The following is a 144,179-nucleotide window of genomic DNA, read 5'->3' as shown; positions in this document are numbered from 1 at the left end:
GTTAGCCTTGTCATTTTGTAAGGTTGTAATTTAAAGTTGTATTTACATTTTATTTTATAACAAACGAGCTATGTGCTGGTTTTGGAAACGGTACACCACCATCATTAAATAATGTACGACAGAAGCGAAGACGATCTTTAGAGGGTGATTTGTAACTTTATTGGAAAACAGGGCTTAGTGGAACTGCTGGCGCCATGTTCCTCATTCTGCATAAATTAAGTTATTGGAATCAGGTATGAGGTATTAGAAAAGGCCTACTGTTTTTACATCTATCTGTGCATTTCTTAATTGCCATCAACAAATACTGTAGGAAAATATATCTAATATAATACTGTTCTAACGGCTAGAAAAAGTTAGTATATTTGGAATTATTTGTACTTGTCACCTAATTAGACTACATCTTATTTAGCAGCAAAATAAAATAATATTCTAAGCTCTGCAGCACAGAGCACTAAAGTAATGTGCCTGAAGATATCATCTTCATCAAATACCAAAACGATTAATACAATTTTAACTTAACCTTTTTGATATTAGTCAGATAGTGTCTTCTGCAATAAATGTTCCAAGGAGCCAACACTCTTTAAAAAAAAATAAAACTAAAAAATAAATAAAATAAAATGAAAAAGGTTTAGTAGTTTATATGTCCTTCATGTGGCAACATCTAAATTAACTGGTTGTATTGAAGTAAAAATATATATATTTAACACGGCTAAATCAACGACACTGAATTCGGTTAAATAGTTATTGTAAGGATCAGATCATGTAGAAGGTGGCCTTTTACAGTGTGAGTAGCTACTAAATATTGTTTGAAATAAAGATTTATACATGCAAAAATGAAACTTGTATGAAAGTTTTTTTGGCTGGCAAGCAGCCACACAACACATGCGATGACTTCATATATCTCCTGTCTCCTAAACGATACAGCTTGTTTGGTTTAATGAATGTAAATATTAGTTTAGCACATTAGAAGTCAAAAGTGATTTATGAGTTATACTCTTTCTTTTAAAATGCTTTTTCGTAACACAAAAGCTGCTTTACATCTGCCGTGAAATGTCAGAAATCTATCAAACAATATCAGCAATAATGCAGCTCTCCCCAGAAAAGGATTCTTAAAATTTCACTGCTGTTTGTTTCACGAAAACAGGTTTGTTTTATATGTTTTTAAAAGCTGTCATACCTGTTTGACTAACACAAAGTCTGCTATTAAATATTTAATAGTCAAAACAAAAATCTATCTGTACACGTATGTTCCGGCCACTTTATATATTTTGTTTAGAACTATATGCCTATTTTGTCTTAATTGTCTTTTTTTCCATTTAGGTGAAGGTAGAAACATTACTTAGAGACTGGTCAGCACTACACTATCAGCTCGAAAATGGATGTCCCCTAAAGAAAAAGTTACAAGGTCGCACGTTAGAAGAGCCTTGTCCCAGAGTTCACCGATCTCGTAGGTCATACGGTGCAAAGCAACAAAGGAGAAACACATTCAGATGTCCTTCTTCTTCTATTGGCACATCAATATAAGCAAAAACCCACAATGAAAGCAAGAGCACCGGTGGAACCCCAGGAAGCCTGTGAGGGTGCACACAGAAGGTACACGTTGAGAGAGCCAGTGGGGTCAAGGGGTGGGAGAGGTCGGCCGACCCGGCTGAAACGAAACTAATGGGACAGAAAATGTGTCCCCAAATTGAACTCGACTTTTCTTAGTCGCCACAAACTTCAATAAAGTACCTTTTCAGCCTCGCGACATGGAGGCGACAGCATCTCGAAAGAGACTGCCGGGATGCTACGATTTAGGCGTGCACATTCATTTCTCTCTGCTGTTCAGTCACATAATGGTCTCTGAATGCAGTTCTGCACCTACTCTTTTCAAGTGCCTTTCCAAAGTCATGGCCAGGCTGAGACGATGGCCAGTGCCTTTCTTCTCATTTAGGTTTGGACAAACTCTCCGCTGAAACATATTTTGCAGTGACGCTTTTGTGCACTATGTACAACTTAATACATTAGAAGTACAATTGACTATTGCTGCCGGACTTGATTGATGGTCTAAAATGACTCACTCCTTTGTGCTTCTCAGCCCCCCACTTAGCAAGCCGTTGTGTAATCTTCATTCAACTCAGGCCGATTTACAATTAATCAAACACATTCCTTATTTTCTGTACATGTTCTTTTTCTTCGAGAATTGATATCAATAGAGACGCTAAGTGTTCTAATATTTAAATTTTAATATATTCTTGTGCATTTAGAAAAAAAACGAAAACATCACAATAGAATTTCAACTCATTTGCATGTGGGAGCGTTCTGTGCAGCATTGTAACTGGCAAGGCCACAGCGTGCAGATTTGGCCCTGTGTGTCTAGATCCTACTATCTGCTTTGGCGATGACGTTGCTTCGAACACGATCTAGCGCCACTTTTTAAAAATAACAATATGACACACAAAGAGGAGTGGCCTGAATCAGAACTTTCGAGGTACTAGGATTATATTTCACAACATGCAAATTGCTTCTTTAAAAAATAGCAATATGGACATAGTTGACCGAATTCACAGCCTTTGTCTCTTTACATTGGTCTTTTTACACACTTTTCCCATAACAGCTATTTTTGCAACTGTGTTTAGTCACGGTTATTTTGTAATAAATCATGTCATACTATATTGCAACTGAACATATCAAGATTAATTAGCATTAATTTAAATACTAACGAATTTCAAAATATGTTTTACTTAAACTCAACAAAACTAAGCACATTTAAAAAATGTTCCATTAAGTCCATAAATTGTTAGACCTATTTTTACATTCTCAATTTTCACTGTTTAGTTTATCCATAAAATAAAACGAATTGCTTGAATTAGTTTCTCAGCTTCATAAGGCTTGAAATCAATAGTGGAAAAATAGAAGCAGTGCAGGACATTTTTGAATAGGCTACTGGAATTGATTTTTAGGGACATTTTCAGCCACGTTGAAAACAGTATAATTAATAATAACATGAAAAGCGAAGAGGTCCCTACTAAAAAGGCCCGATTTATGTGCCACGTTAAAGGCGTACATTAGAAAGTGATCGGTGCATAACCCATGCTAACCCGCACAAACTGAGCGCTTAAATGTGAGAGACTGTGTTGTAGATATTAGAGGTTGTATGGCAGAAATAAAGTGTCTAATTAATTTTCTGCAAGAACGAAAGCTGCCACCCCACTGACACCACGTAGATTTTTAAATGCAAGGATAACGTTGTTACTTTTGGGCCTACATCTGCATATTCAACTGACTACTAACACGAAAGTCTCTACATCCCCTGTTAAAAATTATAGAGAATATATTTAACTATTTATGCACGGAAATTTAATCTACATTGCATATTAATAAAAGTCACTCAAGTCTAGGTAAAACTAATAGACACTTACGTTTTATTGACCAATATAATTAGCACAAATACACTAAACTGGTTTTATTGCATCTCACAACAATCTGCTGTTAATAGCCTAAACACAACGCCATCACAACAAAAACTAAATGATAATTTAAAATCTTAACCTTTCCATACGACAGACAACCCACAGCATGATTTACATTAAAAGAAAACAAAGACTTTTCAGATCTTTTTTTTTCTATCGATACCCACGATAGTGTTTTTCATTTACAGTACAAAAAAAAAAAAAAAAAAAAACGTACCAGCTCTCTCAAGTGAGAAATAAATAGATTCGTTGTGCACTTCACCTTGGCAGCTGGGCAAAGAAAGGCCCAAATAACATTTGAATAAAATGTCCATATCCTGCTTCGCCCAAAATATTTCTCTTGTGAAAAAAACAAAAACAAACAAACATCATATTGATTCAGTTTTAGATAAATTAAACCCTGTTTCGCGTAAAAAATAATCCATAGGTATTCGCAATAATCCATGCTATATAACATGCATTTTATATAACTGTGGACTTAAAGCAACCCGCTTTACGCACAAGATACCTACGAAAACAAAATATATTATATTTTATAAATAATCAGTCATTTGATCTCCCCTTCTCTCCTCGAAATAGTTCTCTTATAACCTTGTAATATCCTCGCCACGCTCGGTTCCGGAGAGGTCCTCGGAGGCTGACATGGTGTTAGTGGTGGAAGCTGCCGCCACAACGCCAGCCGCTGAGCTTGTGTTGGACCCGGAGGAAATGCCCGTAGAGGAAGAGGATCTGACTTTGGTGTTTGGCAGCCTATGGTCTTTTTTCCACTTCATCCTGCGGTTCTGAAACCAAATTTTGATTTGCCTCTCCGAGAGGACCAAGGAATGAGCAATCTCGATACGTCTTCGCCGTGTTAAATACCGATTATAGTGGAATTCCTTCTCCAATTCTAAGACTTGCTGGCGAGTGTAAGCAGTTCTAGACCGCTTGGGTTCCGCTCCATTGTAACTAGAGTTCACTGGAAAGAGGAGAAGCAAAGGGAAAGAAAGAAAGAAATAACAGAACAGAAAAGAAAAGAAAAGCAGCGAGGGAAGGATAGGGTAAACAAGTGTGTCTTTCATTGAGAAATGGTGGCGACAGAGGAAATGAGGGTGGGCTAAAATATATAAAAGTTAGCTTTCTATAATAAGGCTAAAATCACATTGGACTCAGCACTGAATTATTAATGCAACATTATAAAGCTTAGTTTTTCTCTGGTCCCAGATCTCCCTCACTCTCTCGCACACTCATAACAAGAGAAGCCACATGGTGATACGACTGCCCAGAGTATACCTCGGCTATAAAATTTATGGTGGGTGTAATTACCAATGCCTAGTCGTAAATCCGCCTCAATTGTGCCATTTCAAAGGCTTCTATCCTATCGTAGCAGAGGCTGGCCAGGGGATGAGTGTAAAAAGGAGTGAGGCAGACGGAGAGAGAGAGTTAGGATGAGGGGTGAGCTTTATAGTGCTTAAGAGAAATACGCTCAAGTTGCCTACCGGTGCTGACGTGAATTTTCTTCATCCAGGGGTACACTACGGGTTGTTTGGCAGAAGCTGAGCTGTTGGGATGCTCCGGGGTGGCTTGATTGCAGGCGGAGGATGCAGCCGGAGGGGTGGCAGGAGACAGGGGTAACGGTGGGGGCTCACATGAGGCAGATTGCCCTTTTCCGAGCAGGTGCCCCGCGTGAGGCAGTCCATGTCCTCTTTGAGTATCAGGCTCAGGGATGCTTGCACAGTTATACTGACGCTCCTGGTAGCTTGCCCGCGGAGGGTATAACTCCTGGTGGTGATGCTGGTAGCCACTGTCCCTTGCACGGCTGTAATAGTCGGGGCTGTGTTCGGGAATGTAGCTATTTTGCGAATATTCCTCGCAAGGAGGAAATTTCGGATCGATGTAGTTAGAGTCCATCAAATACGAGCTCATGATCATTAATTTCTGGAGTGGAAAATAATTTTTCTAGCTTTGTCGTTTTTCTGCTCCATAAAGCCCTCCTACTAGCGAGCAACCCTGTAAAGTTACTTTTACCACGTGATACGATGGCCCAATGGCATGGGGCGATGTAGTCCCCGGATAAGGAACCACAGCTTTCGCAAATATACCTTCAATTTTCCGCCATTGTCCGCGAAGTCTTTCAGTCTCTCTATCCCTCTCTCTCTCATTCTCTCTCTCTCTCTCTCTTTCTCTCTCTCTCGCTCTCTCTCTCCCCCTTTCTCGCTCTCTCACACTCATACACAATGGCCAAATCTTCTCGGATCATGCCACAGCACCTAGAGATGTTTCTCAGTTAACTTGTGCATGTGCTGTTAACCTAAAATATTTGAGCTAATTACACTGTTTAAAATATATAACAATTAAATTAAATAATAAAAAATCCATCACATTTAAACTTCAGTTTAAAACGGATCAGATATAGGCTACTTAACTACAGCTAATAATTACACAACACTATCCTGTGCTATTTTACCACGCTTTTTATTACAGAAAGTTAGCCTCCTTAACATGAAGGCAAATAAATATTTTAGAATCAGCATATTTTCTCTTATCTCTAATCTGTATATGCCAGTGCAAAGCAAATTTCCTGAATAATTGGCACATAGTCTAATATGTCGTTATCCCTATTATTTACATAGGCTACAGTTAATAAAATAACCAAGTGAAACTACGTTATAAATTATATTTATACAGTTAACTTACGATTCCACGACTTCAGGCAAAATGTGGAGGTTGAGAGCAGATTTGGTGTTTAATTAAGCTATAAAGGCTTTAAATTAACCGTTTACAGCGATTGCATACATCATATTTCCACTTCTACGACCTACGACCATTTTGGCTAAGTATGTTTGTCCTCATGTAGTCCTGCTCATTCAAACTCCTCTACTTCTGATAGCAAGCACACACGACTTTCATGCAAAGTCACGTGCCTCTGATCGAGATGAATACAAACCCAACTTGGCTTTCGTGGCTTTTACGCCGCCCATGTATTCCTGTAGAGACGTATTTGCGATTTTCATGTTTTGGACACAAATTCGGTTCTACAGGGTACATATAGACGACTACTGACAGGCCTTTCCTCTATTGGAAGTTTTAAAACAGAATTCAACGTACAAAATAAGTCTTAGACTATGACCTCTTCACCATCTTGAATAGGGGCTAAAGCATTTTCTGGGGAGAGGTTTCTGTTTGGTATCTATTTGGTCAGAATAAATATCTATAGGGGACTGGTACATTAATATATATATTTTTAGTAATATTCGTTAGTCTTTACTTAAAAAACGTCAAAATAAAAATTGTAATTGCTTTGTTTTAATTTTATTTTTTATCATTTTAATTATTTATTTTTCATTTGCTCAAAAACAATATGGCAGTAAAACTTGACAATCAGTCGTGAAACCAACAAACTACTTTTTTCTTTAGACGGATTTGGAAATGCTGTTATTTATTTAGAATCACATTCATTCATTCATTCATTTAGAACACAATTTATTAGCCTTTTCACTTGAACCACATGCACAACAAACACATTGTTCCATTCAACACAAATTGTTTACGTTATGACAGAATTAATGTCATGAGAAATTATTATTTTTTTCGTTGAGGTTAAATGTGTTTTGAAGAGTTCTGCCTTTTTTATATTTTCCATATCACATTTCAACACTCCAATAGGTTAAGTAAATAATATTGAGAACGTAAAAGAAAGTGAGTGGGCATGAGAGGGAAAAAGGATAAACAATTTTACTATCAAATTCTATTAAATCTCGAAAACATAGGAGCACCCACTTGAATATTCCGTCTCAAACATGTTGTGCACAAAGCGGACACGTGACAGCACTGATGAAAAATAAGTTTCTTTTGTTCCTTGGGGTTTATTGTGCACGCTATTACCATATGACCGCCCGGTAACCTGCAACCCTGCATTTCTCTCCTGAGTTTAGCTATCTGAACGGGAACAGATACGAAACAAATAAGGAAACAAACAAATCAATAAAGTAGAAAAACAGGAAAGATATTCTAAACTTTTTGAATCCATGTAGGCTATACATAAGCAGCAGAGCCCATATTTTCAAATCCAAATTTCAACCCACCAGAGAAAAATAAGTGATTATTTTTTATTTTCCCCTAAATATATCGAAAACAAACAAACAGGACAGAACTCTATCACAAATTAAATGCTCGGAAGCCGCCGTCTTGCCTTATTTCAAGTCTTTTATTTTACTTCGAGACCCTACAGATGTGATAGGGATTTTTTGCCCACCCCCACCGGCCTGAAAACGCCCCCATCCACCCACTCGGCACTGCTCTATAGTGTTGCGGACGCATTTTAATATTAGTTAGACAGCCTGACCCGCATTTCACCCCTCGCGTTCGACTCGTTCCAATAGTTCACTGCCAAGGAGTTATTGATGAGCGAAAAGCGATGAATTCCCTCTGCACATAAATGGCCTCAGATCCTGCACCAGCTCAATAACTAGTTATAATGTAGAGACTTCCAAAAAGCCATAACCGCCGGCGAATTTGCCTGATGATTCATTTGTATATAGGTGATTCTTCCCAGACATAGACAGATAGATAGATAGATAGATAGATAGATAGATAGATAGATAGATAGATAGATAGATAGATAGATAGATAGATATAGAAAGAAAGAAAATAATTCAGTAGAATATTCTGTATGTAAATAAGGTGTGATTTTAGATGGAAGGATATGCCAGTTGTCTAAAACCAGAATCTATGCATGAACGAATGACATTTTAGGCCTATATGATATTTAATGTATGCCCTTTGCAGTAATTTTGAATGATTCCATTTTTGGGCGCATTTTTCTTGTCTTAAATATCGAGTCAATTTTAGTTCAAGTGACCCAAGTTGTTCTACAATATAAAAAGTGCAAGGCCTTTATTATTATTATTATTATTTATTTTCATCTTTTGCACTCTTATGCATTTAAAGTCTGATTTAGGTTTGTTTAACTCTTGACTGTGCAAGTTCTTTAAGAAATCATGAATATTATTTTACATCATTGATTACTTATTTGAGGTGGGATCCATTTTTGAGTCTGTTGTTCGTCTCTTCTCTGTGAACAAAATAGCCTACGTCTTTTATGTATTTGTTGTTGTTTTTTACGTTATTTTATGATTTTATATTTTTATATAATTTATTTTTGTTTATTATTTTAAGGCTTAACATGCTTAAAACAGGTGAGTCTTGTTACACATAGAATTTTGTATTTATAGTTTAACGTAGGCTATGTAATAATGTAGTTTTATTTTAATGTATATTAAAATATGGCGTTAGATTACACCATATGTAAATAAATAGACAATGTGTATTAACATTTATTGTTATGTCTAGCCTACATTTTTAAACATATTAAAGAGCGCTTATTGGCTCACTAGCACGACAAACAGCTGAAACTACAGCTCCTTGCCACTGACACATGGGCATATGCTGTAGTTGTTCGCCGCTATTGTCAGGGAACACTGCCCTCTGTGTTTCTACGCAGCGAATATTATACTAGAACAAGAAAATAACGGTAAGACTTACCAAGGCAACAATGAGGTCCTCCTTGCCCTTTACGTTCACAATTTCCTCATGCGCTAAAAAGAAAGAAAGCAATTTAGAAAATAAAAATAACTTAAATATACTTGTCTTGTAAGGATATCATTTCTAACCATATAAAGCATTTGACACAGATTTACAATAATGGAAATGCTGTGATGGAAATGCACTCTTTCAATTTCCTGGTAAGTATTTAAATTAATATTTGAGTAAAGTTTATGTAATCAGTTAAAAAAAAAAATCATGCATGAAATATGTCTACCAAAATTGCAACTCAATACAAAGTTGCATATATTAATAATTTAAATTGCATTTAAATGATTTATTGTTCATTATGTTTTCATGTTTTTAGTACAACTTCTCTTTGTCTCTCATTGAGGGTGAACTGTCCAAAGGCACGATCCTTTAAAGTGGGACAAGGCTATGTATTTAGCACAGGTTATTTTCAGAACTATTTCCTTGATGAATGTAGTTATTTTTGCAACAATGGAGGACCTAAAATTAATTCCTACTTGGTCAGGTCATCATGGCAATTCAGAATATATATATATATATATATTTTTTTTTTTTTTTTTTAAAGAATGTGGCATGTTTTCTTCTTTCTGGTTTACAGCCTCATAGTATAAGAAAATTATCAGTATGTAAATGTGGGCTGAATGCACATACAGTGTTGGGCCACTGTTTGTCATCGAGATGAATGGCAAAAAATATTATATACATAGAGTGTGAAATATAGCTGTTTTTGTGATGTTCAGTATATACTCAATGCTACAATTAACCAAGCTCAACACTGGAAAAAAGATACATCTAAACACTATGGTATAATTTCAACCAAATGTAAACTGTGTTTAGTCATAAAATTCCTGCATTAAAGTCAAAGTATTTGCTATTACATACCAATGTTTTATTGTAGCAAATGCAGCTTATGTTGTCATCACCAAAGGTTTCCTCAGTAAATCATAATCTTGACACTCATTTATTAAGAAAACCACCAGTCCAAGTACCAACTTGAATTTTGTTTTTCATTCATTCACCTCATCCATCACTGAATGAAGAACAGTTTATCCACAAAGAGAACAAAGGTACTGTTTTTTTATTTTTTAAATGCCTGTCCAAACAGGAACTGTCTACAAACAGAACATGAATTGTTCCAAAATTGAAAGCATTGCCTTGTTTATTTACTCTGCATGCCTTGGCATGATTTCCAACTCTGTCATTTACTCATTCTTTCTGAAGGTATCTATGTGTTGAATGAAACTGCTGCTATTTTCCATGTATGGTTAGTTAGATAGTAATCTGGTAGATGACAAAAGAATATGTTGAACCCAGAGTAACCTGCACTGGAAGAGACAAAAACAGAGGAATATAAAACTATTGCCCCCTATTGGCAGTTAATGTTTTGACACAGTATTCAAAGACTTAATGATAATATAAAAAGATGCACAAAAAGGCTTACTAAAAATAGTGAAGCTGGGTTTATTCTTTATTATGAATTCATTTTAATTTAGTGTTCACTCTTTCAGGTACAACAATTATTATGAAACAAAATGTTTATCTTTTCATAACAGTGGACATTTACTGAATGTGTTTGTGATGGTTGGTTGTACCACAGTATACACCACATGACCCATTTATTCTCTGAATGACTTACCATTTTCCAAACCTATTAACTATTGATAATATTCTAGTCAGTGTACAATAGAGAATATTATCCACCTCGATCAACCTTTGAGTGAGTAAAACCTGCACCTACTCTGAGCAGTTATACAGCTACGCACTTCTGCTTTGATCTGATAACAGTGGAGTACATTCATATGATGTCATTGTCAGCATTGTTATTCTTAGATAACTGAATAAACATAAATATGAACACAGCATAATCTGAGAAAGGTATATGTTTAAAAAAAATTGTAATAATAAAGCAACAATTTATATTTTTTCCAAATATATTTGAAATGTAATTGTTTAAATGTTTCTAGATTTCTGTTTATGGGAAATATGGACATTAAAAATGAAAGCTATGAATGAAAATCTATAAAATTGACTATTGATGTGGTGTAACATTCTTGAATATATTATAAACATTCATATATGTGTGTATAATTCACAACAATAATGATTTATTACCGCCAATGGATTGGTAAACATTGACAATTTAATCTATGTTTTTGTTAGAATGTCAAATAAGATAGACTTACACTTAGCTAAACTATTTCTTGCTTACACGTAACTTTATCAATTTCAACTTAATAACAACTTTAACTTAATACTAACTGAAGTTCTATCATTTAAATATTTTACAAATGACACTTGATATCAGTTAAAACCCCTCCTACTGCTTTTAATAAGGGGGGGGGGGGGGACACACACACAAAACAAAGGCATTTCTTTGAGCCTGGAGGAAAGAACATTGGGAAGCCATGGAATTTACAACTCGGCAGTATTTACAACCAGACACAGCCTTATAAGACAGAGCTAGAGCTCTTTACACTGTTGTTTTCTGTTTGGATACCACAAAATGCAATCAGGGATTGATATTGAAAAGTAATTTTGTGAAATATTTGCAAATATGACTCTTACCATATTCAATTTTTTTCAAAATAATGTCTCTCTCTCTCTCTCTCTGTCTCTTTTGTTTAAAACAAGGTAAACTGAACTGAAATGGTAAAAGACATAAAATGATCAAATGAGGGTACATTAATTGCGATGCACAGTTTGATTAAAACTCTGAGTTTGTGATTAAAGCTGCCTTATAACTATTTTTTCTTTTCTCAGCTGCATGACAAAAAAGCAACTACATTTCAGACCCTCATAAAAACAACCAGTGTTATATCAACTCAAATGTCCTTTCCTTAAACTTTTTATTGTTAGTTTGTTTTTGTATTGTATTGTATTGTGTTGTACAAGTATAAACCTTGCACAGCAAAATGGCCCGAATTAGTTCATAAAGCCAAAACTGATGCATTGGTTCTTTTTATTTAAATTAAGTTCTCAAAATATATCACAGGCCTCCACAATAGAAACACAGCAGTATGAAGATGGCAGTGGAGTTTCCTCTCAGCAAAGATCACAGTGCACAGATTAAAGAGAACATTGTGGATGAACAAAGCAGTCTGACTTCTTCTGTTTCCAAGCACAACATCATAAAGTAAGATATGGCTTAAACTCTTCATACCATGATTATAATGGTCAAGTGGAGCCTCATCTGTCAAATAAAGACCACTGAATATCCGGTGTTGAAAACCAACAAATAACAGTGGTAATTTTTTTTATAAAATATACTTTCTCATTTGCCTTTGAACAATTTAGAGTCATTTCAGGTTTTTTTTCTTGGTTAATCATGTGACTCTACCTCACCATCCTCACTGCCCTGTACATGACCCCACCTCACAACACCACATCTTCTCTGCCCTGCACATGACCCCACATTATGTCCGATCTAAAGATCTATGTTCTGCGCTCTCATCTGCAAACCAATACAAGATCACTTAGCTTCTCACAGTCCTTCACCTTCAATTTTAACACAACATACGTATCCTAGGCACAAACAGCACTTTTCGAAGTACAAAAGGTATTTTTATATACGCACATTCTAGATCTCAAATACTGCATATAAATTACGATCCAAGGCAAAAGTTTTTATACATGTACAATGGTTTTAAGATGCTTTTTTGAGTACATAAGTATCATGATATACAGAATTAGATTTGAAGCTCTTGCCAGAACAATAATTCTATATCAATGCCAAATTAACAGTAATATACAAATGCACAAACGTACACTCTAGACCTTTGAAATTGATCAAAACTGAACAGATGAGGACACATTTGCGCATCACTTGACACAATTTCTCCATGAACTATTGAATTACATCCTTGATTAATTCCCGAGGGTGTTGCGGAGGAAAGAACATATTTAATTAAATAGAGGAAAACAAGATTATTAACTTACTGCAACCGCCTGGGATCCATTTGGGAGAGTCGAACATCTACAGACCCTGACGCGAGTAACCCACACTAACAGGCTCTAAGTCGTTCTCTCAGAGATAAGACTAGCCAACAGCTGCGATTACGGACAGTTAACATTATATATGATGTAAATATATTGAGGGTTTGTCAGGTCTTGCAGGCCATAAAACCCACTTTAATGACCCCACGTGCTCTTCCTGCACCACTCACTGGTCCTGCTTTGGGCAATTGGCATAAATAACCCTCAAAACTTCAAAATACGTGGCAAGAGAGCTAAAAAAAGAGGGGTTTGTGTAAAAAGCAACATAGTAACCACAGTAACTCGCAATGTGGCCCATTCGGTCAAGATAGCGAGTTTAGAAAATGAAAGAAGCATGGAAATTTACATTGAATCTCCAATATAGGTGAGTGAGACGATTCTAAAATGAAAGCACTTTTGAAACAGTAGTATAAATTGACTAGCTGCCTGTTTTTATTTTCAGATTAGTGTGTAGCTACATATAATTTTACAGTCATATTTTTTTTTTTAGAAATAGCCTATATAGATTAAAATGTTCCGTGGCATTTCAAATAAGTTACTTTTAGCGCGGAGAAGGCATGAATTAAAAACTAAAATATGTCAAATAAACAGGAAAGGAGCCTGAGTGTAGAACGAGAAAGAGCCAGTCATAAATATGCATTTTGCTCTTGTGTCCTTTATTTGACACGGGCCTGGATTACATGATTTCGGCGCATAGGGTGACTGACATCATATGTCTCATTATCTAAATGATAAATTTCAACAATAATGTATTAGCATGAGAAATTCACTCTTAACGTCTTTAATTATGTGCTTCACACGATGGACGATTAATAACGCTGTTGTTTCATAATGCAAATGCATTTTCGAAAAATAATTCGTGTATTCATAATTTTTAGTATTTGACTAACTATCATTGTTCTTATGAGCTCTGTGTACCAAAACGTCACTTTGAAATGTTTGTGTAAACTTCCGCCGATCTGTTAAAAAAGGAAACAGTTGTCAGTGTATGATGGGTGAGAGGAAGTGCTGTAAAAGTTTATTGGGGTCATAAAGTTTTATGTGCCTCCGTTTAAGGGCTACTGTAAATAAGTGACCAGAGCGTTAAAGTTCAATCATGTCTCATCACTGGAAGTATACACATTCAGACCTGGTCCTCGATGGACGCACGAATATTGATCAAAATTATATTAAATTCGCGCAGAACGATTTCCTCTCTCAACTCTGCACGATTTATCAAACGGGCCTTGAGTGCAAAAATGCATTGTGTAAAGAAAGACTCTTTTTTTTTTTGTTCCTGTTGCTTCAACAGACAAAAAAATTATGTTAACAATAGGATATTCTTTAAGGTTAATCAAGTTTATTTACAATGATACCACATTGGACGTTTTATTAGACACAGATGGCTTTTAACCCAGAAGTGAGGAAACTTTCTGATATGTTGCCACTATTGACAATTTAATCATTACTGTAATAATACATTACTGACTGGAAAATTATCGATGTGGCTTAGCAGTGAAACTTCGAAAACAAACGGTTGGAAAAACAGAAATAATGGATCATAGAACAAATGCGGTTCACACAAAAGTAGGTCGTGTAGCTTGTTTGGTATGAGAGGTATCAATAAGCCACTCCTTACAGTCGTTACAGGATGCCCCATATATGCTCCTCAAGTGTAGAGTGTATAGAAACAAAAGTCAAGGTACCTGCCTGAAAAAATTGCCCCCAAAAACATAGTCAGTGAAAGAGCAAAATGTTCTGTTTGCACAGTATTTAAACAAACAATCTTTAAGAGAAAATTACCATTTGGCTGCTGGCTGACAGACAACATGATACACAGCGATAAATATGACACTATAGTTGTTGCATTATCATCGTGGCGTGCGGTTTACCATCCTCGTGTGGATATTATAGTTGCATATATATGTATTTAGAACAGAAAGTACAATGGATAAAAAGACAAGTCCCATCAAAAAGCAAAATGCAATGGGCAAATTGATGACTGTTCAAGCAAAGCACCACATTATTTGCACTTAAATTATGCAAAACATAACTGGATGCAGGCCTTGGTATATTATGTAGGTTATTGATACAAGTGAAATTAGTAAAGCATATTCAAATAAAGTTTAAGTTCATACATTACTCAAATAAGTACCTCCCGCACTCTGGGGAGGGAGCACTATCAATAAATATTGAAAATATGGACATATTCACATAACAACATGATATTGTAGACAAATGAAGACATCAACTGTTGTGAACAAGAAAATCTATTTTAAATCGTTTGTTATTTGAGTACAACTTAACACTGCTTTTATTTTCAAGCTGAAGCCGTACACCACGTTATTATAGTCCTCCTTTCACTTTCAACTTTGAGTCCTTCTTCCACTTCATGCGACGGTTCTGGAACCAAATTTTAATTTGGCGCTCATTCAAGCAGAGGTTATTGGCAATCTCGATACGTCTGCGACGTGTGAGGTATCGGTTGAAATGGAACTCTTTCTCCAACTCCAGAGTCTGGTACCGGGTGTAACTGGTTCGTGACCTTTTACCATCAGATTCTGAGGTGGCATCAGAAAGATATTGGGTTACCTATATTTGTAAAATTTGATCGATTGTCGTCCTCATGCATATTATTATAAAATCAATTTTCATAATCATTGATGAAGTTGCCACCAAACACAATCCATAGAATGTAATATGAAAACATCAAGCATTATGAAATCCAAAATGAAAACAGTGGACAGGTGGTATGACGCTAATGTTTATTTATTCTGAAATAAGAAAGTGTCATGCACAGAAATAACACAAACATAATGAAACAATCATAACTGTGAGGAGGCCACGAGCATGTACTGACAAAATATTGTAAAAGCTGAGCAAAAAAGACATTGGGATTGCAATGCCTCAGTATTTAGAGAATGCAAAATTGACCTAATAGTTTTGCTGTACTTTACTCCAGCGGTGAAGAGTGCAACCGGAAACAAAATGCATGTGTATGCAAAGATTCGTTTGAAATATCACTTCACTTAGCCTAAATAACATGTAAACTCCCTTTAATTCTTAAAGCAAGAAATAATACGTAAATTTACATGTTATGATTTTTTTGCTTTTCTTAACCAATTATTTCTCCATAAATTTGACCGGGGATCACCTCTTCACAGTAACAGGACAGGTTTACGAGCAATAGATGCCTTTGTCATAAAATTTACGGCCGCTAGTTTTATTATTTCCTGCGTTTGGCCTATAAAACTCAAGAGGAAAAATATGGAGCGACAAAACAGGGTAGGAAGGAGATGCAATGACGAGGATGAGATGCGTGCAGTTTTCCTCTCTTCTAAAACAAACTTTAAACGTAACTTTACCGTGGCTCATGTGTAGCTTTGTCATCCACGGATAAATCTGCGGCTGAGACTGGTTCTGACGCTGAGTCGAATTAGTTTGTTGCTTTATCGCTGAAGTAGTCTCCATTTTGATATCGTCTGTGCGGCTCTTGCCGCTGGGCTTCTCCATAACTTCCATATTCCCCTCGGCTTTTTGGCTCAACAGTCCGTGACTGAGGGGGTTGTACCCGTGAGTGCTTACAAAGCTACGAGAGCCCTGAGCTGAACAGGTCTGTGTTCGCTGAACTGCTGCGCTGCTCCTTGCACGGTCGGTTGTGTTTATCGCCTCCTGTTTCAAAGAGTTGGAGGGGATTTGAGAACTGAACGATCCGCCGAGAGCAAGCCCTTCGTACGCGTAATTGGACTCGTGGAACTCAGAGTGAGCTCCATAGTTGCCAAAAGTGTGCATTCTACAAGAGGAGGCGTCTTGCGTTTGCTTAGAAAAAGACTTTCCAACGTATGAGCTCATTCTATTTCCAAAACAATATAACCTTGGAGAGACTCACAAAAAGCACTCGGTCACGGCAGAGACGGAATCAGCTAATAAAGTATACATAAGTTGTTTAGAAGTTTTATTTGTTTATTGGGCTTTATTTGTATTTCTAGAGGATGTTAGGCTTGTCCTAAAAAAGAGCAGGATTTATAGGTGGAGGAAATCATTTTCTTTTTTTTCTTGATACGACGTGTAATGCCCAAATATGGAATGTTTAAATAGAATCACGTGCAGCTCCTGGCCACTCATAAATTGGCTTGATCCCCAGGAGGTTATTGATAGACAGGGAAACGTGTCCGATAACTTCTCGGTATGGAAATCATCTAAGGGTCTGGGCTAAAAAGGGCGAGACCGTTAGACAAGAGCGTCATCTGGCGTCTAATACTGGACAGAGCGGCCACACGCACACACACACACACACGCGCACACACGCGCACACACACACACACAGACACAGACTTGTGCAAACAAGATGATGGACAAGATGCGATGTGATACGATGTTATGACACATCAAATGACAAGATAATATGAAAAATATGGAGTATACTATTATCACATTAGTTACACATATGGCAAATTTGTCTATCTCCAGTTTCACGGTAATGTCTTGGGGTATTGAGTGTTTTGTGTGTGCGTGTATTACCTTTTTCTTCAGAATTTGAGAAGTTATGTCTATTGTGATCATAAGAGAACTATACACTGCGTCAATGCATGTGCATTTGTTGCCGAGGTATCCCAAAACCCACATGTGATTATTTATCGCAGAGCAACTGATTCAGCTTTATGCCACTAGATGCAAAAGCAAACGTGGTTGGAAAGGTTTTTGTCAATCAAGCATTGTCACCATGTCATGAAATAAGCAATGCTTGATTTATTAAATGAAACTTGTTAAGTCGTCACATTAATCATTAGGTATATTAACAGTAGGTGCATTATTCCATTCAAATAATTGGAGTTAAGACAAGTTAAATTGTAGTTAACTTGAGTACAATTACAGAATAAACCAAACTCCGGTGTAACCTTGAATTTAGTTTGTTGTTAATGTGGATTTGAATCAACTCACAGAAATGTGAGGGCCTAAAAGTTCGTAAATAAAACCTTTTTCAAAGCGAAAAAGTGTGTAAAGCCTTATAATTTTTACTCCGTTCTGAAATCCTTTATGATGCGTGAAGAGAGCAAAGCTGGAGTCAAAATTAAAACAATACATTTTTTTGTTTGTTTTAATGAATTTTATTAAATAATACACAGTTTACACAAACAATATAATTGCTTAACAAGGTATATGTTTGTTTTCATATGGGTGTGATTCACACTTTAAGACAAGTTTATATGCATACAACTACAAGTATGTTGAAATGTATGTTTTTGAAGTTCTCTCAATATTTAATGCGCCAGTACAGCGGCATTTTGAACAACAGAACACTGACAGGGCAAAGGCAATATTAAGATAAAAGAAAAAGAAAAAAAAATGCATTAAGGATTTAGGTAGTATATAGTTCATCCCGTCAGTGCTTGTTTCATTGTACAAATATGCATCCACAAAAAACTGAATGTGCATATAAGAAGTTTCCTTCACTTCTGGAATGCTTAGGGTGCTGTTTAGAGGTTTGATAGTTGGGGAGACGTAGCCTACTCATCAAATTGGAATACATTTTCATCTAATGTAATTTCTACTAGCCTATAGTAACATGATAATACTAGAACCACACAAATAGTTCATCTATGGCATTGTCACCACACAGCCAATAAGGAGTTATTTTCAATACAAACAGAAGTGAATTACATTATGGTGGATAACATGTGCGTCTTTCCCTCTCTTAATTTCTCCATTTGTTTCAACGTGTGTATACGTTAGTGGCGTGGTGGTTGTTGTAGAGCTTGTGTATGGTATTCAGGTCGGAGGAGGAGGGGGCAGTCAAAGGAATAGCAGAGTATACAGTCCATGCATTAATATTTGCAAATTCTCAGAGTTTAGGTAGTTACGTTGCAGTTAACAGGCGTTCGAGAACGAGAAATGGATTTCCTAATCTTTTTGTTTAGCTTCCTCGGTTTCCTCCTCGGTCTCCTTCTCGGTCTCTTGAGGAGTACCCGTTGATTCGCTCCCCGGTACAGTAGAAGTTAGATTGGTCTCTTTCTTCCATTTCATGCGCCGATTCTGGAACCAGATTTTGATTTGACGCTCGGTTAGGCACAGAGCGTTGGCGATCTCGATGCGTCTGCGTCTGGTTAGATACCGATTGAAATGAAATTCTTTTTCCAGTTCCAAAGTTTGGTATCTGGAGTAAATCTGGCGACCTCTCCTTCTGTCTGACCCGTACCCAACTCCTGTTGTGGAGAAAAGTGAAAATAAATTAAATAGTTCACACACACAGAAATTCTTAATTATAAATGCTATTTAAAACACACGTTTGAAATCATAGTGAAATAATTTACTTTGTGCGTATTTACAATTTATTATTTTTTTTTAATTCATAACGTTACTAATATAACAATTTGCCAAAATAATGTATTTACCCATATTACAGTCACAATGCAACGCTAAATGTTAACATTTCGATTTTCAGAAATGTTTCTAAAACATTTCTTTCAACTAACTTTTGTTATCGTGTATTTCTTTTCAAACAGTACATCGGAAGAGCTAAGATACATTTTAACATAGTAGTGCATGCTCTTAAAATGGTTCAACATTTACTTTTCTTGTATATTTTTCTAACGCACTCACACTTATTGCACAAGTTTTTGAAATAATTTTGGCACTCGAGTATTAAAGGAGGTAGCCAAATGGGATTCCCCTCTCTGGAAAAGGGGGCTTTTATAGTCTGATGATTTAGTAGTGGTTTATGAGGCCATAAAATGTAGCTACTCTGTTGATAGGACGTATCGTAAAACAGACCAATTCCACCAGGGTATGTCCCAAGTCGCAGTAAAAACTCACCGCTGTGCGAGTTCATGCGCTGCATCCACGGGTAGATCTGAACGTTGTTCCCTTTCTGTTCCTGTGTTCCTGCACGAGCTTGTTCCAGGTTGTACTCCTGGGCAACGTGGCTCTGCGCATTGAGTCCCATACTAGTTTGCCTGCAACTGGGAAGCACATCCTTATCTTGAAGAAACACGTTAGATCCATACTCGTACGGTCCTCGACTTGATCCAAACACAACGTTATCTTGAGGTGAATAGAAAGGGGACGCATAAATCCGGTTTTGGGTCACTGTAGTGCCATAAGACGAAAAATGTCTGACTGAATCATATGTGGTCGTGTTCAGTGGCATATTGGGCAAAACCTCTTGCCCACCAGATAAATGGCACGAGAGCGACGGGTTCGCGAAATACGAATTCATACCTTCCCTATCGCCCTCTCATCAACTCACCCTCCTATCTTATTTCCCCTCTCTTAATCTCACACTTTCTTTCTTTGTGCTTTGGAGTCTGCTTCCTTCTGTCACATACACACGTCTCCCGCCTGCTTTCCTAACTCTCTTTCAAATGAACTTCAGAAGGATTTCAATAATATTAATTTCCAGTCTCCGGTTAAGACGCGCAAAGCAAGTGTTATAGCCAAGGCTTGGCTCATGGAAGGACAATATGACAGCGTCACCTGACCACTTTCAGCCAATTGAATGCGCTGTATACGGAGGAATATCGAGCTTGTAGCTTCTTATCCTTGTGGCTTCAGTTGATAATGTTTAAGTAAACACACACAAATATACACAATAGGCACTCACACGGACAATCAATTATGGCTTTTTGTGCATTAATCACTGAGTTAATCTGTTCTATGCGCCGGTGCAAAGCTTCTCCACGTGTATTGTGAAGATAAAACTACACTTATAATCATGCATTTTACAACGAGCTAATTTTCTTCTTAATGAATTACCTGTAAGATCACTTTTACAGTTCATTGTTGTCGCTGACTTATATCAAGCTGTATATATATATATTTATATTTTATAATATGACAATACTAATCATAACTATATGTAGCCTATTTCTTCTCGACGCAACAACTTTATTACTTCATTACAACTATACTCGGTGGATCACGTAACTCAAATTTTAACCACTAAATAGAACCCTTTTTTTTTTTTTTAAATGACCAAGGGCTAATTGCTACAAGGCTGTTTAAACCTTATCTACACAGATATTGTTTACCCTCCCATTTTCAAGACGAATTTCACAATTTCATTCAAAAAACTGTGAATAAATCTGCTGATACACATTTCAAATCATATTATTAGAAGTATTCGCAGCATTGTCGTCAGTCAACAAGTTAAAGGACTACACTATTCTTTGTGTTATTCAGTATATATTTCCCTACAACGTTTGTTTCTCTCTCCGATTTCCTCGGGCTTTTATTGCGCTGAAGGGGAAACGTCTGTTCTTTTCCTTTCCCCATTTGTAATGTATTGATAATTTCAATGGTAAAAAGAACCTGAGTAAGGAGGGGGGAAGGGGCATCTTACTAAAGAATGCGTCAAACGCGCCTTGGTGCCATAAAAGTCACAAAACCAACTGAGGACTTCCAGCTCTGAGGCAATTATCCCTTTGAATGAATGTATGGGGGCTGTGCAGCGAGTCTCTTATCTTGTGGACAGAAAGCTGCTCATTTTTTAGCATGTAACTTTCTAGGGTATGCAGAATGATTTTGAATAAAAATAATACTGTGAGACATCTATACTAAATTTAAGTACTTTTGACTATTCATTTTATTTATAAGGTTTATTTTTACAGAATTTCTTACAGTGATCGTTTATGCAAACGATTTGTTGAACAATACAAATATTACTGTTCTGCTTTATTAAATACTTGCAGCTACATTAATGGAAAGTTCAATTTACGTTATCATGTTTAAAGAATCAATGGTGGGAAAAGGACTAGTTTTAACCGAATGGTTACGGTATGCTCCATGACCTTAATGCAGGCCACATGACGGGACGTGTGAGGCCAAAAACAGTGGTTTAGAAAGAGGTGCGCAAAACACGAGATTGACAGAACAGTACAATTTACTTCCAGCCCGACAGTGAGAAAAGGCATTTAGCAGCTATAAAACAGGCTAATCTGCTTAACGACTGATTAAATGCATACAATATTTCTTTAAATCCTACCTAAAAACGGGATCAATCAATATCAAGGATTAATGTTTTTGATGGGTTGTCATATTTTGGACAAAATTTAAGAGCGAGAAAATTTAACTCTTCTAGGCAAATCTCTACTAGGAGAATATATAAACATCAGTATGGTAAGTGCTGTTTCATCAGTTTATGACTGCTGCATATGAATATGATTAAATATCTTCCGAAATTAATTCATTATCGTTTATACTAATAGTAGTAGTAGTTCTAATAATAATAATAATAATATAATAATTTAAACCGGGCTGCAATAAAAGTAATTAAAAATAAAAATAAAAATAAATTAATTATACGGGCCGCAAAATTAATACACTAAATATAGACTAGTAGTCATTGTGGCGCTGTGGACCATAACGTATTACTATGATTGAATTTATACAATATTACACCATGTATACTGTGGAAAGAAACTAATAAAAGTAATATATAAGTGTAATAAAAAATATTTCTTGCGTGAAAAACGCGTGCTCGTGTTTTACCATATTTTATTCATAGCCTTAAGACAGTGGAAATTGAACAGTTGCCAGTTTAAATATTTGAAATGCAATAAATCTTTTTTACAGCAATAATTATATTTGTAATATATATATTTTTTTTACTATAATTTAATTAGGCCTACATTTTCATTACGCTAGCACGATATTCCATTGATAAGCAAAAATATTTAGATAGCCTACAGGAAAGCACGCTGCTAAAAGCAAACTAAAGAAGCATTATCAATTCGGAAACCATTTAATTGTTGAAGTAAATGACCAGACTATATTCTTCGACGAGTATTGGAGGAATTGAGATCAGATACTAAGTGTAGCTTGTAAATCAGACTCTTTGATGTTCAATATTGCTTCAACGACTTTGAACCGAAAGCCTTTGATGGGGAGATTTTTAATATTGTGATCTATTTTACAGCATCAGTCTTGTGAATGAAGTAGCGAGTAAAACACACCACACTTAGTCTGCAGTTGGTATGTTGATGTGACTGAGAGAAAGAGCTTTAAGTGTTTTATTGCAGCCCTTAAGACAAATCGCACGGTTGTGTTTTAGCGTTTGAAGAGGCAATAAATAGACATCCCGTTTGGCCTGTATTCTCTTTACATTTGACGAAACTACGCACTAATGTGCGCCAAAATCGTACTTGCTTCTAATGCGTAATATAGCTACGTGATATGACGATCTCGAAAAAAAGCATGCAATGCACATCCTAACTGTGCTCGGTAATGGCCTAGTCTGCACATTCTCGAGAGTTAAATTAATGTTATCATTGGCCTATTTATTTGTAACGAATGTTCACAATTGCAAATTCCAACGATGAGTCTTCTAGCTTTCTTGTCCAAGCCCAACTTTCCTACCCTGTCATCTATGTCGATGTATCTATGCAAAAACAAAATCCATAATAGTAACGTGACAGCTGTAACAGATCTTCATGTGCAGCTAAGCACTTATAACAACACACGACCCGAAGGGGCATTATGGTTTTTAACTAGCACAAGATAATTCTGTGCAATTATGTGGCCGCGTAATGACCTCCATGAATAAGATGTTTTGAAGTAGAGCGAACTTACATTGCCCTGCGGTTCTTGTAAGGAAATGTTTGGAATTGAAAGTTTGCCTGGAATTTGTTTTCATTTTCGTGGCAACTCTGAATTATGCCTTCTATGATTCAAATTCAATAGCGGTGGCAGACACGAGACTGGCTCAAAGTTTGCACAAATGATAGTCAGATGGTAATAAATGTGTCAATTTCAAAACCTGTTTAGAACATTGCTATTAACCTTAAGAATAACTGTAATACACAAATGAATAAATCTTATGCACCTTATATACGTACAGGCACAAGGATTAGTTAAATAGACTCAAACAAAAGACAGTGATTATTCCGAGGCAAAGAGGAGACTCACAGTAGAACAACCCCGCCCTCCATTCGCTTTCTGTCTCACACTTACACACAAATACACACATGCACATCGACGAACCATATGCGAGCCCACACAGAAGCATTCTGCCTTAATAAATTACCACTCAAGCTTTAAAAAATAGAGAAAATGAGTTCACATAAACTTAGCTTTAAATGAGACGATCTTTCTTTATATAAAAAAATCGCTGTTCTTAACATTTCTGATGTTAAAAATAATTCCATTTCTAGAAAAATCTCTGTCTTTACCAGCAGCAGATGCATGATCATAATCACTGGTTTTATTGCTGACATTTTTTTGTTTCCCCCCCATTCCAGCCTCATATGTGGATTTCAAGAGGCCCTTGACGGAAGATCTCAGCTCTAATTTTTTTATTCAGCGGAGTACCAACGGATTTTATTAACATTCTCTCTCATAATAACATAGTTCATTGGCTATTCAATCTAAAGCTTCATGTTTGTCAGTATTGTTTTATTATCATGATATAAGATGGCAATAAAACTCATTTAAAAAGTAAACGGACTGTGTTTCTGTAATTGTGTTTTGAAATTGTACCATTTAATAATTATTTATTTATTATTAATATTAATTAGTAAAAAGCCACCACACACACATAATATGAATATTTTCTTTAAATAATTTTTTTAATGAGTATATTAATATGAATCTAGATGACAATGCAATGCTTTTGATACAAATTGATGGTGTAATTTCTGTTAAAGACACTTTTTACATACATAGCTACACCAGCAAATGCCAAACACATTCCCACATGAAAATGAAGATCTGAATTTTATGTGGGCAGTTGCTCTTCCTGACTTTAGGCTCTGTATAATGCCTTGCATATGGAGCAGGCACAAGGTGGCAGTGTTGTTTGATTTAGTCCTCGAGGAATGACAGTGTTGGATGATTGAACACGTGTGCGTGAGAGAGAGAGAAAGAGAGAGAGAGAGAGAGAGAGGTTGCTGATCCTGATTCCGTAAAAATTAAGATACTTGTATATCGATTAATGAGTTGTTTGCTATGTACCACAAGGCCTTTATGCTTTACAGGTATGTGAGTAGGAGATCAAGAGTAAATGATTGTGTGAACGTTTGACGCACTTTTGTCATTACAACTCGGATACAACCAGGATACATCAGTTTGAATACAAGTTAACGAGAATAGTTACATTTATGCCCTGTCTTTCAAAATATAACTCACTCATTAATATCTCACTCATAAATAATTAACATTTTCCAATGACTTATAGCGATTAATTATACGAAACTGTTATCTAGAAAGAAAATAGTCTGTGACAGAATACCCATAGCCCGAGTGCAAGCCATAGTCCCATAATATTGGTTGAACACAGTTTTTGGTAAAAGGCCCGACATTCATCAGTGTTTTCTATGTAGGCAATCTCATTTGCACATTTTCATAAAGCTATAGCCTACTATTAAGTCATGCAGAGTAAACAAATGCAAGCTCAAGTATCCATTACTCCCGTATCAAATAACAACAAAACATGACCAATGTAGCATACTTGACTATTTGAAAACAAGCTCACAGCCACACCCATTTGGACAACTTAACTTAAAAATATTATATTCACTGTCGCCGAGACAAATACAAGTCAACAATAGGACCAGAAAGCAACAACACAAGTCACTTGTCAAAGAGGCTGTGCGTTCACAATCAACAAAGTATTAAGGGAAACGCCAAAAAAATAAGTAGGCTACGTTTGCATGCCACTCTTGCCCATCTCTTTTGACTCGAATACAGTGCTGTCAAATCTTCGTATTCAGTAGCTGCGGGTCTGTAAGAAGCCAATAAGGAGCGTAGAATCATTTACTTACCAGCGTTCGCTGTTGTCTGTGACGCACGTTCGGTGGTGTATAGAAGCAGATCAGATCATACTAGGCAACAGCTCTATGATCCCATTCTTTTCCTGTGCTCAGGAAAAATGTAATCTTTCGAGGAGAAATGATCATATTTACGCACTCTAACCCCTGACGCTCCTGCTATCAGGGCTGTTTTCCCCTCTAGGGGATGAGATAGGTAGAAAGGAGACTGGAGAGGCGGCGACATCTGAGGACAGTCAGTCATTGCTAGCGATGAAGCAGACGAGACAAGATGGTGCTATAAAGCGTTTTAAAAATCCGCCTGAGCTAGTGAGTAAACAGAAAACGGGTAAAATGTCTGGTGCTGAGATCATTTCAACACCACCGCGAGCTCGCAAGTCGATAGATGGGGAGATCCAGGGGAAGACAACAGCACAAAGTTCATGTTCATAGAGTGAGTACCACGTGGTATGACGCAACCAATGACCGCGTGTATTCAGTCGTAAACTTTTATTACTTAGCTGTAAATTCCCCCTCTAAACAACTAGGAATGTGTTACGTTTCACCCTATCTCAAAGATCGCATTTCCCATTTTCTTCTTCCCTTTTCCTTTTATTGTCTGCTAAGTTGATGGCACTGACAACATAGTATTATATTCGTCATATATTGTGAAAAATTATTTATTAGTCTAATGCTATTAAAGATTAATGATAACATTAACATTTTGCGACGGTGGATGTTCTGAAAATTGTGGAACAGTACTATGATGGAAAAAAGTATAATGCAAAAAAAAGTGTAGGCCTGTTAGTTGTGTTAATTACTTGTACAAGCCCTATTTTGTTCATGAGAATGTGTGAATATAAAAAGGAAATACCCTTGTATACTCATAACTCCATTTGGATAAAATAAATAAATAAATAGGATGACTATTCAAAATTAAACGTCTAAAAATCTAATACAGCAAATATTTTATTTTTATTTATTTTTTATTTTTTGTTAACCATGGGGCTGTTTTCTTATTTACCCCATTTGACCCTTTAGAGATTTTGTTTTGGGCTCATCGTTCCCAGAAGCTGGTTGAGTTTATGTCTATAGCAGTTCGGAGCACATTAAAGCATGAATCAGAATCACTGGGATACAGATAGTTTTCATAATAGGCACTTGTTTAAGATAACGTTAAAATAATCACATAATTTCAAAAGCATAAGAACAAAAATAATTATAAAGATCACACCGATGCGTTTATTACGTCAAAAAATTGCCTCACAAAATTGTCATTTAGCCTAAAACTGGATGTACTCATTGTGTATAGAAGCACTGTAAAAGAGAACAAAATAAAGTTAAAATTGTTGCTCGGTATTGCAGTTCTTTTGAATTTTATGTATTTACAAAAATACTTTTGACATGTTTACAAGAACCGCAAAAGTTTGACTGCCCTTGTGCTGTCAAATATATGCACTGAACAAATAATACTATTAATGTTAAAAAGACGCCTCTCCGTCAGACAGCAGTGCTATATTATCATTGTTGTCAAATCACTGTTTTATTTAAATATATATATATATATATATATATATATATATATATATATATATATATATATATATATATATATATATATATATATATATATATATATATATATATATATATATATAATTAATGTAACATAACTGAACATATATATATATATATATATATAGGTTCAGTTATGTCACATTAATTGCATGAATTAATGAATTATATAATTAATTATCAGTTATCAAGACATAATTGACATGTCTGACAACTGACAATTTTAAAGTTCAGAAATGCATTCAGTGTTGAATTATGATGCAGGCAAGTAAAACTCATTCTTTTGCTGAGGCTTTACCATATTTCTCAGTGGCTAACGCTATTTGTCAACATAGTTGCTGGTCATTTGCTTTCCATAAACGAAATTCGTTATATGATCTTGAGTGGTTAATTGAATGGTATTAGAATCATTCATTGCAAGTTGATAGCATTTAAAATATATATGTGCCTTAAATATTCTTCAAGTAGGTAATTGTAACATGTAATGCATGCAAAAAGTTGTAACTGAGCAAAAACAAAAGCAAGACAAAACGCCAAGTCTATTTTATGGCATTATTAGGCTTTAATTTAAAGATTTCATAGCTACACCAGTCGACAAACGTTAACGAAGTTCTCCTCAAATTAATTTATTTTCACTACTTAATTTGACCCTATATATTTTTAGTTTCATTCCACAACGATAAACACTATGCAAATGGATATACAAATATTGAATGCTGCATTTAGGGAAAAAACAAAACAAAAAAAAGCACAATTATTTAACTGAACAGCATAGCCAAAAGCCGGGTAGGTTTTTTTCCCCAATAATTAATCCATTTTCACTAGGCTACTATTTCCCTAATTTTATAGCACAACAACCAAAAATAGAGTAAATATGCGTATATGACAACTTCCACTATTATAAAAGTTAAATAAATAAATAAAATACATCACAAACATATACATGCACCCATGCATACATACACTTAAAGCAGTCCCACGTCCACGTTGCTTTCCTTGTGTCTTGTTCTAGCCTGTCTGCACTGCACAGAAATCAAAAGGCAAAAACGTCTGCCCGGATGCGACACTGTCGGGTTTACACCACCAATAAAGTTTACTGCAGGTATAGTAAAGCCCTCATTTGGAATGTAACAGCAGTGCAATACAAAGGCAAAGCGGATGGACAATGACCACTGCAATTGTCACTACCACAGGAACTTCCTGAAAAGGTCTATGCCTTAACTAAAAATATCTCTTTTTACAACAGGGGACCATCCAACACCCTAACAACAAAAGGAGAGTGAAATGAACAATTAAACTCAAAATGGTACCTTAAAATTGTTAATATCCCTTTTAACTGTAAAAAATATTATGTAACATAACTGAATCAACCTAAATACATTAATTAAAAAAAAAAAATCATTTTAGGGATTAAATGAGGTAGAAATATTTATTTAATGTAACAATTGCAGGTTACCACTTTTTACAGCGTACGTTGTTTATTACTATCAGTATTAGATTATTGCATACATGCAAATCCAAGAAAACGTGCAAGTCTTATTTGCACTTAAAAAAAAGTGTAAAAGTATCATTGTTTGCAGATGTCGTTTATATCGAGATTTTAAGCGCCTGCACTTTAATTATTCATATCGATTTATGTTTTGAGATACAGAATTTTAATATTCGTTTGTAAATATATCACATTTGAGTACTTACTTGGCTGTGCTTTGGCACGTTGCAAGCTGTTTGCCTATAATATCCAGTAAATCTCACTGGCATTAAAAGTACATTCTGATATTCTAGTATTACATCCATATTCTGTTTATATTAGCCTCGTCTTTGTGATATCATCGAGTCGCGTAATTGCGACTGCTTTATTGGGCACTAGACTACTATTATGACCTGCCATTAAAAGTTGTAAAAGAGACAACACGTTTCAACACTCGCGCGTAAAGTAGGCCATACCAGGATTTTCGTGATGATAGTAGGCTAATATTTTAATTTATGAACAGTTAGATGTCAACACATTACGCATGAGCATGGATTAAATACATGTTTGTAGCTACTAATTGGAAATCTCCTGTTCCCACGGCACATTCTGTCATATTTTTGTTGTCTTATAAATAAATGCAATGTTAGGCAATGCAATTATTATTATTAATATGGGTCCTCTCGTCTTTGAATATGACTGGCATTGACATTGACAATATTCTAGCTTATCTGTCCTCTAGAATTCGCCTTCAGTAAACATCCAAACTTGCACTAGATAAGTATTTCAGTTCTGTGTTTTTTTCTTATAAATAGTGTGCAAAGCGTTCCACGGCCATGGAACGTAAAGTTTATATTTTGTTAGACAACAGTTTGGTCTGTATGCTGGACAAGAGAAGACTAAAAATCGGAAACATGTAAAAAGAGTAGCCTGTATTTGTGAGAATATTTACAGGATTTTAGTAACATCCATCAGTTATCCAGTATAGAAGACCAGCACAGGTGAGGAACAATGAGATTCCTTCAATGTCTCCTAACAAGGCCGAGACCTGCGACCTGACCGCTCATATGTTTCCCAATGCTGTGGTTTTGCTTCGAGTAAAGCCTCTTACAACAGAAGCCAAAGTGTATTCATGCACAAAAAAAGATTATTCACCTTTGAAACATTTTTTAAATACTTTTTTTTAATATTGAAATGTTATTTTGAAACGTGCCATTATTTGGAACTGTTACTGGTACTGACGTAAACATTTTTGTTAAATATTTGTTGTCGCGTGATTGTGATTGTAACGAGAGTTGGAATTGTATAAAATAACTGAAATTAAAATAATTGAGAGAAAATTTATTTTATGTGCCATTGAAAATGTTACAATTTTGTAAAAGTACTTGAAACCAGAATTGAATGATAAAAGCATGATATTTTGCACAATTTGATCTGATTTAAAATTATGTATTTCGTCTTACTGTAGTTGATCACGCCATTTTGCTTGAACTAATAATATTTCTCATTAAAGGGGGAATTCAAAAGTCAACCCTTGAAACTCCTATAATAATAGCAGTTGACTAGGCTATTTGTAGTTGCATTGGGTTTTTATGTAATGTGGAGAAAAACTTTCAAAGCTTGAAGTGTTGTATGAACATACATTGGATACTCTAATGCCCAGCGTCGTTTTTAATTATTAAAACATCATAATGTTTAATTATTGTTGGCTGCATTTGCCATTTCAGACACTACACAGACATGGAATATAGGCTGTACTAGCCATAAGATTTTGAGTCTTGCATTTGTAGTAACCTATTTGAATTTAAACGAGTAAAAAAACGTAGTTTTTGGATATTTTGTAACTTCAGTGGATTCAAGCAACAAAAAAGAGACGTGAGAGAATGAGAGAATTGTTTATTCTTCTGTTGATTTCAACAACAATGGCGTGGACACACACGAATTTGTCTATATTCACACGAGGAACACAAGTAAAACGAGCATATTGATAACAGCAAGATATTACAAGACGTACATGAAGGTTATACTCAGTGCAATTCAAAATCTACACTATAACACCAGCACGATAAATGACTCTCTTTCCTTAGGTAAGGTATAGGGTAGTAATTAGCGTGTTTATTCATATACACATACATGTGCATTTTCTATAGGCAGTTTAAGTTGTTGGGGGAAATGTCTAAATATTTTCAACAAAGCAGCACGTAGAATAAATTAACAATTCATTCTTGCTAGCAAAACTTTGTTTTTAGGTAGTGCCATACAATCTTTAAAAATAGTTAAGATTGGCTTCGAGCTATTCATGTCTTCCGAAGACTTCGAAGAGCTCGATAATCATAATAAGTGTTTAAAGGGTAAATGACATAACTTAGGTTCAATATACTACAAAACAAGAGTCTATGAAATCTCTAGGTAGAAATGTATATTGCAAATTTCCCATGATTAGGTAGCTTCTTTCGAGATTTTCAAACGATTGCAATCTCTAGTGAGTCCGATAAAATAATCGAAAAAATACAAACTGTAACCTCGCCCACTCACATAGAATAACAATAAAGAACAGTTAAGTAATCGATAAAGTATGTAATACAGAATGCATTTTCTACACTTGCCATCCCCTAACTCCGTACACATGGCACTAATGCAATATTGCCATATTCGGATTGCAGAAATAGTGTTACACTGAACTCATAATCTATTCTTCTGTTAGTTTGATTCGTAATGTCAGCATGTTGTGACCTGATTTTATATACAAGACCAATTGTTTTTAAAAGTGACCAGCTGATGCAATTATTTCAGTATTTCAATTGGTTGCATCTTAGTCAATTTTATCCCCCAAACATCCTCATTAAGTATGAAATAAATGTTTAATTCCGTTAAATGCTTCACATGCTGCTTACATTTCCCCAAGTAAACCAATGGGTTTTTGTGTTGCTGTTAGTCTGACTCTTTGAGTAATTTGTCAAATACACAGATCCACTTTTCGCTAATGGTAAAAGTCATCGTGTGTTGGTAAAAAAAACCCGCTTTTTTCTTTGGGCTGGTTTTAGGGTACTTTTGTATAGAGGGGGTTTTCTCACTTTTGACCCAACTGTTTGTAATAAATTGGCGCGTCTTCTCTTTCATTGCCCATTCGCGAGACCTCTTCAATATCTGCCATATAACCATAAAAAACGACCATAAAATCACTCCTTGCTTTCCTCTTTCTCTTCCGTTTCCTTGTCTTCTCCTTCCTCCACCTCACCGTCCTCGTTGCCCTCTTCTTCGGCCTCTGCCTCAGCCTCAGCCTCAGCCTCTCCTCTCTGGCCCGGAAATTTGTCTTTGTTATTTTCTTTTTTCCACTTCATTCGGCGATTCTGAAACCAGATCTTCACCTGCCGTTCAGTTAAGCTCAGCGCGTGGGACACTTCAATACGGCGCTTGCGCGTGAGGTATGGGTTGAAGAGGAACTCTTTCTCCAACTCAAGAGTCTGGTAACGGCTGTATGTCTGCCTTCCATTGCGTCTCCCAGGAGCTTTTGGAGTGAAACAAAAATATCCGTCAATTACATGTCTTCATTTCTTCTTTCCATTTACATACTCTGGGATGCAGTTACAAAAACATTAAAGAAACATCAGCAGTTAGCTGTTTACTTGTGCAAACACAAATTCATAAACGGTTAGAATTGTTTAAAGTTCGAACTTTCTTTTTTCCCCAAAATACACACCCACCTACACACACACACACACACACCTTAACCCATTGCACATTAAAGACAAATACTGGAACAAAATAGTAATTTGCGTCACAGTGCGTCTTATAGTACGATTTGCACCAGAACATATTCAAATATATCAGTTGTGGGCAGACACTGCAGTTAGGGGATATATCCAATATGCTTCTATACAGTGGCTTTCCAATTAGTAGATCTATGTCACATAATTTGATTTCTCCCATAAATGCGCCGTTTCTATACTTGACTTAGACATCAGCTTTATTTCAGATCACTTACACGCAGAATTTCACTTAACCTGGCGCTAGCGAGCGCGCACGCACGCGACACATAGCCTACACACACATACAAACACAGACACAGACACACAAACACAGACAAACACAGACACACAGACAAAGATACAGACAGACAGACAGAAAGCCAGACATACAGACAATCACACACACACACACACACACACACACACAGGTTTTCGTAGTATCAAACAAAATTAATAGATGGAATACATTCATGTACTCATTCAGGTTCATTACGAGTTTGTTTTAAATAAAAGTAGGCTAATACATCTCAGTGAGACTCGAATACACTTGACATTAGTAGGTGTTAAAAAGTTTTCTTTTAGAATATAATCTGATCGGCAGACAAACTGTTTATTTATTTATTGTTCGTTTTTTCCCCCAACAAGAAGGAGACGCAGACTAATCGAAAAAGTCGAACAATGTCAATTAAAATCAAACAAACTGACACGAACTTTTTTTCCATTACTGTTTACCACTATTACAATCACAAATCTCTCCGCTTTCCTTTTAGTCGTTAGAAATTTGATAATATAAGAAAAAATAAGTGATCGTTTCAAACTATGGCGAGAATAATCTGAATTCGAATAACGTCCATTCAGCTCTGTGGCAACACAATCTAGCCAACTATCAAAACCAATACATTCGTTTTTACAAATTTTCAATGATGGTCCAGTGAGGTAAACAAATAGAAAACGCTGCAATATTTATTATCAAGTACAGTTTTGCAACCTGAAAAGCATAACGCACCTGTGTTTTGATCTCTGTTTATCAACACTGAACGCTACACAAGAATAAGGCTCTTGACACATTGACGCAGTCACACAGACACAGTAAATGAACAGAATGTGAAATAGTAAGAGCTCTAACCGTGAGGCCGCATCCATGGGAACATGAGGCTCGGAGAGGAGTTCTGACTTAAGTGGCCTTGTCCTTCTCCAGGGTTAGTGCTATTGGACGATTTACAGTCTGGGTATTGCGCTAAGCTGGCCTCTTGCTGAGTACCATAAAGCGGTTGCCTCGGAAGAGCTTCATATCCATAAAATTTCGTAGCGTCTCCGTGACATGCCAATGCACAAGGGTTCTGTTGATAGCCGGGGTTGGAGATACCTGTGGTTCCGTGATGGAAAAAGTCCTGTACGTGATGCGACGGGTGTTGAAACCCCGGCGCAGCTGCTCCATGCCCGTATACAAGCGTGTGGCTTCGGGCAACGCTCTGTGGAAACCTGCAGTCGTAGTAAGTTGGCTCTAATGTTTCGCCGCCTTTGTACTTGGAAAAAAGAGGGTTAACAAAATAAGAGCTCATGTTTATCTAGCATTAAAAAGAGTCAGTGTTTGAAAAACAAAAATAAATTCCCCTCTCTAGATGGTGGCAATCTATTGTTGCAGTTCCAAATGGCATGCAACGCAGACAGAGCAACCGGAACTAGATGGAGAAATGCTGCCCCTTCGGACAATCTGAGGCAGCTCCCACTTCAGCTCCACTCGCTTAGTCTCTCTCTCTCTCTTCCTATCGCCAGCCTTTTCCTTTTGCAACCTCAAATCATGGCGTGCACGGTGGATGTGTGTTAAGGTTAAAGCTGGCTAGCTCCGACGGCTCAGTCACAAGCTCGTACCTTTTTTTTTTTTTTTTTGCCTCCCACCAGCCACCCCCACTACAATGAGACCCCCCCCCCTTGTCCCCTACACCCCACCCTTTGGCTCCTCATCCTTCCAGAGCGTCCACAGGCGTCTACCTTAAAGGGGGAAACACAGTTGTATGTTTTTTTTTTTTTTTTTTTTTTTTTTAATCATCATTGAATAACATCGGCTGCACGTATTAAATGAAGCAATCATTTAAGTTTTTAATGTCTGCTTTAGAACATAAACGCAGGTTACGGCGGCTTCATACTAGTCGTACTGGTCATTTTACGTTGAAACAATTTGTCTTTTATTTCATTTAAGATATAACTAAGTACAATTTTCTTTTAAAAGACGCTCCGACCATTACACACCCATTCTGAAAGGTTTATAAGCTTGTGTATCGAGCCATAACCACAGGGTCAACATTACTCAAGTTTACGAACATTACGAAGAAACGGCTACAACGATTGACACAGCATACCAGCTAACTAAACACAAATTAAAATAATAATGCCAATGGAAAATGTAACCTTTTAAGCCTATTATTAATTAATATTATTATTTATTATTGCGGCCGCCGCCGCTGCTATTATTAGTTGTGGCAATTAATTGTGACGCCTACTTTAATTATTTGTATTAGACTGCTAACACACACAGAGAGAAAAGCTGAACACGCAAGCCTCTCTTGGCCCTCCTAAACCATACTAAACAGTTGTAAATCTGCCGCACTGACACAATAAAATTGCGCAATAGATGCCTCGTTATTTTACTAGACACATTAATGGCGTGTTGTTTATTTCAGCTTTGCTCATTTAAAGTCCTTCCCAAAATATGAGCATGTGGTTTTGTGTCGTTGCTTGACAATTTTTACACTTCGTTGTTAAACGGGAAAGACACACACAGGAAATTTATAGACATCTCACAGTCTATAAAGATGCAGATTCTGGGTCATTGTCTCAGTTACAGGAGCAGAGCTACCATGGACTATTTCTTTTATTGCAACGAAAACAATGTACTAAAAAAATATTGGGTAAATAATTTTATTTAATTAAAAAACGAATTAGTTTTAGTTATTGATACAATTATTTTAATAATCGATATTATTATTATTGTTGTTGTTAGATTTTTTTTAGAACAATATTTTATTTACGAATTTTAGTATGCATCACTCTGTTGTCTAAAAGGGACAATTAAACAGAATTGTTAAGGCCCTGATTAAAAATCAATGTCATCTTTAAAACATCAAATATGGGAGTGTTGTACGCTAGTCAAACAAGTGGCACATGCCTTCAAAAAAATAAAATAAAAACGGTATTCAAAATAAGTAAATAAATAAAAAGCATATAGGCCTACCCTGGGACATTTGTAAACAGGATCTCATTTTAGACTAAAATGTTACGATTTCCCAGAGCCTTCAATAAATTATGTCAGCTATATACTGATGCATTAAAACCGACACGGTGCTTTCTAAAAGCATCTTCGGATTTTGACAAAACAAAAGAAAGATGGAGGAGTATGAAAAGCATCATAGCATTAACATTCGAGACATAAAAACTACATTAAAAAATAATAATGCAAACAATAGTTTCAAGAATATGATAAAGATGGTGTGACTGTAATGTTTATTATTTTAGCGTGTCGACATTAGTTTTCTTAAAAGCCAAAATTGTGATTAATAACAGAGAAGACCATTCTTTCAGCACTCTTCTTGTAGCACACTCTCAGGCTTTAGCGGCCCAAAATGCGCTAACTGTGAGTCAATAGCTCCATCTAGTGTGCTTGGGGGTAACTTTTACAAATGATCATTGACTGGAGGCCAAGGCCACACAATTCGTACCGCAAAACAAACAGTTATCCAAATAAATTAGGACAATGACAGAAAGCCTATTTGAATGCACCTTTATAGGAAACTGTGTACTGGGAAAACGCATAACACTTTTAGCAGTACCGAATACATGATTTAAAGGTTGCAGCACCAGCATGGACACTGTAAATTACCTTTACAAGCATGTGTTAAGTGAAAACTAAGCTTTTTCGGTTTAGCGTCGTTTAAAGTCTTGGAATGACTTCTGAATGGATCTTGTGGTGTTGGTGGATTGCTTTTGCCTCCAGTTAGCCCAAAGGACTAAATGGCTTTGCAGAGCTCTTTGAGAGGGTCCACCACCAACGTCCATTAAACCATAAAGTAATTTAGCCCAGACGTCTAGCCAGTTAGCCAGGTTGGCTTTGTTCGTCTGCATCTGAGACAAACAACACCAAGCTCCAACAGGGTTGTAAAACTAGCATTTTTGTTCTGGGGCGGAAATGTGGTCGATCGGGCTTTGAAATAGCCGCATCCTGTTCGTATTGTTAAGGCCCACAAAAAGGCAATTTCAACCCAGCGTAAAGGCTAGTGCTAAACACATGAACTTTCATTATATCTATAGCACAGATGCTACTCGTATATAAATAAGTGCAAAATAGTAACATCAGACGATTTTACAGTTGCGCATGTTGCAGTTACCGTAAGACTTAATGAGTTTTGTCATAAATTACAAACACGAAAAAAACAAAAACACGACAGGCCTCTTTAAAATAATTTAAGTTCAAACACGTGGATCCTACATGGCCTTCAAACCTCTTTCATTTTACTAAGCCCTCGGTCTAATTAAAACAAGCCATTATTATTGTAGTTAATGTTTTTGATTTATTTTGAATTTATTTGCTCAAGGTTGTTGACATTTCTGTAAAACATTTATGTATTTTGTGGGTCCTACATATAGGTAACACAGATTTAAACAGCAGTATACTGGCAACTTTTTTTCCCTTTGAAAAGTTGTTATATTAATTCACATAAAATACAAAAAACAAACAACAACAATAATGATCTATTTATGTGTTGTATTTAAATGTAAAAAAAATAAATACAATCGAATTTAAAAATAGGAAAAGGGGTTTCAGTGCTTGGAAACTGGCTTGCAATTTAATACCAAAATATGTCAATAAATAAGGCACGGGAGTGAATGAGGCCTACCATAGGCGTTTCGGTATTTGATATTTCGACGGCCACACTAACAACCTCTTTACAATGGACTTGCCATTACTGCTTACTCCAACCTCGATACTTTCCACATGAGAACATTTTATGTGTGGGCCAAACACTATATGCTATAACTGGATAGCACACATTTAAACTGCATGCCTTCCTTGTGCGGTCAAATAAATGGAATGAGACACAAAAGTCATATTAACATGGTTGTATATATTTGGATATATCTACAATCTATGATGAAACTCATTTACAGTTTAAAGAATGTGAAATACACAAACAGGTACATCAGAAACAAACGAAGCACATCGACGCAAACACGTATATTTTTTAACTACAGAACTGTTGTTATTTATAAAATATTCGGCTTTCAAACCTCCTACAAATAATGGAAGCATAGAAAAGAAACAACCACGTAGAGAGCATAAATTAGGAATTTGAAAATAAAGCAGTTCAAGTATTTTCTCTCTGAAACGTCGGGACAGCCTCTCTGCAGAGTCCACTGTTGTATTTGTGAGTAAAGAAATGTTATGTAAATCCAAACTACGTATACTATTAATATGACTTACGTCAGGATGGTAAAATTACACTTACATTAAATCAAACTTATATCATCACGTTTTGAAGGACATCCATAGGCTTTTCGTTTTCTCTGTTCCTGTTATGGGCCGGAGGTGCAAATGTTAAGACTCATAACGATACTAAATGATGATTTTCCCTCAGTCTTTTTCTGATGAGTGACTTTTGGTCTATTGTTCTTTACTGTCGTTTTTTTCTTTGTTCATTTTCTTCATCTTCATCCGTCGGTTCTGGAACCAGATTTTGACTTGTCGCTCCGTCAGGTTCAGCACCCTTGCTACCTCATATCGCCGGTCTCTTGTGAGGTACATATTGAATAAAAATTCCTTTTCGAGTTCGAGTGTTTGATACTTGGTGTATGGACAACGCTTCTTTCGAGTCGAGCGCGCATGGATCCAGTTTGCCACAGGATTATCTGAAAAACAATGTATAAAAAGTGTTATTAGGTGCTGCTGTAAACAAACACGTTCAAAATAGAGGATTGTCGCATTTATTAGAGCCAAGTTTTTTTCTTTCTCGCTTATGACAGCCATGCGTATAAAGCTGCATTTTTTTTTTAACTGTAGCACCTAACAACACTTCTCATTTTTGATTAGTGTTCGATTAAATGTTCAGGCTTAAATGCTAGGTAATTTCATAGGAGGTCCCCCTATCTCTCTCTATTTCAAATAGCTTTGCAAACTCTTTAAGGGGAATGGCGCTGTAAACTGGTGAATGTACCTATTTGCTTTATAGGCCCATAAAAAAAGCAAAAGCTTGTGACTCAAGCCTTCACAAGTCTACGCTCAAAGTTCTGCTATGCAGTGAATGCACTGTGAACATTCCACGTGCTGTTTCTTGATGTAAATGCTAGGTTTCATTTATATGTAAAGTATATTTAATTGAACAGTTCAAAACAACAGCTCCCGATTTTTACATTTTTAATTTGACACTTCAGTAGTTATGCTGTAATACAGTCCACCACAAATAGCCTATAATTCTAAAGTAATTTAGTTATAGTTTATAATAAAATAGATCACGCTTGAAACCTAAAATTATCTAAGTAAATACTTAATTTGAAATGTTAATACGCATCCTGGCTTTACATCCGCTTGTATTGCTACTCAGCCAACGGCAGGCTAAATGTATAAATTTGCACATTAAATAAAGCACAGTAATATAATATGTCGTACAAAAAGTATATTAATGATAATGATAATGGTACGGCTATTTGTAAACATCACATTCAAACTTCTTTGCCAGACATGGCTTTTTAGGATACCATTTTTATAGCTCACAACCCGTTTTACAACCCAATCCTATGGCGTTTGTCATCCATGGATAGCCCCAAAGCAGACTTGAGTCGGCCGAGAACAGCACAGAGGATGAAAGGGTATAGAACTTGGTTTTACGACGGACAACAGCCAACCACTAAGCGAACGTAATAAACTGGGAAGCATCCCATTCTCGGTTGTAAACAAGAATAGCTCTAACTTACTTGGGTCTAATTCAGCCTTGTCGTCTTTGTGCTTCCCGGAAGACAGACTCTCCGTCTCAGGCGATGGTGTGTTCTGCTGCTTTTCTCGAATGTCGACGGCGGAGCAGTAGAGATAATCCGTGTAAGTGCGTCCGTTCGAGCCCAAACAGTCTCCAGCACGGGGATCCTGGAAGGTGTCGGGCTTCAACCCGTAGTGCCTGCTATTCCCTGCGTATCCTGGAAAAGACACGGTACCGGGGATAGGCTCCAGCCAAGAGCGAACGTACCTTGAGTCTGTGCCTAGGTGAGGTTGGTGAGTGTATGGATGGTAAACCACTGACGACTGGGAGTGAACAGGGGCCCACGAGGTAGTAAAGACTGGTGGTTTCGGGGCAAAGCTGCAAGACGGGTAATCCGCGCATTCCGGTACCAGGGGCGTCGGGCGTGAGCTGGAGGATATCGAACCAGTGGCTGTGAAACGACTCGCCAGAACATCCTCGCTCTCATGGTTGATCAAGGAATCCACATAATAATTACTTATGGGACCCGTAGCCGACATGGCGATGTTTCCCTTCTCTTTTACATGCATCCGATTATTATATGGAGTGTATGTGTACTTTTTTATCTGACCGTAGAACAATCAAGACAGGTAATTATTTCAGAAAGCTTCCCCAGCTGGGATTGGACGCCTATGGAGCACGTGATTGCATTTACCCCCTGAAAAACTGCACAGCAGATCAATGCGCGCGTTCTCCTGGAACAGCAATGCACTTCGAGCTTGCAGTAGGTTGCTTAATACTAATGTTGTCTTTTTTTGCATCGAACCTAAATATATGAAGATGGTGTGTTTCTAGTATATTGTGATGCAACTGATTAAGGTGAATAGTTATTTGTAGCCTTATGAAGCAGAAGAGTGTGTGTGTTAACGGTTTTAAAAAGGGAACTATTTGTTGGTGTAATCAATCTCTGTCTAGAGAATGCTACTGTGCTGTGGCTAGCCTTGTGCGCATCCCTCACTGCACAATATTATTTATTAAAACAATTAGAAAAAAATAAACTATTGTATATTTCTTTCTCAGTTTCACTATTAATTCTAAATAATTGGAAAGGACCCAATGGAATAATTTTGACAAATATAAGGCTCTTTTGTTGTCTAGAGGGTTGCTTTTACGCACTGAAGTCCTATTTTCCTCGCGTTTCAAATAAATACAATTGGGATATCCCTCATAAAATGGAGTTTTAAACAAATCGGGGCGGTGGGAATAGTAAGACGCCTGAAAACGCACCACAACTGCGGCTATATTCGTCAAGTGGTCGTGCATGCTTTTATGTCCTTCAATAAATTTTTACGAGGACCATTTGATTGTTCATAAACGTGTCGTTAATAAAACTGCAGTTGAGTTCCTGGTATAACATAAAACCAACACTAACGCTTGTGAAAGAAGTCTCATCAAACCTTTGTCGAATATAGGCTACTAGAAAACAGACAATTGACTGTTCACGTAGCTCTTAAAATTGTATATATGAGATAAAGCTAGGAAAAGGTGTTGTTAGCTTTATCAATTTTACTGCGATATTTTTGAAAAGGCATCTGCACAACACAATCTACACAAGTTTTGTAAATTCTTTGTACTCCCTGTTCCTTTTCATTTTCTTTTCTTTTTTATGAAATTGTTGCGATTCTATCAAACAAAATTCCATGTTTTAATACGAGACAAATAATCTTGTTAACTGAAAATAAAATTATACCCTAAAACTAAAAATAAAATTATGTGAAATATTTGTGAGTGTAAATATTTGGTTTCTTAATTTTCAATTATTAATAGGCTACTGGCTCACTCATAAACAAAATAAAAATCATTTTATCCTACAAATCTATTAAATATCTTTATAATCTTTAACGCCATGCCGTTGTGTAAAAATGACACCGCTTGAACATTTTTCAGTTAACATGTAGTTTAAACTGTATTTCAGATAAAACATTTCTTAAGCGTATTGCGACACTTGGAAATATGTTGATTTTGGTCTGCAGTCATTGTCAGTGTTGGGCCCAGTATGAAATCGGCCACATGAGGTCAGGCTTTTTTTCCGTCCTGTTTTCTGTGGGACCACCAGACATTATCAAAATACAGACACACCAAATAACAAAACGTGGGCAATTCGGATATTACTTCTGCACTGTAAATAGTTATTAAAACAGTTACAATGTTATATTAGTTAAATAGTTTACAGAGACTCGACTCAAAGTAATGAGTGCCATTATGCCTCTCTTTTCAGTTGTAAAACACCTAATTAAAGTTTTTTGATTTAGCAAAACAACTAAAAGCAAAAGAAAGCAAAGGACACTATAGGCTATTTGTGCATTTATGCTGTTTAATGAACTCATGTGTTTTAAAGGAAGGCGTGACAGCTTTTTGATTATGGCGTGGATCTGTTTTCTGCTTGTAATAGACTGCGGAAGCAATATCATTTAGTTTCTCTTAACAAAAGTTAAAGCAAAATCTTATCTCACAATAGAAATAATTGAAAGCTTTGGTGGGAGGCTGTAGCATATTGTGGGGATCAATGCATTAAGCAAATTGTTAGAATAATTACGCTGTGGCATATAGAGAACAAACATGAATAACGTGTTTAATGTTACACATTCCCCAGTAACATCTGTAAATAACTGTAACACACAAAAAAAAGAAAGAAAAAAAAAACATAGGCTAAGTGCATCTAAAGAACCTTTATATGTTTTTCCGGGGCGTGGTATCTTGATGCTAAAGTTGTTTCCATCGTCACGGTTTTTCCCTTACGTTTATTTCTTTATTTTTATTTTTTCTTATTATTGTGTTCTAATGTTGTTAATGTTAATCGGAGACATGTACAAATAAAATTTGTTTGATGATATAATGTAGTTTTGAAATGAACGACGCAAAAATAAAACTGTTTAATTATTTGCCTGTTTTATGAATGTATTTGAAACTTGTAGCTAAAATTGTAATCTTTGTCCAGCCTCATTTAAAATGTCATTTTTGTGTGATTAAAATTAATTCGGTGACTAACAAGGATATTTTTTCACACCTGATATAAATGTATTAGAATACTAATGTTGTTACGCTCTCTCCATAGAACAGGGGGATTTAATTTATATTTCGCCAAGTGTTCGCTTTCATTTACAGGATAACGATCTTGTGATTAAACTGTACAAATAGGTGGAACATAGTATTCGCTGCTGTGCAGGGTGACTCAGGATAAAAATGAGACTGCGGTGCACACTGCACATTTACGAGTGCACTAGTACGAGCTTCTGTCCATCCCAATATTTAGCTTTTAGAACATCACACGGTTTATACACATTACCCTATAACAGACATTTTTTGTAACATAGAGAGATTAAGATGTACGTATCATATCTGAAACACAACACTTTCCTCTGTGTGATCCCACTAATGCATTTCGTAGTCTCGTGTGACTATAATAAACAATGCAGTTTTATATTATAGCTACACATACCTTTTTTCTTGTATTAGCATAATTGAATCCTTCAAATGGGTTTTAAGGTGTCATTAAGAAACATTAGATTACTTTCCGTTCTGAGACAATATCATTGCTAATGCACTTTGATTTACGGGAATATAGCTACATTAATCTCCAGCATCTGTTATATAAAGTTAGGCTACTCTTTGATCGACTTCACTTGCTTTAATACTGTTTATAGTAAAATAAATTAATAAATATAAAAATTAATTAATCAAATAAGGAGCAGGTTAAAATGTATGTTTTCTTCAATATTTTTTTTTCTTAATTTATTTCAAGCAATAGCATTTTTATTTATTTATTTTTGCTTTGAAGTATAATGAGGAATGTGTACATCTTGCAGAATACCTAGACCCATTTTACTAGCGCCACTGCGCCTTAAAAAGACAATACGGTGTTAAAAGACAGATGTCATATGTGTATCAATCCAGAATATTGGACCACATAAATTCATTATGTTATGTGTTAAACATGTAAGGTCCTGTACTAGTACTACTTTTGATATTTTATTGTTCTTTAAAAAAAAAAAAAAAAACTTTCAGTGTGCCATGGTAAACATGAACATAATAATGCTCTATACCGTTTCCTTTAATGCATTCTGCTGAATATAAAGTAAATTAAAAACAAACATTTATTTTTTAGCTAATTTTTAATGTTGATTTCAAATTCAAATAAACGATATTATTATTTTTTAGTATTTTGTGCTTAGATGTCTTTGTAGCCTATTTATTTACGGAGCGAAAAAAAATGCTCATAGTTTAATTATATCGTTATCACACCTGGTAGACAGTCTCATATTACAGCATCATATTATTGCTTGTGGCCTTGGGCGACATAAACAGAAATACAGCAACAGCGCAAAGGTTTAAACTTTCAATCAAACAAGTAAGCTGAATTTATAGCCTAATCAGTTACTGTCATATCCAAGTAAAGACACCACTCAAGACAAAAAGATAAAATAAAAAATAAAACAAAATAAAAACAGGTTTCTAATAATACATACTATTAGATTAAATTCATACATGGTGTTGAAAAGCAGCACTGAACAGATGACCGAGTAAAATACCTTTATAGCAAAGTAACTTGCTTTAGATAAGAAGCCCTTTTCATTTAGGTATAGCTGAAATCAAACTTAGTTCCTTTCAAACGCGTAAACTAAATTCAGTGTAAACTGAGAGCAAAAAAATGTGATCCAGCAGGAACGCCATAGCTACAAAACAAAACGTGATTCATCTGAAAAAGTTTAAAATAACCACATGTGCTAAAAATTGCCTTCAGGTTTGTTCACTTGTTTGTTCAGGTTGTTGTACAAAGTAAAACAGTGAAGCAAAAGAGCTGAAATTAAACAATGTAAAAAAATAAATAAATCTTGCCGCATCTAAAGTCAAATTATCCTCATTCAAAGCCACTGAAAACTAACCAGCAATGATAATCTGTGTTAAATTCTCGTCCAGTGTTTGATAGTGAACGTCTATTCAAATGCTTACATAAAAGGTCTGCACCAAATAGGCCATTGCTAATGCTACTACAGATAGGCCTAATGCGCCACACGTTTGGAAATAGTACTCTATACTTCCGAACGCAAGCAATCATTTCAACTTATTTCTATGTACTATATATATATATAAATATACAAAGCAGAAGAAGGTGTTTTGATGTCCACCAATCCTTAGGCTATTTGAGGATATTGCCGCTATATCCGCATGCTAGGCGGCAGTGTCCTGTGGGGCTATTACGCGTGCTGTAAACTCTTTGTTGGTGACGCATTCCAGAGGAGAACCCCATTCACTCAACTGAATGAAAATGACTTTGGATTCCAGACTGTCTCCTCCCGTCCCAAAACAGCAGAAGGGAGGGGAGGGGGTTAAAAAAACAAGCATATATGGTGAAATCCAAAGACTACTCTCCCAGGGAAAAAAAAAGACAAGTCGCTGATGAGGCCCTTTACAACAAACAACTTTACTAATAACTGAATTAGCTTATTATTTACATATATTATACAGCTGATATGGCTTTAGAAGGCATTGTCTCCTTAATACTGTACAGTGTATATAACGTCATTGCACAAACACTGATATTCCCGGCTTGTAACCCCAAACCCACACATCTAGACTAATTTAAAATAAATTTATTTAGAAATATTTAACTTAAAAAAAATCTGAAGACACATTTTCCGCAATGCACCTAACTAATCAACAAACAAATGAAACAAAATAAACAAAGGCACTATAACTAGAACAAAAACCACTATAACATAAACATATTGTTCCCTGTCTCTGCAAGTAGGCTATCCTATACTAAAAGGTTTTACTAATTAATAAATGTAAGTGTAGAGAGGACTGAACAATTTAGAATAATTTAATATGCTGAGTAAATTACAGAAAAAACAGTATATAAAATTATATAAAGCTGAAACGTTTCAAGTCGACATTATGTTGTTGATATACAGAATAGTATATAGAATAAACATACAATAGGTTAATCTAACGAATTTTAAAGTCTGATCTCCCCGAAGAAGCCACACAGGTTCACTGTTTATAGTGTACAGAAGCTACAGGTCAAACATTGTCTGCCATGGATACTAGCCACAGTAAGTCTGTTGTGGCAAAGCTTTTTAATGTGGTTTTGCATGTGCTGTTACCACTAACCACTGCTACTGTTCATGTTGCTGTTATGCAAATATAATTAGAGTTTAAACGACCTTTTACAAATGCAGTTTTGCTATTTGAGCCTGGCTGTTTACAGGTTAAAAAAAGTGTGTGGTTGGCCCACATGAGTAAAAAGTAGCGTAGCACTTTAAAACAAATATGAAGAGTTTAATTTTGTATTTGTTAGATCAGGTTTCTAAGAGTCTAACATCAAAGCTAGACAAGATTCATCAAATTTGTAAAAGTATTTAGCCTAAATGAATAGCTGATTAATTTTACATAACTGGTCGTCAGTCCATCGTTTTCTATTTTTTTCTAGAAACTGCAAATTCATTCATCATCTTTAAAGTAAAAAAATTATAATAATAATACAAAAAAGTGGCTAAAACACTTTTGGCCATAGCTTGGAATAAAAGAACGAGCCATAATAAGGAACGAGCTAAGTTTGCCCCATGATGTTAACAGTCCTTTCTCCCTCTGAGAGTCTAAATTCTCTTTTACAGCCCGACACATAAAGGCGAGCAAAGGAGAAAAAGAGCCCGCTGTGGCTATAATCGTTCAGTTCATTTACAATGCCATTTGCGGAAACTTCATTGCACAGGGTGTAATTTAACGGCAATTGTCGCCCTTGATGAAGACGAACTGACGTAATCAAGGCAGTTTCTTGTTGTCGAGCCAGGAAGCCAATCCCAACAACATGAAACTACCTAAACCACGCACCAGCCGCGCGTAACGGCGTTATCCACAGGAGGAGACAAACAACAAACTCTGCACAGATAAGTAAGGATTTTATTCCATTCCTCAAAGCCTCGAGCGTTAATTTAATCAAACATTGTGTGTGATAGTTCTATTATAGTAGCCTGAAAGGCCATAGCTTTGGGTAGTTTCAAGAACTGACACGAAATAGAACACCATTTGACACTTCTATCAACCAGCACACACTACTTGCTATTTCACACACACACAAAAGTCTACGATTCAGAGAGACACACTGACAAATTAGTAGCATGCAAATGATTATAGACCTTCAACAAGAACGATACTGTCAAAAATGTTTTCTGTGGCTTCTTGCAGACCAGGAAAGTGATCAAATTCAAAATTAAATTGAAGTAAAAGAGAATGATTGTCCTGCAGAAGGACTGCAAATTGCTGATATTTATTTAGACTATAACACAATGTCAGCATAAGTAGATCTCCACAGCTTTAACTTGGAAGATGGGGCACAATTACCACAACGACACTCTCTTATCAACAACTGTCAGAAGCACTCAGAGCAAAGTCCACATCTCAAGAAATTCGTTCAAATCAAAGCTGTTATCCATGTCAGCGCTTGAGGGTATCCAGAATAGCCTCCCTCGAGCTCAATCGATAAAAATAAAAAATAAGGAAAACGGTATCCTACCTTGAACGTTCTGCACACGGTCTGATTAGCGTAACTCATAGGATCCACTCATTCATTCACCGCCGCTGTAGGTCTTTCATTCTTCCGTGTTCAGTCCATCGTTTCATAGCGTTCCATTACTCCATAATGAAAGGTTCCTGGTTCCAAAACAGCCCGGCAGACCGCAGAGCGCGTCAGTGAGGCCAGCACATTGCAGTTCCGAGTATGTGAATTAGCCCTCCTCCACTCACCTTTTAATGCATCTTTACTGCAGCAGCACATTATATTTGCAGATCATAAAATCCACCCCCAGCGCTTTCCAGGACCGTCATGGCATTACAATTTTATGACCTTGACTTACTGTGGTCACCTGGATAATATTTAAATCAACGTTATGGGTCTCCCACTCATACTGAAAGTGCTATGCACTTTCTCCTTCTGCCTCTCTTCCCTGCCTTGACCCAAAATTTCTCTGTCATCAGAATACAGGAGTATGTAAAATATGCAAGGGGAAGGACATACCAGGACATTATATTTTCCCACCCCCTGTTTTATTTATCAGCCTCTTGCGTTAAACATCAAATTGACAAATACACGTCAAAGAACAAAGCATGCAAAATACAAAGCGCGCATTGTAGGACAAGCGTACTGACAGCAAACAAACTAATCTAAGACATCGAATGGACATCTAGTTTTTTGAAATTACAAATCTGCCACGAATATTTGCACCAAGCATCCTTTTCTTACTCTACTGGCATATTTACAATTATTATTCTGGTCTTTTCAACAATGATAAATTAGGTTCGGATGTAAACTAGATATTGTTTGCAGGATCTTTCAGTCCCTTTGCATTAAAAGTCAAGGGCCATTGCTTTGCTGTTCTGTATTTGTATGTGTGCGTGAGTCTGTGAATGCAAAAGGAGCAATCAGGAAAAAAGACATTAAATAATACAGAAGGGCAGAACGTGGGAAACGCTAGAAAGCATGTTAAGCATGTCTTAAGCGCTCAGTTGAAACTATAGCCGGTTAGCTCTCGGACGCGACTTTCTCTGTTGAGCCTCTTTAGCTTCATCCTTCTGTTTTGGAACCAGATCTTGACCTGTCTGTCTGTGAGGTTGATACTCTTGCTGATCTCCAGACGGCGCTCTCGAGTCAAGTACATGTTGAACAAGAACTCCTTCTCTAGCTCAAGTGTCTGATGCTTTGTGTAAGGACATCTCTTCTTTCGTCCACTTTTCGCTTTTAGCCAGTTCCCCGTGTTTTTTTCCAATTTAGCCTCATCTGGGGAAGTAAGCAAGAGAGAGAAAAAACTGTTATACCGGTGTATGATTGCAAGATAATAGAACTGACTGTGACTCTACAAATGCTCGCTTGACTAAATTATTTAGTTTCTTCCCCACGAAATATTCATATCCTTTTTTTTGTTCACCAGGATAAACATTATGCCGAATTTATTGCACTTAAGAGTCTACAGTCTACGTTGTAACGGTTTATTTAAAAAATGGCCTTATTCTTAACAATATCAAAGCTATGCAGTGATGCCGATTCCCCCATTTTGCTTATTTAATATATCTGATGTTTTCTTTTACGAATTTTCAATTATTATCTGCACTTGTATTATTGTACTTAAAAACAAACAAACAAACAAAAAACATTTCCGTCTGATTTCACAATTTTAATTGTGTGATTTTAGTCTCTATTGGCCATCGGCCTGGAATTACTTTTAATTGAAACGCCATCAACCACAGCATAAAATAATTTTCTAAAACTAAATAATGATTAATATGCAAATATTAATATGCAAATAACATAAAACATAAAGCATGTTTGGCTAATTTGTCATGTTAAATTAAAACATCAGCCAAGACTTCAAAACAAAAGACGCAACTATTTCAGATAAAACAACTTGTGTTACTACTGCAGATTTCAGAAAATTGCATACTTAGCCTACCAAAAATGTTAATAACGGGAATTAAACAAGAAAATTAAATAAGAATTATACATTTTAAAAGACAGAACGTAACTACTTGTGTGAGCATAACTTGTGTGTCAGAATTGTTTGTCGTAGCTATCCCTCGTTATATCAGTTACACATTTAGTAAACCACAGGTATTGATTTAATTATTTTAGGACCACACACTGATTTCAAATTTCCTTTATAAAATTTGAATGGAATGGTTTACATTTTATAACGACAGATTACAAAAACAATATTACAAATTATAAGCGCAAAAATGCCTAGTTAATTAAATGTTTTAAATAAACGCCAATTATTTTTTGTTCAATGTCTACAAAATTCTGTACAAATATTTACCAATACCATCAAGTAATTATGCAGTCTAATGGAGTCTCTAATTCTTCATTTAAACCTGTATGAAAAAAAACCTAAATACATTGAATTACATACATTTACATGCGTTTGTGCGGGGTGCGGTGAAGACGTCATTGCGGGTATAACTGAGTGTGCCTGTAAACAACCAACTGGAGTGCAATAAAAAATCTAATTTAATAGAATTTAACGGATTAGAGTGTACTGTTTTGTTATGCTTGCGTGGATGTGTAAGAGCGCACTTTAACACAGTGTTAATCCTAAAGTGATCCTGTTTATATCAGTGCCAAGACCTATTTTTATTTTGGCAACGGTGTTAAACGCCGTTTCAATTTTAAGTAGTCCTGATGTTGTTTAATTGACTGCTGTTCTATCAAAACAGACGAACGGCCCATTTGGGCCTGTAAAACAGTTATGATGCACTGACAGGGCCCGAACAGTCATCGGTGCAGCAAGCTAAAAGGTCTTCTATTTTGACGTGCAACTTGGTTGTCATTTCACATGTTGTTGTTGCCTGCATAGAAGGGAGCGCGCTGTTATTGTGTGAGTGTAGTAGAGAGAGAGAGAGAGAGAGAGAAGGAATTGGTTTTCACCTTTCAATTCGCTCTCGGAATCATCAGTACAACTGTCTGTTTTTGAGACACTCGCCTCTTTTCTAGTCTGTCTCTGATCCACGTCGTCTTCCTGCGTATTCCCTCCCTTGCCTTCTGGCTCCTGCCTTGCTTTGCTGCTTTTGACATAGGAATCTGCTGCTAGTGCTTCAACAGGCGTGGATATTCTGGCTACTGGGTTAAAGTCCGAGGCGAACTCGTCTCCATGGTGGCCCCTTTCACTGGCGTACACCTGGCTCCGTCGGAAATAATCGGAGGTGGAGACGGCGCTTTGATTCGGATGGCTCTTATTGTCTCCCAGACGGATGTAGGTGGATTTCTCGGCGGATTCCTTAGCGCTGTCGATATCAGGCTGGTAAAGACAAGGGATCGCTTCCTCTTTCACATTACTGGCTGGAAACGAGCACGGGTGCAAAGGCTGGGCAACAGGTTGTGAGCCTCTGTAAGTTTTAGAGCCTGCGATCCAAGTGTCCCGCTGCGACAGGTAATGTGAGTGCTGGTAACTGCTGAGATGCATCCCAGTCGGTTGAAGATCATCCCGTTTGGAGAGAGGGGTACCAACAATGCCAAAACTACCCATCATGGAGCAACCATATTCCGCAGACGTTTGCATATACATTCCAGAGTTAGTGGAATAGCTCTCACCTCTGTAAGGAGACGTTCCTCCCACCAGCGAGTCCATCAGGAATGTGTTGGCTGCCACGTTGTTCGGGCATGACATTTTGCTACTTGACTTGTTTTTCTTTTGATTCAAAACAATCTCCTTTATGCCGAAGTGGATAAGGACAGTAGGACGCTGACATCTTTTGGGGGGGCGAAAAATATCAGCAACATAATTATGGATTCAAGGCGCTTTGTCATGTGATTTTCAGACCAATAGGGTTTTGAAAGTGGCCTTGATGCGCCAGACCGTCTTGACGTCACTGGGGTCAAGTTGTTGAATTTATGTGGTACAGCATGGAGCAATGGCGCCATCTAGCCGATTTTTACGCACAAGGAAACCAACAACAGAACAAAGAACAATCGCTGTCTTCAGATATACCCTACAGTTACGTGGCTTATGCGTTTGCAAAAGAAAGACAGAGGCAAGTAAATTACTTCATGGAAATTAGAGAAATTAATTACAAAGTTAATCAAAATAAAGAATGGTTTTATGTAGGCTCTGTTTTTAAAGTTGGCCTGCAATTTTATAGAATAGGGACGATGTAGACACATTCTGTCTATTTTCCTCTCCTTTACGACACACTTTTTAATCAGTTTTTAGTTAATACCGCTCTATTGCAAATTCCATTTGGTGGATTAATTGCAAATGTTTATATTAAATAAACATTGCTACTTTGCTTTCTTTTTTCTTTCTAAAATGAGATTATTATGTTTTTTTAATATATTTTTCTGCATAATAAACGGACGTACTGGATTTAAAATATATATAGGAAAAACACATAAGAAGAGGAAGGTTTGTTTATTATCTCCAAACTGAAACAATAGCTTCATTTTTTTTTTTTTTTTTACAGAAATTATAAAGTTTGCAGTGTTTTTGATCATTAAATGCATTTAAAAAAAAATTTTTAAATAAACTTTTAAATAATTCCGAGTCAATTATACATGCAGTTGCGTAGCCTATTCCATAGCCTACACATTATTTTCCTGTTGTTAGCGTTTCCTTTCTGAATATTAAGTTAGTATGCGGAATTTGAACATTTTTGATTACACAATATATATAAACCCGGTTGCATGTGATGCAATTTCCATTAGGAAACGGATGGAATTTATGTTTCTGGTTCCTACGGTATTTTCTTGTATGCGCTCTACATAAATGTAAAGTACATAAAAGGTAAAATGACACGCTTCATCTTCAACAGTTTCATATTATGCCGTTGCATTGAATTAACTAGATGAACGACAATACACAATGTACTAGAGGAAGAAACGTAACCTAAAGCTTACGTAATTTCATGTACTATGCTTGGGTCATTTTTGCTATTGCTTACAATAATTTATATAATTTGTATTTGTACCCCTTGGACTTGAATGATCTTTTCTGTGTTTGCTGGCCAATGCATTTCTAAACGTGGTCAGGGCCTGTGACCCAGCTTCAGACATGGGGGATTGTTTTAATTGGTCTGTTCTCTTGTCTATCATTCAGCCTTTTAAGACAAATAAATATGCTTTCATGACAGAATATGAACATATAGACTTATATGAACATACAAACTGAGGTTTAAGATCTCATCCACACTTTTCTGATTCAGTACGTTGCTTGATTTATTGTGCACCAATATTTTTTAAACGTTTTATTATACGTTTTATTATTAAATGCACAAGTTAACAATTTCAATGTGAAATGCACATTATTCAAAGCGATTAATATATAAAAAAACGTTTATCAAAGCGTGTGTGTATACACATACACATGAGTGAGTGTGTGTGTGTGAGTGTGTGTGTTTTCTATATAATGTTTAGAAAGAAAATGCATCTCATTTGATATTCTCCTAAAATATTTTGCGTGTAACGAAATACTGTAGATATCAGGTCAATGTTGAATGGAAACCAGAAATTTAAATAACAAAAATGCTTAATCGTTTTAATTAATTACAGGTTAGGCTCTCTATCCACAATGGCGCAGTGACTTTCGGATTCCAGATGTGAGTACAATGAAAACGTATTTCAGAGATATATTTACATATTTAAATTGCTGTAAACTTTGTTCACTGTAATATCATGTTCTGCTGGGAATTACAACGAAAAAGAGCCCAATGAAAACATGTCTGTAAATTATGTATTATGCATGAATGTATTCTTTAACTGTAATATTTTTTTGTGTTGCAGCGAAAGTACGTTCTTGAACAAATTATTGTGCATGTATTATTAAATTGTATTTACTATTGAATTAAAGACTAATGTCATTGTTTCTTAATTTAAATAAAAATCGTGTTATCAACTGTTCTTTTGTTTCTTTTTTCAAAGCAATTTATTTCATAGGGTGAAAACAACAACAACAAATTGTAACAAACAAAACTAAAACTAAAATTGGTGGAATCTTACTCTGTTTGAATTACTTATTTCTTTGTTTGTCCGTGCATGCCGAAAAGAAAACATGAAAAGGCTCTAAGCCTTTTTAACAATATATTTTTTAAAACATTCACTTCTCTTCGAGTGAAGCTTGTGATACTGTTAAAGTCGACATGCAGCTGTTACTGTTAAACAGAGAAAGTTAATTCCTTTTTTATTGGGGGATCAAAGATATATCACACAGAATATTGAATTGCAGCACTTCCGGGTTGCACAAAACAAGAAAGTGTGTAGCCTGTAAAAACATAACCATATTTTATATATATATATATATATATATATATATATATATATATATATATATATATATATATATATATATATATATATATATAATTTTTATATAGTATAGTTATTATAGAAATATATATTTTTTTCTATCTTTTACAATAATTAGACTTTTTCTATTTGGTTCTTCCCGATGGATGTTTTCCCTGCTAAGATAATGTTTTTAAGTGGATACTGATTTCTGATCATTTTTAAGGGTCTTTACCAACGCTATGCTAAAATTGTAATTAAAAGAATAAAGAAAAGTCGTCAAAACGAAAAGTGAAACACAAGATGTCCTGTTTAACAGCGTAGGCCTCTAGTCTGTTTGAAACGAGTAAAAACAGGGCAGGAGATTCGATGGGTATTCCGTGCCTTTTTAGGAACTTAAACCATAAAACATATTTCCAATTTAAAGCGACTCGCTTTTTAACCGTTTCCCCTCACCAAACAGGCGTTCACCCGCAGAGGTCTATGGAAATTTATGGTTGATGCATGTAACGTTTTAAAGACATTTATAAATCAGAGAGTGGTAATCGCAAAGCACATCAGCATTATATTAAATTTTAATATCACGAAAGACCATACAAATGACTAGTGGGCACCAGTGGCAATTGTATTTACAGCTTTTCATCACTTACAGGAGTGCGGAAGTCAGTATAAGCGTACAAAGAGTGTTAATAGGCTCTGTCCAAAGTCCGCAACTGTACAGCATGAAGTACAAACAGCAATGAACAACCGAATCTTTCAGACCACACACACTGGAAACTCAATATGTCTTGTCACTTCCAACTTTCTAATATTTTATCAAATCTGATGGAAAAAGACGTGTCAGATTTGTATTTTTTATGTTATTGGAATAGTGAGAATTATTGGGACAAGAATCGGCTTAATATAAATATTTGACTCTTGACTTTCTCTTGATATTTTGAATGCAAATATGTTAGTGTAACCTTGTAAGTCTTGTTTTTAACAGATATTGCGAAAATGTTCTATTGAATTATGCTGACTTCTAAAAATGAAATCCAGGTTGTATTTACATCCAAGTCAGTCTTTATGCAGACGCCTCCGCCATTTTCCTTGTTGTCAGCTAAGAGCTCATTCGAAAGAGTTTTCCTTTTGCAGATAGGCTATTCTACTCGAAATAAATAGGATAGCCATATAATGAAAAACGTCTTCCAACAAACAAACAATTTGTTTAGGAAAGCCTCATATATGAATCAAATCAACCACGGCCAAAAATGCCGATTTTATGACTATTAAGAGCTGATTGCTTTGCTTTGGTGGCGACAGTATCTCTGGTGTTTGATAGGTGGACGCTCCAAGTTCCTGCTCCTCAGTGTGACGAAGCAAGAGAGAGGAATTCAGCAAATTAACTACGTCACTGAGCCAGGGCCAAGGTTGGTGGGTGTGACAAGAAGACAAGCCTTCCAGCCTTGATCCCTATGCCCCCCCCCTCTCCCGCCATTTGTCTCCCACAGTTCTACAAGCAAAGATCACCGGAAATGAATCCGCTGCAATAACACTCTCTCACACACACACAAGTCTCTATTTGCGGAATTTACAAAGGAACTCATGTGTTGTGTTTCAATACAGTTAACTGTGTTTAAATCTCAGCAGTAAATCAGTACACTAATTCAGCGCGCAAGGACCTCCCCTCCGTTTTCTATTCGCGTTCGAGCATCAATGCATCTCTGATCTCTGTTTTAAATCAGTCAGAAATCTATTTCCTGTTACCCGGGAAAAGTCACAACTAAGCAATCTTAAATGGTCAAGAACATGCCAAAATGTCATAAAATATTTCATGCATTAAAATATTACATTTTACAGAGACAATAAAGTGTATTTAATGGGAGTGCTAAAACTGGAAAAGTTACCTGCTGTAGTTTAATGCGAGAGGTCAAAGTGTTGCTTCTTAGGCATTCCTTGGTCCTTTCCCACTTGCGCTGATTGGTTCTGTTCTGTTCACCACGTTTCCTGACAAAAGGGGCTCCTTGATTCCGCTTTATTGCAATAGGTTAAAGGTGAAGGCCTTGACATTATTGAAGTTCAAAGACAACTTTTAATTATATCTTTTCCTTCATACGCATAAGTGCCAACAGCACACTTGCACGCCTTATGAGCCCACATGCTGTGACAAAATTCGTGTAGCGTGATCATAAACAAAACTGCACATGGGGATAACATGCAATACCCCCAACCCCTGTGAGCATACACCGCGAAATAAATATCTCACTTCTGTTCTGTTTGTCTCTTAGAATGCAAGATGCGTGCAGCTCAGCTTCTTCTGAAGAGATGATTTCATGTGAACGGACTACACTCAGCGATATCATTTGATAGATTTCTTGCACCTAGGCAATATGTTTTCATTTTTAAACGTCTCAGTTTTTGTACTAGCAGCCGGACTTTCTTGTTTACTATTTACTGCGGAAGTGAACACTATTCCTCTCTAACAGACGGTGCAATTAAGTCGGAAAAAAGGCAATTTAGGGCTCTGGCTTTATTGCAGTGTCTAGACTACAAGAGTGGCGATTTCATTTAGAAGGTACTAAAAGACGTAGCCGAAATGCTCTCTAAATTTTTGACGTGTTTCATGCATCCCTTTGCTGGTCTTCATCATTATTAGTCTGTTCTCATTTTGATAAAACCACTACTGACAAAAAGTTTCAACATTCCTAAAATTCTGCTAAAAAAACCCCTCTAAATATTAAACACATTTAGCCAGTTTTCATTGCAAAACAACAATAGCTTAACATTGATAAGACTTGAACTAACGTGTGAGAGGGAGACGACGAACTGTGAGAGATAGAGCAAGAGAGAGAGAGAGAGAGAGAGTTTTCATTACTTGGCAGTGGTCAGTTTATTATATCTTCTCTTAGATCTCCGTTTTCACTGCAGTGTAGTTATACACATTCACAAATTTACTTCACCATAGATTACCTTACGATTTTTTTAAAAATCAAGTCACAATTGACATATATCAGTTTACCTTTATTTGTGTTTATTTTTGAATAATATGTAGTACACAGGCCAAATCGAATCGCTGAGCTATCCCTCCGAAATAAATGAGAACTTTGGGCGTACAACAAATAATTTAAAGAATCGAAAGACAAAGCTCACAAGGCTGCAAAGGCAATGTAAAGAAAAATAGCAGCAGGGATAGGGTGAGGATACTCAAAATAACATTATATTTACATTCACGAATGCACAATGCATAATCTCTGTACAAGGAATACAATATTACAGATTGTACAAGTCACAGTTCTAAATGGTGAAAACATAAAAAAGTATGACATCTCCAGATTCGAGCAAGAGTCGAGTGTATGTGTTTCAATGTACATATATACAACCATAAAAGGATAGAGGGTACAATTTTATAATATATTATAGTAGGCTATTTTGTGACTATTTTCAAAGTGAATATTTTAAACATTTCACTTAAAAGATGCGTCACATACATTAAAAAAACTAAACTTGTGGGGTGTACGTTTTAGTTTGTGAATCGCAAACTAGAAATGCCTGTTTAATTTGACATTAAGCAAATTTGCATTCTCTCTCCCCATCGTCAGCCATTACAATCCTGTTACCCTTTAAAAAAGTCTAACAGTTTTTAATACTGTTGCTAGCCTTAACAAACATTTTCTAATGATTTAATTATCTTGATGGGCATTTTTAGACATACGTGATTTTAGTTTGCAGAGATATTAAATAAAAGGCAACGCCATTTCAACAATTACAACAACGGATTCCCAGAGAAATACTGCAAGCGATCTCTGCTTAATTTCTTTTCTTTCATTCTACGATTTTGAAACCATATTTTGACTTGTCTGTCGGTAAGGTTTAACATTCTGGAAAGCTGCATCCTTTTCTCCTTGTTGATGTAAACGTTAAAGAAAAATTCTCGTTCCAGTTCACGAATCTGAAACTTGGAGTATGGACATCTCTTCTTTCTTGTGCGCGGGGTACCTTGGGATAATCAAAAGAGACACTTTAAATGATCACATTATAAAACATTCCACCCCCCCCTGCAATAACACAATGAGATGTTTATAAATGCACAACACATTTATTTATTTTTCTTGAAGAAGAATTTGTAATTTCCAGTGTGTGATTTCATCTGAGGTTACAGATGTGAGGAAGCAGATCCAACTATGTATCCCACTCCGATGCAAAACTATAACCGTGGGTAAATAGCATAAAGACTGTAAATATAGGCTAACTAGTTTTTAAACAAATAGTTAAACTCTGTAAAACCATAAACAAATAAAGTATTATTAATAGATAACAGGCAACTTTTTTAATACTTGGACTCTAAAGTAATTTTATTTACTGTATATGTAGTGTTCCTGTTTATTAATAAATGTGTTTAGCAAATTATAGAACCCTTGACATTATACACGTTAATTTTTTTTTTTTACTACTACAAACAAATACTGTGGGCCTGGGGTAGTGTCTCCTGTGAATGGCCGTGAATGTTAGCTTCTCTTCTGCAAACTATACTTACAGTTTAAAAAGCGCCGCAATTTAAAAAGAGCAAAAATATCCAATGGTGTTTTCTGAAAGGTAATTACGACAGTTCTAATTGGCCAACATGTATAGGCTACTTTTGGGAAAACTTTACATTGCAACATATTTCCAATAGGTGAAATGCCTCTTTAAAAATCCTTTGATTTACAGATAGATAGATAATATATTCATTAGCACCGGGCAAGCACTAACATTGTATGGCCATTGACTATGTAGGCTACGTCAACCCCACCTTAACTCAAGTCACAGCACGTTTAAAAGCTAATAAGGACTTAGCTAGTTTACATTAGAGCTGCTAAAACAAAATTCACAGTATGCCAAAAGTAATGTTCTGCCCAATTGGTTTTTACTCCCGACAGCTAAACGAGAAAATCCCTCGCAATGTTCAACGCAAGTTCATGATCAAAGTTAGCATTTGTCACAATAGCGCGCTCTTAAAATTTCACAGACTCTGGGATAGTAGCGTCTGTGTATAACATCCTCTCTTTTCAAAGCGCTTTCCCATCGTAAAAATTCTTTTCGTTGGAGGAAAGAGCTTTGTAGGTTATAATAAAATCCTTTGAATGCTTATAAAACTCCACATAAAATCTGACCGACAAAACACCGGGCTAGTCCCTTAACCTTTCCCCATTTACAGCTTCGGTACCTACTCGAATGGCTGCTCTTGCTTGCGTTGCCGTCCTTAGCTGCTGAAGTGCACGAGCCCGAATTTGTATGTTCCTCCTCATCCTCTGCGTCCTTTTCCGGCTCCAGCGCTGCGGAAACATCTGTGGGTTGCTGGGACGAAGTGTCTAATTTGTTCATCTCGCTCTTTTGTAAACAATGTTCTGACTGATTGTCCGTGCTACAATAGGCGGTTTCAAAAAAGCGGTCAAAACCTTGAGGGAGCACGTTGTTTTTCCCCACGCCTGTGTAGAAACCAGTGGACGGGTGGCTAGAGTTCGGATGATGCTGGTGGTGGTGGTGGTGGTGGCTGTACACACTCTCGTTTTTCATGAGCATTTCTGTCATGGTGGATGGCGGAAGACAGTCTCTGTGCACCAGATCTTCTCCTGAGTAGCACGATGCATAGTTGGTTCTGTGGTGCCACTTGCTGGAGGGGTCCAGACCATAGGAAACATCTCGCACTGGTTGCACTTGAGATAGATTTGTGGAATAGGGGTATGTGATTTGTCGCGAGGGCCCCTGTGGAAGGAACGAAGAGACGGCGGAAAATTCGGGAACGTAGTAGGTGCAGCTGGGGAGGTAGATGTTGGAGGCACAGCCAGTCCTGTCCCCAAACTCGGATGTCCGGTCTTTACGCGTCTGGGAGCAGAAGTTGCCCAGATTAACAGAGTTAAACATCTTTCTCCTGTAGTCCGTACTACAGATATGATGTTTTGGATTCGAGCTGCAGAAGGAGAAAATTTGGGAAGGCGAGATGACGCGCAATCCGTCTAAGTCGCCCCGCAACACGTGATCGAAAGTAGATATTGTCATATATCAATTTGGAACACATGGATGCGTAGGAGTGGTTCAGCTGGGTAAGATCTGTGAGATTCAAACGATTAATTTTCAAATCATGCAAGACAATGTAAAACAGTAACATCTTTTGCTTGTTTTAAGCGAGTTTTGTAAGAACGAAGAGCTGTATTTTCTATTTATGTGTACGTGTGTTGGAGCCTCTGTAGGCACCGAGTAACGCTGATTTTATGAGTCTGAGACAACACATTTTGTTTTCATGTATATCGCAGCATGTATGTTTTAGTCTATGACTTTCGCATATAACCAAACTATTAAAACTTTAAAAGAACGACTGTTAATTATGACTGGTAAGATATATTATTGTTATTGTGTTGATTGCTGCACTGCTAATATTCAAGGGTCGAGTTTTACCGCATTGTCAAGTTGCTTTTGTTCAAGTGCATAGAATTTTTATGACATTCCATGTCATGTTATATATAAACATATGCTTTAAATACATAGCGCATATATGTTTATAGGCTACATGGTTTGATAAGCAAATGTGCCTTATATGTCACGTGTCAGCTCCACCCAGTTCTTGAATATAATAATAGAACATTTGTGAGTTTGTCTTTTTTGTTGAGATAAAAACATTAGGAACTTGTGCAGAAAATGATATATGAATCTACCCGGAAATTTCAGTCAATGCTTGTATATACACAAAGTTAACACAAGTTAATACAAGTTTAGTTTATGTTTACGTTTGTATGTGGTTTAATTTTAAAATGGGGAAAACTTTTCTCTTGGTTTTAATGAACGAAACTAAAAATTAGTGCTATGAATAATGCCACCTGTGATTCAAGATGACTTTATCGTGAATGTAAAACACTCTTGTTGTTTTTTTCGAATGAAACAAAATAAATAAATAAAATGATGTGTAATGTACTATTGTGTTCGACCTTCCTTACACTTAAGCACCACACGTTTTGGCATTTAACATGTGTAAAGTACGTCAAATGATCCCTTGGATATTTTAAATCTCTGAGACCATTTTATGAGAGGCATCTGTTTAAGGCAAAACATGCTATCCAGTTTCAATATGTACCCTCCGGCGTCTATTAAACTAAGCCTAAAATGTTTTGTTTTTGGAGCAGAATGTTGAAAATAATGCTTTTGATTTAAAAATCCTTTTCAATATTGAAAGATCTAGTAACTACTGTACACTAACATTCTGCTAACATTGCAGGGCATGCTAATCTTCTCAAATTTAAAACTAAATCTAATTCGTGATATAAAGTATAATAATAATAAAATAAATTCAGTATGTAGCACTCATTTAAAACTATTTACTTATTTTTAATTAACTATTAGTTCATGTACGTGGATGTCTAAAGATCTAATGACCGGTCAGGAAAACTTTTGACAAAGCATCACATATAACATTTACCATTGTATATGTTAACGATTGTTTTAATAGTTTCTCTTCAAAAAAAGATTATTTTTTATAGGTCTATAATGTATTCAAAACAGCTTTTCAGATGGTCCCTATTAACATTTACAAACTATCACCGATAGTGGAAAAATAGTCATATCAGCTGCACTGGACGTCGCAACTAAAAAGTTAGTTGTATTTTTAAACCGCATTTTGCAATATTGATCGCGTATTTGTGTTAAAGGTATGTGGCAATGACTTTATGAGTCTCTGAACTGAGCCCTCTCAAAATTGACAAAAGGTTGGTGTGCAATATGCCTTCAACCAAGTACAAAGAAAGCAGACAGCTGCCCAGACCCATGCAGCACTTGAATTTGACCACTAAAATTCTCACTGCGGCCGCCATAAAAGGCCGAACAGCGGAAAAGCAAGAAATGCTTTGTTCTACAGAAAACAAACAAAAGGTAAATAATTGAAAAGTCCTGCGGAATGAAATATTTAACTAAAAAGATATGCAATACAATGACCGACGAAAGATACATGCTGGTTTCAGTCATCCAGGTCTAAAAGTTATTTTAAAGGAGCTCAAACTAAGTAAACATATCCGTGTCTCCTATTTGAGCCAAAACTCTATCGTGAAACCATTAATGATCAGAAGCAATATTGATTTTTCTCATCAGAGTCGTATAGGCCTTCTGTCTAATATAAACGTGTTAATGCGAGAAAGATTTTGCGAGATAACTACTGACAACTAACATGTTCCCATTGTGTTCACTTTGGTTTCACACCGAAGTCCACACTTGGATTTACGCAGTGCGTAACAACAACTACTACTTATCTGAAATATTTCGTACCTGATTTTGTCATCGTTGTTCTACAGGAGACACATATATGTCAACTATTTCGATGCCATCATACAGCTTAAACATATACTACTAGCTGTAGGACCCTGAAATTCAACAAAGGCGCGCCCTTTTCTTTATCTAAACAAGCACTATATCGCCACAAATGCTCTGCCCCTGCTGGAGATTTGGACAATTGTGGATATTGTGATGTAGCAGTTGAATTGAAAGGGCAAGTTCAGCTGGAAAGAAAAGCTAGAAAGACGTTTAGAGTCTAGAGAGACAGAGGACAGAGGTGTTGTAAATGTTTGCCATTCTCCTCCTAAAAACCATCACTATGAAGAGCCGTGAGGTTTACGACATTGCCAATGGAATTTTTGCAATGCTTTGCAGCTAAGGTCTATAATTATAGAGTTAAAGTAAAATTATGGAGTCGCTCATTATTGTTCCTCGAACTAAAACAACGCGGCGCATGCTTTACCATAGAGATCTGGAGAAATAACCCGAGCGGTAACTCCCAGCAAGTATTTGTCTGGTTGCCAGTTTCGTCGACTTTTCATTCGTGCATCAACACAAAAATCCTTTGGCCTCATACCGATGGAACATCGACAGAAAATGAAACATAATCAGTAGTCGTCATACATCAACGAGACCAAACAACAGTTGTAGGCAACACTCAAGGGCCCTTCAGTTTACCTCTAGGGCTAAAACCTCAGTAGGGCTAAAAAGGGAAACTGTGTAATAGCATTACTGTCCCCTCATGGCCTAGATAAATTTAATTGGATGTAAGTCGGGCTGTTAAACTCGCTCGTATGAGCTGTGAACAGATTCAAGCAACAACAAAAATGGCCCTTCTTTTTACAGAGGTCTCTGCTAGTACATAGCTGTAGAGCGTTAGCACAGGCAACCAGTATCCATTGTATCAATTAGACTTATCTGCCATAGAAATCCTATATGATTGTTGCTCAAAATATAAAGTTACATATTGGAGAGAAAACAGAAGTAATCTTTATTATAGTGAGTGATTTTAATGATTTTGTTAGTCGGGGTACACGTGATTAAAAAATAAATTTAGCTACAATAGAGATGGCTAACTGTGTACATTTCCGAGAAATTTGAGGGAGTGCAAAAAGATGAAACACTGTTATTTTTTTGAGATACGCTATAGCTATTCATGCCAGAAAGAACAACCTCTCACACACCAGTGGTATACAAAAAAGGCTATTGTCTTTGCCGCATAAGATGACCTTTTTTAACACAAGCGTATATTAATACAGTATTTTATATACTGTTATACAAAAATACTATTACTTTATGCAATTATTTCTACGTGTTTCCACATCCGAAATTTAAATCCCAAATCTCGACTAATACAGCAGATACGGCCTAATAATAATAGAAAGAAGAAGTGATGTCTCCATTGTCTTGCAGATACCACGTAAATTATGCCTCAAAAAGAGACTTTCCACTTTTTTCAATTTCAGAATAACCACTCACCAAACGCTCATTGTAACTTCAATAAATGGCAAAGAAATTGCACAGAAAATGGGTGCATGATGCATGTAGTAGGAGACCCTGTCCAAATATGCATCGATTCATGTCAGAAACATATTATCACACTGATAATAATTTTCATCATTAGTTACATGCCAAGTACATTATTTGGTCAAATGCACTAAAATGCTAAACTGGGGTAAAACATCAGTGTGTTCACAAAAAAAAAAATCAATGTAATAAAAATGTAATAAACATGTAACTTCAAAATTAGCATTAGCTATATCAAACGAACAAATGGCTGGTTTCCGTGTCTTATTTCAGTGTAGCAGAGGCGCTTCAGCAAGCTGGAATTTTAGTACAATCCAGCAATTTATCTTCTGCAAAAATGGCTTTAACGTTTAGGTATTTTTGTCAAACATTTAATTATGTTTTTGTTATTTAATTTATCTAGTTTACCTTTTGTCAAGAAAAAAAGTGTGGGGAATATTTAGCGCACGCATTCTTTTTTTTTCTTCTTTTTTTTTTTTAACAAATGGCAATTCAGTCACCCCTTACATAATCTCCCGAGATGTTTGCTTAATATTTGTCGATCAAACCGTGTCGCCGACCGTAAAGTGAATGGCATTTATTGCGGAAACCAGATTTCCGCTCCATGGTTGATGATGACAAGATAAAGGTATGTACTCACAACAAAGCCTCTAATATGACACCGCATGGCTGCTGCACTACTTTATTTGTAAGCATGCAACATGCTCAGGGTGTGCCTGAAAACAGAGCATTCACTCTAGAGGTGTTTTTCTTCATTTTGTGTATATATGGCCTTTTTAAAAGTATTAGAGGGTAATAATACCTTACTACATTGGCAAAAATCACAGTAAATATTTCCACGACTTTACTCCGCAACATTGTTTATACGAATATCTGGATATTAATTGTATAATCACTTTGAGGATGGATCCAGGTTTAGGTGTCCTTCAGAGGGTTGACAGAAACATTGTAAATGCTTATGCTCGCCGTAGTTTCCTTATGTCTTAGGTTACATAACAAATAAATGGCTATTTTTAATATTTAACCATTAAGCGGATGACTTCTTATGAAGGGTGGTTCTGTGTGATATAAATTTGTTAAATGAGTCGTTGCATTTATAAAATGAGTTGAAATGTTTATGGACTCTCAAAGCAATTATTGCAAAAAATATTGTGTGACTCAGTGTAATATCTGGAGTACCTTAACTTCATATTAATGCTTGAATTTTGTCTTCACCAACGGTTTGTATACTTGGTTCCTATACATGGGACACACTAACTTGACCTTCAATTTGTAAGTTGCTCCCGCCCACTAAGACAGGGCTAACGCAAGGGGTGGGATCGGAAAGAAGGCCCCAAACATTGTATAAACAGTCAAACCAATTGTTTGCAAATGAATTTATTTTCTTACAAACTGAATACGTAGTTATGAAATACTTAGTAACATTCATTCAACAAATCGTTTTTTTTCGTCTTCATGCGACAACACGTTTTTCTTCTTTTTATGCTCAGGTAGGTTGTATCGCAGATCAACGCATTACAATCTGGCTTTTGATTAGTATTAATGGACGTGTTCAGAACGCATTTATTGGTTTCGCGCTGTTCTGCACATGGCAAACATCTAACGGGCCTAATTTTTTAATATATGTACCGTTTTTCTATACAATTACCCATACCCTGTAGTCGCATAAATATATTTATTCTAATTACTTAACTACACTGCAAGGAAATAAGCTCTCATACTGGTTGAAGCAGGGATATATTTATTATACAAATTTAAACATCATGGTTTAGGCTACAGTTTTTTCGTAATGGCAGGTTAAAAATTAAGCATGCAATAAGTATACATGCTTAAGAGTTGTGAATATTTTGACGTCGTGCCGTAGCTTTATAAAACGCTAAATGCTTAAAAAATTTTATAATTGAAAAGAAAGATATATCGGCTCCTATCAAAAAACTGTAAAGGATTTTTATTTGCATATTAAAGATTAGATAACTGATGAAAGTTGATGTTAGAGTGACAATTAAACGACGATATATAATTAAAGTTCATGAAGTGAGTAAATAAAAATAAAATAAAATAAACAAGAAAATAAAGTATACGTTTTTTATTATTCAAAACCTCTTCATTTGAAGTCAATAAGTTAGCAATTTCAGGCAAATGCCACATAGAGGAAAAAAACAGTCTCAATGGAAAAAGTGTATCTTTCCAACAGAATAAGAAAGCTTATAATACATTTTAATACTAATATTTTAAGCAAGATAAATTACAAATTACAATACAACTGGCGATGAATGTACAAGATTAGTTTTCTACATTAGCTTTTTTTGTTGTTGCACAATATAAATAATAAATGTGCTTAAATAACGGTTCGTTTTTAAGATAACTTTTTAATCAAATGAGATAAGCCTGAAAAAGAACGTATTTTTTTTCCAGGGCGGTTGCAGTAATTGTAATTATTCATCTATTCGTCTTTTTTTAGGCCAAGCAAATGTTGATACTGTTTAAATTCCAAAGTAACAAAACCGTTGCATAAGCTAAAAATTTAAGTTACTAGCAGGGTAAGGCGAGCATATACACGTTTATATAGTGTGCTTATAAAACTATTCATTGTCAAGATATAGTTCTGTCTCACTCTCTTAGTTACACGTAAACCCCCTTTCACCGACATTCACACACTCACAAACATGTGTGCAGTGCAAGCGACGCCAGAAGTAAGTTCTCCAGTCTCTACACGTCTGTGATAGGAGCATGGGACATCTAGAGCACTCAGTGAACCACATGACTACACAAGTTTTGTGTGAAGGGCACTGAGGTGCTCAATGTCCTCTCAGCCGAGGAGACGAGTCGTCATAAACAGATTTGTCCAGTCTCAAAGTCAAAAGCGCCGCAAGCACATAAAATGCCATTGTTACGATTCCAGGGCATTTGCTGGTAAGGAAGCCAATAGACTTGACACTAAGCTTTGGCTTTGAAACCATCCCTAAGATCCGCTTCATTTCCATTCGACTAAATCTTCAGTGGTTCCCTATTAATTTAAATAGAAAAAAATGTAGCCATTAAAAAACAAACTAATCAAGAAATCTGAATAGCTAGTATAGTATACATTACGTTTGGTCTAACAATGTCTAATTCCTGATCAGCATTAGATTACAAGTTCGTCCTAAAATTCAAGAAATTCCACTGCATTTTTGTGAGCAATTTAAAGTAACCGCTTAGCAAATATCAAAATCCTAGTAATCAAAAGGTATTTAACTATCTTTAACTATCCACAGTTGCAAAACAGGCAAGAAAAATATTATACATGTCCTTGCAGTTATTCCTCATGTGGCCCTGTTTCGGCGTCTGTTCCATTTATCCACTAGGTGGATGTCTTTACCATTTTCAACCACTGGATAAAGCATATCAATATTGTTGCACTACATTTGGCCATGCATTTTTAGAGTTTTCTCTTGAGTGTTTCAACAGAATGTTTTATTTAGTGATATTATACTGAAATAAGTAAGAGCCAATATGTTCAAAATAAGGATGTTGCCAAGCGCGATAATGTGCATCAAATTCGTAATTAAATTTTTCTAAAAGCGGTATAGTTTGAGTGCGGTATAGCATTTTTCTGCTATTTAATGTAAAAAAAAAATATGTTTCGGTAACAAACGTAAGAGACTCAAATACTAACATGTCGTAGGTTATGAAACTCATATGGTTTGCACAACACAGACATCAAGAAAAACGTAAATAAAAGTAATTTTAAAGACTTTATTAATCGGAAACTGTAGGTTACACATATGGATACATTCATGAACTTGTAACATTATTTACAGGACATTTTTAATCGCAAGGTACAAAGGAATGCGGCACTGGTGCATTCACGAAACTACACAGAACAACACAGAAAAATTATACATCAGAGACAATTTCACAAAACAATCCAAAGGGGGGAAACCTGACGATCATTGTTATATAGTTGCTGATGATGCCATTCATATAATTGTAATTGTATTTTCAATAGATTCACAAAAATAGGATTTAAAGAAAATGTCACTCGCCGAACTCAGACCAATAACAAAAAATAACGTAGCACCGACTTATGTCAAATTCGCTATAATAATAATAATAAAAGTACAAACGAATAAGCTATATTTTATATGAAACCAACTTTTGACCACCTTCCTGTCCGCATCTTTTAAACGTTCTTTTCAGTTTTTTGATGTGTTTTAAAAATAAAACATGCGCCTTGTTGACAAAAAATTCGGAAAAGCAAAAAGCATTTGCTTTTTTACTTTCTAACTACGGTCATTACAATCATGCAGCAAATATGAACTATTTCACTGGCATATAATTCATGAGCTGGGTAAATAATGTTTCAAATAACACAATGGGTCCCGCTAATTAGCAAAACAGGCTCGTTAATATTGGGATATAAATCTGGTCTCTTCAGTATGATTACTACTTCCATTACACTTATAAAATGACTTAATCTTTGTTTTAATTTATAATTGCGCATCTTCTTAATATTACTTGACCATGCATTTCTCTCCCAGAAGCACTGTTGTTGTGAATTAATTAAGTAGACCTAAGCGAATATGTCCAAATAACGCAGATCAAGGGACAAGCAATCCCTAATGGGATATTTATGCTGTTAAAAATGCAAATATGACAGAGATATTTATAAAGTTTTTCACTATATCATGAATAAATATTTTATTAGCAGTTTGTGCGGCTTAGCTGCAGGCCTACCAATTTATACTTTGGCCAATATCTAGTTGCAGAAGTAATTTCCTAACATTTGTCAGAATGACATTTCACTGGCTAGATCAAAGTCTATTCATAAAAGCTGTTCTGTAATTGCAGTTTGGTTCTCAAGGGCCCAAGATATGAGTTGGGTCACTAACTTTGTGCCCGTGACCGTGAACGTGCCACAGAACACGTGGCGATGACTGCTGAACTGAGATAAGACGTTGATGGTTTAACGCTGTCCACGCTTCTTATTACCGAATATTGAGTTTGAACCGCCCTTTCTTAGCGATAACTGGCAAAATAAAAACATAAATGGGAGATTACGAACAGTTAAGGATTCTCATTAGGACCAAGTATGGCGTTTCAGTCTATTTTATTTTATCTAGCTTAGAACACTGATCATGGCATGAGTGTTAAAATTTCAAAAATTGGTTTTAACATTCCGACAATAAATATTTAGCGATCATTTCAGACTGTTAAGGAAACATTTTGCTTGTCGAAATATTATCTCACAGCTTATATTTGTCTGAGTTTCTAACTAGCAGTTCATTACTTAATAAAGTGAGTGATGGCTTAGACAGCTTGTTACTTTCAAAACCTAAACTAAAACATTCTCAGCGTGTACATGCCCCAAACTGCTGGACACGAACCCTCTTAAATAAACACCAGACCACATATAAGCAGACTTCTGGAGCCATCATTTGGTCGCGTACCCCTAGTATGTTTGAAATCTTATTCGCTATTCCTGAATGCGTCGTGGGGCAAGACTTTCAGAGTAAAATGGGCAAATGGTAGATTACCATTAACTAAATACTGTTGTTGGACTACCATTAAGCAATGTATATTGTGTGCCTCCTTAAAAGAAGGACAACGCCTGCTCCCTTAGCATCAGTCTCTTTTTCTTCATCCGCCGATTTTGGAACCAAATTTTAACCTGTTGGTCGCTGAGATTGAGCCTGTCAGACAGCTCCCTACGTCGCTGCCGGGTGATGAACTCGTTCAGCATGAACTCTCCCTCAAGCTCGGCCAGCTGCAATTTGGAATAGGGCTTTCGCTTCTTGCGGGTCCGGGTGTGCATCGGGTACCACGGGGCACCTAGAGGGGGCAAAGCACGGATTCATGAGAGAGCTGCAAAAAAAAAAAAAAAAAAAAATCTCCTAGGCCAGCACATCAAATCTCTCCACATCTCGATGCCACGTAAAATACAAATTTCTGTTGCTTTTTGTGAGGCTGTTAACATGACAATTAGACGTGATTCAATGACAATCTGAAGTGTAATGCAAACTGTCGATATGATGAATTTATCTGTTTACATAGAAGAATGCCTTGGAAGGTTTTACTTTTCTAGTTAAATGTACATTAACGCGATAATTGTCCTGTTTACAAGAACCCTACCTATTTAGCGGTTTCAAGGCATATTAAATTACTTCTTGCTGTACGACAACGATATTAATTCCATTTACGTGTCATTAAAAAACGTCCCCTTTTTCTGTCAGAGCAACAAATCTTTTCTACTTGCTAAAATAACTTGAGGGCTTTGGCAAAACTTACATTTAACAACAATAACTATGCCATTTATGTAAACGGCGTAAAACTTTGGCAACAGGATTGTTGAATTTTATGATGTTGTGTTTACTGGTTGTATAAATGACTGAGCGCTTAAACTGGTGAACGTGGAGCATTTTAGGGCAACCCCTAGTGGCCTTGAACAACCACGCAAGATCCATGCAGGAAAATCATAACAGTTGCAGTGAATGCCAAAATAAACGGACATGCAAAAAAAAAAAAAAGTGCTGGAGCAAGATATGAGTAATTGTACTATGTGCTTCTGTTGTCTTTCAGCTGTGATTAAATGCGAGGGACAAACCTCCTCCACTGGCGATATTGCTTGCGTGGTTTCCTTGCGATACCAGGGTTTGTGGGTCGCCTGCTGAAGCCTTTCCTCCTTCGTTTAGCACTGAAGAACTGGAGTCGGACTCCAAGGACTGACAGGATGGCGGGTCTTGGGTCAGATGCTCGGTGCCATAATCATACTTTGAGAAGGTGCCACTGTTGCCCATCCCATTGTGCATCCCGTGATCAGACGATATTGATGTATCCCTTGCTCGCTCCTCTCGTTTGAGGTTGTTGCTGTCTGAACACGGCTCTCTGGTGCTGCTGGAATTGCCATAATAGCACTTGCTTTCCTCCAGTCGGGTTATTTCACAAGATCGATTAAAAGAGGGGTTAATGGATACGGGACTGCTAAAGTAAGACTGAGGATATCCATTGCACGACTCCGATGGATTCCAAGGGAGAGAGCAAACATTGTCCCTTCTAGGGTACGAGAGAGACGGTAGCCCCGCCAGCTGTCCCCCTGAGGCTCTAAAATTCGGGAAGTAAAACCTGTCTCCAGTGTGGATGTTTACCAAAGGTCCCACAAACCCAGGATTAAGAAGATTATGCTCGCCCATTTCCGCGGGCCAGACCAACAGCTTCTAGTTTATTGCAATCTGACATTTAACGTAGTTAAACCTGGAGGTGCACCTGATTGGTCATCTCCACGTCACGTGCCGGAGCTTACTCGAACACTAGAAGGTACCACCCACTTGGTCCATTTCAGACAAAACAAAACATTAACTTCTGTATTACGGGTTTTATACGCTTTTTAAAAATACTATAAAATATCTTATTAAAAATGTAAAATCTTGTTTCTCTTCTCCCATAGCTTAAAGGTTCTAAACTGATCGTCTTTCACTTTCCTTTTAGAAATATAGAGAAGTGTCCCCCAGCCTCGTTTAATCTTTATTACCTGGCAAATAAATAAATAAAATAAAAATACTTTTCCCCCAACAAATATTTTTTTTTTCTGATTGAACTTGAGGGTTCTTTCGATATTGTTTTCAAACAAATTACGGTTGAATTCAGTGTCATATAAAGATGTGATGTTCATCTTTTACAGGCTTGTTTTAAAGAAATACTGATGCTCAGTGCTGAACTCCACTCATATTTACTGTAGTGGGGTCAGCAGGTTGAAACCATTGGCTCCGTAAAAGAAGATGATATTCTATAAGATTTTTTAAAGACCGTAGCCTATAGTTTAGATAATATGCTCTAGTACACCTCACATGAACAACTTTAACAGATACATCCTATAAATACTCGCAGTCAAACTCATGGCGGATTGTTACACATCTCGCAATTCTTTTATTTGAATTTTACAAGCTGGCAAAGGGCATTAAAATGATTCTGCCGCTCCAAATACACCACAAGATCACATTAATTGTTTTTTTGTTTGTTTGTTTGTAAATATATAAAATACAATTTAGTAGCAAATTTTCCTCATAGCAACTGCAATGCAGTGCCATTGTCACGTGTGTATTAAGAACAATGATGAAATAAAGATCATTATGACAAAAGGACAATAATAACAGTACGCACTAAACCCTTCGTCTCACATTGGAGTGTGTATAACACAAAGTTGATATTATGTTTTTTCATTGTTAGTCAATTTTTTTGTACCTTAAGTTTTTTAATAGTATATTGTATTAATGTATTAATTATAAATAAATGTTATAAATAAAATGATTTTTTATGTTATTTTTTTATCTTTGTGTATTTAGTGTCACAAACGATTGTTTTGAATTATATCCATTTTATCTCTGAACTGCGAACAACCATTACAAGTTAAAGGTTTTCAGATGTGGATATAGCTGTCATAAAAACAAACAAACAAACAAAAAACAGACTGATGTCTATTCCTTCATAACTTTTTTAACAACTGGCTAGTTTAGGCGTGGCCACTTGAGCACGTTTATGCTGACATATATTTAGAACCGAGGAAATGACATTTGCATTCTTCGTTTTATCATTTTAATAATTTACATTTCCCTTATTTATTCCAGGAGTCTTTGAGCAGCACCGTAACTTTGCGTTTCCTGCCAATCTAAAGCTTTTGTCAGTGTATCTGTGTAGAGGCGCGATAATTATGATCGTGGCCAACTTATTTATTTTTGTTTCATCTACTTTGAAATAAACCGACAAAAGCAAAAATAACCACAAACAGCTTCATTAATAGCGATGTTATCTAGGCTAAATGCAAAGATACTGCCAAAGGAAATCCGGTGTTCAACTACTGACGTAACACCTATAACAGAAACTTAAAACAACTAAAAGACTACAAATGCTGTCCTCTAAATTGCCCAATAATTATTACATCAAAATTTCAGGCACACATGTGCATGTTTTACGGCTAGAGTACTTCATACCAGATTCATGTAACCAATTAACATGCTATGAAACACTCCGTGCATATAAACTTTAAATGCTTTCAGATATTTTACTGAAATATCAGGACATTTGCGTGTTAAATGTAATCACCAAATATGAAGCTATAGAGACCAGAAATTTTGTTACTTTGAGAAAACACTCACGCTAATTAATACAGTCAGTTGTTAGTTATTTCTGATTAGTTGTAGTGAGAATATTTGATTATTTCCCCCTAGAGCACAACAGAGAGTAAAACAAGCTGTTGAGAAAACATACCGGTTCTCCCTGGGAATGAATGACATTTCAACAACTTAATTCAGTCACAAAAAAATCCCCTCAAACAACCTGTCTCAAATAATATCGCTTAAAATACTGTAAAAAGTACATTTTCTTACCGCTAGGATGGCCGAAGTTAAAATCTCCAAAATCTCTGGAAAATGGTTAAAATAGTTGTTAGTTCAAGGTCAGTGTCTAGTGCACTGTCTGCCGCTCTGAGATTGCTGTCTTGGAATCTCTTTTCCGTCCAGACAGGGCCATAGCGTAAACAAAGGCCTTTTTATTGTCTTTGGTTTTGGAAGACAGGTTGGCTCACTGAAAGCCTTGCTGTGAACGTCCTCCAAGGCCAATTTCTTAAAGGCAAGAAACGTGCAATAAATGTGAATTAAATGCAAAATTCCAGTTCTCGAATACTTGAACTCAATTTAAAGAAAGGAAAGTTTGATGATAGTTGGATATCGCAACAGACATTAAAAACTAATAATAGCACACAATAATAGTAAATTTAAATAATGACTATTTAATTCAATCGCAATTTTACATAGAAACGTATAGAGAAATAAACACGCGACTGCTACGAAGCTTCCAGAAAAAAGTGTGTGGACAAACAAATGTAAGTTCTTGTTAGCACTGTTGCATAATAATGAGCTTTACTACAATTCCGTTTGCTTAAACTTTTACAACAATTAAGTTTGCTTAAATTAAGTCGATATAAATTGAGTGTAAAAAAAAAAAGACAACGGTAAAGTCATTAAACAAATTAATATTTGCGAAACACTTAGCATACGGCGTTTGAAAGTTGAAAACCTGAACTCAGTTTTTGCCTTTTTGTTTATTTATTTATTATTTTATTTTCAGGGACTATGCAATTTTATACTTTAACTTGGGAATATTAGAAGTTACAAAATAGAGAGAGAAAAGAAAAACATTTAAGAAACGACAAACCTGGGACATATTTTAAGAGATGCATTTACAATATCTATATATCATATTATATAGCAATAGCATATATATATAAAATAATACATATATATTATATACAGATGGGAATTCAATCAGTAGGCTATATTTCAATGAACAACCCATCCTAACTATTCAATTCAACGTGTGCCGGGATTCTTACATGAACACTAGCAAATTATTAAAATATATAGCCTACTTTAAGATTACATAGCCTATTGGTAGTTTATTAGTTACCTTCATCTTAGATTAAACACACATATCCTGTAAAAGGACGTGCACCAGACAAATTGTCTACATAAAGACCGGTGCAGAGCATGTGTCTTCGTGCTGAATCTACACTGCTCACTTCCTGATATTTCCACCATACGCCACCAGAGGTTATCAGCCCCCTTTCTCCTCAACTCTCCCCTCGCATTCCAGCTGGTCTGTTTCGAACCGGTGAATAAAAAAAAGCTACCGTGAGCTCGTGTGTTTGGCTGAACAGAACAGGCCTTTCGCATTAAACATCTATTATTTAAGCAGCACATTGATCGAAACCCTAAAGCGTTTATTTCTATATTTATTTTTCTCCGATTCCAGCATGAATAACTTAGAGAAACCCACCACCAGAAACTAACTTGCTTTAAAAATGCGTATACGTTTGCGTTTTATTTATTTTTAAAGGTATATGCACGTGTTTAAATCAATTTAAGTAATCTAAGAGAATATGTATAGGGCTTTTAAGTGCACCAGTTTTTTTTTTTTTTTGAGTTTACAATTGAATAAACTAATGCAGTGATAATGAGTTATAATTGTTACACGACAAAAAATTGAAAATTTACGTATTCGACTTCTATATTAAAATACCACCATTTGTCCCATGCAGAACCAGAAAGTAATATTAATAGCTAGTCAAAACAATAAAACTATTTCTATTATGTTAATACAAGTAAAATAGTGCGACACAAAACAAAACTATCAACACAGGTTTGAACTAAACTAATAATAAAAAAAGAATACTGTCTTTTAATCTAGTTAATCACTTGTATTCTGAATTTAGAAATCCAACAATTTAATTATTTCTATTTACATTTTTTTTTGCAGAGAGCAAAATATTATGAAATGTTTACATTATGCAATAAATGAACGAAGACAAGGGCATTGGAAAAATCCTAAATGGTGTTGTGTTTGTGTAGGTGGGGAAAAAAAAAAAAAAAAAACATTGCAAAGACGTTCTCTTTTCCCCGCATTGCTCATAATAGATCTATGCATATATTGAATAGGCCATGCGCCTAACCATACAGAAAATGTTGGCTTGACATAAGTGCATCAATAAAAGATCATTAAATGAATGCACACATTTATATATTAATAAATGATCTAAAACCCCAAGGCATTGTGCATATTCACTACAAAAAAAAAATTTAGCCATACCTTTTGACGTGACCATGGATGCATCTCTTGATATTTGGGAAGAAGTACCCATCTTTTCTCGGCGCGCCTATGGAAATAACACAAGATGCCATCTCTGTGAGCACTGTCTTTTGCAGACGTAAATGCATTATCTGCCTTCGTGGTCAATATAACCTACACCTCATGATGAGAGAATACAACCATTGGTCGTTTAAAACTTATACGGGCAAGGGTTCGCGGAAGAGAAAAAGCGGAGTGTTCAATGGTATGAGAAGTTAAACACACACACACACACACATACACACACACACACACACAAAACACGGGTGTACACAGTGTACATTTTCACAATGACAAGGATATTGGATTATCAGAGCATTTTCCTTTTTTTGTTTATTTATGGTATGCCATTAACTCTCGCCGTCTAGACAGGGAAATAACACCTTGTTTGCCTGAAAACAAACCACGGGTAGTGGTGTCCAGCCCCTCTGTTTATTATTCACAAGACTCTATGATGTCAAGGTCAAAGCGACTGCATAGTCATGGTCAAGGGTAACGCGAGATCACGTGACGGTAAAACAGAAGGCCTAACTATCAGTTAACATAAAATTTATCTCTCCTCAAAGTAACTAACTTCTGCACAACACTAGTTGACTGATGGCAAAAAGTTTGATCAGTAACCGGGTGTGTGCCTCATACTTGTTACTGAGGAATGTATACACACACACACACACACACACACACACACACACACACACACACATACATACATATGTATATATATATATATATATATATATATATATATATATATATATAGTGTGTGTGTGTGTGTGTGTGTGTGTAAAGAACAGCTGCGAAAAATATCTGACAAATCAGCAGTAGCCTTCAGTGTCAAAAATCAACAAGCCTGTTTTCTAGATCTTAGAAGTTTAACTCTTCTAAAAATCTGTTTAAAAACAAATATTTTTCGAGTTAAATCACGTCTGATGAATTCTCCTCTCTTAAGACTCATAAGAACTGTCCGGAACAACTTTAGCAAATAGTTATAACAGAAAGTTGACGGTATTTCATTAATTCGTTGAATGTAGCCTACACACTGCTATTAAACTTAAACTTAAGGCGTGTCATAAGAAAAAGTATTGAAAAGAATTTACACCATTAGTAGTGCTTCAAGCCCTTTCTTTTATTAAATAATATTGAAAAGTTCATAAGTTGATAAGAAAAAGGAAATCTTTAAGCATTAAATGAATAGTATGCTTCCGACCATACCTTCATGATTTAAGAAACGGGATAATCCTTGTGATCAAGTAGGAAACGGTGAAGATCATATTATATCTGAATGTTGCTGTGGTATATTCATAGCGACATTTAATTGAAAACTTTTAAACTCGCCTTTGTTTAAAAACACGACTTAATTTTTTGGTAAAATTACCTAAGAATGGAGCAGAATTTTAAATCTAAATGAACGATAACCAAGACTTAAATTATTTCTACTATGATTAAGTAAATAAACACTACGTGCCTAGATCACATGCAAGTGCATGCACTGCTTGAATTAGTAAGGCCTATACTGGAAGCCCGCTGCTTGAGCATTCTGGTTGAAATTATAGGCTACTCGGCGCTAAATTTGGGACTGCCAGCATTTAATAGAAAAATTAAATGTTATGTTAACTGACAATACTTTACCTTTTGTAGTTGGCAATATCATCTTGTCATGTCACTAATATGAAGGTTGTGTATATGTTTCAATAGCTGTACCCCGAGCACTAGTATTGATGAATAAAGTTAGTCTTTGCAATATGTACAGACATTCCGCCTATTGAAAAACCCTCACCCAAACGACACAAAAACATTTAATCTATTGTAAGAGCTCACTTGAAAACTTTATCAATTAGATAAAGATGGATTGACACATATGCATCTATCTATGAAGCGGCTATAAACGGCCCACCGCTGTCATTGATAATTGAAATGCATTGATTCACCACAAGTAGCACGTACTCAACAAATTCCATTGTCATTTTTATTTATGAAATATGTCTCAATTCAGTACTTTAGGAATTGAACACCACAATACAGTTCACATACTGCACGAAAAGAGATACAGACAAGTCGTGTGAACAGCTCCAATGCTTTACGATATATATATTTCCATATATAAAAACAAAGAGGTTGTGCATTAATGTTTAATACTAAATGATTTTTAAATGCTTACAATCATTCCAGTTGCATGGCAGAGTCATATCCTTCACTGCTAATAGGGACACATACAAATGATCTTGAAACATTCCTTTTTTACAGACCTGTCATACGCGAAATCTAAATTAAATAATAGAAGCATTAAACTGTACAGTTAACATTAGCAGCCTGGTTTACCCTCGGCATTAAAAAGCAATGTATCCCACAGCGAACCATAGCTTTTGAAGTCTCGCAGGCTCATTCTAGCAAAATCTTTGTAATTTCCACGAAAATCAAACGTCGGTTTATTCGTGATCCAGTTCAACATTTGCTACAGCCTTTCGAGTGTTTATACAAATCTTGATTCATCCAAAGTGTCCCACAGAATTATTATTTTTTTCTCTTCTCATACATGTTGAGCTCCTCGAGTGTTTTCTGCTGGCTGGTTGGCTTTGACGCACTCAAGAAGAGATGCAGAAGGGTCGGGTCTCCTTTTATTTTCAGATGCACGTAAACCATGTGTCTCTTTGATACTTGTGTAATTTTAAATATTCATTATTTATATATGTACATTCATAAAAAAGGACGAAGTTGAAATGTTTTCTTTTTTTTCTGTATTTTCACAGTTTTGTATCATATGCCCAAAAAAACCAAAGAGTGAGCGGTTATGGTATGTGTGCATGTTTTAAATTAAATAAAGTGAAAGAAGACAGGTATAGGCGTGAGGCTGCCTGGATGTTCTTCATTCATGATTTCTGAACAGAGGTAACGGGGAGTCTGGACAGAAGGATATAAGCTGGCGAAAAAAGTACGAAACATACATCAAGTATGCATATGATTATTAGTCTTGGATTTACTGACAAACTTCTTCTCCTTCACTCTGCGGTTCTGGAACCAAATAGTAACTTGGCGTTCTGAGAGGTTGGTTGTCGCAGAGATGCGTCGTCTCTTGTCTTTGGTGATAAACTTGCTTGCTGCATACTCTTTTTCCAGTTCCTTTAGTTGCATCTTGGTGTAGGGAACACGCTTTTTGCGCCCTCGACGATAACCGCTGACTTCTGGCTGCAACGGAACAACATCTAAAAAAAAAAAAAGGAAACATTATTATAACTTGTTTGTCCGGTGAGACACTGATAAAAGATGAAGAAAGTTTGGTTCAATTCAACACTTTGGGAAAACACCAAAAACAGTTGTCTATTAAATAAAGTAGCCTATTTAATTGTTGCGTCAAATTATTTAAATATCTGGAGGCAATACAATGAACGAAGAGGCAGTCGTGTTCCTTTTGTGGGTTACTTCATTTATTTAAACGCAAAATAATATAGTAATATTAAAATATTAAAATTACCTAATGATATATATCTACAGGTGGATGGGGGATATTTTTTCGGTCCATTCCACAATGCTAAGGCTATTAAGTGTTTTTTTCCCCTAGCATTGGAGTAGCCTAACAGAATAGGGTTTTAACCAGCACTGATACACAGACAACAATAAATCATTCTTGAGTAAAGTTTGGATGGATGGGGTTTGTGAAAAGACCAAATCATCCTCAATTTAAAGTCTTGCTAAAATGCCAAGATTGTGGGTAGCAATGACAAGTGTTTTTCAGTTATGACGCGGTGTACTGTTACGTAAAATCATGTGTACCTTAATTATTATGTATATTATAAAAGAGCACTAACGCCCAGCAACAATCTTTTTCCAAAATCAAAGTAAAGGTCAAATAAGGTGAAGGATATTAGGCTCCTCTGGCAGCTGAAGTATAGATACATTCAGGTGTGTTCTAGGATTTTCTCTGTCAATAAACTGGTAACATGTTTTCGACAGAGGTATGTCCACAGCCTTCTGTCAGCCACGAATTACTGTCTAACGGCCCCAAACACACTTGAAGAAACTGTAAAGAACTTGTTTGGGGCACAAAATCAGCACTACACGAATTTCATCAAAAGGACTGCATTAAACAAGCATATTTTGTTATATCCTTATTTGTGGCTATTCGTGGCTACCTGTGTATGTGACCTCTTCTGGGGGGAAGGGAGGGTTGCTAAACGGGTCAGGGGCGTGATGGTGGTGACAAGTATTCACTATAACCACTATAATGCGACAGTATATTTAGTTTAGATCTGAAATTACAGTGAACTATCAACAGAGCACTGGTAATTTTGATTTGCCACAGCTGAGTAAGAATACTGAATGGCTGAGTTGGTATTTGCATCATATGCAATATTTTTGCTCATTGCTAAAATCAATAACTTGACTACAGAACTTCAGCTGCTCTTAGGGGGAAAAAAATGAATGCTGCTCCATGGCATTCGCAAAATGTCCATAACAGATTGCGGGGCACCACTCCCGATTACTGCTGACAAAGAATTATGCGCGGTACAAATAAGGACCTTCTGTATTATCATACGGGAGGAGCAAAGGTAGACACTGTTGCCATACCCCAGATCCAAATTGCGTGACTTTCCTAGCTTTAGAATCCTGTGACTCAATAATATTTGAGTTAATATATGACTAACCTCTGTAACCAGATCCGTCACTCAAACATTGTACTATTTTATGTAAGAGGTTGTAAATAAAATGTATATTCTAGGCGAAAATTCTGTTCTAGACTCTAAACTCTGTCTTGCTGAAACTTGTTGAGTTTAGGATTCGCTCAAATTCTTGTTGTGGAAAGCCAATTGAACATTTACTGACTGTCACATGTCAAAAATGAATAGAACAAAACTGACACATTTGACAGGTTCCTGCAGACCTACTGGATGCGCAATCAAAATCCATTACGCAGAGTTATAAGTTGAAAGCTCTTATCAACTGATTACTTTTCGCGAAGAATACATAACACATTTCATTAAGGCGAATGCTTTGCACGTTCAGTTTACAATTGGGTAAAATATGTCCTATCATAACAGGTCGTATCATCCCTGTAAAACATATGCACTTTTCATACTTTCATGGTTTCACAACTATACCAAGGCATACCTGGAAATGGAGATTTCCAAAGATGAGAAGACTGTGTTTGCTCCTTTGAACAGTACACCTGCCCATCCCAGCCATTCGACAGAGCCCAGTGTTGATAGCCCTCCATGGGGATCAATGCATCGTGACGTGGCTCAGGATGCGCACTAATACTGGGGACCACCGACATGTCTAGATATCCTGGAACCGCCTGGTACGAGCTGGCAAAACTCGGGTAGAAAGCAAACTCTTTTGCCCTGCTGGAGAGCTCCTCCGTGGGCAAGGCGCTGCTCGTCTCGGCATATTTTTCTGCGGGATGGTATGAACACGGTTTCTGCTGCAAGTTCACGTTGTGTGAGTGAGATAATCTGCAACCGTAGTAAGGGTTTCCAAAGGGGTAGCCGTAACTCAGAGAGGCGCTAGATGACGTCTGTGGAGCGGGGCACTGTCGCCCAGTTTCAGGGGAAGATATATCCGAGTACACGGATCCCTGGTGAGTCGCTATGGTGCCGGAATGCCGCCCCAGCGCGGGGTGTGAGATCAGTTCCCTGCAATGAGTCGCAGGGCAATTCCCGCTCAATCCTTCCATAATTTGGTTTTTATTCTGATTATTTTCATTCGGGCTTTTTTCATACACGTACATCAAGGTGTCCGCCCAGCGTGGATGCAGGACCAGCGAAGTCGTCATATCACGGGCTGCCGATGCTTTTTAAAAGTCGCCTACTCCAAGACTGATACCTCATTTCCAACTACATTTTACACACGCGCATGCGCACGACTACATCCCTGTGTCCAGTTCATTAAAGCGCAGGCACGTGATATGCTAACTATCCCAAAGAGACTGGGTTGTGGGTGGGAAGAATAATCCCTTTAAACAACTACTGGCTCAAGTTTCACGCCTGGCTTCTAAGGTTTTCGGTGCCCAGGCATTGGCTAAGAGAGTTGGAGATAGCTGTTCTTAAAGGGGAAGGCTTCAAGCTAAGGGGAAAAAAACATCCTCAACATTTCGGCCGACAAATGTCTGGACACTTAGCAGTATGCACTTTTTTTATTTAACCTTCATTGTCTACAATCTCAAACGTCGCATATGTGACAACATAAATACTTGCATATACACATATACAAAAGGAAACGTGCATAAACTCAAAGAGTTTCGCAGAATATGGGTAGCATAAGCAAATTATACATGATCGAAATCGTATGAATTCAGTTATTCTTCAGTTATTTTCGTCATCGTCAATAGCCTAAAGGAAAGGATTCACTTCCATTTGCATTTGAGGGGAAAATACTTGCGTTATTTAATATACGAATTAATTACTCTGCTGTAAATTAATTTTAGAAACAAAATAAAACCCAAATCAAAAACAAAAAAATGAATAAAATATATGCTACCTAATATAATATAATATAATTTGCGAATAAAAATGCAAAAAAAACACTACAAACAGAATAAAAATACTCTACACAGGACAAAAAAGCATTAGTGTGCTCTGTCATGGTATTTCATGTACCATTTTAATTATAAAACTAATGGCGTGTGATCATGACTCATTTGTCAATTGCTTTTCATCGATATGTATGTTTCTGTCTCACTGTTATAAAATGATTTGCCTCATATTCAGTTACACAACTGCAGTTTTAAGAGTTGTTTTAATTATTATTTCCCATGTACCCTCCAACGTTTAGGACCGCGTGCTAATGTGTATGTTTAGTTTGAGATCAAACAAAGCAATGACAATAAGCAAAATATACAGCTGAAATATTTGAAATGTTTAGTATGGATACATTTTTACATTCTTAATTAACATCTTTCCCTCCCACTGACTTGTCCAAAATGTCCAATGTCAGGATTACACAATACACATCCAAAAATATTTGTAGTTTTTCCAGGTGTGGTAGTTGTTTATTATTTTATGCTGCATTTTTATTCATTTTTGAAACCTAGAATGTAAAATACAACAATATTTAATCAGGTCCAGCTAGTGCAATGGCAAGAAAAAAAGCATAGGCACAGGATCAGATTTTCTTCCGGTCTGATGTTGCACATTTACAATGCAACGTTTCATGAGGAATGAATAAGAGAGTCCCATACCCTGTTAAAACATTCCTCTGTTATTAGTTTCAATTGTGTAGCGACTAGACAGACAGAGACGGTCTTTGAGTACTACAGATAATCTGAACACTTTTTACCATTTAGGCAATGTTTTTTTTTTTTTTGTTTTTGCGTTAGTTATAATGTTGATGAGTTCATTGATTACTCCTGTTTGCAAAGTTAAATCCATCGTTGTCTTCACAGACTGAAGAATGGACAAATCTTACAAAGGGCAGCTGCATGGAAGTCCAAGGTCAAGGTAAAAAACGCAGACAAACAGGGTCGTAATCAGAGTCTAGACAGACAAGAATGAACTTCACACTCGTATGCATGCAAACTCGCTGTAGTTTGAAAGGCTTTGGAGATACAACTTGAGAAAACGGAAAAGAAAACGGCAAACGACGATCCAAGTATAGTCCCCAAAGTAATTTCTACTTTTTAAAGTGCACCGGCAACTGTTAAACTAGGAAGACAAATAAGACTAACAATGCAGAAATCCCCTTCCGGTGAATCTGCTTTCTTCCTCTCGTATTTCTGTGAAGTGTTCCTCTGTATGACATGTTAATTATGGAGCTTCTAGCTTACTCGTCTGACTTATATTATCAAGATTTGTAGACATTAATTAAATGAGCTACTGTACTAGAACTACGTTTGTCACAAAACAGAAAAAAATGTTGTATTGTACAATATGATGTACAATATTTCTTTACATTTTCTTCCTCAAACTAGCAAATTATTGATGTGAAAATAAAATTGTAAAGTAAGCCGCAGGCCAAACAGTTTTGGTCGAACATGTTACCTTATTGCCGTATTTAAATGTAAGGCAGAACTTGCAGTAGCTTATGCAGTAAACTAGTAAATTTACCCTGGATGATCATTTTCAAAAGCTCACTTTGATTAATTTTTCATGAATTGCATACAACAACTTCAAAAGTTGATTTTTAACAATGAAATAGGGAACGATCACTGTTAAACAGCAGTTATAACAAGTACAACACATCTTATTATTATAATAAAACAAAATCCCAAGTGATATGAAAAGTAGCTTAAATCTCTTCGCCAATGCAAATACATTTCTATCATTTAAATAATGTTTTATTCAAGATCGCACTCCACACGCAGCAAGGTTGTGCTCATGTTATTGCTTCATGTACAAGTTGAAAATATTTATTCAAAAGACACGCAAGAATCTGTTTGAATAAAGTAAGTTTGAATGTGTATATTCATAAACAATTTGAAATGGCGTTAGTTTAAAAGGCTCTGTAGACTATATCTGCTATTCCTGTCTGTTATTAGTCTGAAATATGCATTTTAAAGCTTCTGTTGTTTACACTTGGGTACTTTTCAATTAAATTAATTGCATCTCCTCTCTAACACCGTAAAATAATAATACTGCGTACGTGTAATCTCAGGCTTTGCACTTCACTAGCCTGTGTTTGGAAATGCATTTCCATGCAACAGTTCAAATTACACCCTCTTAACTAAAATACATGTACATTTTCGACATTTTACATTGTGAAACTACATTACAGTTCCGTATTAGCATTTCAAATCAGTGAGCAATGTTTGAAAAACAGCAAGAGCGCTAAAATGGGACTCTCAACACACTGCGCCTTTAAAATTATGACCACAGTGTCAAACTGGACGAGGATCTTGTGAGTGTCTCTGTGTCTGAGTCAGTCTGTCTCTATGTGAACGTACGCATGTGATTGGTTATGCGAGAAAGCGCTTTTTCCCCTTGAATTTCTTTGTTTAAATCACAAAACACATTATTTCACATGTCAAACGATTTATTTCAAATATTGCAAACGTACATTTATTTCAATAGCACTGATGAACAAGACAAAAAAATAAAAAATTCGCTGAATATACATAAGAGATCTAGCAAACACAAGTCTGGTCCATACGTTTCGTGTACATAGAAATGCACGTCTATGTGTGTTTCAGTCCAGGTTGCAAACAGAGCTCTCTATAGGCATAGTCTCTGGCTTTGATGTTTAACTTTTCTGTTGCAAAGAATCACAGGTGCACAACTAAATATCAATCTCCATGCCCTTCATTCACAATTAAATTACTGCTGTTGTGGAATGCACATTGAATTATCAACTTCTTAATCACAGTCCCAAAACTAGAAATCGGAACTTTTTCCGAAAACTGACTTTTTAGTCCCAGTTTAACAAATTGACAAGGAGTGATGTTTTGAAAAAACATAACAAAATATCAATTACAAATGCTATAGAGGCTTAAAGAGAATAAAAAGTGTAAGAAAAGCATTGCCTGGGCTGTTACAATTTGAGATTTCTATAGATAAAAAGGACGAACCAATTGCGTAGTTCAACCATCCTCGACGTCATCACACGTAAAAGCGACAATAATTTACAAAAATTAAACATTGTCGGTAACGTGACAAATTCGTCTAATGTCAAACCATATCTAATGGTAAAAAGCAACAGATTTATTTAAATATTTCTATTTTATGTTATTTTTCACAACAAAACTTTAGTCTGTTGTCATTGCTCTGCTATTACGCACTAAACCTACAATACCAACCTACCAGCTACTACAGGCATACTGAGTAAAGATAGATAGCCTACCTGTCGCTGTCTGCACATCTTTCTGTCACATTGAGCCCAAATTATCATTCAGACTTATACATTCATTTATGCATGTGCACATTTGACAGAAAACAAATGAATGGAATTTATTCCCCAGCAAATAACTACATCTTTAACCCTGCCTCATGCAAAAAACATTTACAGTATGCACAAACGTTCAAATAAACGTTTTTTGCTTAATTTTCTGATATGAAAACAAGTAAAATACATTTTAGGCTCTTATAAAGCACATATTTGAGTTGATCCATATACCCATTAATTTATTTATAGAATAAAACAAGAGTTATACAGTTTTGCTCGTCCGTGTTAAAGTCAAGGAAATCTGTCATTCAGAGATTTGGGAGCTGGATTGTTGTGGCTGAGCGTCTTACGTTGTCATGGAGTGGGGAAATATCAATTGCAATATCGGTTAAATCTCGCTAGCCTGGGCGCTATTAAAAGGTGGCTTCTATTCTGGTTTCCACTGCTCAGAGACCATTTGAATATTCACGTTCAATAGTTTAGTCAGTCAAAAAAATACTTTATGACATCGCAAATTAGATTCATTCTCACGATATTCTTTAAAGACTGTTTATACCCAAACTGCTTATTTTCCACCTTAATTTAATTCTTTATTAAGAATTGTCTAATTGCTAAGATGTGCGTTAAATGTACGTACACCGCTCTATTACAAAACCTAGTTTACAGGTACAACTTTATGCAAATAAAGACAACCAAGCAGTTTTTTGTTGTTGTTATTAATTACCCAAGTAAGAGTAGTATATTGCATTTTGAACGAAAAAAAAAAGTTATTCAAAAAACTTAAACGCAACCTGCTCTGTGCCTCATCCAAAAGAAAAAAAAAAAAAAAAAGGAAAGTGCTCCAGGCGTTTTAAAGCTAGCCTACACCTTGCCTCAGCATGAACATTCATGCGGGGCTGCTGCAGGCCTTGTTCAGTGAATTGATTATCCTATGACAAAAATTTACATCTTGCAGAGTACCGTGCCAAAGTTTATGAATATGTATCATTATGTCGCTGCAGTGGCACAGTGCTACTATACTATGCCCTTGTACCAACATGATTCAATTAAAATTTAAGCCAAGAAAACAACAGTAGCTAAATGAGTAATACGACTAACCAGTCTTCCAAACTAAACATATCAATCTCTGTTTCGTCATGACCTTCCTTCTCCTTCCAGAACGCTATACCGTCCCTTATAGAGAAGAAACAAATCCGTATTAAATCTCGCATTTGTCAGCAGAATGGCTAGGCCTGCGTCTATTCAGTCTCGGTGCAATGCGGTATAAATCTGTGGCTGATATGAAGAACATGTGAGCAATATGATCATTAAAATCTGCGGTCAGGCAGAGTAGGCTATACAGCAAGAAATGGGAAGCATCATTGCGTTTCTAATAATGATTCACGGACCGGGATGTTCATTTTTAACACAGAAACCCGACTGTACCTGCGTAGAACTCTTTGTTAGTTGTATATCACCTGCTTTGCAATTATCACAAGCAATGGTTACACTGAAGCGAGAAAGGAAAATATTACAAAACCAGAAACAAACCACGAAAAACTGATTATGGACACTGTGGACCCACGTTTTGTTTTGCCCGTCCATTTATGATGACTTGTTTAAAGTCTGTGTAGTAAAATTAGATAACATTAAAATTCAAAAGCACCTGACAAAGAATCTCATGCAATATAACAATCCGTCCTTGATTTTCTGCATCACTCGTTTATTTTTCCTCGTTAAGGCCTTAGATTCAGAGGGCTGCTTTACAATGACAGCCAAAGGTCCGTTTGTCACATCTTCTATACAGACAAAATGTCTCCCCCACTTTCAGACACGTCTCGTCGGAAGTCCAAGTTCAAGTTAAAGGAGGCGGTCAGTTCCTCTGCAGACATGTTAATTGCGACAGCAAGGCTCTAAGTGCAGCTTTCTCGGTTTCTGACATCCTTTCTTTTCAAATAGTCAAATAATAGTCAAATAAAGTTTTCGTATTTCCTCCATATATAACGGAATATACCGTTGAGATCTCAGAATTCATGTACCAGCAGTGGAATTTGAAAATGAACCATAATCTGTAAATACTGGTGAGCTGGAATATTTTGGACCAATCTCATTGTATTTTTATGTATAAGCTCTTGTTTTACGTGAAATTGTTCAAGTTTCAAACCTAGCAATTCTGGATTATTTCAGAATCTTTACATATTGAAGAAAGAAAAAAGCAGAAGCAAAACATTACAGCAACCAGCAGATAACAATTTACTTCAAGTCATTTCTATTGTATTATACTGTAGAAAACAGCCACATATACACAGCATATCACATGCATCACACATGATCTGGAATGATAAGCAAAAAACATAGGCCTTTGTGTCATGGCTCGTTGTGTTTTTTTTTACAAGAAACATAAGTTTAGGCTTCTAAAAAGCAACACATAGGCTATCTTGAGTTTGTTTTAACAAAGGACCAAAACGAGTCAACTTTTAAAGACGAATAAGGGATGCCACCATCGTCTTTTCAACAACATGCAACAATTATTTAATTAGAACAGCAGCGAGTTGACGTTTAACAATGTTTTTTTTCCGTAGCAACAGCTACAAACAGCAAAACTAGAACTTACATCCACAATAACTTGCTACTATTAACAGCACTTATTTTTTTTTTATTTCACAAGGCGTTCAGTCGTCACTGGAAAAAAATATCCTCGGATAATCATTTCTTATCTACAAAACTCTATCAAATTATAACTTCTTTATAATTATATAAAATAAGTACACGAAGATAAGAAACCCAGTGTAAAAACAGATTCTGATTAAACGCTGATTTGATATTTATCTATGGGCAGTTTACACTTCTGAAAAATCTGGCATCTAATAGCATGCTATTATGTCGACAAGCTAGTGTACGTACGTTTTCATACAACTTTTCTCTCCTAATTTACAAACTTACAGAAATTCAACAAATAAGTAATATCCTTTTAGAAGTTACATAAGATATGCACGTTTTCCAATACAAAATAATTTACACCGATCATCAATTGCTAAATTATAATGTTGGTTCTTAACAATTACAAAAGGTGCAAACAATGGTATTAAATAAATGAGCAGATAATGCAGAAAAACTAAAGTAATGTGCAGGATTTAGAGGATTTTGCTTAAGAACAGTGGGCAGCTTCACTCCTCAGGACAAAACCACCATGACCAAACCTACAAACAGTCATTGATCATCGAGGAAACTACACATCAAAATCGAAACCCAGGGAATGTGTGTAAATTCAGATATTATTGTTATTATATGTGGAGTAAATATCTAGTGTGTAAAAATCTCTTAATGAGCGCAGTTTTAAGTAAAATATGATCTCTATTTATTAATATTTTTTATTATAAAGGTTTGCAGATTCTGCATATGGCATGTAAACTTGGGCACTTAATTTTGTGTGTGCGTGCGTGTATGAAAACACAAAAACTGACATGCAAAGAGCCGAAGTGGAATGTAAGTACTAAATAATGTGCAAAAAAGCATGAGAACAACAAATCTGCAAATGTGACGGCATATTCTGACAGTCTGCTGGAAATCTCTGGAAAAGCACGACGACCAGGCTGCAGTAGCCTAATAAGCTATTTTTCAACTACATCCCAGAATCATAACGACACATTTCGGCGTGCCCAGCAGAAATGAAGAGTGGTGGTCATTCTAGCCTATGCTTACCATCAGTTTATCACACTGGACAAAATTACTATCTAATCTTCAATGGTATCATTTTAGCTATTCTCTGACACGCACTTTTAAACTAAACGCAATGTTATGTTCCTTCCCTTTATTTTACACCGTTCTAATCGTTAGGACAAGAAATTGTTGTATACAACAACAACAACAACAACAACAACGTTGTATATCCACAAACGCTGGGTGTTCACAAAACATTTTATATAAAGTTGCAAACTACATCACAAATCCAATCTACTCAGACCTAAAGCACCTAAGAACATGTTCATATCTGAATTCAGTACAGATTATCTATCCTATATTTTGTTAAATTTTTGTAAAAGTACATTTTAGCTAACGGAACGAAACAGGACGGTTTGTTATTGTTATTCACCGCTGTAACGGATAGATATCCAATTGAATAGTCCTTCGAATTAGAATTTAAGATATGTATCTTAGGAAAAAATAATTGACAAATTGCTTCTGAAATCACCCGAAAAAAGTTGTTTTAACCTCTATGGAAAGCTTTACAATTATGCATCTCTCTGCATTTTACATCGATTAACAATACATATATGATGAAGGTCAAGGTTGCACAAGTTTTGCCCATGCAGACTTCAATTACTACAAAAGCTTCGTTGAGCATTTGATTTTGACTTTAAATTATCTTCAGCATATCCTACTTAATTTACTAAATTTGTACTCAAAAGAGCGATTCTGAACTTGTTAGAAGCTGTACATCGACTGTTTTCTCAAAATCTAAAACTATAAACGATATCATTTATACTAGAGCAGGAAGTCTAAAAATACATTTTTCTAAAATTAAGCTCTTTGGACACCTATCCAAGTTGGTGTACAGAATGAATATAAAGTTAAAATCGCACCAGACCACTGCAATATACTAAATTTTAAACTATAAGACAGAAATAGGCATAAATCCGTATGTGCAACACTAGTGTCCTATACGCACTTCAAGGAGAAATTACGCATTTTTAAAAAGTGCGTTTAAAAAATATATATTATTACAGATACCATCTAATACGTTGACATGAAATTAATAGATTCGGATATAAATATCGATAAGTTCTTAATTCATATTCGGCTGGACAGGGACAACAAGTAAAGTTCAAGTTCAAAGTCTTTCACAGCAGACAGCCAAGGAGAACGTGCAAGGAGACCCCTTCACCTCTTACAAAATAAATCACAGTATGAATGCACAACTTTTGCATTTAAGTTTTAAAACACGTTTCTATTTGCTATCTTTTTAAAAAAAGATTACACTCAAATAGTTCAGTAAATTTAAATTCTATTTATATCTAGAAAAACATTAAAATACGTGTTTGTAATATGCTATTTTCAAAACATACACAGGCTGATAATTGATTTCTATTAACGTTATATATATATATATATATATATATATATATATATATATATATATATATATATATATATATATATAGGTTTTATATTATAGCCTACCCACATGGTCACGTTCAGAGGTGCATTTGACAAATTTCGTCACCGTCCGTCTTGATCCAAACATCAACTTGGACCCTTTCTAAGTTTGATTATACCCGTAATACCGGATGTGTTATTTTTGGCCCATGCTACTTAAAATTGCAGCTTCACAAACCTTGTACAGTGAACTTAAAACAGTAAGTGATACTCATCACCTCTTCGGTTTAACAACATTTTATCATTCAAAACTCAGTGTTTAAGTGTTCCCCATTTTCTCATTTACAACCAATATTTTGAAATATTATAGACTTGTAAAAACATATCTCAATAAAAAGTGCATTTTCCTAACATTTCTTTTGTTTCCTAACATTAGATTGCATTTCAGCATAAAGAGACCAGAATAATATGGCAGTTACCGTTCAAAACTTTATTATACTTTAGTGATAATCTGGGGAGCCACGAACGTGAAATATCTTGGATCAGTTCGACTAACTGCTCAGAATAACACGTGAATTGGAAATACAATTAATTATAAACAGTAAAAGGTTTTTTGATTCCATTATCTTGCTGAACAAAATTATTATGTTCATTCATAGTTCCTCTATACAGTCTTCTGTAAGGACTTATCAAAACTTGCATCCACGCTCAAAAATGTTTCTTAAATATTTCCGCAAAACAAAAATTCGCATTCGCAAATAAGAATCCGTTTCAAATACTTTAAATAATGGAACCTAATCACATGGATGGATAAACCTACCGTGACATTGCTCAGTTTGGAGCTATACAAAGGCGTGGACCGGTCATCAGATAAAGCCATTCTACCCTGAGTTCCAAATAAACATTTTAACTGTTAAATGTGTGTGCCTCCAGTCCTCCGATTGGTTTTATTGATTTAATTGGTATGTTTAAAGACCTATTCTTGTTTGGATAAAAGTTGTTTTTCTCAGTCAAGCCGTCTATAAATGCAAAGTAAATACAAACCAAATGTAATTTGAAATTAAAGCTTTTTTTATTAACATATCCAGAGTGGTTAAGGGGCATTGAAAAACCGCATTTTGCAACATTTCATCCTGCGTGGGATTTTATGAAGAGCCCTGCAGAAGAGAAGAGTTGTGATTTTAAATTCGTCTATATCAACGCAACGCGCGCTCAAGGTGCTTAATTAATCCTGTCCTTAATTAGATAATTAACGCATCTTGCTGCTGTAAAATAATGTGCATGAGTTAGATATTAAATGCTTGAAAGGGCTTAACACGACTGTCGACGGCAATAATGCACAGTCTCTGAACGCTGGACAATATGTACGTGACTTACTGCATAGCAAGAGCTTGGATGCTGGTGTACAAGCACGTGACGGTCTGCAATGGAGACAAATCAAACATGTTTTTTTTTTTTAAGTGTTCAGATTATAGATTTCATGCAGAATGTTTTGGTACAGTCCCTGTATTTTATTTGCATCAAGTCTGTGGAATACTGGACAACATTCAGAGGAAATCTTGCTACTAAAAATTTTCCAAACATTTTCCCCTACTCAGCGTGCTTCACCACTAAATACTGAGATGACAGTGAATAAGTGGACACTTCATAAGAGATGGAGCTCAGTGAAGGTTCATTGTGGTCAGCAGTAAAATCAGAAAATCAGCTGGTGGGGTTTAGCATAGTGTTGGATGAAACTCCACAACACAGATGTCTTACAGTGATCATAGGTCACTATTGCTGGGTGTTCAAGCTTACTGTTGAGTCTGACACAATAATTGAATGTCCGAATGTACAGAACAACAGGAAGATGTACCTGCCATGAAAGACAAGACAAGAATTTACTTTTTGAATTGGGGTGTCTGGGATTCTCAATTTGAAAAATGCATTACAATTACAGTACATCCCAAACATTTGTAACATAATAATAATAATAAAAAAGTAGAAAGCTTGCACTTGTGTACGGTAATGGTTTGGCTACCCTAAACTCTTTGTCATCAATCTGGGCAAAGTACAAGCAAAAACACTAACTAATAGCATATTTTGTGAGAAAGAGCATTTTATAAGCAGTTAAATAGTTCCAATAATACAATTGTCCAAATAATTGTGGCTCCAAGTGTATTTTATTTTACTGTGATGGATAGTTTTTACATGAAATTCTGCAAGTCATTTCATATTGATAATTTTTTTTTTTTTTTTTTTTTTTTAATGCTTTGTAACATTACAGGATAAAAGCACTATTATAGCCAGTTTGTCAAGAGTGCAAACCTGGTTGGTATAGCATGCAAGGAGGTCTATATAAAACCTAAGGAATCTGTTAGCATTATTATTAATTTCAGTGGCAGGAAGCATGCAACTTAAAATCTGCAATCTTTGTACATGGGACAACAAAAGTTCCTGAGCTATAATACGATGTGACTAAAAAATCTGTAGCTGCAAGATAATGATTTAATAACAACGCAGATTGGCTGAAGTCACCATAAGAATGCACTTGGTCTCAAACCCTTTAAAAGCAACTCTCCTGAACTGTGATGTGAAGGGCAGGAGACAAGAAAAAAGTATGTCAATTTCACATTTTAAGAGCCCTACAAAAACAAATCATACAATAACCAGGCACTATGCTAATTGGCCAAACTTTGACCTTTGGTAATATGCACCAAGTCTACAAAGACTAATAGTGGTTCGCATAAAACTAGCTTTCTCCAGTTATACGCTATTCTTAGGTGTGTGCCACTGGTGTCTTAGGAATTGAAAAAATAGTTTTGTTATACCACTGATCAGGGAAACTCGTGGCTATTGTCATTGGTTAAATGAATGTTGCCGTGTAGACAGGCTGGATGCTCAAACAAACACCAATGTTTTGATGGGGCTACCAAAACCTATGAACGAATAACTTACTGTTGATTTTGTATTTGAGCTGGGATAAGAGAAAATTACGGTGGCCGAGAGAGCTCAACGTGCTGCAAATAGAAAAAATACCAGCAAATTAAGAAAACAACTTCAATTTGACAAATGCAAATGCTCACAACACAACACAACAAAGAAAATTCTTTATTTGTTTGTGTTGTGATCATTTGTAGCACCCGGGGCCTGTACCATGAAGTCGGGTGAGCTGGTTAGCCAGGTAAGTTTCAGTTTAGTTTGCACAAATCCTGGGTTTTAGGTACCATGATAGTGGCTTGGGTTTTAGCTGGTTCATTGCCGTAGTAACTTACACTGCACAGCTAACCTGCTCCGGGGCAGGTTATGTTCTGGGTTAGAGATCTCAAACTGAAACTGGACCAATCAGATGTGAGCAAAGCGACACATGTCTGACACACAAAAAAGTCACTCCCCCAGTTTCTCTTCCTACAAATTAAAGGTCACTATGAAGTACCTTAAAAAAACATATATATATGTAAATTGTATATATATAATTATAATATGATTTATATTATTATTACTCCATTACATACAAGCACTTTTAGTTTATTTCTAGCAACATGACAAGCAGTTAATTATTTGGTGTAAAAAAAAAAGGTCTCAAAATTAAATAGTCTGTGTTGATTGCATCTGGGTCATGCATGTGAGATAAGAATTTATGGTATTCTGGTGGCACATACCCCTTTTCTGATAGTAACGAGGTTGTGGAACGATCATTTTAATGGCATTGTATTAATGCACCTTACTAGCTACTTTATAGGATTTATATTTTTATAGATATTTTATATCTATAAAAAGTGAGATAAATGACCAGGGAACACAATAAATGTGCCTTTAAACAAAAAGTGTGATAACCAAACAGCTCTGCAAACAGTATTTTTACTGAGGTTCTTGGCATCACTGCATACAGATACACTATAAGAAACACAAAGCAATCACTTTTAAGGTGGTGACAAAGATACAAGACTCAGTCTGTCAGAAATCTCTCTCATATGACAATTTTGTTGATTCCTATCATTCTTTTCCAATGACGTGTCCTTGAAATTAATGCTTGAGGGGAGACTTCATGCAATGGTGAAGTTTACAAGTATTCCATTACACCACAAGCCTGTATACCATACTAACCATAGAATATTGTTAATTTGCATGATACCAGAAAAATGAGGTCTAGTTATGATGATGTCATCTAGGAGTCAATATACTAATAATGAAAACAGTTAATGTATTAAAAGCACACCTCTGTTACTACTGCCTTTACTTAGTATCTAAAAAATGTAGCCTATGTTTTTTCAGTTTGTAGAGCATCTGAATTAAACGGCACCACCACTTCTTTTTCCCATATGTTACCTGCCAAGCTTTATGTCAGCATTCCTTAATCAAGTCTAACATCACTCCATAAAATACTATTCTGATTTGCACCATTTGTCCTTCATATAAATAATAAATCACAAGCTATGCAAAATCAGTGGATGACTTCACCTCTCCGGGATATTTATTAGGTACACTGAATATATGGATGTGAACCTAGAAAATGCATTTATAGGCATTCTTATCATGCAAGCAAATACTGGAAAGATGTTAATGGCAAATTATTTCTTTAATGTAAAATTATTTCTGTGCTTCAAAAAAATAAAAACTACAAAATGCGTATAATTTTATTAAACATTTGAGATGGAGTAGAAAAAAAAAAGAATTTTTTTCTCTTCCATGCACTTGTTCATTTTGAGATTTTGGGCCATTTTGCTCTCAAACATGTGGATAGAAAACATCCAAAATACACATTTAAGTTTTTATTCTATGACTCTATTCGCATTTGTACATTTCAATTCTTATCTGAATTGCCAGATTTAACCAGATTTCATTGCATCAAAACTTTTATCAAAATTAAACTAAAATTTTGAACCTGGCTTCATGCAGATTGTGTTCAGATTTCTGTTCTGGAAATGTATGCAAATTAGTGTATATTTAATTAGATAATGTCTCATTTGCATATTTACATATAACATTTCAGAACACTTGTAATACAATATACAATTGTCTTAATGTACTTAGATTAACTGAGGAAGTATGGTTATGGAAGTATGGGAAGTTGTGGCCTAATGGTTAGAGAGTCAGACTCGTAATCCAAAGGTTGTGAGTTTGAGTCTCGGGCTGGCAGAAATTGTAGGTGGGGGGAGTGAATGTACAGTGCTCTCAAAACCATGACTGAGGTGCCCTTGAGCAAGGCACCGAACCCCCAACTGCTCCCCGGGCGCCGCACCATAAATGGCTGCCCACTGCTCCGGGTGTGTGTTCACGGTGTGTGTGTGTTCACTGCTGTGTGTGTGCACTTTGGATGGGTTAAATGCAGAGCACGAATTCTGAGTATGGCTCACCCTTGGCTGTATGTCACGTCACTTTCACTTATTTAAATGTTTAACCTATTCTCAGAAATAAAGGTACAAAAGCTGTCACTGGGGCGGTACCTAGGGATATGCCGGTATCAATTTTTCATGTTGCGATTAATTGCTAATGTTTTTATCACGGTATACGGTATTATCACGATATTGAAATTTAGTTGCAAAAAGTGTTGTCATATTACAGTATAACAGGTTTAATAACTTTTCTTATAACAAAAATATCTGAACATTTAAATACAGTTGGGCAAAAAAGCATTTAGTCAGCCACCAATTGTGCAAGTTCTCCCACTTAAAAAGATAAAGGCCTGTAATTTTCATCATAAGTATACCTCAACTATGAGAGACAAAATGAGAAAAAAAAATCCAGAAAATCGCATTGTCTGATTTTTAAAGAATTTATTTGCAAATTATGGTGGAAAATAAGTATTTGGTCAATAACAAAAGTTCATCTCAATACTTTGTTATATAGCCTTTGTTGGCAATGACAGAGGTCAAACGTTTTCTGTAAGTCTTCACAAGGTTTTCACACACTGTTGCTGGTATTTTGGCCCATTCCTCCATGCAGATCTCCTCTAGAGCAGTGATATTTTGGGGCTGTTGCTGGGCAACACGGACTTTCAACTCCCTCCAAAGATTTTCTATGGGGTTGAGATCTGGAGACTGGCTAGGCCACTCCAGGACCTTGAAATGCTTCTTACGCAGCCACTCCTTCGTTGCCCGGGCGGTGTGTTTGGGATCATTGTCATGCTGAAAGACCCAGCCACGTTTCATCTTCAATGCCTTTGCTGATGGAAGGAGGTTTTCACTCAAAATCTCACGATAAATGGCCCCATTCATTCTTTCCTTTACACGGATCAGTCGTCCTGGTCCCTTTGCAGAAAAACAGCCCCAAAGCATGATGTTTCCACCCCCATGCTTCACAGTAGATATGGTGTTCTTTGGATGCAACTCAGCATTTCTTCTCCTCCAAACACGACGAGTTGCGTTTTTACCAAAAAGTTCTATTTTGGTTTCATCTGACCATATGACATTCTCCCAATCCTCTTCTGGATCATCCAAATGCTCTCTAGCAAACTTCAGACGGGCCCGGACATGTACTGGCTTAAGCAGGGGGACACGTCTGGCAATGCAGGATTTGAGTCCCTGGCAGCATAGTGTGTTACTGATGGTAGCCTTTGTTACTTTGGTCCTAGCTCTCTGCAGGTCATTCACTAGGTCCCCCCGTGTGGTTCTGTGATTTTTGCTCACCGTTCTTGTGATCATTTTGACCCCACAGGGTGAGATCTTGCGTGGAGCCCCAGATCGAGGGAGATTATCAGTGGTCTTGTATGTCTTCCATTTTCTAATAATTGCTCTCACAGTTGATTTCTTCACACCGAGCTGCTTGCCTATTGCAGATTCAGTCTTCCCAGCCTGGTGCAGGTCTACAATTTTGCTTCTGGTGTCCTTCGACAGCTCTTTGGTCTTGGCCATAGTGGAGTTTGGAGTGTGACTGTTTGAGGTTGTGGACAGGTGTCTTTTATACTGATAACGAGTTCAAACAGGTGCCATTAATACAGGTAACGAGTGGAGGACAGAGGAGCCTCTTAAAGAAGAAGTTACAGGTCTGTGAGAGCCAGAAATCTTACTTGTTTGTAGGTGACCAAATACTTATTTTACAGAGGAATTTACCAATTAATTGATTAAAAATCATACAATGTGATTTCCTGGAGTCTTTCCCCCCATTCTGTCTCTCATAGTTGAGGTATACCTATGATGTAAATTACAGGCCTCTCTCATCTTTTTAAGTGGGAGACCTTGCATAATTGGTGGCTGACTAAATACTTTTTTTGCCCAACTGTACAATAAAGCAATACACACAAATGTATAAAGTTAAACATTTTACACAGATTACAGTGCAAAAGAATTAAAAGACCAATAGGTATCACTTTACAGTAAGATCTCATTAGTTAACCTTAGTTAATGCATTAATAAAACAATAGCAATGAGCAAAAGCTACATTTGTTATACAGAAGTTATTCATCTTTGTAAATAATAATACAAATCTTAGTTCATGTTAGCTCAGGTTCATTAAAAAAAAACCACACGGTTTATAATTATTTAGATTTTAACAATGTGCTATTAAATATTTGAATTACCTAAGATTAATTTTTCATTGGGAGTTTATGTTAACTAATTAATCATGTTAACTAACATTAACCAATGAAGCTCTAATGTAAAGTATGACCGAGCAATAAAGAATCAAAACAATATCTCTAGGGCATGTTGTAGTCCAGATTAAAATGTAAAAAAGTTTTTTTAAAAATAGCCTATTTAGTCTAAATATTAAAGTAGGTTATTTGGCCACTGCGAATACAAAAATCTGAATGGCTATTTAAATCATTTAAATACTTTTAGAAGTAGTGCAGCTGCTTTGTTTCCTGGGTTTCCGGGGTAATAACACTGCATCTGCTGTTCAGCGCCACCTGCTGTCAGAGAGTGAATGTGCGCTTTCATCCTGAGCGTCTCTCACGCGTTCCGCCATGTGCTTCTCAAATATCAGTGCACACACATCTTTTACAGCATGCAGAAGTGTTGTACATTTAACCAGTTAATGGGAAAAGTATTCTTCAAATGCATTCAAAATTCTGAATAATAATTTTTAATAAATAATTATTTTCGGTATTTTGTGAAGTGCCCACGATAACAATACCGTGCATATTCATTATCGTGATATATCACATTACCGAATACCTGCTCACGTCTAGCGGTACCTTTTCAAAAGGTACACTTTTGTACCTATTAAGTTCAAATATGTACACTTTAAGTACTAATATGTATCTTTAAGGTATCAAAATAGACCCTTTAGGTACAAACATGTACCTTTTGAAAAGGTACCGCTCCAGTGACAGCTTTTGTACCTTTATTTCTGAGAGTGTAGTGTTTTGCCTTGAAGGTTTAGTTCACCCAAAAATTAAAATTCTGCCATTAATTACTCACCCTCATGTCGTTCCAAACCTGTAAGACCCTCATTCATCTTCGGAACACAAATTAAGATATTTTTTATGAAATTTGAGAGTAATTTATGTGCTTTCTCCTGAACATAAACAACACTGATTATGTTGATTACATTCTGGGCAAAGAGCTAGGGCATGCGTCATGGCACTCTCCAAAATGGCGGAAGACATTAACTTGGGGAGAAGAATTGTTGAATAAATTGTTATTTTTGTTTTCTTTGTTCACAAAAAGTATTCTCAAAGCTTTGAAAAACTGAAGTTGAGCCACTGATGTTACATGGATTGTTTTATCGATGTCCTTATGTGTCTGGGAACAATTCAGTTGTGTTGCCGTTTATGCAGGGTCAGAGAGCTCTCAGATTTCATCAAAAATATCTTAATTTGTGTTCCGAAAATTAACAAAGGTCTTACGGGTTTGGAACGACATGAGGGTGAGCAATTACATAATTTTCATTTTTGGGTGAACTAGCCCTTTAAAGACATGTATCAGATTTTTCACTAATGCACAGCTATTAGGCAAGCTAAGCATTGCATCTGACCACAGTGTTCACCGCAGACTAAGGCAAAATCAGTTTGTAGTGTTAATCAGTCTACACTTATCATCGTCCTTCCCAGATACCTCTGGTTTTTACATGAATCACAACACGCAACCATGTCTGACCCGCTCCTTTATAGTCTCCGGTCACGTCTATACCAAGCATCAATTGTTATTCCACTCAACAGTAAAAAGAAAATGCTAATGACAAAAGACTTTGTTGTCATGCAAAACAGTACACAGCAAGCTTTTGGAAAATTCAGCTTGGTTTGTGCCTTTAGTGGTGAAGGCCAGGCTTCAAACCCAAGCCACACTGCTGAAGTACTCCAGCTAAGCTCTTGGTCTCCAGTCATGACCCAATGGAGAAAAAATGTCTCTCTTGAACCAGGTCCATGAGAGGCAACCTGGTGTGATCTCTCTCCCCTCAGTTATGAATAGGTATTGTTCCTCTATCTTTTTTGACACCTGTATGTGAACGCTGATTCAGTTTCCATTACAGCATTGCCCTTTTGTTAATTAGTCTTCATCTGGTTCCACTTTAAGTCACTGATGTCACTGCTCCCCCTTCCAACAGTACACCAGTCACTCCAGAGAAACATGGAAAACATTAGAGCCGCCTCTAATTAAATAACCAGGGAGCGTTTGTCACTATCTGTGTCTCTTGGCTAAGCCTTGACTCCCACTTATAACATTTGGATTTGTACGGCGTCTGTTACAAAGCCACATGCAATGGCTTGCATTTATTGCCTTTCCACTCACATACAAAGCAATGGAAGAGAACAGACCTAAAATGGCAGAGTATGAATATGCATGAAAATTATTCTGTCGTGGATCAATGCAGTCGGTCACACATACACCACCTTCAGTATTTGGGATGGTACGTATGCCATATGGATTCATGAAGCTCTATATAGTACTTGAAATATCACAGGACTGAGTTAAACAGAAATAAAAATTCAATTTCAATTCAAGGGTGAATTTAATTCAGTGGATAAATATAAAAAATAAACAAATAACTCATCATTGGAACAGACCAATGATTATAATTTTGTGCAAGACATAGAAGCATAACGAAATGACAAAAATATTAAACCAACGCCTAATAATGTAATTCCTACAATTTGCCTGCTGTCTCACTGCATAATTTTTCAGATCTTTCAAATTGTGTCATTAAAGATAAGCTTGCACTTCTCAAGTTCAGTAAGTTTCCCTAATGTCTAGAAGTTGGACCAAAACAAGGTGAACGGCTACCAGTGTCAGAAAAGTCTAAGTTCTTATATCATGTCAAAACACATCAACTTGAATGTATTGCTCATGACAAAGGACTAGCTACAGTCTGATAAACCAAAATTAATTCTCATTTAAAAGTGATTAAATTTAAATGTAAATGTAAAATTGAGTTTCAGGTCTAAAGTGTAATATGATACAGTGTTGATTCCTTTTTTGCAGCCCTTTGGAATGAGTTGAAATGTAACAACATAAATGCACTAACTTACACTGGAGACTTAAAAAGGGACCGAACTAGTGAAAAGCCAATCCTTTTCACAATTCATTTTGGAAATTATTTTGGCAATTATCATTCCCAATAAAAAGAATGAGGACTTAGCTGGAGGATCGAACTATTCTGAGAAAGCCTCAAATCACAATTTTGGTACAGCGGCCAAAGACATAAACCTTTAGCTTACCTTTTAAGAAGAGTTGCAGAGTCGATGCTTTGTTGGCCCTCTTGGAAAGCTGCTAATTCCACATAAAATCAATTGAGTTCACATATTTCTAGGCCGCTGTAATGAACGCGTCTGCCTAGTCACCTTATTAATCCAATTTCATCGCATCGAATATTATTTTCACAATAATCAGTATGTCCAATAATAATAGTGTGCATATAAATAATACGTGTATTAGGCTACTTTTGGGCTTAAGGAAATTATCACACCAAACCAACACAACTTTTATCAGAAACATCTTCGCTGTCTTGTGAACGAGCCATCACTTTACTAAATGCACGTCTATCGGTGAATTCATAAACTCGATCTTGCAACTATTATTTGTAATTGTGCATTGGCACCCTTTCGTTTTATTCTCTGTGCGCATGTCTCGTGCGCATGTGTGTTGTAATTTAATGGTCAAGACAGGTGAAACCCTGTTAAATAAAATATTTAAATATGTAAATTTGTTGTTGTGGATGTAAATAAAAACTACATTAAGTAGCTATGAGTAATTCGGTTTTCACGTAATTTCGGAATTACGAATTTCCGACAAATAACCTTTCAGAAGCAAATGTTTTAGTTTAGCGATTGATCTTAACATGCTGGTTTGGTTAAAGGCTTAGAACTTTTTTATTGTTTAACTTCTTAAAACGTCTGTGGAGAAATATAGAAAATAGTCTGTGCGTTTTTCTAGCTAAAATGTAAGATAGCATTCGAGCTGGCTCATACAAAACGGAGCGTTCATCTTTACTCAAACAGAGGCAAACGAATCGACCACAATTTCAAAGCAATAAAATACAGGAATTCATTTTGGCTCGCTTGCAAGACTTTATTTTAAGGAAAAGGGAATGCTTACATCAGTAATCAGATATTATACATTCCATATTTTTATGCTATAGCCTACAAATTCTAAAAGTATAGCCTAATATTACAGGCCCAATTTTATACATTACAATTATATGCATAATATGTATAATAATATGTAACTAGATTGTAAAGTTTGAAGACAAACTTTAAATTGGCTTGAAAAAGCCTAGCCAGAAAGATGGTAAAAGTTTTAAAAGCTTGAAGTTTTTCAGTTTGAAGTAGTTTGAAATACATAAAATATGTGTGCTTGTTCGTCTACGTCTATGTGTCAGGTCGGGCCTTAGACTCCACCTCACTCATCATCTCAGTCGACCCCCACCCCACCACCATGCCCTGCCGGTGGAGGATGCCGCCGGTGCGTTGGTGGTTTCTCGCGCCGGGGCAGGATGCTCGGGTGAGCGCTGGCCCACTCTCGGCGGTCGCTTGGCGGGGCCTGGCCCTACTGGCCTTGCTGGGCCCCGGTTGGGGGGTGGGGGGCCCTTGGATCTCCGGGCCCAGGGCTCGGTCTGCCCTGGTGTGGTCGGCTGCCGGCGGAGCCTGCGGGCTTGCCGCCACGGCACCCTGGGGTGTCTATACTGTGGCTGTCAGATGTCCCACCTTCGGGCTCTCCTCTGCCCTTTTCTGGGGGGGGGCCGCAGTTGTCCCTGCGGTGGTTCCCCTGGGGGTCCCGTGCCCTGGGGGGCCTCCGGATGTTTGGGGCCTGGGTCTCTTCCATGCCTGCTTCATGCCTTGCGGGATGGGGCTGTTGTTCCCCACACACACACTATTAAACATTTACATGGAGGAACCTTATGAACACAAGCGCGCTCACACACACACAGGTGTACACTCAAGCATTCACATTGGTGTAAAAACGGGTGCTCACAGACACACATTGTTCTGATCTGCTGTTGCTTCAAAACTTATTTTGTAATATTAGTTATGCGTGTTGCTCAATAACATTTAACATTTAGAATTTATTGTGATTCATACAGATGTTGGTTGTTGCTGCAGTTTCTCTGATGTTGTGTCTTCTGTTGTGTCTTCTGTTGTTTTCTCTTTTTGTCAGCAGGTATCGAAGCAAATTGTTCGAAGCAAAATATCGAAGCAATTTTTTTTTTTTTTTTTCTCTCTCTCTCTCTATCCCCCATTCTCTTTTTTTTCTCTCTCTCTCCCCCTTCTCTGTTGACTTTATCCACAATTTTTTTTTTTTGTTTATTTTGTTTTCTAATTCCTTTTTTCTTATTATTATTATTATTATTTTATTATTATCATTATAATTATTATTATTTTTTTTTTTTATTTATTATTTTTTTCTTTTTTTTAATTATTATTATTATTTTTTTTTTTTTTCTTTCTCTCTCTTGTTTTCTCTGTCCCCTGGTCTTGTCGGTCATAGTATGGTTAAATAAAAGGGTATATAAAATTTAATTAATTAATTAATTGAAAAAAAATAAATAAATAAATAAATAAATGTATAAAAAAAAATATATAAAAAAAAAAAAAAAAAAAAAAGGCTGTGAATGATGATAGCATAGCTACACATACGTACTGTCATGTGTATACTGACAGGCCGGAGAAAAAAAAAAAAAAAAAAAAAGAAATACATAAAATAGTTTTAAAGATTAAAGATTGAATGTTTAAAGGCAATACAGTCTATCAGAAGAACAGACACAGAAACACAGATCGCTGGGGTACCTGGGATGGCTTCTAGGGTGTTTCTAGGTTACCTGGGGTAGTTGCTAGGGTGTTGCTATGCGGTTGCTAGGGTCCTTGGTGTGGTTGCTAAGGGGTTGCTATGGGGTTGCTAGGGTACTTGGGGTGGTTGCTAAGGTGTTGCTATGCGGTTGCTAAGGTACCCAGGGTGGTTGCTAGGATGATGCTAGGCGTGTGCTATGGTACTTAGGGTGGTTGCTAGGGTGTTGCTAAGGTACTCAGGGTGGTTTGCTAGGGTGTTGCTAAGGTACTCGGGGTGGTTGCTAGTGTGTTGCTAGGCGGTTGCTGTGGTACCCGGGGTGGTTGCTAAGGTGTTGCTAGGCAGTTGCTAAGGTATCTGGGGTGGTTACTAAGGTGTTGCTATGCAGTTGCTAGGGTACTTGGGGTGGTTGCTAAGGTGTTGCTAAGGTATCCGGGTGGTTGCTAAGGTGTTGCTATGCGGTTGCTAAGATAATATTAGGGTGTTGCTAGGTGGTTGCTATGGTACCCTGGTAGGTTGCTAAGGTGTTACTAGCATGTTTTATCATGATTAGCAAAGTTACCAGCATGTCTTTAGCATGATTAGCAAGTTACTAGCATGATGTTAGCATGTTTCAAGCATGATTAGCAAGTTACTAGCATGTTGTTAGAATGATTAGCAAGTTACTAGCATGTTGGTAGCATGATTCTAGCATGATTAGCATGTTGTTAGCATGATTAGTAAGTTACTAGCATGTTGCTAGCATGATTAGCAAGTTACTAGCATGTTGCTATCATGATTAGCAAGTTAATAGCATGTTTCTATTTTAATCCAGTTAAAACCAGCTAAGACCAGGCTGACCTGCTAAAGAGTGGCCAAAACCACTTTAAAACCAGTTGATTCAGTAAAAAACCAGCCTGACCTGCTAAAAAGTGGCCAAAACCACTTTAAAACCAGCTTGGGAGACCAGCCAAAGCAGCCCATCAGCTTAGGCTGGTTTTAGCAGTTTTTTTCAGTAGGGAGTTGTTTAGGTTTGCTATAGCAATAGACAGTTTAAACACATTAAGCCTTATTGTATGAAAGTTTTCACCCCCTCAATGAAATTAAGCCGGATCAGTTAGAAAAGATATAGCATACCGAGTCAGACCAGTCTGAAGGTTTGGTGGTTGTAGCTTCAAAGGTCTAGGAGGAGATACATTTTAAAATTTGGTCTCAGAAGAAGAAGAAGAAGTTAATATAGGATTTCAGTAAATTGGCTTTTTCAAGCCAATTTAATAATCACAATATGTAACATTTCTTTAAAGCAATGCTGTGTTGTAATGATTTAGTATTTTTTTTATTGCTTGCAACAGACAAATTTGCCATAAACATGTGTTTTGTCTTTAATAAGATATTCTAAATATACAAAGAGTATTTGGTTCAAATTTAACCACTCTAAAGCATTACATAATCCAGTTCAGTAACTTTTCCACCACACATAGTCGTCTGTCGGTCCATGCGGTACAGTCCACTTGTCTTAATGGCTTTTCCTGATGGCTTGCTGTTCTCAGGTAATGACATCTGGGTGTTTACTGTGCTGACTGGCTGAGACTCGCTGCAGGCTGAATGAGTACCAGAGGGGTGGCTGGATGGCGCGGTGGGGCGGTTTATGAGGAGGGATGGTAAACAGACAGCAGCGAGGGCCAAAACCAAGGTCTTGCCCTTTGGATCGAGCCAGTTCGAAGCCAGAGGAAAGTGCCAGCCAAGCAGGAAGCAAACGCACACTCCCTATTCACTGCGTCATAAATGCTCTCTTCATTCCAACCAAATCTGAGCTGTTCCTCAAGAACTTGGACATTATATAATGTATCTACTGATATAATTTATATGGCCCACTTAATAATCCATTATTCAGGTATGTTCTTTCAGGAATGCGCATTTTCACAGCAACATTCTAGTGAAAGCACTATAGTTGAGATGTTCATTAATATTACCGCAGCAATCTGACGTTTTTTGTTTCTTTTTTCCACAGACAGATTAGTTCTGAAATACGAGGCCAATCAAAATCCCACAACTCAAAACTGGATCAGATCCAGTTTCACTTCATACTTCCTCTCCCATCCTTGTGATGTTAATCATTGTCCCACAGTTACCAGTGTTCTTTTATCACAAAACACTTTTATAGGAAGACATAATGTTTGGCAGTAAACATGTCTCAAACAACATGCTGCTACATTTGTATGCCAACAGAGCCTGAAACCCATATGAAACTAATCACATCATCCACCATTCTTAAGTTTTCGTATCTTCAGACCAAAAGAAAGATCGACAGAGAGATAGACAGATAAAGAGAGGCAGAAAGACAGGTTTGCGACGTGACCCGAGATCTTCTTGTTGTGGTATATTCTCCTTGGCACTAAAAGTCATAAAAGGCCCTCAGGTTTTACAATGTCATGTCCAAACGCAGCATCCCCCACGGCTTCTCTTTCCCCTCTCTCTTTCTCTCCTCCCTCCCTCTGAGCTACCTTCACCTCCCCCCGTGCTATCTTTCTTCATCAGTTGAAAACGACATGCCCATTTTCACTGCTGAAAAACACTATGGATATTATTAAAACGAAAAGACTGGAAGGAATTTAGTGGCCATGTGTTTGTGTACCATTGATTTTTTCACTGTGCTCAGAATGTTCTAGTGCGTGTGGTGCAGAGTGAATGATCTCAAAACCACTTTTGCTACTGACGCCTTTCCAAGAACACATCAGAACTGCCGTTCTAGGCTTAGGGTGCCAGTGTGAGTCTGTTTCATCCCTTTTTTGCTCTTTTGAAAACTTGCTGTTTCAAAAATAGCAACAGCAGATAAAAAAATAAATCTTCGATGTCTTCAGATCGACTTTTCAAAAGTGTCAAACATTGTGAAAGTCATTCCATTCTTTAAAGCTGACATTCTGATTTACTGTCGGCCTTTCAAAACAAAAGACTCAGAGGTGACCAATAAATCCATCCGTACTTTGCTTCCTCAAACTATTTGTCCTCTTGAGGTGTAAAACACTCTGTGGCAAGCCCTACTTGAACCAGAGCTGTGAACATATAGCGTCCACCAATTATCCTGTCTGTCTGCTCCTCTGCTAATTATAGCTTGCCTGCTGTGTTTGTGTGCGAGTGTGTGTGTGTGTGTGTGTGTATCTTATGGACAGACGGGGGCTAATAACACCATATTTTTTGAAAAGACAGAAGGCCTCTGGTCATCCTTTCAACACACATGCCACACAGGCAGTCCCACCCACAGCATTCAGACCTGTCATTGACGGCCATTCCCTCTCCCACTCTTAGACTCTCGGCAGCTGTGGCCTAGCGTGACAGAAAAGTGCAACAAATTACTTTGCTACCGCTTCTGGGGGCAAATGTCAAATATGCCTCCATATTTACCAGAATGAAGTCGTGGATGGGTATTTTCTGTTCAGGGTGTGGATGTCATGTCAGCGAGAGAGGTGGAGAGAGAGAGAGAAACTGGTTTCCTTTTCTGGATGCCATCCAGGTCTGCGCACAGTACCAGGCAGCTGTCAGTAGGATTGATGAGCCCAGCTGGTAAAGATGTGCTGGGTGTCAGCAGGGCAGCAGATTTTAGCGAGGCCAGAGAGCACTCGCCGCATGAGTTAGGTGTGATCTGAAGAGGACGTGATTTAGAGTGCAATGACCAGGCAGGTGAGATGACTGTGTGCGCAGATACTTTGCTGGTGAATCAGCATGCAACGACGAGCAGAGGTCAGGTTTTGAGCATGTGCGTAAATATGAGGAAAGCAAGACATTGCTGGAGGTGCAAAAGCTCTGTGCAGATGTCCAAATAAACAGTAAATCATCGCGGGTGCTCAAATGCTTTTTGCACCGAATGTGTCTGCCAGCCCAGGGGCTAGTGAATGACTAAAACATTAGCAGGAATCTTCAGGGTCCTCATGCTCTCTCCCATCCCCCTCCTCACTGGGCCTGTGCAAACACACATGCACGCACACTGAGCCAAAATGGTGCCCATTCACATGCACACTTCAAGACATCATGGCCTCTCTCCGGCTGGGGAATGCGTATCTGTGTGGTGCTTCGCTCGTATACACAAAGTGTCTATTTAGGTGTGTGTCCTCATTCCAAGAGCTGTAAAGATGCCATTGGCATCTCGGCCCAGAACACTGAATCGAGTTACAGGTGTTCCTTTTAACACAGTTGCCCTGAAAAAAAGAAGACATTTTATGACTAAGCTTGTATGGAGGCCTGGGGAACCAGAAGTGACACAGACCCACAAAACAAGTCAAAACTACGTACCCATGATCACAGACACCAAACACACAGACATAGAGAGAGAGAGATAGAGAGATTATTTCAGAATAAAGTAACAAATCACTCATATAATTCACAGGATATCATTCTCTTGAAATGTTGGTCAGAAATTTTTTATGTGAATAAATGGTATGTGTAAGTCGTCCTGTTTTAAGAGGTAAACATTCTTCATTTCTTCATACCGCATAACTAATCTTTCACTAGCTAAAGTGAGCCATTCGCTCTCCTTACCCTTCTTTTTTACAACGTGGTTGAGAATGAAAATAAAGCCACAATGAATCTCTCTATATTTTTAACACAGACATTTGCATTTTAAAGGGCATCGCGATGAGTTAACTTAACAGTTCCAATGTACAGTTACATTATTGCCTCTAATAATTATCAGTGATAAACTGCCTGAACATTAAAAAGAAATACAAATCCATTCACATTTTTATGGCTGGAAAAATTATAGCGTGACATTTGAGAGTCATTGAGCTGCAGCTTACGGGCTTATTTTGGAAAGTCAAGACATCTCAAATGCTTTGGCAGTTTGTAATTTGGCCATGGTTTGGGATGGTTACAGTAAGATGGCCCCAAAAAAGTCCTTTTTATTTAACACAAACTCTTAAATGATAAATGTTGGGAGTAATACCTTGTTAAAGGCCTATAAGTGGACATGAACCATGAATATATGTATTTATAGTCTCTAAGAGTTGAGAGACAAAAACGTATAATTTGTAACATGGCCCATTTCATTCACAAATATTGGTGTCCAGCTAGGAATCTAAAAACTTTAAGACTCATAAACAGAAGAAATAAATATTTTATTATCATTATTACTACTAAAACCACTATTTTTACCACCACCACCCCCACTTCTACTACTGTTTTTATCAAAACTACTTCTACTATTACGACTACTAATGCAAATAATAATAAATACAATTTAGCAGCTGTAAAATATACTTCTCCAAGTACATTCCTGTAGATATACACACTGGAAGAGCTTCACTGGTACTGCATTTGGCAGAATGTTTGTGTTTGTGTTTTGTGAATATTTCACCGCCCTCTGGCGGCATACTAAAGTACTGCAGCCTGCTGCCCTTCCCCCAAACATCCAAAGCAATGGCTCAACCACCCTGTTCTTGAAGGCCCCCCAGCAGTCCACATTCTGTAAGTCTTCCTAGTCAAACACATCTAACTTGACTCATCATCTTTCTAGTAGAGACTCAAACATGGGAAAGGGTGTGTCTAAGAAAGGAGACGTTGGGAGGTGTCCCGTTGCTCTACAGCAGCAACATTGACATGTAAGCGTCAAGATGTTTGACAATTTTTTGGCACTATTTTACTCAACACTTATAATTAAATCTTATTAGTTTGCACACAAAAATGTTCAGCTTTTCACGTTTCAGCATTTCATGTTCCTGCATGTCAGAATTTTGCTTGCAATTTTTTAAAATACATTTTAACGGTTTGTGATGACTTTTTAGCAATTCAGTCAATTATTGTTACAATTTGTTTCTGTGTACTAATAAAGCGACAGACTTTAGATGTAATGATATGTTTAAGTTTTATAAATCTATAATGGCACATAACAGGATGTATATGAAGCAACATTTTTGTAGGTTGTGAGGTGTAGTTTCATTGAAATATACTTTACAATTCCTTAAAACAATACAATAAATGCAAAGATAAAATAAAAATATATACAATTTTATATCCATATTGAAATTTCTTAGTAAGGAGCCTTATAGGATTTACAGGAAATCTTGTATTATACACAACATTATTTGTATTAAACTGTATTTTGGCCTAATACAAGCAATAGAATTAATAAAGTCAGCTCATGAAACATTTCCGTTTCTTTACTTTCAGTGAGAATGTGTCCACATTTAATAAATTAAAACTGATTTTCATAATTCTGAATATTCAGGCCACTAATTTATCCTGCAGTCTTTTGGTGAAACTATAGGTGGCAGCACAACACCTGAGACATCAAGGAGTTCTTTCATCATGACTGAGAAGCCTCCGCAGAAACAGGTCTTATGTATGAATACATCTCCTTCCCTGCTACACACTATGCAAAATGCAGAATATCACATGAGCAAGATATCTGAACACCCAGTACTCATGATAAACAAGACAAACAAAATACACTGACGATGCACTGCATTTGCTGAGATCCTGAAGCATGCAACTAACGATAAGCATATTAAAACACCAACACATTTTATTAATGTTTTAAATCTGTTATTGACTGATCTCAGATTTCTTCTTTCAACCTTTATAGAGTTTTCAGTTCTCTTTTCATGCCAAACCCAGCAAGTTGATTTGCTTTCAAGTTTTTAAGGCCCAAATGGTGCAAAATATGAATGTCTCTCTCTCTCTCTGTCTGTAATTCGTGTCTTTTCTGAGGGGGCATCACTCATCTTGTAAGCACTCTGGAGCCATTTCAAATTAATTAACAAAATTAAAAAATGGTGCGACAGATCTGACAATTCAGGCATTCATCAAGTCAGTGAGCAACACTCGGCCTTACAGACTTGCAATGAGGACAACAATGAGGAACAGAAAACGCTGGCATGACCAGGTGCTTTTTACTCAGCATCTATGAATCTATCTATGCTGTTAAAATACAGTGGCAATAAATGAACATGTAATCCTGAGCCCAATCACAAATTCCACTTTGTGACAGGATGCATAATAAATTGCACCTAAGAGGAAATATTCTTTCTTCCACATGCACTCCCTGTCTTACTGAAAAATCTCACTGAGACATGTCAATCTGTATCCACCAATCCAGCTGGGAATACAGCAAAAGAGGCAACAAAACAACAAATCAATGAAACAAGGACGGAAACAAATTACAGTGGAGCTGAAAATAACAGATAGATGGAGAAGATGAAAAAGGGATTAGATGTAGGAAGATCCGATCAAGAAAAAGGGATAAAGAGTGCAAATGAGGTGAGAGAGGAAGAGAGAGATGCGATAAAGTGGGAGATAGAGAGATGATGATGAGAGACTGTGTGTGTGTGTGTGTGTAGGGGGCTGAAAGACTGAGAGACTGTAGAGGAGATTTATGCTAGTTGTATAATTTCTTTCCCCCATCTCCAACTCTACCTCAGGCACCAGCCCACCCTCCTTGGATCTCCTGCATCACACACACACTCTTCTCTCCTACCCGCCCGCATCGGAGCCCGTGATTAAGATTCTGGCGGGATACGACTGCAGCACTTTGCAAATGGAAGACTAGACATAATTTCCCTAAAATGCTGTTTTTTATCACCGATTTCCCCTCCACCAGCCTCCCACCACACGATTGATAGCTGATGGCACCTCTGACAACTTAACATTTTTATGGCCAGATTTATGGGCTATCTGCTCCTGCCTTTTTATTGCTAAAACTCTGTAAAAATGCTTATTTCTGTGATAAGGAAAGGGAGGGTGAGTGTGTCTGTATATATATATATGCATCAGAGAGAAAGCACCAGGCTAACGTATATTTGTCTGTGATGAGCAGTGGCACCGCATTGCAGGGTGAGGTGTGTGAATCGTCGTTCTCTTGGTTCCCTCAGGCTCTGAGCGCCACTGAACCTAAACTAGAACATTCTGCGAGGTGGCCGGGCTGCAGCGCTCTGACAATGGTGGGGTGTGTTCAGAGCAGAGGAATGCCTTCATAGGGAGGGTCTTTCGCTATGCATGAATTACATGGCGTATTCGCCGAAATATCACGGAAATGAATTGGCCGCCTGGTCAAACTGACTTTGATTTTGCTGAAATAAATCACTTTTACATTTATTGGACCTCTCAGGGAGATTTGCAGTTCAATCAAAATAGTTTTATACTGATATTTAGGGGGCTCAAACTTGTACCGAAATACTGCCTTCTGAATATGTAATACTGGCTTGATTATCATCCTCGATCTTTCATCAGTGAATCTCTTCAGTCTTATGTTATTTCATACATAACAGCATTGTTTTAACCACGAATGTGTCCTTTATCGGCCTTTTATGGTTTGAAAGCTATAATTTTTTTCAGTTATTGTAAGCCATAATGACTGGTGTTTGTTTTTAATTGTGTATTTAAGTATTCTTCACCAGTAGAACATCATCAAAAACCACAGATTACCCAAATGTGGCATTCATTTGGCCACTCTTTAAATTGTGACAATGAATTTGATGAAATGTCCGATTTAACCGTAAACACGACAGACATTAAGTGCAGAGTTTATGTGGCTAAATTTTTATGTGCTCAGTGTTTATGTCTCCATTGGCAAACTGCTCTTTTTATGTGTCAGTGGAACCAACATTTCTTCCTGAATTGGTGAGGTATTGTTTATGTGTTGGCAGTGCCTTATGGTACGCCGCTAGAGAATTTCCTTTTCGGCTACAAATCATGCATGTACACAAGTTGGTGCTTTTTTTTTCTTCTACACCCCCACCCAGATCTTTATGAATGCAGATGTTCGCATATATTTGTTTGTACTGTCTGAATGTGTTAGATTTACCGGCAGTTCAGCTCCTCTCAGTTTCTCACATTCTGCTTCCATTCTTTCTCTCACAATCATTTCTCTTTCTATACTTTCCTACTCCTTTAAGATTTATGCATTTGATCCAAAATGACTCACGTCGCATTCCCTGGGAATCAAACCCAAAACCTTGGCATTACTACTGCTTGAGCTGCAGGAACATTATAAGAATGTTAACGTTACGCTTTCTTCTTTTTCTTTGCTGCTTCTCGCTCCTCTCTACTCAACTCCTCCATTTTTTCTACTTTACAGTGAATGTTTGAGTGGACCTCAGTGTAGAATGATGTTTCCTTACCTCATCATAACCACAAATCATACGCTGAAGATTTACAGAGGACTGAGGTCCAGTCACACTCATTTTCCACACGACTCTTCAACACAGACAGCCAGTGGCTTCTGATGCCATTAGAGCAGCTTTGAGGATAGGAATACCCTCAAAATCTGTATTTTATTTATTATTTATTGCATTTTAATTCCTATATGAATCTTAGACAAGAGATTTGAATGAATATGGATTATTATATTATGGATTTTAAACAAACAAATAAATAAAGTTTGGATCAAGAAGTTTAATTTCCCAGTGGCTTCATTATTAGGCCAAAATAGGTTTAGGAGTACATTCAGCTTTAGCATCATGCTAATGCTTTCAGTTTTATTTTAGTAAATGCTTTCAAAACCCTGCAGGATTGTTCTTTTTTTATTTTTTTATTAACGTTGAGTAATTGCAGAATCAACACCTTTCTGTTTTCATCTCTCTCCACTGGCTGAAATTTTCCATCACTCTTTTTTCCGTTCTGGGTGTCTAGAGAGGTGGTGGGAATTTTACGAGAAGGAATCTGAAAACGGAAAATGTGCTCTTCTAAAGTGCTCAAACCCAATAATCTTCCTAATGCAGTAAATTGGAGGTTTAATGTCTTCCAGAGCAAAACTCTCTACACCACCATGTTGTACATGATAGTCACTACTTCGTTGCTGACCTGAACTGCGTTTCCCAAAAGCATTGTAACCCAGATTGTAGAACCAATGGCACCAATGGTTTCTAACTTAGCTCACAATGCTTTTAAAAACCGCAGCCCTGAATGGTTAACAGTGCATGGAACTATAGTTCAGTAATTATATATTTTCATGTCCTTGTTGTGCATTTAAACGTGTGTTTAAAGTAATTTTTGGAACATCAGTGTGAATAGGATAACACTACGCAGGTGTGCATGTGTGTGAAACAAGCCTGTTTGTCTTAATTTAGCTTTACAAATCATTGCATATGCAGCTCAGTGTGTGTTCACTCTGCACATCTAGTCTCTGTAATCGGTCCCTGCTGATTACCTGGCTCCCATTAGGAACCCCGCTGACCACTGTCTGGTGTAAATACTGAATTCTGGAGTTTGCCCAGGGCATTCACAAATGTGTTAGGCCTCCATGCTCGTTCTCAGATCTAATTGCGCTCATTTTCCTTGATAACTGGACAAGTTCTTGTTGGTCTTTCGAATACTGTGACAAACGGGAGTGCTGTTCGAACTCATAATGACTTCTTGTACAGCAGCCATTATTAAGGCATTGTTCTGCTAGCAGTTGAATTTGCCTGACTGAAATGCTTCTAAACGTCCACTTTTCTAAAGATGCACCAGGTAGCCTACAATACTGGTTGTAAGTTGATATTGTAGATTTAATTAATCAGTCAAAATTGGTTATTTAATTGATATTGTCCATGCAATTTTTTTTTTTTTAGATTATCTTTGCTGCCATCTAACTCTAGCTTAGTTAGTCATTAAAACATTTTTAACTTAATGAAATAATATCATTTCACTTAATTAGACGAAACAGTATTTAAGGTAAACATACCTATTAAGCTCACTTCCATATTTGAGCTCAGATTATAACAAGAAAAAATTATGTGTTTTCCTTCTTGATGTCTTAACCAATTGATGTGTTTGTTACTATATACCTGCTATAATTTCAAGTCAATCAGATCTTTGCACACCGAGAAATGGGTCTCCATGTGTTCACACTGTCTAGCAGCCATTTTTAAAAGCTGTCTGAAAACTTTCACCAAAAGAGGAGCCCTTTAAATGTGCTTTTTTTTAGATATTTAAGCCTTTATTTTGGGTAAGTTTCACTACTTACTGTAAAATTAAGAGATTAATGTTCAGACTTTTTTATATTATAACCTGGAACTTGGATGTGGGAAATAATTACAGTAAGATCCAAAAGATAGTTTTAGCAACACAGCGCAGATGCTACAGAACACAGTTAGCTGACTAGCTGTATAAAATTGTGTGCTACGCTAACATATTACTTCACAGGCATTACTGGCTTGTACTTTTACATCCATAATATTATAAATTTACAGTTTATTGCTGGTCAGTGCTGTAATTTTTAAAGATTTCATATTATTTTAAGGTGAGCTTAAAGGGTACACTAAATCACACCGTTTAAGTGTGACATCAATAAGAAAAAGTGTCATTTCATAGATATTGTTAATAATAGTTGTTTATAATAAAATACGTATAAACTTAATACATGATCTACATTATTTATTTTGCAAAATCGCTGTCATTTTAATGAATATTACATGAAATTTATTAAAAGTACTCCAATTGCTCAGTGTACTCTCTTTAAGCTCTTCCACGTTGTAAATACTTCATAAACAGACTTTAAATATTAACTGATGGTTGTCACTCTAAGATAAGTTAATTGATTTTCTGTGGATTCTGTCAACTCAGTTCTGCAGACTGGCTCTGATCTTTGGCAGCTAGCATCAACTTCTCCAGACTGGAAATCTGTGGAAATCCGGAGCAAAAATCGTGTAGTATATACTTATCTATAGAGACTATAGATAAGTTGACATCCATTTAAAAAGAGGTTTCTAATGAGGCTAGTTTCTGTGTTCCTCCCCATGAATTAAATGTTTTATTGGTTTGTTTTATTTGATTTTTGAATGTGTTACTTAGTTGAACATGGACTAGTATAGATCTTGCAATGTGCTTAGATGATACTTCACTATGAATATATAGCTAACTGATCAAACTGAATGCCTTGTTGCTTGATTTTAGTGTTCTGTTCTTTGTACCTTCAAAAAAATATTTTTCAATTATTCTTTAAAAAGGCTGTTTAAAATAAACAATAATTTTTAATAAAACATGATGTGAGCTTAATGGGAACAGGGGTGTGCTTACACATCAATGTACCCATTAAGCACAGCCAGACTTTTTGCATTTAATGATGTATATCTTCATTGAAATGCTTATGTCATATAAAATAAAATTACATATTTTTTTGTGAGAGATTAATATTTTATTTTAACGTAACTTTTTGTACTGAAACCAATATTGCGTGCACTAAAAATGTCTCAATAAAGATTTTGGTGAGCTTAATAGGTATGTTTACCCTAAGTTTATATGCTGGCTATTTGTTGGTTAATAAACATGATAGTAAAATAATTACTAAAAACTGAGATTAAATCTTATAGGAGCCATAAAAATGGGTTTTACTGATTATTGTGAATCTATTAAGAAACAAGTTTAAGGAGAAATCAGAGATTAAGCCAAATGTAATGAAATAAAAACAGAAGAAAAAGACAACAAATGAGGGAGAAACATGATGAAATCATTAAAGCAAACAGAACACTGTGTATTTTTCTAACGAGCTTGTGTAAATCGATTCCACGCAGCCACATGCAAGACATTTTCTTATCCTCTTATTGTCAATGTTCGTTCTTTCACATGCAATTCTTTGTAGACCAAATCAAAAAGTTGTTCTTCCTCCATACTACTTAAGTTGGTGAATACAGAATAAAATGTAATTTAAACCAGGAATTATTTTTCATTATTATAATTACTATTAGTTACAATTTAATAAAATATATTATATGCTTGATATGTTTCTAATATTTATAAAATGCTATAGGAAAAATATACCTTAATAAAAACAAGAAATTTGTGTTGCAAAGAACAAGCAGTAGGCTCAAACTGCTTCCTAATTAATGTATGTTATTCCAAACACACCCTTGGATAATAAGTTCATATATTGGCTATTTACTGGTTAACAAACATGCTATTTAAAACATTAAATCTTGATTAAATCTTATATAAGTCATATCATATGAAATGGGCTCATGCTGTGGCTCTGTTATCTCTGCAATGTAATTATTAGGCTATATAGCACTGGCAGGGCCCCACACACCATACCACAAACACAGCTTGTCAACATCAGAAACCTAAAAGGCTTTTTGCCTGTCTGCGACCCCCTAGTGACAGTTGTGGTGAACTTTCAATTTGTTTGTGAAGCCGGATCTGAAAAACCCGGATCTGCAGCGTGTCGGACCTCTACACAGCCCCCTCATGACTCTCCATTGGAAATGAATGATTTCCGGTCTATAGTGTCTTTTATTTTGTATTCACCAAATTAACCAAAAAGTCACGTTAAAGTAGTATGTGGAGGAATAAGGGTATAGGCTATATGAGTGCCAAAAGTGCTGTTACTCATTTAACAAGCAAACACAGCGTTCACATAAAAGTCTTCAAGGTAAAGCAAATAAATAAATGCATGGCTAGTTCATTATACAAGTATTTAATATGCATATTTATATATTTTTTATTTGATAAAATAATATAAGGAAAATATAGGCCTACAATATATTTTAATAAATGTCTCTATTACTGTCTTAATGATGAAAGTTAGTAGTATACAGAACTTCAAGGCCCAAACTGCTTCCCATTAAACATGTTATTCCAAACACAGCCCACATCTTGGATGAAAGGAATAAATTCATTTTCCATTTTCCCAATGTATGCATTAAAGTAAAACCTTAATGATTACCCCTTATAGAGGGCAACTAATAAAGGGTAGTTAAATGGGGAAAAACGGTTACTTCCTTGGCAAACATATAATCATAAGTCATGTCTTCCCGATTTCTATAAATCATTTGGCATTTGTGGCCTTTGCCTGAAATCCATCAGTAATGAGCATTCACTGTATTAGTACGCCTCACTGTACCATGCCTGCATGTTAGATGTATGTGTCTTTGCTAGCTTGTGTGTACTTAAGTTTGGCAGAGATTTTCAAAAAAGCTTGCTTTTTAGGATGTTCCTCATTAGTATGAATATTAATGTGGCCAGAAAAAAAGAGGGAAGGCAGTAGGACAGGGAGGAAAAATGCAAAAGGAATTTGGAAGAGCTTTTTAAAGGGGCCATTTCATCTGAATCGTTATTTTTTTGCGGTCCTCCCAAGGCTCGTAACTGGCGGTCTATGAAGAGAGACAAGCCGCAGAGAGGCTTCATTTAAAACCTAAAGGTCACAGCACAGAGAAAGGTCTCCAGCTCAGCCAAAAATATAAAAAAGTGGAGGTGGAGAAAGAGAAAGAAAGAAAAAGAGAGAAAGAAGGGTGAGGGGCGTAAAATGATACAAGGGGTAAATGGCAACCGATGAATGCGAATGTATTAAGAACACAGATCAAGCCAAATGCAATGACATAAAACAGAAGAAAAAAAGACAACAAATGAGGGAGAAACATGATGAAATCATTAAAAGCAAACAGAACACTGTGTATTTTTCTAATGAGCTTATGTGCATTGATTCCATCCAACCATATGGCAAGATATTTTCTTATCCTCTTTTTGTGGATGTTCATTCTTTCACATGCAATTATTTTTCTGGATAGCTCTTCGGACAAAATCAAAACGCTGTTAGGAAATGTGCCAGCGTGCCCAGAAATCTGCACCGAAGCCATCCCTTAAAAGTGCATTGGCATGCTGCCTTTAATGCAGGTACCTGGCAGTCACGCTTTTCCAGCTTGGTTAAAACCCAGAGTCTTTGTCAGATGGGCAATTAATTTCGCCGTGTTCGCTACCACGTGTAAATCTTTTCCACTCAGCAATTATACGCCAAGAACAAAAGCCACCATTACAATTTCAAAGCAATGTGCTTACGCTCTTCATGCCGTCAGTATTAGTCTTTTCGTTCGCTCAGTGAGTGTTGCGCAAAGGTGTTCAAGCTCTGGTTGTTTGTTGCAGTCTAATCTCTGCCATCTCTCCAACCACAATGGCAGATAGTTCTTTACACACCTCTGTAGTCAATCACTTGTTTATCTGTGGGTTCACTTAAATTACCCAGTGCGTGCACCACACAACAGCACAAACCCAGAAGAGCAGTGCGAGCCAGACGACAGACCTTGATCTAAAGCCCTGCACTCTGCACTGATAACACACCGGCTTTCCCTTTAATGTCCCCAGCACAGAGAGATGCACCAGGCCCCCTAGTAAAAGGAATGCCCCTGCTCGCTTGTAAAAGTAGGATCCCTGGAAGACAGAAAGAGACAGAACGAGTGGGGGATGGGCAGGAACAGCAACGAAGGGAAGGAGGAAAAATCACACATCCAGGAATTAACTCCCTCCCATTGCCTGGATCAATCCCCTCTGCAATTCCCAATCCGCCCCCATCTCTCTTAAACTCATACCCAATTCCAATCATGGCCACAGTAAAGCTCTCTTGTAAAATACCACAATGCGACCTCAGACTTCAGTAAATTAGATGCCGCTTGGACCCCTTTGCTTTGAAATACAGCACAGGTCTGCCTGGAGCAGCATTAAAACTGAGGTCAGCCCAGCCACTGCACACAAGAGATATTCCCCCTGCCATAACGGTGTGTTTGCGCGGAGGTATGTTTGCAAACCTCATTTAAAGGAGCCGAATGAGAGGCTCAAGCCTGCCAGTTTGGCATCACTTTCGTGCATGTTTTTCAGCGGCTCTGTGCGCACGGGTCCCTGGCGAGGGTGTACCCAGTATGCGTCAACGCGCTGCTCAGGCCAGGCATGGCCACCGATCAGATGGATGATCAAACTCTAATCATTCCCTCACGGCCCATCCTGGGTAAAGCTGTCATTAATTTTGCGGAATTACATCAAATTGGAGACATTCTTTATGCGGCCCACGGCCTACAGACAGTTATACGATGGGGACTGCTGTGCTAAGCAGATGGGGCAGCTTGGCCGTGCATACTAAATACAGCTGCCCCCCTTCATGTTTCTCCCTTTCTCTTTGGCACACCAGCTCCCTCACTCCGTCCTTTTATCTCTGTCACTTACGTACTTCGCTCACTCTTTGTCTTCTACCCTTCTGGGGTCTTTGATAACTTTAAGATTTTACTTTACGTCTTTTCCCTGCCCTTCTACAATTCAGCATTTTCTTTGTTTCTTTCACTTTCCATTTAGGAAGGACTACATGTTCAGGGTGTGGTGGGTGTTTGTTATTGACGTTTACACTCCTCCTCCCATTTCTTACTGAAGATGCCACCATGAAATAAGCAAAAATGCCCCATCCCAGAAAACCCACTGTTAGCTCACCTATGTTGCAACTAAATGCATGCTACTGCATGCCAACCGCAGTCACTGCACACTCATTCAAGATGCTGTAATCGGTCACACAAGCAAGAGTATGTAATGTCTCTTGCTGTGAAACAGTAATATAGTTAATCATCTATATTTTGTCATGCACGGATGTTTTGATGATATGTTTTCATTTTTATTTTATTTATTTATTTATTTATTTTTACAGGAGAACATTAGAAAAGAAACATTAGATCAGGAGACCACCTCCTAACTTTTGTGAGAAAAAATAAAATGCACTTCTGTTCAAAGGTTTGGGGTCGGTTAGATTTTTTAAAATGTTTTTGAAAGAAGGCTCACCATGGCTATAATTACTGAACAAAAAATAACTTTGTGTACTATTCATGCAATGTAAAAACTGTTGTCTATTTTAATATATTTTAAGACGCAATTTATCCCTGTGATGCAAAGATGAATTTTCAGCAATCATTCTAATATATCGACTTGCTGCTCAAGAAACATTATTAATATCAATGTAGAAAACAGTTGCTTAATATTTTTTTGTGGAAATTCTTTAAAACAGCATTATTTGAAATAGAAATCTTTTGCAACAGTATAAATGTCTGTTCTGTCACTTTTGATCAACTTAATGCATCCTTGTTAAATAAAAGTTTAAATAATTATGCAAGTTTCTATTAAACATCAAATGCATCAAATTTAGTAGTGTATTTAACAAATAATAAAGTATTTTTAATAAAAGATCAAATTAAGAAGCTAAAATTAAACAAAAATGCTTCATTTTCTCTCATTTCAAAATGTATTAAGTAAAACAAAACCATGCAAATTTATAACTTTCTACATCAGTAATGATTATTATAATGCATTTACAATGTAAGAATCATAAAGTTATGATAAAATCTGTTCAGTGCTCTGAGTACAGCAAACATATTCATTGGCTTGCCAGCTGAGAGTAACTAGGCAAAACACGGTAGAGAATTGTAAATAGCATTATAAAGGTCTGATTCGTTGAAAACAATTTGAATTGCCATGAAAATTCAATAGTCGTCAACCTATATGTTTTGCAGTATCTATAAAACAAGCAAGTGGAATCCCTGACCAGTTTAGTAATGAGATGATAAAATGACTGGCCAACATAAGTCTGGCCTGCACCAGATCTTCTCATTGATCTCCTCAGAAACACTTGACATGGAGCGCCTGGGAGGAGGAGCGAGGTTAGGAGTGTCATGGGCCTGAGGGAGACTCGTCATCAAGCAAGGTCGGTAACACACTGTCTGTGTGCCATCAATCACACGCCTCTGCCCTCCCCCCTTCCTGCCTGCCTCTCACGCAGCCTTCGATGCATTTCAGCCAAGCTCACTCTGTTAAAACAATCTCAGCACCTTTATTGGGCTGCCTCATTTACTGCCTGCATGCAATTACAGGCTAAGGGTGGCCATCTTGTTTGCAGTGGCTGGCCGTGGCTGCCTTCTTTGCAGTGCGAACTAGTTCTGGTGGCTTAAAACACAAAAAATAAGGTGATATTTGATCAGTGGTTAAATCATTTAATAATTTTGAAGCTGATTTAGAGAACTGATTTAGAGAATGTGCAGGCAGGCAGTGCGATGGACAGCACTGTAAAATCTTAAAATAGAGAAAGATTCACTTAAACCCCAAATCCTTAACATCAAAGGCATGTGAGTATTAAATTGACGTTTAGAATATATATATCACTTTGACTTCTGACCTCCTAATAGCACCATGAGACCCGAGTGTTGTATGTGCCAAATTCCTCAAGAAAGTTCTTCTCCAATATAATCAGTCACCCATTTAAGCATGCCACAAATATGAAAGATAACATGCCTGGCTGATCCAAGCTATTACTCCAGCTTTATGGAAAAATAAAGTGGAATTTTACTTCTAAATTGTAAAGAAGACACTGATACACATCTGAAAGATAGTGATGCGTGACAACTCTATTTTAAAATTTATGGGCATTCACTTTAAATTGTTATAGTGTAAATAAAGAAATGTATTAATTTGTTGGATTAAGCCTAATCATATTGTCATTCTAATAAAAAAGGAAGATATTTTAGGTAACAGTAATATATTTAAAGATAACCCTGTAGTGGGCAAGAGGCTATTCCCTATTTGAAGCTTGTTTCTTAAAAGTATACTGCCATCTGGTGTTCATAACGAGAACATCAGACAACTAATATTTTGGGAAAGAAATGTCTCATCAGCTCGAATTTAAGATTCCAAATGTCTCTTTTTAAGAACTATTTATTAAATGTATTCTAAATGCCTTTATTTCACATTTTACTGACAGTTATATCAGCTTATTATAAGTGTGAGAGACAAATATTTGTGGGAATTATTGAAACACGATAGGCATTTAGCATCTGCTTTTCAGCTTCACAGGCAAGCATTCTAGTTTCACGTTTCTGTGAGTCAGCAAGAAATGTAGAGTGCTGTTTACTCAAGCTGAATGTGTGTCTGCCTACTGAGACTCAAAGCGGAATAACACTGAAAAGATGTCGTTTAAAGACATTAGGTTATTGCAGACATCAGTCAAGTATGGGGAGAGACTATGTAAACCATATATGTCTGACTCAGGTGCTTTATTATGTATGCGAATATTACTATATTATATAAAATGTCTCTTGCAAACCTGAAACATACGAATCCTTCTTTTGAACCGGATCTTTTTAAAGAATCTTTTGATACCGTTTACAACAGACCGACTGAATCGTTCTAAACGAACTGAATCGGCTCGAGCGGTTCTCGAGTCAACTAAACAAGAGACATGTCCGGTTCGGAACAAACCCACGAGTGAGCTGATAGTTTGAGCATTTTAAGTTGACCTGTTTTAAGGTCACTTCAAGTTTAAGCGGCTAATTAGAAATCAATCAATCAACCAATCAATCAACCAATCAATCAACCAATCAATCAATCAATCAATCAATCAATCAATAAAACATAGAAATACAAATAGAACATTCTACAAATGTTCACACATTCAAGACAAAGCCGCATTTTACTACAATAAATAGTATTTTTAGTCGAGAAGTAATAGAATGATTCATTGCATTGTTGTTTTAGACTGTTCAAAAGAACCGATTCGCGGAAACGAGTCAGAGTTCCCATCACTAGTTCATTTCGCAATCGCGTTCCTGACGTACACCTATCACATTGGTCAGCGGTTGACTGACACATTGACTTAACTAATAGAAACCAAGTCGATGAATCCGATGAGAAATGCGAACCAATCAAAGCACCAATAGCTGTACCGTTACCATGACGTCTGACTTTCACGTCGACCTTCAAAGCATCTTCATTACAGATGGGAATTTTAGTTTTTTTGAGTCTCTGAGCCATTATTCAGAACCAGCTCTGGAACTACACTTCCCATAATACACCGAGACCTCCAGAGCACCCATGCTTCTGTTTTTGTTATTGTTGTGAGGTTCAGCTCATCTCGGCGAATGTGTCAGTCTAAATTGCACTTGTCATCAGTCTCATACATGTTTTCTCCTTTATCATCGATCATCGTTTTCCAAGAGGACATTGTTCTGATTATCTAAGCTAAATCGGGTGAGTTTTGTTATACGACGATTGCGGTTTTTTCCACAAAGGGAAAAAAAGAGAGAGAAAAAAAATGCTGCATGTTCAGTAGCACGCAGCTACTGTAGAGACAAAAGCATGCCGTGTTTATAGCATCCCATCTCATTTGAGGCAGTCCCAGGGAATGTGTATTGACTATTACAGTGTTATAACGTTGTCATGTTCTTTTTATAAATTGCTGTAACAAAGTGTCAGATCTGCGTATGCATTGTGTTTCTTGTTTGTTGCTACGCTGTACCGAGTAACTTGAGATTGCTTCTAACTTTGGGCCTTGCTTGCAATGGCCATCCACTATTGTTGGCAATGCAAAAGTATTAGTTTTGTTTCGTAAGTAAGTAAAACAAATAAACAAAGGAGTAAACTATTGTAGCAATTATTGAACTATTGTAAGCATTATTTTTTATTATGCCACAACAATCTGGTGTTACGTGTCAAGTAATATTTAAGTACATTAAATTAGTGCATATCTGTTGTTTTTCAGTTTTTCCACTCATTTGACCAACTCGTATCAGGAGGAATCAAGTTATCCTTAATCTTTTCAAATAAAAGAGCATTGAAGCTGCAAGTTTCTGACATCAGACAGATGATGTCAGAAAGCGTCCTTGGCCTGTTCATGGAAAGTCTAAATATGGAGTGTGTAGTTTATTATGTGGTGCTAATGATGAACCCACCTGTCATTGCTTGTAATCCATACAGTTCACAAAGTCAGTCACAGCATTTGTGGCACCCGACAGCCTGTCACTAATGCTCTCTAAGAGCTGATGTGTGTCCGACTAAAGAAAGTCTGCACTCAACATCACTCATCTGCAGGAACTCGGCATCTAGTTTAACATAAACAGTTCCTCTTCACTTGCGCAATACATTCACCTCTCCCCTACTGTGCTCAATAAGCCTTGATAGTAACATCCATACAACTTCGTATGGACTAATTAAAGCCTGAATGTTTGGCTGTATTACTGTATATTGTGTAATTGTGAATGTGGATATAGACAAATGGGGCATACATATAAAGATAGATAACTACACACATACAATACAACCTTAGAAATAAAGGTTCCAAAAGGGTGCTTTCACAGTGATGCTGTTGAAGAGCTGTTCAGTGACCAGTTCTTAAAGAACCATGTTTTTTTAAATATATAATCTAAAAAGCCTTTTTCCACTATAAAGTAACTTTTGAGGAATGTAGATGTTCCATGGATGTGAAATATTCTTTACAGAACCATAGATGTAAAAAAAAAAAAACTTTTTTTGACCTCAGATATTGTATATACTCTACAATTGTATAAATGGCACATCTATGAACTTTTTCTTAATGTCAGGATTTTGTGTTAAATTTAATTTTCTTTTTTTTTTCTTTTAATTTTTAAACCATTATTTCAACTTTGTTGCAGTTTGATGGAAATTATAATTTTTTTTGGAAATGCCAATATTTCACATAATCTCTCAAATAATGATGCCATAAAACTACGTTTAATAATTAAATGAATGAGAAAAATGTTTTCTGAAGTAGTTTTAGATGGCATGTCAATGATCATTTTACTATATACCCAGGTGCATCTCTATTTTGTTGCCATGGAGATGACATGGGGGGTGGAGTTTCGCAATGTTGGAAGTTGCTATTTTCCTCAGAGCAGAGTGGACTGCCACTACACCATCAACCCACAGCACACATGGGCCAGTAACGACTGGATTGGACTATTTAAGGTAAGAGATAGAGCCATCTCCAGGTTCTTCAGCATTGGTGTAGCTCTTTTGCTTAATTAAAGTTGTTCTGTGTCCTTTTAACCTCAGGTTGGCTGGTCATCTGTCAAGGACTACCATACGTTTGTTTGGGCTGTAGCTCCATCCAGCTACAAAGAGGGGACCTCTGTCAACTGCTGTGTTAATTTCCAAGGTCTCTGAAGCATTAAAATGAGTGTTCAAGCCCTCTTGAAAGTCAGCTGATAGTCTCAATACAGTAAGAATAAAGAATAGAGTGCTTTAGGGACATTAAAGGAGCTAATTACAGTTTCTTGCATTGATTCACCCAACTGCTGGTCTCATTCACTGAGGTGCATTCAGTACATTAGCAAATGTTCCTCCTCGAATGGCCTGTGAAGGAGATAAAATGCCACAAAGGAATTCGCCTGTAGTTCGTTATTAGTAAGGATGGGCAGGATGCTCCCAAATTACCCTTGATTGACTTGCTTCTCTGCGCATTTTTGTGTAGAGTTGGCGATGCTTTAAAAAGATTGATTTTAGAGATGCAATTTATTTGAAAAGGTTTTATCTTGCTATGCTATAGCGTGCAGTTCTATCAACACGTAAAAACCCCTTGACAGCCCTTAAATTTAGTGCGAACATATCTGATTTTCTAATTATTCCCTATAGCTGATTAATATTAAAGAGTCGATTAATCTTTGCGACAACCCAGTGACTACCTCATTTTTGAGAAGTACATCTGTAGTAATTAATCTACAGTGTGGACTCTATATACTTCTTTTAAAGTAACATTCATTACCGATCAAAAGTTTTGGGTCAGTAACTTGTTGCTTGTTTGTTTTTGAAAGAAGTCTAAACTCACCAAGCCTGCATTTTTTTGATCGAAAATACAGTAAAATATAAATATAACTTAGAGTAATTTTTCTGTTTGAATACATTTTAATATGTAATTTATTCAGCATCATCCCTCCAGTCTTCAGTGTCACATGACGCTTCAAAACTCATTCTAATACACCGATTTACTGCTTAAGAAACATTTCTGATCATTATTAATTGTGCTTGTTAATATTTTGGTAGAAATAATGTTTTATTTAATGATGATTTGATTAATAGAAAGTATAGCCATTTAAGAGAAAGAACAGCCATTTACTTGAAATCAGAATTGTAACATTATAAATGTCTTTACAGTCACTTTTCAACAATTTAATGCATCCTTGTTGAATAAAAGTATTAATTTCTTTAAAAAGAAAAATTAAAAATCTGTAAGAAAAAAAAAGACCCCAAACCTTTTGAATGGTAGTGCAAGTCTGAGTTTTTGCAAGCGTGTGTCTGTGAAAGTGTCATCTGAGCTGAGATTTGCACAGTGCAGAATGTCAGCATTGTAGTTTGTGGTGAGTAATGGCGATGTAGACAGAGTGCATTTATGAAACCACATAAGGTCATCAGCAGTGCCCCAGGCTTCATGTGGTTGTCTATGAAATCTCCAAACTTCACTCACTATGAATAACCAGACAGGAAATATTCAAATATGCTTTGCCTATATTCAAAACCAGAGCCGACACATGACAATTGTTTTGTTTACAAGTTTTGTTGGCCTTTCACAACTGCCCTCTTCTCTCCCCTCTTCAGCTTCTTACCTACCAGGGCCTAGTGCCCAGCAGTACCAGTTTGTGTATGTGGATGAAAAAGGAGAGGTTTGTTCTCGCAGCACTGCCTTTACCTTCTCAGCCCCAAAGCCCCTTGAGGAGCTGGTGACTCTGGAGGAGGAGGGTCAAGGGGAGGAAGTGGCCGAGGACATGTTGCTGGTCATCCCCAGAGCCCAGCTACTGCAGGTCAGAGGCTCTCAAAAAATACGTTAAGACTCTAATTCAATCCATCATTTCACACAAATGAGACACAATAAGACAATGCCGGATCCAGTTGCCTAGGGTGGAAGTACCATTTCACTGTGTTTCATTCCTTAGCAAGATGGAAAAGTTTGCAGTAATACAATAGAAATTACACTGTTGTTTGGGCAAGAAAAGGTAAAAATGCAATAGAGAGATCTCCCAGTGTATAGACACTTTTAACCACAGAAGGCTATAGACCTCAGACAGACAGTCTCCATTTAACATTGCCACAATGTGTGGGTTTGTTGTGTGGTTTAAAAATCACATGAACAGCTTTAGACGCCAAATAGTCTGTGTTGAGCTTTCCAATCAAGTCAATAATGCTGTTTTGATACTGATATAGCATTGTTGCTGTCTTATATCTCTTACTGTTTTTATTTGATTGATTGCAGAGGTAATGTCTTTTTTTAAACATTTGTGAGAAAAAAAGACATTTAAGATAATTATTTATATTATATAAATCACACTTAACTTTGTTATTAATTATAGTATAAGATTATGTTTTTATTGAATTACTTGATCTGCCACAATAATGTTTTCAGAGCAAATATTGATATTAGGGATGTCAATTTTCGATCATTCCCATGATCGAACGTCATTTAATTTAACAGTCAATTAATCGATTAATCATTAAGCTTAATACTAAAAAATGCATCTACTGTCATTGGCATGTAATCTGTACATTAGTGAATTGTTTTCGCAAAAGATCCAGCCCCGTCACCGTTACTCATCGCTACTTGCACGTTTTTTGGTGTGTGAGCCGCACGCACCCCAAAATCAAATTGCTTTATTGACCATCTATATTTTTAATTGATTACATCTCTTATCGACAATTAATTGATCATTGATTAATTGTTGACATCCCTAATTGATATATGTTATTAACTTGATTAATCAGCATATAGGGTAATTAATTCAACTTTTTAATCAATTGATTTAAAACTGACCTAATCCATCATATGTATTTTTTTTATTAATGTCTTAATCTTTCTCTGTCGTTTTCCCTTAACAGAGTCGTCTCCAGGAGTGTTTGAAGGAGCGTGCTGAGCTGCTCCAGGCTCTGGAAGCAGCAGACCAGAACGTGGAGAGGGAGAAAGGCAGGAGAGAGAGAGACAGAGGCTCCTGGGAGCAGAGCCGCAAGGAGCTGGAAAGGAAGATCAGCGAGCTGAAGGAGGAAGTGAGAGAATATAGGGAGAAAGTTGAGAAGATGAAGAATAAGCAGAAGGTAGTGTAAACAGTCATTCCATCATCCTGTGTGGTCAGCCCCGGGTCACAGTTGTGTGTATATTTTGTCTTTACTGTGTTTACTGTGGTGTATATGTTCACACACATTGACAGAAAGCTAACTGCTAAATGTTTTTAGTGTTACGTTTTAGTGTAAACACCTCACTACCATCACACCTCTCTCTTTTAGGAAGTTGAGGATTTAGGTGAAGCCCTGACAGAGGAGAAGAGAGCCCTGCTGGCTCAAAAAGAAGCTAATGAGCAGCGAATCAGAGAGCTAGAGGAGGACATTAAAGTACTGACCCAGAGAGGCCTGGAGAGAGAGACTGACCTAGAAAGGTGAGAAGCTTTGTGTCACTTAGTTCTTGAATGTGTGGCTGGGTATTGTTTTAGATTTCTCAGTTTGACTTGATTCCAATTCATTTGGATGCATTTCAATTATAATGAACATTTTGATTTACATATGAAAGAAACTGTCTCTCTGCTGATGCTGTAAATTATGTAGGGCAGTGGTTCAGACTAATTCAAACCATTTAGAATCAGCTCATAAGAGACATTCATTTAGGAAATCAGGCTACAATCGCAGCTATAATAGCAGTCACATTCTATGTTTTTTAATAAGTGATGCACTGAAATTTCAAAAATAATTGGGACGAAATTATTGACTGAAACAGTTGGCGCTTCTCTGATGACTCTGGTGTCAGTGTCTATTCCGTGCACAAACCGTGGATAAGCTACAAAACATGTCAGCTGTGTGGATGCACAACAAGTGGTCTACAGGCTACACACACATACTACATAATTGAGCATTTTTAAGCTCTTATCTATTCTGAAAAGTTTAAAATCATTGTTTTGTTGCATTACATGCCCAACTATTTTCTCTGGGGCACATCAGGACATGATAGGGTTTCATATGATGTGGCCATATGCCCCCACTCCCTCCCCCCCAAGAGCTCAGTTTAGCACAGTAAACAATGTCTTATTGTCTCTATGAGCCACATGGTTGCATTGGTTCTCTGGTGTTGAATCTGTGTAGGATGAGGGAACGGGCCAAGAAAGCAGCAGCTCAAAAGAAGGAAGATGAGGATGAACACAAGAACCTGAAGGTTTGTCAGCTAACACCTATGCACTTATATGCAAGCATAAATACAAGTATATGGTCATAACTGTGTCATTGTTTTGTGTATTACACTAGATAAAGATGGAACAAACAGAGAAGGAGCTGCACAGTCTGTCAGCAGAGTTCCAGAGTCTGAGAAGCTCACTGGCTCAGAGAGATACACATGCCCTACAGCTCCGAGACACCATCACCACCCTCACACACAAACTCAATAGCGCTCACAGGAAGGAGGTAACACTCCAGTAGTTTTCACACCCCAGCTTTCACCTTGGATGTCTTGTGAGGCGTACACAGGATGTAGTGTCTCAGAATAGAGACTTGACACCATTTATCTGGGAAGTTATGTTATTTATGGGGACAAGGTTTGACTGTTTAGCATGGTCCAGACAGCCACTGCTGTTAGGTGTTGTAATTACACCATGTGGGGGCAGAAAGCATGTCTTTTAGTAGAAGCCATGTATTCTGAAAATAAATAAATAGATTTTTTTGCGATCAACATTTAAATATTTCATTTTATTATAGTGTGCTGTATATAACTTGCCCCCAGCATCTTGTAAATGGTCCATTGTTGTAAATGCAGATGTGACAAATCTGAACAATGTCTATTTAGTGCAGAAAATAAAGAAATTGATGCAGATGGATGTTAGAAGTCATATTGTCAGGGAATCACAGTCACCTGCACCTTCATTAGCCAGATCCCAATCACCTGAGTACTGATTCCCCGCACCTGTCACCGGCTAATGAACAGCACTATATCCACTCACCACAAGCACTCCTTCCTCGTCCGGTCTACCGTTCACTACCCGAACCTAGCCTGACTACTAACCTTGTGTTACTTACCTGCAGACCTCCAGATTCCCCCTGTTCCAAGTCTCCACCGCTCCTAGTCTCCACCGCTCCTGTTCTCCACCGCTCCTGGCTCTTCCTGGTCCTGTTCCTCCCCGCGGCAGTGCGCACCGCCGACTTCCCTTCCTGGATCCTGTTCCCGCTCCTCCACTCAGCATTCACCCGTGCACCTTTCACAATAAACCCTGTATTGACCTTACTCCTCCGTGTCTCCTAGCCTGTTCGTGACAGAAGACCGGACCGACTACAGCACCGCGTGTCATGGAGTCCCGGCCACCCTCGGCCGTCGACACGCTGGAGGAGTTGGTCAATACTCTCCGGGCTTCCCTTCTTCCGCCACCTGTCCCACCACCTGCCTCTGAGAGTCCCGTGGCCATTCCATCCAAGTACGCGGGTGATGCGGCGGGGTGTGGCGGCTTCCTGCTCCAAGTGTCCTTGTACATCGCGGCACAACCCCGTAAGTTCACCACCGAGAGATCGAAGGTGGCTTTTCTTACCTCCCTCCTGTCCGGCAAGGCGTTGCTATGGGCGCAGGCTATCTGGGACGCGCAGAGCACCATCATCAACTCCTACGAAGCGTTCACCAGCCACTTCAAGGAGGTCTTCGGAGTCGCCGCGGGACGCATCTCTGTGCAGGATCGTCTTCTTCGCCTACGCCAAGGAGAGGCGTCCGTGGATGACTACACCTTGGAGTTTCGCACTCTAGCGGCCACAAGCGGCTGGAACGAAGCAGCTTTACTGAGTGCCTACCGCCTCGGCTTGAATCCCCGCCTGCGCGCCCAGATGGCCATCTACGATGACAGCGTAGGACTAGAAACCTTCATGCAACGCGCTTCTCGCATCTCTCAACGCCTCACCGCCTGCCTCGAGGATGAGTCCGCCCCCCCGTCAGCTTCACCCGCTGCAAGCTCCCCAGTACCAGAACCCATGCTCGTAGACACCGCCCGCCTCTCCCGCATGGAACGTGCGCGCCGCCTCGCGGCCAACCTATGCCTCTACTGCGCGAAACAAGGACACTTCATCCGGGAATGCCCCGTCCGACCTCCACGCCCCGCGGTGAGTACCCTTCAACTTGAGCCAGATATTTCTTCACTATCACTGATGCCAGTACAACTCCTCACCCCAGACTCCTCTCTTACAGTCTCCGCCCTGGTCGACTCGGGCTCCTCGGGAAACTTCATTTCCCAAGCCCTACTAACCCACCTCAATCTCCCCCGGAGGCGGCAACCCCAGGAGCTCCGAGTCGAGACCATCCAGGGAAAACCGCTGGGGCGTGGTAGAGTGAGGTATCGCTCTCCTCCCGTAACACTCCGGGTCGGCTGTCTACACGAGGAGTCCATCACCTTTCTGGTACTGGAGGGGCCCACGGTGGATATCATCCTGGGACGCCCATGGCTCAATCTCCATTCTCCAGTAGTCAGATGGGATCCATGCGAAGTCACTCGCTGGAGCGAGTTTTGTTCCCAGTCCTGCCTGCAGTCAGTACAGAGGATCCCTACGAACCCCGCCCCCCTGACAGTCTGTTCCACTCTAGTAGAAAGTCCTGAGCCCCAGGTGAAGTGTACCGTCCCATCTGACTACCAGGCGTTCCGGGATGTATTCAGCAAACAGGCAGCCACTCGCCTACCACCGCACCGGCCATGGGACTGTGCCATTGACCTGCTGCCTGGGGCAAAACTTCCTAAGGGTAAGATTTACCCCCTGTCCATCCCGGAGCGCAAGGCAATGGAGGAGTACATCAAGGAGGCTCTTCAACAAGGCTTTATCCGGCAGTCAACATCCCCCGCCGCCTCGAGCTTCTTCTTCGTGGGCAAAAAGGACGGAGGCTTGAGGCCCTGTATAGATTACCGCACACTCAACGAGCAGACAGTCAAACTCCCATACCCGCTTCCCCTGGTCCCGGCCGCCCTCGAGGAACTCCGTGGGGCCCGCATCTTCTCCAAGTTGGACCTGCGAAGCGCGTACAACCTCGTGAGGATAAGGGCGGGCGATGAGTGGAAGACGGCGTTCCACACTCCATCTGGGCACTACGAGTACCGGGTTATGCCGTACGGCCTCTCCAACTCACCGTCCGTCTTTCAAGGCTTCATGAACGAGGTGTTCCGGGAGTTCCTCCACCAATTCGTGATCGTCTACATAGACGATATCCTGATTTACTCCCGGAACCTGGCCGAACATCGCCACCACGTTGAGCAGGTCCTCCAGCGGCTCCGAGAGCACCGGCTCTACCTTAAACTGGAGAAGTGCGAGTTCCATCGCTCCACGGTGCAGTTCCTCGGCTATACCATCAGTCCCGAAGGAATCCAGATGGACCAGGGGAAAGTCCAAGCCATCCTAGACTGGCCTCTACCACAAACGGTTAAGGAACTACAGCGCTTTCTGGGCTTCGCCAACTTTTACCGACGGTTCATCTGTCAATTCAGTCGACTGTCATCACCCCTCACCTCCTTGCTCCGTGGTAAGCCCAAGTCTCTGTCCTGGAACCCCGAAGCCCACGAAGCGTTCCAACAGCTCAAGGAAGCCTTCAGCACGGCCCCTATCCTACGCCACCCGGATCCCCAGATCCCCTTCGTCGTGGAAGTCGACGCCTCTACCACGGGAGTCGGGGCCGTGCTGTCCCAACACCACGGCGAGCCTCCCCGCCTCCATCCTTGCGCTTACTTCTCGCGGAAGCTGTCCCCTGCGGAGGTAAACTACGACATCGGCAATCGAGAGCTGCTGGCCATCAAACTAGCCTTGGAGGAGTGGCGTCACTGGCTGGAGGGAGCCACCTGCCCCTTCACCGTCATCACGGACCATAAGAACCTCCAGTATCTACGAGATGCCAAACGCTTAAACCCTCGTCAAGCACGCTGGGCCCTCTTCTTCACCCGGTTTTCCTTCTCTATCACCTACCGCCCCGGAATCCGCAACACCAAGGCCGATGCTCTCTCCCGCTTGCATGCCCCAGAAACACCCACAGACCCCGAGCCCATTCTCCCTCCAGCCCTCATAGTCAGCCCCATCCAGTGGGAACTTAACGACAACATCCGTGACGCCACTCTCACCGAACCCGCCCCGCAGGGAGGCCCAGAAGGGAAAACTTATGTGCCCCGCTCCCAGCGCCTCACCCTTCTGGGCTCAGCACATGAAGTACCGGGCTCTGGACACCCAGGCAGCCAGCGAACTCTCTCACTTCTCCAAGCTCGTTACTGGTGGCCCGGTATGACCGCGGATGTCATCAGGTACGTTCGAGGCTGCTCAGTCTGTGCCATGTCTCAGTCTCCTCGCCATCTGCCCGCAGGCAAACTGGTTCCCCTGCCAATTCCCCAGAGGCCTTGGTCCCATCTCGGTGTGGACTTCGTCACCGACCTCCCAGAGTCTGAGGGCCACACCTGTGTCCTAGTTGTGGTGGACCGTTTCTCCAAGGCTTGCAAACTCATCCCCCTCCGGGGCTTGCCCACGGCATTGGAGACCGCCGAATGCCTATTCCACCATGTGTTCCGCAACTTCGGCCTACCGGAGGACATTGTGTCGGACCGTGGCCCTCAATTTGTGTCCCGGGTCTGGAGATCCTTCTTCCGCCTCTTGGGAATCACCGTCAGCCTGTCCTCGGGCTATCACCCCCAGACCAACGGCCAGACTGAGCGTAAGATCCAGGAGCTCGGACGCTACCTCCGGTCATACTGCTCCCCCGATCAGCACAGCTGGAGCCGTTTTCTCCCATGGGCCGAGTATGCACAAAACTCCCTTCGCCAGGCCACCACCGGTCTCACCCCGTTCCAGTGCATGCTCGGCTACCAACCCCCTCTGTTCCCCTGGACGGAGGAACCAGCGGAGGTTCCAGCTGTGGACCACTGGTTCCGAGAAAGTGAGAGGGTTTGGGACTCAGCACATATCCATCTTCAGCGGGCAGTGCGGAGACATAAACGCTTTGCGGACGTCCGGAGATCCGAGACCCCCCAATACCAGCCAGGAGATCGGGTCTGGCTGTCGACCAAGGATATCCGTCTCCGCCTGCCTTGCAAAAAGCTGAGTCCCCGCTTCATAGGTCCGTTTAAGATCCAGAGGCAGGTGAACGACGTCACCTATGAGCTTCAGCTCCCCCCCAGGTATCGCATCCACCCCACCTTCCACGTCTCACTGCTCAAACCCTTCTCCCCCTCTACACCAGGAACCACGGGACCGGACGCACCCCCTCCTCCGGAGATGATCGATGGGGCTGAGGTCTACCGGGTCCGCAACATCCTGGACTCGCGGCGACGGGGCGCCCGGCTCGAGTACCTGGTGGACTGGGAGGGGTATGGCCCAGAGGAAAGATCCTGGGTGGCCAGGGACGACATCCTCGACCCCTTGCTCCTCGAAGAGTTTCACCGCAATCACCCTAGTCGTCCCGCACCCAGAGGCCGAGGCCGCCCCCGTCGCCGTGGTAGGGCGTCAGGAGCCGCCCCTGGAGGGGGGGGTAATGTCAGGGAATCACAGTCACCTGCACCTTCATTAGCCAGATCCCAATCACCTGAGTACTGATTCCCCGCACCTGTCACCGGCTAATGAACAGCACTATATCCACTCACCACAAGCACTCCTTCCTCGTCCGGTCTACCGTTCACTACCCGAACCTAGCCTGACTACTAACCTTGTGTTACTTACCTGCAGACCTCCAGATTCCCCCTGTTCCAAGTCTCCACCGCTCCTAGTCTCCACCGCTCCTGTTCTCCACCGCTCCTGGCTCTTCCTGGTCCTGTTCCTCCCCGCGGCAGTGCGCACCGCCGACTTCCCTTCCTGGATCCTGTTCCCGCTCCTCCACTCAGCATTCACCCGTGCACCTTTCACAATAAACCCTGTATTGACCTTACTCCTCCGTGTCTCCTAGCCTGTTCGTGACACATATATGCCAGACCCCCTAACTGCCTGTAGACTGTCACCATCTTTTGAGCATGACATGATTGTGTTGTTGTTGAGCAGGCAGCCAATGAAGTGGCTTTGAGTGAACTCCGGAGTGTTCAAGAGCGTCTGAACGTGAATCAACGCTGTGTGGAGACTCTGAGGGGGGAGCTGAGAGACATGGTCGCTCAGAGGGACACCGCACATGCCGAGCTCCATCAGGCCCGTCTGCAGGCCGCACAGCTCACACTTCAGTTGGCAGATGCCAGTCTGGCTCTGAGAGAGGGCAGGGCCAATTGGGCACAGGAGAAAGAGTCCCTGCAGCAGAATGCAGAGGTACTTGTAGAAAAATATTTTTTAAAAACACAAAGGCAGCTTTGAGACTGTTGTTCTTTAAAGTAATTGCATGAATTGACAGTTGGACAAAGCGCGTCTGGAACGCCTAAATGATGAGATCCAGCAGAAAGAGGAGATGTTGCAAGAGGCGAGGATGGAGAGAGAGAAAGCAGTGGTGGAGCTGGGACGAGAGAAAGACTGCAATCGGGTAAATACAAAAACTCTTATAATAAGAAAGATAATAACTGCTGTTTCTGTCTGTTTTTTCTTGACAAGAAGTGCATTTATTCAGTCGCAGAACGCCTTTACGATCACATCAATCCGGAGACGTTTCAGACACGTGCTCCAACTTCATTTCAGCAGCAGGCGCGAGTCAAACGAGAAAACCGGCACGCGCTGTAGCCTGTATCAATTCATATCAAAGTGCGGAATAAACTACGTTCATGCAATGTCTTGGTCAGTTAAGGCATGAAGTTACCAAAAAGGCTATTAAAACAACATGCCTTAAAACGGTACGTGCATGTAATATGTTATAACCTATATGAGTTACATTAAGAACATGTCTCTGAAATGGTTTTCAAAACTGTCCTGGAGCATCCCAGCACTGTCTCCCTCATCTAACACACCCGATTCAACTCGTCAGCTCATTAGAAGAGACTGAAATGGGTCAGAAAAGGTAGAGTTGAGAGAAAATACAATGCATGTTAGATCCGCGTCACGTTCAGCAGCAGCTCTTAAAGAAATAGCAGTCAAAACAACCTAATAACCAGCTGCTGTGATGTCTGTTCATCAAGAATAAAAGAAAAAAAGAGGACATCAATAACTTTTATATAGCTGTAAGTATTTATCTGTATTTAGTTTAGAATTTAGTGTTTGATAACTTTATTCAATTTCTGTATATTTCTGCTGAGGGGTACAGGTAGCCTAGCTAAACATAACATTTATTATAATGGGTTTATGTGAAGATTGTTTTAAGTTCACTTAAATTAGAAGTTATTTTTAAAGTCTAATAAATGTTAAAATTGATAGCTCTTAATTATAATGTAATGTTTAATGACTATAGTCAATGGTTAAATATTAGGGGAATTTTTTTTATAGGGAAATCAGTATTACTTGGTATCAGTGATACTGGCCTTCAGTCATAAAAAAGATGGCATTAAACAAATATTACAAATATGTTGTTTGTACATTAATTTGAAAATTGAATGTGAAATTATTGCAATATAAAAGTATATTTTAAAACTTTAATATTAGGTGGGATTAATCGCGATTCATTTCAGAAAAATATGTGATAATTAGTTAATTTTTTTAAATCAATTGACAGCACTAATATATATACATATATATATATATATATATATATACCAGTTAAATGTCATGATTATTGATGCAATTTTTTTTAACTAATGAACAAACTTTATTTAATAACTTAAATATTAATATAATTAACAAATTACTTTCAAACGGTGGCATGTAGCTTAATCTCAAGTAAACAGTTTTAAGTTTTTCAAGAGATTAAGTAAACGGTAATAAAAAATGAAATTAAGAGCAGTGGTTTTCTTGTCAATATATTTTTAGTCGTGTCTGTTTAATAGTGTTAACAGCACACTTTGTAGGAGTTATCATGGTCAGTATCACATATTTGCTTACATTTGTTTAGTGACCTAGAATGACCTCGACCATTTACATTTTTATATTATGTAAATTGAGGCATAAATTACATTTGCAATGCAGTGTCAATCTAAATATTTTAAAACATGTACTGTTATGGTTTCTAGTACTCTTGTGAAATTTGTGTTTGTGTGTTTAGGTTCAGCTAAGCGAGACTCGTCGTGAGCTGCAAGAGCTGAAGGCCAGTCTCAGAGTGGCTCAGAAAGAGAAGGAGCAGTTGCAGACAGAAATACAGGCAAGATCTCTTATTCTTATTAAAGCCATCTTAAAGGTTCTCACAGGTCATCCAACAAGTTTACAGAGTGAGCTCAGTCTCTGGGTAAACAGCTATCTCATTCACATGAGCCTGAAGGCATAGCAGAAACATGCTGTTGTAACAGTCCAGATGCAAGCTGTCTCTCAAGAGTATGTTTTCCTCTCTGTGTGTCTGACAGTACTGGTTTAAAGCAATTTTCCACATAGTAAATACACTTACATTGGAAACCGAGGAGGCGAGCGGCTCGAGGGATTTAAAAAAATAAATCAGACACTTGTATTATTTTAGTCTTTGCATGAATTCTTAAGTAAAGAAATCTTACATGAGCTATAAACTTTAAATTATCCTGTCTAGGTGGAGGAACATCTGGTTAATATGTTACCTATGTAAGGGCTGTGAATGGAGGTTGCAGAGCATAAACAGAGTTTGTTCATGCATATGCAGTTATGTGGCATCTTTATGGTATCTCTGTGCAGGCACCAAGTGAAAGTAACCAGGTTTACATTTTTGGATACTCATGATGTAATGTTAACATCTGAATAAAACTGATTGATGGTTGATAAACGGTTCTGTCACAACAGTCTCTTACTAACATAAATTTGTGTAATTTGATTATTTATTTGCATTTCTGTCTGTTTTCCTAATTTATTACTGTTTTTCTTTCTATTATTTAGGGTGAGCATGTGTCCTATTTTTCGGCTGGGATTTCTAAATTGCCAAAAATGTCTAGGTTTGGACTTTGTTTTCCAATTGTTTTCATATTTTCTGAAGGTAATGAGTGAAAAGTAGTTTGACTAATAGCATTTAGGCATTGTACATAATTGACCAATCGTGGCAAGCAAGAAGGGGGGACTGTAGAGAGGAATTTTCTTTAAGTCAATATGAAAACAAAGGCAAAACCTGGACATTTTAGGCAATTTCAAAATCCTGGCCAGGACATACCCAGGAAAAAGAGCATGTGTGACCACCCTATATTATTTATTGAAAATTACCTAGAATATTTTAACTACTTTAAGCTATGATTTTTAAACCTAAAACAGTTTTACAAAGATTTAGAGTAAGTACATAAAATACACGTTTATGAATTGTAAGGTGTCCAGTTTCCCATGTAATTACCATAATTTTCTCTATAGCTGTACTGAGAAAAGAGAAAAAAAGAAACTGCAATTGGATGTAACAATGAACGAACTAAAAACAACTTTGCAAATGCAAATCTGTGTATACTTATTAGGAAGTGCGTGGTCTGGGACAAACAGAATTTTAGAGGTAATCACATTTGGATTTGTCCCGATGAAAGTAAAAACAAAAATAACGCTGATATGGCTTCTTGAAAATATTTAGTTATTCAGTAATCCCACAACATTGGTCATGCTGTATTGTGTTCACACTGGTATCGGCCAATCACAACATTACAAACCCTCAAATTTCCTATTTCATGCAACCCTAACAGCAAAGTACCAAGTATTTACTGAAATCTGATCTGTTAAGACACCCATTATTTAAGAAGAGAATGAGGGACAGTATGGTATTTTAAATATTAGAGTGTAACATTATTTCATCTTACAATGTGAGGTTTGTGTGTGTGTAGGAAGTGATGGAGTACAGCCGTCAGCTGGAGAGAAGGCTGGAGGTGCTGAGTGATCCTAAATGGAGTGAGACGGCACTGCTGCAGAGCAGTGAGTCACTGTGCTTTCTTTAATTCTGTACAAACATCACTACACAACAACACTATTGTGTGTCTGTCTCTTTTCTTTATTGCCCTCACACAACAATACCACAGAATTCCAGGCGGCAGACAGCCACATCATAAAATGCCACACACCACTGCACAACACTGCGTTATACGGCCCTGCACAATGACGAGACTTCAGCGCCATACAACACAGAACACCAACCCCACCTCCCGCAAGCACACAACTCTGCCATACGAAATACAACCCTGCTTTATTATAAATTATATTATATATGCGACCCGTACTGGCATAATGAGTAGTAATGCGCACGGTCTAATTTTCAGCTACAGGCAAAAGAAGTGAAAAATATAAGTTTTGGTCAAATTTGAGGTTTTCACAAAAATTAGTTAATTAAGCCCTCTTCTGTCGATCCCAATGCTCCAAATAGTAATTAAACATCTAAAATGATCTTTATTTTTATGTTTTCTGAGAGGAGTACCTTTTTCTCTGCTCACGTCTGGATGACTACTGCTGCTTCTCACCACAAGTTGTATGTCTATTGTTGCAAAGCGCAGCATTCCAGATCTCTCCGCGAGCGTGCAATCTCCGTATAAAGTTATTGTTGCTAAATATATCTTGGTGAGATTCACACAAACATAATGTCTTATATGACAAACGTTATGTCTTACATGAAAGTTTAGTTAATGGTTGGAGGAAATCTGATGTGCAACATTATCTATTAGCTATATTGTGATTAATAATATAGTAATTATTATTAAGAAAAGAATTGGAGGGAATATGCAACGTTGCTTGGTGATTTTGCTTTGTAACCTTCAGAAAACTTTAACTTGATTTTTCTCTAAATCAGATCTGCTGACTCTATCGCCTTCAAATATGTAGCTCAGTCATTTTTTTCAGATTCCAGCAAGTCATATTTTGAAGGTATTTTAATGGAGAATGTCAAACACATTTTTGAAAATTTGCTCATTCCGACTCATTTTGCCAGCATGGGTCACATATTTAGTATCACTGTGAACGTACACCTGTGGTTTCAGGTCGTGCAGAAAGCCCACTGCTGTCTGATTCTGAGGATGAGAACCCCGAGGCTTTGCAGGACGCACACTCTTCTGGGCCTCTGAACCACTACAGTCTGTGCGAGCAGCCCCAGGCCGACCTGCTGCTCCCGGCCACCCCGCCACCTTCCCCCAGGCACCCCTCGGGCATGGTGGTCATCAGCCAACCTGCACCCCTCTCATCTCCACATCAGCCCAGTGCTCACACACACGCTCACAGCTCTGAATCGGTGAGGGTTTGTTGTTATCAAGTTATCGCAGTGAGCACATCCAAATATCTAAAAGTGATAAATTATATTTGTAGCTACATGAAAATATTTAGGGAAAAATTGGCACATAGGTTTGTTATTTAGATTCATGCATTTGGAAGACGCGTTAATCCAAAAAGACTTCTATTGCATTGAAGGTACCCATTTTATCAAGTTTTGCTTTCAGTGGGCATTGAACCCATGACCTTGCCGTTGCTATCGTCATGCTCTGCTGTTTGAGCTACAGCAGATGTTTAACTGTATGTTACCTACATCTTATGCTATGAGGCGCCTTCACCTCCAAGGCCTCTTCATATCAAATCTAATGTGATTAATAGACACACAAGAATCTATAAAATTTTTGCTAACAATTTTTTTTGCATTAGAAATAGTAACAGATTTTTGATGTGTTGACTTTCGATCTGAATCGAGTTTTTGCATTACATTACGAGAAACCTCTGGAAAGGCGCTACAATATATACAGAAAATATTTTTCCATCATCCAAACAACAATCAGCTCTCTGAATATCAAATTTGAGTAAAATTAGATATTCTTAGGGATCTAAATGCTGAATGCTCATGTTCTGTTTGAGAATTGAGGTTGATACATTATAACTTTCGTTGTGAATTACTAATGTTTATTAATAAATTAATACAATTTCAACATCCTTTATGAAAATTATTGCTTAAAAATAGCAGTGTTTGGGGTATCAGAGACCCCAGATATAAAATATAAATAATTGCAATGAATTTTCATAAGCTAAGATTCTCCTAAATAGTGTATAAACTTTTGCCATGCTCATTTTGATTTGTTTTATTGTATTTTTAAGCTACAATAATATTCCTTCTTCTCGAGTTTGTTTAGGATTCAAATTTAATGATTTTACCATGCACATTAAGCAAAATAAATCTCAAAAGAAGAATAAGAATCCTATTATCCAAAGAAAATAATACTGAGAATAATATTACGGCTCAATTTGTTGTAGTTCACAGAGATGCACTGAGCCACATGGCTTTTATTTTTTTTTTAGTTCTCTGAATTGCTGGCAAGATTTTTCGGCACTGACTAAAAAAACCCCAAAACTTTTAATCAGAATGGTATCAGATGATATTTCAAACTGAAGTACTTGTGCTATGCAGTTTTAAAAATCTGGTTGCGCTCGTTCTTCAGACTTGCGGTGAATAGGCCCTTTATTCATGTGTATGCGATTGTGTGTGTGCTTTACAGGAGGAAGAGTATGAGGCCGCTCTGTCAAGAGGGCACAGCTCTGGAGAGGAGACGGCTCTTCTCCTGCCTGACAACAGAGACACTACCCTCGGGTACAGCACGCACAAACACACATTCACTGTCTATAAACCCCATCAGTCACACTGTCATTATCTGTGACCTGCAGACACGGGCTCAGATAGATTTTCACATATACTCTTACACAAGCCACACAAGTAAATATGTCACTGTCGCAAAAAACATTCAGCCCTTCTCTCTCCCGAATGCCTGGCTTTATATCTCCCTGTCACAGTCTGTCTCTTTTTCTGTCTTTGCACACTCGCACACGCTAATGCAGGCCTTTATTTATGGTGACAGTCCGAATATGGTGAGGAGATGGAAGTTTTGAATACCACCTCATAAAATTAGTGAGGGAGAAGAGAGCGAGAGAAAAGAAAAGGGGGAGTTCTGTGAGGGGAGGACAAGAGGACAGATAAGTTGACAGGAAGCTGTAGCAATGATTTACTGAGAAGGTAGACAGCGCTCACCGGCCAATTTTCAGCATCATTAAAACCCTTTCTCCCTCACTTCTCTCCTTCACCCTCATTCTTTCTCTTCCTAACTCTACTCCTCCGTCACTATCCATCTCTTTCACCCTCTGCTGTCTATAAACGCACCATTTCTTTCCAAACTCACCCTTGTCCTGTTGTGTGTGTTGTCATGCAGCGATCTGGAAGAGAGCCCCTTGTGGTGAGAGGCAGAACTGCAGGAACCGAGGGCCAACGCAGCATGGACTGCTTTGCACCAGTGCAACACGTGTTATGAGTTTTGTATTTAGAAGCATTTGCGCTTTATATCATATTGACATGAGTATTTAAATATGCAATTTGCTTTACACTTTATGCACTTAGAATATGCATAAGCTATTAGACCTCTTTATGTCGCACACGGTTTTAAGGTAACTTGCACGGATGTGTTATTTTACACATATCAATTGACAAGCAGAAGGCGTCTGAATTGAGCAGATCGAGAGAAAGGTTGTATTAGAGGCGGAAGAAGTAAAGTGTGTTTCTCTCTCTCTCTGTGTGTGTGTGTGTGTGTTAGGGTTGTTTTCCAATCTTGATTTTCTTGTGTTCTGTCATAAGACTTGTACTGATATACCAATTATCATTAATCTGCATCAGCAATAATGTAAAGCACAATATCATCCAGATCCTTTCAGGTTTTAAATGTAAGATTTAGTTTGGGTGCTCTTTATTTCGTGGGTCTTGTAGAAGTGTCGTTAACTTTTTTGTTTGTTTGAAGATAAGATTGTGTGAAAGTTCCCACATTAAATGATTGATTATGTGTAATGGGATACACCAGCGACTGATCGTCCTGTTTAAATGTAAGAGCAAAGAGTGGCACTTTAGATTCCTTTCAGGACGTTTACTCTCATCTTCATGGAACATTCATGTGCAAGATCTTCTTTGGAGGAAATCCACTTTAGCATGGAGCCTGAGGGAATTATGAAGTTTAATTAGTCAATTTAATTGAATTCTTTAAATTTAATTCCTCTAATTTTATATTTGGTGCTTTATTGTAGTTTCATGCAACACTGTTTTACATTAACGATAAAATTAATATTTGTATGCAAAACGTACTAAGACAGTTTATCTATTTAATGTTCCTCTTGAGGTTGGCGATACATTAGAACGTTTTTGCAGTACTGTGAGAAGGACTTTTAATTTTAAGGCATGAATTGAACTGCTTTATATTATGCCTCACGAAATTCAAGGAATCTCATCTTTAATTCAATTTAATGTGTGATGGCTTAATGGTGCGTCACGTGGATCATGTGGAGAACATTATTTGGCTGTGTTTAAGCTCATTACCTGAGGATAAATTCATAATTTCAGAACACCATGATTATACTTTAATAACATTCACAGGGAGAATATTTTAATGCATATATTAAAAAGTAAAATAATGAAGGGGAATATTATGAGAAGGTTTCATACATTAAAAAGTACTAGTTCTTTTGTTTTTCTTTTGAATGTTTGAAACATTTTCCTGTTGGGCTGACTGTAAATGCAGAACCTTTATTTTGTTTGGTTGATTTGTTCTTGCTGTTTACTGTAGGGTCATGTTTAAATAGCTCCTATATGTTATTTGCCTTTTATACAACATGTCATAATCTGTATTGACTTTAAAAGTGATGTAACCATTACACCTCACTGAAACAGGCTTTAGCGGTCACTCTGTATACATCAGTCTACTGTATTTGTATTGTGCGCTTGACCAGGTTTTACTTTGATTGTTTTAAAGCTGTATTCTAGAGCTTCATTTTAGCATCAGGATATCAGAGATTGAAAACGATTCTCGTTTTTAAGAGATACACTTCATCTGAACCTGAAATTTCAGTTTGGAAAAAGCAAAAAAAGATTCCTGTTACCCACTATACTACAGCCGGAAACCTGTTTATGGCAGAGAATATATATTAAGATGAGTCATAAGTAATGGTTGTCCATTTTCTTGAAATCCAGTAATGTCTAAAATAACACAGGTCATTTCAGGTCAATACAATCAGAGATTTGGATTTATTATTAGCTTTTTTTGTGCATTTATTCCTTCTTTCACTTATCTAATTTGTTTGTAGGTTATGTGGTTCTGTTCAGGTTGTGGGATTGGTTTCATTAATAAAATAATGCAATGTTTGTTATGTGTCCACTGGCTCTTCTTAAGTATTGGATAGTACCTTAAAATAATTGTAATTTGTTTCCATTAGTTATTCCATTAGGATAGTTCACATAAAAATGGCCAATTACACACCCTCAAGTTACTGATCCCATAGTATGAAACAAATATATAATGTAAGTCAATGGGAACCACCAACTATGGTTACCCACATTCTTCAAAATATCTAGCAGAAGAAAGAAATTCATATCTAAGTTTGGAACAACTTGAGGATGAGTAAATGGTGACAGGAATTTAATGTTTGGGTGAAGTAGCTCTTTAATTCATGCTAGAATTGTCTAATTGTATATTTTTATTCATTTGTCTCATTCATTATTGTATATTTACTTGTTCGTACTCATTTATATTTAGATCATATTTACTGTCATCCAAAACTCACAAAGACTTAATCTTTAAAAATGAATACGCTTAATCTTCAGCATATTTAGAATATTAATTTTTACATGAATACAAATCTCTAATGGATATAAATTTTACATTTAGTATAGTGTTGCCATGCCTAAATTTAAGACAGCTGATTTGTTGTTTTGCAAATAGCATTGTACATAATAGTACATATACACACTAGTCTAGTATAATATATAATTTTAATATCAAACAGTTTTTAAAAAATCCATATCATTCAGGTCCATTTTCACAAGGTTAATTCTGGTCACAAGAATATGATTTCACTGATACAGCACAAGGTCCTAATGGTACATTAGATTATGGATGCACTACACTGGCTTTTGATTTACCTGTAAAAATACTTGTGTAGAATTGGACCATTGGCCTCCTGTTATCCTCTCTTGCTTTTTAACAACTTTTTGCTGACCTTCACCCCATTTTTTTCCCTCTGTTGCTTTTCCTATACCACTC

General features: G+C 37.4%; 9 protein-coding genes and 1 pseudogene across 10 annotated transcripts; 1 reads left to right on the top strand and 9 right to left on the bottom strand.

The window, feature by feature from the left end:
* Positions 1–3,382: 3,382 nt before the first annotated feature.
* On the bottom strand, positions 3,383–5,451 carry LOC306859700 (homeobox protein Hox-C4a). Its single transcript, XM_079400893.1, has 2 exons — positions 4,931–5,451; positions 3,383–4,410 (listed from the first exon to the last, which is right to left on the bottom strand). Exons 1-2 carry the CDS (start codon positions 5,361–5,363, stop codon positions 4,037–4,039), a joined length of 807 nt encoding a protein of 268 aa, XP_079257019.1. The 5' UTR covers positions 5,364–5,451; the 3' UTR covers positions 3,383–4,036.
* A 9,872-nt stretch (positions 5,452–15,323) lies between these two features.
* On the bottom strand, positions 15,324–16,838 carry LOC306859580 (homeobox protein Hox-C5a; the record flags this gene model as incomplete). The annotated part of the gene is made up of 2 exons (XM_079400679.1): positions 16,343–16,838; positions 15,324–15,538 (listed from the first exon to the last, which is right to left on the bottom strand). Exons 1-2 carry the CDS (start codon positions 16,827–16,829, stop codon positions 15,324–15,326), a joined length of 702 nt encoding a protein of 233 aa, XP_079256805.1. The 5' UTR covers positions 16,830–16,838.
* A 2,040-nt stretch (positions 16,839–18,878) lies between these two features.
* On the bottom strand, positions 18,879–20,193 carry LOC306859144 (homeobox protein Hox-C6a; the record flags this gene model as incomplete). The annotated part of the gene is made up of 2 exons (XM_079400014.1): positions 18,879–19,180; positions 19,791–20,193. 2 exons carry the CDS (start codon positions 20,191–20,193, stop codon positions 18,879–18,881), a joined length of 705 nt encoding a protein of 234 aa, XP_079256140.1.
* Positions 20,194–31,939: 11,746 nt separating this feature from the next.
* On the bottom strand, positions 31,940–34,071 carry LOC306859496 (homeobox protein Hox-C8a; the record flags this gene model as incomplete). Its single annotated transcript, XM_079400537.1, has 2 exons — positions 31,940–32,268; positions 33,636–34,071. The coding sequence occupies 2 exons, from the start codon at positions 34,069–34,071 to the stop codon at positions 31,940–31,942; spliced, it is 765 nt and encodes a 254-aa protein (XP_079256663.1).
* A 3,539-nt stretch (positions 34,072–37,610) lies between these two features.
* On the bottom strand, positions 37,611–40,072 carry LOC306859495 (homeobox protein Hox-C9a). Its single transcript, XM_079400536.1, has 2 exons — positions 39,473–40,072; positions 37,611–38,410 (listed from the first exon to the last, which is right to left on the bottom strand). Exons 1-2 carry the CDS (start codon positions 40,038–40,040, stop codon positions 38,166–38,168), a joined length of 813 nt encoding a protein of 270 aa, XP_079256662.1. The 5' UTR covers positions 40,041–40,072; the 3' UTR covers positions 37,611–38,165.
* A 7,936-nt stretch (positions 40,073–48,008) lies between these two features.
* On the bottom strand, positions 48,009–50,776 carry LOC306859155 (homeobox protein Hox-C10a-like; annotated as a pseudogene). The gene is made up of 2 exons: positions 49,955–50,776; positions 48,009–48,283 (listed from the first exon to the last, which is right to left on the bottom strand). The product of its transcript is annotated as a homeobox protein Hox-C10a-like (transcript).
* A 6,238-nt stretch (positions 50,777–57,014) lies between these two features.
* On the bottom strand, positions 57,015–59,287 carry LOC306859593 (homeobox protein Hox-C11a-like; the record flags this gene model as incomplete). The annotated part of the gene is made up of 2 exons (XM_079400703.1): positions 57,015–57,247; positions 58,459–59,287. 2 exons carry the CDS (start codon positions 59,285–59,287, stop codon positions 57,015–57,017), a joined length of 1,062 nt encoding a protein of 353 aa, XP_079256829.1.
* Positions 59,288–68,642: 9,355 nt separating this feature from the next.
* LOC306859358 (homeobox protein Hox-C12a-like) lies at positions 68,643–70,254 on the bottom strand (the record flags this gene model as incomplete). The annotated part of the gene is made up of 2 exons (XM_079400373.1): positions 69,654–70,254; positions 68,643–68,881 (listed from the first exon to the last, which is right to left on the bottom strand). The coding sequence occupies exons 1-2, from the start codon at positions 70,237–70,239 to the stop codon at positions 68,643–68,645; spliced, it is 825 nt and encodes a 274-aa protein (XP_079256499.1). The 5' UTR covers positions 70,240–70,254.
* Positions 70,255–77,668: 7,414 nt separating this feature from the next.
* On the bottom strand, positions 77,669–80,492 carry LOC306859616 (homeobox protein Hox-C13a-like; the record flags this gene model as incomplete). Its single annotated transcript, XM_079400732.1, has 2 exons — positions 77,669–77,925; positions 79,829–80,492. 2 exons carry the CDS (start codon positions 80,490–80,492, stop codon positions 77,669–77,671), a joined length of 921 nt encoding a protein of 306 aa, XP_079256858.1.
* Positions 80,493–122,153: 41,661 nt separating this feature from the next.
* On the top strand, positions 122,154–143,281 carry LOC306859457 (calcium-binding and coiled-coil domain-containing protein 1). Its single transcript, XM_079400481.1, has 15 exons — positions 122,154–122,448; positions 124,030–124,182; positions 124,270–124,372; positions 125,809–126,011; positions 127,081–127,293; positions 127,483–127,631; positions 128,329–128,398; positions 128,488–128,643; positions 134,203–134,457; positions 134,540–134,665; positions 136,268–136,363; positions 137,973–138,060; positions 139,113–139,360; positions 140,607–140,698; positions 141,312–143,281. Exons 2-15 carry the CDS (start codon positions 124,051–124,053, stop codon positions 141,337–141,339), a joined length of 1,959 nt encoding a protein of 652 aa, XP_079256607.1. The 5' UTR covers positions 122,154–122,448; positions 124,030–124,050; the 3' UTR covers positions 141,340–143,281.
* The last annotated feature ends 898 nt before the right edge of the window (positions 143,282–144,179 follow it).

The sequence above is a fragment of the Barbus barbus genome (assembly GCF_936440315.1).
Source record: "Barbus barbus genome assembly, chromosome: 40".
Taxonomy (NCBI): domain Eukaryota; kingdom Metazoa; phylum Chordata; class Actinopteri; order Cypriniformes; family Cyprinidae; genus Barbus; species Barbus barbus.
Note: the sequence above shows the minus strand (reverse complement) of the source record. Positions and strands in the feature narration are given on the sequence as shown.

Coding starts and splice junctions, on each gene's coding strand:
- LOC306859495 (XM_079400536.1), bottom strand. CDS start 40,040: ATGCATGTAAAAGAGAAGGGAAACATCGCCATGTCGGCTACGGGTCCC. Junction 38,411..39,472: donor CAAGGCTGAATTAGACCCAA/GTAAGTTAGAGC, acceptor ATTGTTTTTCAG/ATAATCCTGTGGCAAACTGG.
- LOC306859457 (XM_079400481.1), top strand. CDS start 124,051: ATGGAGATGACATGGGGGGTGGAGTTTCGCAATGTTGGAAGTTGCTAT. Junction 134,458..134,539: donor CCCTGCAGCAGAATGCAGAG/GTACTTGTAGAA, acceptor ATGAATTGACAG/TTGGACAAAGCGCGTCTGGA. Junction 140,699..141,311: donor AACAGAGACACTACCCTCGG/GTACAGCACGCA, acceptor GTTGTCATGCAG/CGATCTGGAAGAGAGCCCCT.
- LOC306859700 (XM_079400893.1), bottom strand. CDS start 5,363: ATGATCATGAGCTCGTATTTGATGGACTCTAACTACATCGATCCGAAA. Junction 4,411..4,930: donor GAAAATTCACGTCAGCACCG/GTAGGCAACTTG, acceptor TCCTCTTTCCAG/TGAACTCTAGTTACAATGGA.